Here is a 144,179-nt window from a genome sequence, read left to right as displayed (position 1 = left end):
TCCTGTGGCGGAACCCTATGGTTCCTACTCCTATCGAATACCACAACAGTGTTCTTTAACGTGCGAGGAACGTGGCATCTATCCCACCACGGTGCACCACTATGGTTTGCGGTCAGGTTTCGTTTCCCGTTTCTGAGCATTATTTAGTTGCCTTTAAGGACAAGCTTAGCGCTGCTGAAGGCCTATTCGTTGGACACCCGGATCCACACGGGGCGAGTTCATTTGAAGCACATCAACATTCACATTGTTAATACATGTAACAACGATCAAATCATGAAGTCACTGTCTAGATAGTCGGGCCGTATACACTACCACACCAGGAGGCGTCTGACGGAGATAGTCTTGTCTGCATACTCCTGTCACAGTTGGAAGAGTTTACCCTGGATGACGACTGTCGTTTTTATCTGGTGTCGTTTCAGTTTACCATCGCTGACGAGTTTGACCTGCTGTGGAACTTTCTTGGCTTCTTTGTAGATAAACTTGATGAGTAGATAAAAGGCAAGGTTGCCTTTCCTGGCACGGCGGTTAAGGCGATGGTGCCAACCCTCGACGTCGTTGTTTGTACGGACGCTCCTGTCGAAGACACTCCAGGCTGACTCGGGCCATTTACATGTTAAAACAACTTTGCTGTAAATTTGTTTGTTTGTTTGTTCATTGTTTTTCAATGTACGTTTTCGTATAGATTAGGTCGATTTTCGTCTTCTATGAATAGTTTCACATCATTTGGGTGCTTTTACAGCTTGGTTTGTGGTATCCAAAAATCCACAATCCAAACTCATGAGCTTCCGTCATGTCAATATTTGGGGTAGGTTTTTCTCTTCAAGTACCACAAGATATTTATACATGTTTTTATGTTGAAATTTGTAATTTAAAATAGGTTTGTATGTTAAAAATGTCGTTAAAAGTGAGAATTTTGAAAATTTTCAAAAAATTTTTGCCAGTAGTATACTTTGCATTGCAAACAGGTCAATCCACATACCAAAGGTAACAAAGAAGTTAGATGATGTGGTCTAAAGTATCCCACAGGGGGTCACCTAGGGTATATGGCCCATTGACTATATAGGGAAAAAAAGAACCGAGAGATGGAAATACTAACCACACTTAGAATGTTTCAATGATTACTTATTTTCCTTAATTACTTTTTAAATCGTCTTTCTATTGTTGTCTAGAAAAAAGGCTATATACCCGTTGTAATTTCGTTTTAATTAATAAATGATGCAGTGATGGGTCGGTAAAGGTAGACCACCATAGCTTATTTCCATAGAAGATCTCCATTACAAAGCATGGTGTTAAAGTTGCTTCAACGCGGTCATTTTTATACGCTCCTGGAGGAAGAGTTTATAGTTGTATTATCAACTTGGTTCTGTATACTTATGGCAAGAAAAAACATCAGTATCCGGTTTGTTCCTTCATTTTCAGGAGCTGAAAAACAGAATAATGGCAGCTTCATTTGCGTATACTTGTGTATATACGATTGAGAATCAAACCAGGCTCGGAAAATATTCACTAGTTTCGATAATTAGATACAAATAGAATCATAGCTTTTCCAAGATAGGGTGCCATAATATAGTCTGCAGTATGGCGCTATGTGTTTTCGAAAATTACGTAATTAATATTACCCATAATTCTCGGGTCATAAAGATTGTGAAACGAGAACGAAACAAAATGAAACGAAAATAATCGATAAAATAAAGAATCGAAACGAAACAATTCGATAAAATGAATCAAATCGTAATAAAAACATAATTAAACGATACAAATCGAAACAGAATGAAGCGAAACTAAATTGAATAAAAGACGTTTCGTTTCCTAAATTGAAAAAAAAAAAAAAAAAACAGTGCTGGACAATTCGACCCAAAGACATTTCGGACTATGACAACTGAAAATTTCTTATGTATGTCGGACATTTCGGCCAATAGGCATATTAGACCAAGACATTCAGTATAATGCTTTAGGACCTTAATCATTAGAAAATTTACCATATTTGAAAGTTATAAGTATAATTTGAGAGCTAATTTTAATTAATGTTTCTTCGGGAGCGGTAAAAGGTTTCACCTTCATCATATTATCTATTACAATGTATCAACAGTAATTCAACCTAACTCTTTGAAACATGTGTTGGTTATGAGCTGGACGATAGTCTAACGTCTGCTTCTACTTCCAGCTTTATTAATTATCGTTTATCGCTTACATGAAAGCTTTTTAAAAATTATCCGACATCATTAGACGAATAAAGTGCCTTTTTTAAAAATAAATAGTCACTGAGTACGCATTTCGTTTAGCGAATGTGAAAAAAGACCTTTAGACTTTTGCCACTAAAATATAAATTGTTTACGTCAGTAACTATGTATGCGTATCTTTGTGTTTCTTTCTTTCTAGCTAATACACAGTCTTCAAGAATAGGACGACATACTTTTAACTGTGACAGCTTGAACTCTCCTACTGTTACAAGAAAACCGCTAAACAGTTATAATGAAAATGAGTAGAATAAAAATAAATGTCTAGAAGCTGTTCGAATAATATCGTTTTTAGGGGTCATTTAAGACAAATAGTCGACAAAATTATAAGAAAAAATATTGCTTTAATTGCTCGAACACTGGCATTCAAGCTACAAGAGGATTTGTCATTTGACAAGGAAACTTGAAATGATATTTATTCTTTATAGGTTGAAACCGATTCCATCATCATATGCACCTTTGGTTTTTAACATGTATAAATCATTTATGTTATCTTAGCAAACTTTTTCTTAAAATTATTACATTTTTTTGGTTTTATTTTGCTGGCATTACCGTCTCTTTCCTAAGATTATCTATAGCGAAAGCAATGAAGACCTATCAAGATACCATTATTTCGCTAAAGTGATTTAACCAGTTATGCCAATGAACCCGTTAGTAATGTTTGCTGGGTTCTAATGATCCATTTAACTTCAATTTGTTCGACGCTAAATGACATGTTGATACGAAAAGAAAAATGTCAGAAAACTTTTGAGCAAGTGAAATAGTTGCCTTCAAATGACAGAGGTGTTTCCCCGTATGGACTCACAGAGGAGGAAACCACTAGTTTGACATTCATAAATTGGATACATAACTAAATGTAAAAGAAAATCAATGGATGTTGACTATTCTTAGTTTTTCTTGTGCATTCAAATTCAATCTGTAAATAGATTATCTCTTATCAGTTTTTATTTTCAAATAGGGATCCATTTGAAATATCTTTGCCGTTAACGAATGCTTTGTAGATATTTGGATAATACATCACCAAGTCTAGAGTATAGTATGATATGATGGTATGTAGACAAGTTAACTTCTGAATAACTCTGTAATAGATCACTTGATTTGTCTACACAGTATAATATCATAATTGCATTTCCATTAGTCCATCAAATTATATTAATTAACTTTATCATCTATATAGCTGCAAATAACATTTTATTTATTTATAATAATTGATATCCTAATTTTTTTGATTAGCTTGCTAATTTGTGTTAAGTGTACCGGCAAACTGTAACCCTTGATTATTTCTTATCAAGACGTGGTATATCTCGCATAAGATGTTTTATATGGAGAAATAATTAAACCCTTATTTAGACAATAGATTAAATTTACATTTATTATAACCTGATCATGGGAAAGTGTTAACGTACTGAAGGTGTTCATTTAAGGACGTTGAACCTTTCTTTTTTTTAGTTTGAACTTAGTTATGTTAAGTCGTATTTACAATTGACAGAAATCCTGAATGAATAAATACGCTGTTCGTTTGGTTGAGATAAAAAAGTGCAATTGAAAGATAAATCGACGTAATGTGAAATATTAGGTAGAGCTTGGGATTTGTATTTATATTACTCTTCTTGGAAACCTTATCTTAAGGAGTAAAGCAATTTACTAGAGTTCTTGTTCCATTATCAGGCTATAAAAATCGTATGAGACGTTTATGTTTCGAACTTTCAATACTTTAGGCAGACAAAATGTTAATACACATGGGATATTGACAAGACGAAATGAAATACGATCACTTTCTTATACACAGACATTTATAGTTTAGGCAGCATTCTCCATGTTAAGTACTTATGGATTAAATTCAAGGCAGTATATTGCCTCATTATAATTTTCTAGCTTTTCATTCGGTTAATTTTTAATTATACTTTACTTTAAGTATAAGGACTTCTGTAACTCTAAATCATTCGTAATACAGAATCACTCTTTTACACGTAGAAAATTTTAAATGTATAATGCAAAAGTATATGATATTTTGTATACGTCATTTAAAGAATAATCAAGGGAACCAAGGTTATAGCGGTAATCAAAAGAATGCAATCCAGGGACAAAGACCAGACATGGAAAACAGACATACACAACAAAGAACATAAAGTAACTAAAATCATACATACAGAGTAACAAAAGCATATGAGCAACTCGTACTCCATTAAAAACTGGGAGCATTGACCAGGTGCACCGGTAGGGTCAGCGTCCTCTGCTTTTCTAGAAACATCCGCCGAGTTGCTCATAAAAAGTCAAGTCCGGGATAGATAAACGAGGAAAGAAAACTATGACACGTTGAGTAAATCAGTTATCATGGTGCAGATGGATACACCATAACGATTCACGAGTTCATGATGACGACCATAAAACTTCTGTAGTGATGACTTCAATCTTGTAGCAACATAACCCTCTTCCAGAAGCCTACTTGTTAGAGTTATAGCGCGAAACAAAAAGTTTGCGTAGTTTCGGCAAGCTCTGGCATAACGTATGAGTTGTGATATGAACACTCCATACGCAGGTGCTGAAGGGATGTTCCCACAGATGAAAGGAAAGTTGACAATTTTGAATGAAAAGTCATCACGTTTGTCGTAAAGCTTGATCAATAGTTTTCCTTTACCATCGATTTCTAAGTGTAGGTCAAGATATGAGGCTGACTTTATAGTGTCTGTAGTATCCTTTATCTCAAGTTCTTTTGGGTAGATGCGATGTATCAAATCCCCCAAATTAGGATTGTTTAAAGATAATACGTCATCTATATAGCGGAAACCGAGATTAAAGGATCTAGCCAAACGATATTCTTTCTTTCGGACCAGATCAGCTATAAAGTCAGCCTCATAAGAGTGAAGAAATAGGTCAGCAAGTAAAGGAGCATAATTTGTTCCCATTGGAATGCCGACCGTTTGTTGAAAAACACGTCCACCACACTGGACAAATATGTTGTCGATTAAAAATTCCTGGGATTGAATGATCGAATGGATGTAACATGACATGAATAAAGTACACTTGAATTATAGACATAAAACGGGCTTTATTTTTTTGGTCTGACGTTATGCCAAAGCTTGCCGTAGCTACGCCCACCTTTTGTACCGCGCAAAACGTCTTACAATTAGGCTTCTGTTCTTCGTCTGTTTTCCATGCCTGGTCTTTGTTCATGGATTACATTCTTTTTATTTCCGCTAATATCTTGGTTCCCTTGATTACTCTTTAAACAGCTTAATGCACCCATCGAACATTCAACTTGAACCATAATTTTGATTGTGAATATGTTTGAGCTAAGTATGAAACAACTTCTTAAAGGCCAAATTTTGTAAAAACTTTCATTTTAATTCTGATTGAGTTGTAAATGAACTAATGACAACTAATGTTGACTATTGTTTTAATTAGAAGTATGTTTGATGATTTACAGAATACTTTAATATCATTGCAATCAAAAGTTTTCATTAGACCAAAAAAAGGAAAATGACTACATATTGAACATTGTCAATAACATTCGAAGATGTTCTCAATCAATACAGATGTAGAGATTTAGTTTAAATTATACGGTACCTAGATTCTCAGCCTGGGAAGTTAGAGAAATAAATCTATCAACTATAACTAGCTCTTGCGGTAAGTCCTTGTAAAAAAATATGTTTTGTTGAAATTGTTTCTGAATGAATAAAAATCATTTTGAGTATTTAAGTAGCACTCTGTATAAAAAATCAGACAGGAGTTGATTTTTGTATTTCAAAACCAAAGTCACTTTTATTTCTTATTGAGAAACAGTTACAGACCACATTAACAATCATAAATTTCGATTTGGTTGTTGCATTTTTTAGGTAAAAATATATAAATTGTGTAAGAAGTTGGCATTTTGAAAGAGTTATTGTTCTTGATATGGTATGATTTGGTATGAATTTAGTGGAATATGAATGTAAGCTTTTTTATAAAAAAAAATACAGAATACAGAAAGGTCTATCGATACGTAAAAATACAGCACAGGTAGACATCATTTGATCGGTGGGTTTTTCTACACCATGAAGCATATCTACGATAGGTAGTGTCTACATTTTATATGGACTTGAACTTGAAAGCTGAAGAACATATTGAAGCACACAATTGCACATATTATTTGAAACACACACACACACACACACACACACACACACACACACACACACACACACAACCGAAATTGACAGATAAACAGGTTTAAATTATATGGATGTTATAGGGTTTTGTCCGAATTAAGATAATACAAAAGTACCTATCATACATATAGTTGTCTTTATGATAGCTGTTTTACGACCTGTATTAACTATATGAATTATGAAATATGTGAAGATATAAACATCATGCGTCAATACATCTAAATACGACAATTGCTCTTTGTACGAATATTTGCCAAAAGAATTAACACTTTGGAAACACGACAAGGCCAAATTATGACAAAGTAATCGCGTATGAAAAACAAAGCATCCTGTCTAAAAATTAAGTGATTTAAATTTTGCCTTGGCTTATTTTAGAATTAAAAATGAAGATGCAAGCATACAAAAGAGGGAACATAGAAAACAGTTTTACACATTAGAAAAAAATTGGTCTATGTGTTTTTTGTTGTACATAAAGGTAACTGAAACAAAACATGTTACTTTATATTTTCACGATCTATACCTTGCTTTTGTTTTCGACTGAAAATTTCATTTTAATGAAGCATAGATGGTTCTTCTGCGACCGCAGTTATTTTATGATTAAAAACGGCTCATCGATTTGCAATTTCATATGTCAGTTCCGAAGCTTTGAAGGGAAAAGTTTTGCGAATTAAAAACCGAACAAGTTGAATCTCTTATCACAATTTTCCATTCCCTCTGTTCAAGTCGTTTTTGGTATATTGTATAATCGTAAACAGATATTTACACCGTAAAAACCTCCTGATAAGATACAAATACTTGTTATATGTACAAAGATACAGACTTTAGAGAAGCGATTAAGATTTTAATGAAATCGAAGAATACATTCCTTAATGTCATATCGCTGAAAAGAGACATGTTTTCACTTGATAAAATAGTTGTCTTCAAAGAATTAACACACACGGGAAGGAAAAAGAATGGTGATCATTTAAAAATTCAACTAAATGTAGATTAATGTTGTTTTTTGTGACTGTAATGTGAGTTAACATTCGATAAAACGTAAAATTTCTCACAATTAACGACTGTCAACGTCACTTTTTGTCGTTTTTGTTCATTGATTTTTAGATATACGGGTTTAAACATCATATTTTAATAGTGCATTTACGAAAGTGATCATATCCAAAAAGAAATATCAAACGTTTATTACAAAATGTCAAAAACGGTTTGTTAAGTAAGTGATGCTGTGTCCTTAATGGTTTTTTATTTACAATATAGAAGAAGGATTGTTTTTTTGTTTTTTTTGTTTTTGTTTTATTTCCACTCAATATATTGTCAAAGATATGGTAATAAATGATAAATACAGGTCCCTATTATCATGATAGTTAGGGGATTGTTTCCTTTCTATCATACATTAAAGTTCTGTTTACATGAATCAGCTGTATTTTGAAGTGTAACAGTTCGAATTATGTGTATAAGCATTATAATTGTATGTGCAAGATAAACAGTGCATCAGAGTTAAGTTTTTTCCCCGGAAAGGTTAAACAAGGAAGTTGAAAAAAGATGTGTGTGTGTTTGTGTGTGTGTATGTGTGTGTGTGTGGGACCATTGACCTTCATAATACTGCGAAGTACTGAAACTGAGCGATGTACGTCACCGATACTAATTCGACACTGTGCATGTATTGTAAAACGCAAACATGTTATCATCATTTAGCAGTGTATTTTACAAACAAGTAAGACTATCCATTGTATGTAACAGTACTAGCTGGTTTTGATATGATTCGGGGTGGATACATCATGGCCGTGATGATGAATGGAATGAAGTCAGTAGTAGCTAAAATAATCTTGTTTACTCATCATGATGACGTGTAATACTTTGGGGAAATTGAAAATTTTCCATCAGCTCGTGAAATTTCTCCTTTAACTGCTAAGACCAACAGGTACACCAGTACTCATTCCAAGTATTCAGTGGATTTCACAATGTTATTTGTTCTTCGTCTGTTGAATTTGTGGTTTTTTTTGTGTGTGTTTCCGGTTTTGTTTTGAAAACAGTCACTTTCGTATTCCTTCTTTTCCCTGCATAGATTTGAATCTTGTGAAGTAATAAAATTGATCAAACTTACATCCGCTTTGAGTTCACTGTATTAACAAGAAAAGGCGAATAAATCGGAAACTAACGGTTCTGTTGAGAAGTATCTTTCCTTGAATTCAATGTCAAGACTGACTTGTTGTATAATTGACACTGCTCATTTTTTTTTCTGGAAATACCACATTGCAGACGCATAGCTTCTCCTTTTCATAGGTTCCACAGGCAACATATAATTTCTCATAGTTCGGGCTAAATGATATTGCGTACGGCCATTCCAATTCGCAGTCAGCAGGAATTATCACCACAATCGGTGTTCCATCGAACTCAAAGCAATGAATGTTGTTCGATCTACAACAACTGACAAATAAGTTGCCTCCAGTATCCGTGGCCAATCCATGAGGTCCATCAAAATCGCGAGATCTGTATGTAAATATCATAGAACCGTCTAGCTCCAGGCCATATAGTTTACTTCCTTTCTCAGGCTGACAACAATAGATAATGTTGTTTTGTCCAGTACATATTGAAACTAAGGGCGCATTTCCCACTCTTAATGTTTTGGTAAAGTTTTTATTTAAATTTATCATATGTATATTACCATCAGATAGCCCCAAGCAATACTTCACCTCTAATTATTGCAACTCCATAACATTCACAAGGCGTATTAGCTCGCATACCTGGAGTCATAGTTCTAACAAATAAGAATTGAATAGATTTATCATACGGCATGGTTAAAATAGCTTCGTCTTTACCTGAAATTAATGCAGCTGCCCAAATAAAAGCTTCTGAGAGAATATCTTGTATATGAAACCCTGACTTATTCCAAAGGATCAAAGATTTATCTTTGTCATTTTCGTTGCAGAGAAGCATGTCATCGTCATTAATGGAAGTGATACAGGTAGTTTTTCCCGGAAGCCTGACACTTTTGTGGTGTTGTAATTGGACGTCTTTTGGCATTTTCTGTCGTGGAATTACCATTTGGGCCTCACATAACCTATTACAAGGTGTGTAAGGAATATTACTTTGGGAGGGTTTTACTTCTATTGACAAATATGATGTAAAGTCAAACGATTTTTCACTGAATAAAACATAACACTCATTATTATCTAAAGAATTTGTTAGTTGCTCGACATTACCAACTTGTTCTAAAGTTTTATCTTTTAGTACTTCTAACACTATAAACATGTGTTCATCAGAACCATGGTCAGACATTACTTGAACGTGATCAAGCATTTCTAGTAATTGCTGTTTTCTCTGTGAGAAGTTTTTGATTTCATCATAAATGGTAGGAAGTTGATTTTTTCTTATTTTGTCAACTTTCTTAAGGCATTTTTTCTCAAATTTTTTGAAATCTAAATCGAGTTGTTCTTTTAACTTATCGAGTGCTCCTCTGACATTGGATGACACACCCTCTATTTTTTCTTTGCATTTAATTCGGTTGTCAATTACATGCTGAACAAATGAACTTAGTGAGTTAATGTCAGTGAGAACATTATGATACATAGATGAATTCTTAATACCTTTGGCAGCAAGTTCTAATGTGATAATTTCTGCTCCACAAGTTTCGTGAAAACTTTCAATGCAGTTTCTACAACATAGACAGTCATCAATTTTACAGTAAAATTTTAACTTATAACCGGAATGTTTTTTACACTGTTTATTTACATAGCATTTCATTCTTCTGAATATTGAGATATCCATTAAAAAGTGAGACTGAGTTACTTTGATAGCCGCATGTGAAGATTCACACATCTTACATAGTCCTTCATCACAGTCTGTACAATATTTCACGGCATTTGCAGATTTATGAGACCGATCACACGGACCGCACAGTGTTGCCGGTTCTACCATTACTTGTGCAATGCCTAAAAAAATAATAAATCAACAGTCAATAATGAATAACTTTTCCTTGTAACTATTTGAACAACATTGTCATAGAGGTAACATTTCAAAATAGTATTTGAATACAAACATGTTAATACAACATGCTGTTTGATAGAGTTAAAATTGTTAAAGATTATTAGCCAAAAGTAATTTGCGTCTCTTTTTAACTAGGAACTCGACACAAAATATTTAGATTTCGGCTGACGTTTCAATTTGTATATTAATACACCGTTTGTTTTCTACATTTCTGATGTTTCAAACTCAAACACTATTCAAACAATTTTTTGGTAGGAATGCTTTTGTATATAATAGGTCAAAGCATGTAGAAATTTAAACCAGTGAACTGTTTTGTTTTAAAGCAAATAGGGCGAAGTTTTGTTTGTAAAAAAAACTAAATTAAGATGAATATTGACAAGACAATAAAATTAAATGTTCAAGGTAATCTTAATTGTTTAAACATTTAACACACAACTTGTTTAGTTAAAGTATCGAACTATTGATTAAAATAACGAATTGGAAATCGTATAAAGCTAGAGCCTTCCGCAATAAAAAAAGATTTTGAAAATAACGGCACACTTTGATTTGAGGAAGGTCGAGCATTTACACGTAGCATTATTTTCATTCATCTTACAAAGTCATATGTAGTTTATAGGTTGAAATTACAAACATTGAATTTTCAAATCATCTTTCATAATTGATAATTGACGGGATAGTAAAGGGAATTCGAGATTTTTTGTATTACATAAAAAAGTTCAGTGACACTAAAATTATTTTTGAAATATGAAATTAATGTCAGATAGGTGTTGTTCATGCAAAGTTTTAAGAACTTTTATCTACCAGTTTTTTTTTTAAATTAAGCAAAACTGTGGACATTCCCTTCAAAATCTATATATAAAATGTTGTTAAAATAGCCTATATTAGGCTCAATTATCTCTCTTAAAAGATTAGAGTGTGTTTGTTCAAGGTTATCTTTGAGAAAAAAAAAGGAAAAATTATCTGTTAAACGTACAATCTACATTAAAGCTACAGATCTTACATATCTTACATATAATTTATTACATGTGGTTTTGGAAAGCTTTGAACATGTTATAAAGTCGTCCAAAAAAACTTTATCATCTGGACAACTTGTGAGCTAAACATGTAGGAGCTCAGTAATATCAGCTGTTATACAGTTAAATCGTACAATTCTACACTACTTCTGCATTGCTATGTGTATGAACAAACCGACCGGTCAGGAGCTTTGCTTTGGATCACTTTCTATGAGACCATCAATGACGAATAATCAACCAAAATGCTACGAATAATTTAGAAACTTAATTGTTGAATAGTTAAATTTGTTAAATTAGGTAAATTCACCATTTTTTAAAATAAAAATGTGATTTTCATAATTTGAAACAAAGTGTTTACGTAGATATTATTATCTTCACGAATCGCAATGTGTGTTGCAACCAGACCAGTTTACACATAACCATAGTAAAGTGACATACTAGTCAACAAAAGAAACAGTACCACATTTTTATTAATATCACTGTTTTACCGTTTCGTTGAAAACAATACCAAACGGATAAAATATCTGACTTGACTACTGACACATCTTCCTCAGCGTCATTTCAGACATTCAACTCGAATTTGACTACTGTTGTCATCACTGTACAAAATATAGGACAAACAAGACGATTTTGATTTCATAATTATGAATTTCCTTTTTTGTGCAGTAATATACTAAATAGCCCTGCATATGGTGTTAATATTTCTCGGTTATTAAGGTATGTCAGGGCTATAGTGACTATTCTGACTTCTTCAGACACCACTTTTGCCTAAGAGACAGGCTTTTGGGCGCTGCCTAGAAAGTTTTATTTCCAATTTCTATATCTTATTGGAAAATGTTCTGTTTAGACAAACATATGTAATTTTTACTTGTAATATTTCATCTTGAACTTGAAGAACCTTCCAAACAAAAATCAAGATTTTTTTTAAACTTGGAGCTAGGAGTTACAATCATATTTAGTTGTTTTTATTCTAATTATGGTTCATATCTTCTGTACTGTTTTTACTACTGGATTTACCGGTTTTCACTTGTGGCAATTCAATGCGTCCATTTGTGCTGCAATGTACCAGGAATAATTAACCGTAATGGAAGCGCGTTGTAAAACCTTATTTAATCCTTCCTTTATTTTGGATGCCTGTACATAGTCAGGTTTCCAACTTTCTGGTTGTTGCCCTGTTATTGTCATTTTTTAGACCATATGTTTTGACGACTGTCTAGATTTTATCACTTTGGTAATTTGGTTATCAGTTTGGACTTCATTTGTAAAGTCCTACGTGACACACCATCAACAAAAATACATCTATGACAGTTAAGACCGAATACGGACGACACAAAAATAAATTTTAAATTTTAAAAATAAATTTAAGTTGCGGAACTCAATAGGAAAATTATTACATATTTCAATTGACCCAAATTATTGAGTGTGTAGTTGTGCATGCATAAGAGACGTATCCCGTGGTTGCTACATTATGACGTCATACGACGCCTGAGTCATCATTTGTTGAGCGAGTCACCAGTCACCAGCATTTAGATATAGATTCTTCTTCAGTTTTAGGGGATAACAAGATTTCTCTACACGAAGTAGTAAAATTTTAGATTTCAACCAGTGAGCTTCAGTGTAATCTTGTAATCCCCAAGATCATTAAAGGAAAATCTGCTTCTCCCATAATACTGTATAAAACTCGGAAATGTAAAATTGAGCAAAACCTCAAAAGTCACGTGCCTTCTTAATCACAAGCATTGATTGGGAGAAAGCGTTATTCTTACCACATTTAAATGATTTGCGAAGTCAGAGTGCGTCATAACACCTCGAATGATTTCCACTGTCTGGAAACGCTAATATTACAGTAACCATTCATGGCATACAGTGTTGGGTTTGTTTTCCACTTTTTAAGATTACAATTTTTATAGGACATTTTCACTAAATAATCAAAATCTATTATGATTCACTGCGAAATCGGTGACTGGACGGAAAAAGTAATTCCTTAAATCGGTGACTGGACGGAAAAAGTAATTCCTTAAATCGGTGACTGGACGGAAAAAGTAATTCCTTAAATCGGTGACTGGATGGAAAAAGTAATTCCTTAAACCCTTATATAATAACAAACATATTTTGTTCACTCAATAAAATATTAAATATCGTTATGAAATACTGTAACATCAAAATAAGACAATTTAAAGATAAGAAAATCCATTGGCATGGTCAAAAGGTGAAATATAAGACAGGAACAATTTGTCAGTTACCTACAGGAACGGAGTTATATATGGGTCAATGTAAAATGGAAGAAAAAAGTTCATGAACTAATATTTAGATCGACTCTAGCGGTAAGGTGAACACAAGCAAACAGAGGTTTAATGTATAGAAGAGCAAAAACATATCTATTCATAACGATTAAAATGGAAGGTTATTATAAAGATGCAAATAAAATTTATACAGATAATGAATAACAAATATATTAAAGAAAAATCCACAATTATTAAAATGCCAATTACCTTAATGTCTAGCTCCCTTTTGAAAAGTGTTTGTTTTTAGACTAATAAACTTTTTTTCTCGTATTGGTCCACTATAATGATAAAATATGAATGTCATAAAAGATCCAAAACTATGCTTTAATAATAGATACACAGACGTATTGGAATTTATTGATTTTTGAAACACTTAATGGATGCATTCCTTTGTTGTAATGGTAATTTATGAGATCAATATATTTGAAAATATATTACATATTAGAATCAATGTTTGACTTAGGATATCATAGTTACAGGGGTAGTTTCCTTATTGAATTTGCTTTGTACGCATAAGTTGGATAAAAAGAAACATGCTGTTTCGTGCGAGAAGAAAAGACATATAACTTTAGTTTTCGATTTTAAACAATTTTATTCTAATGAAAGCGTGGTTGGCGATGCATATTCTAGACTCGAATAATATAGTGCAGAGAGCATAAATGAGCAGAATATAAATTACTGTATAAATGCAATAAAACTGACATGTCAGACAGAAATCAGATCGCATGTCACGACTATCCGTCTACAAATTTTAACTTCTAGGAAGAATTCAATTACTTTCCAAACATGGAAAACAATTCTCTATGTCTCTTTATAATTTGTACCATTCTTTCCTGACATGAGAGTTATTTGTCAAAATCTTAATTCTCCCTAATAGGATCGGAACTATTCGGCATATTACAAGAAAATAATAGAAAGGAAGTTAAGACGCCAGAAATGGGATTAAATGTAGCACATACATACTTTAAAACCCATATTTGACATTTAAGAGTGTTTATATGAACGACAACACAGGAAGGAAAACATATGTGAATGGCTACAAGAGTTACTGTCTAAACACTTTTTACGTCATTGATAAGTCCAATCCAACTTTATCTTTCTCTTTTTGAGCTCATAATTATTTTTGAACGACGAGTAAACTAAAGAAAATATCAGAAAAATGTTAACCGAAAGAAGACTTTTATACCCATTTTGAATCAATGAATGAGTTCTTCTTATTGGCCATTTAACATTGTTTGATATATAAACTGCCACATAGTGTCCACGTTAACATTGGAGTTTTATAACAATTTTGAGATAAATCGTAAAAATTAGAAATACGTCCGTCAGACTAGCAAAAGTACTAAAGTGCGACTGACAATGTTATGGATTCAATAACATGAAGTAGCAATACCTCCCAAATTTCTGTTAAAACGTAAATTACAACTTACGACCTGGCAAATATGTATTAAAAGAAGATCTGCAAATCTTCAAAAACTTTCTTCCGGTACGACTAGCTCTATGTTTAATTTATGATCGATTGTTTTACTTTGATCAATCCCATGTCCGGCAGGTCAGACTGTGTCAAGAAAATTTGTCCATAATCCTAGTGATAATAACATTGTCTATCAAATGGTCAAAATATAATGTATATGTTGATGTTTCATTTCCGTTTCATCTCAGTTTGGCAATAGCCTATCATTCCGATGATCGATTGAAGACTTTCCTGATTGGACTTGACAACATTGTAATAATAATGATTACATAAAATAACAAGGGTTATATAGGGAATTATAAAGAGAACTCAAAACATCTATATAGCTACAATGAACGGCGTGTCTGCAAGAAAATGTCATGTACAAATATGCGACACTTAGCATTAACATCTAAACAAAAGCTGTTTATTGTTTCGACCAAACAATAGTCCAAGATATGATGGTCTCCAACATTTTCAGTGTTAGAAAAGAAAATTTTTCTATTACAATGCAGTTCTTGTTGATTTTTTATTGTCCAAAATGGGATAAAATCGTGTTTCTTCTCATTCATTCAAGTTCCGGTTTCTTAATTACTTTAAATATAAATCGAACTATACGTTAGTACTCTGCTCAACAAATAAAAATATTTTTTTTAAAAAGTTATAAGAAAACTACTTGACCATCATAATACACTGCCCCATTTTATCCTTTAAAATTGAAACCATAACATACTTGTTCAAAAGATGTTTGTCCGAGATATTTAATCATGCTTCTAGTTGGATTCAAATCTAATGTAAACTCGGGTACGAGCAAACCAAGGAAACGAAGTCCGATTGCTTATAACCATTTATCTTAATTCTATTAAAATATCTGGTATGAACAAACTACACTTTGCTGTATACCAGAAAATGTATCAATAATATGATTAATTTTTTTGTTTATACTTTTTTGTTTTTTTTTGTTTTTGTTTTTTGTTTTGACTTACTTTCAAAGTGTATTTATTGCAACTCAATTTCTTTGCATACAAAAAGACAATGTTTTTTTTATGTATTAGACTTTCGACGAGAGATTAAAAGAATACGGTTCAAACGTATGTTGAAACTTATTTGTTAAAAACGGCACCAACTATTTTGTACTGTGTCTAATGCTTAATTCTGATGTTACAATCAGACTATGACGGTCATTTGTATCCTACAGCCATTTACTCATCAAATTTATGCTAGCCTCCCTAATGAGGATGTCACCTAATTCAATTGAATACATTTCAGAATTTTGATCATATAAATTACAGTTTTCTCGCCAATAATCACTGCGACAATTCTAACAAAATTGAGTTATCCCAGAGGGGTACCAACAATTTCAAAGTGGTCTATCAAAACAAACGAAAAGATATAATGAATACATAGCAGACACACATATGGTACAAGCTTTTTATTGTTTTCCTGTACCATTCCCTGCCTGCTGTGTAATCTCAACCTTTTAAGAAAAACGACAGTAATTTAATTATTTTACTTGTATTGTAACATTCTTTCTTTTTCAACGGTCTATTTAACTTTTGAATGCACTTTATTACACTTATAAGCATTAATGCAAAAACACAACTTTGTATAAAATACAAGAATTCATCTTATTTAAACCATCATTAGCTTAATTGTAAGAAATTGCATAATGCATTTACCAAGATGAAGTTTGGGAATTTGTCTTAGAACTCGATTATTGTTTGTTTGATAAGAATGCATCCTTGTTATTTTGTTTTCAGTGCAATGTATGATTTTTATAGCCACAGGTAGGAAAACAAACGTTACATGAAACATTCAACTTTTTACACAAAATATTTTTCAAGCACATATTTTGCTTGACATGTTCATTTACAGTACAACCAAATATTAGCTCAATTGCGTTAACATTAAAGTCCAGATATAAATACTAATCATACAAATAAATCAGCAAAATTTTATTTAAAAAGTCAAATTTCTCGGACACTTTAGTTAATAATAATAAGACTTTGCATTGACAGTAGTGTATGAAATTTTGGAGGGGTTTAGTTATCTGGCATATAAAGTGAATACTAACAAATATTATAGGTTCATCTTTGTTACAGCCTAATGCTGCGAGAATACGACTGTCTATTTCAGACCTCATTTTATCTTTTTTTTCTGGCGCCAAACTTAACAATCCGATTAAGGAGTGTCATGTTAAGATTGATATATACTGCCATTTCCTCTAAAATTAGAATTGAAAATACTCGCGCAAGCTGGCAGAAGTGGAAATCCGTAGAAAAACTATTCATTATAAATGTGTTGAGACTTGCAATAACAAATGGTTACAATAATTAACAGAAGGCCTAGAAGTTATAGAAAATAGGTTGAAGTTTATCAGTTGACCGTGGACAAGACATATGAACGATCGTGCAAAAGAAAGGGAAAAAGAATAATTAGACAACTAAAATTCTTTCGAGATAAAGGTACTTGTTTTCTGATTTAACAGAAATTTATAAAATTCACATTTTGTTGGGGGTTTATCTTAAGTAATGAATGCAAAAAAAACCCAAACAAACAAAAAACAAAAACAAACAAACAAACAAACAAACAAAATCACTGAATTGATCAAATCTAGGCAGTAGTCAAAATGGATAGTCAAAAGGAAATAGCTATGACAATAGCAGGGTAAACATCTGAAATTTGGCAACCACCGAAACGGTCCTGACTAGACACAGACATTTCCAATAAGAAAGGTTGGTAAACCAGGTTTTGAGGTACAGTACACTTACCCCCCCTTTCCGTTACGATAATTTATTTCCGGTATATTTCAACACAAAGAGGTAGCATAAAATGGTCACTTATCAAAGTCGGTAAGATCAGTATTCAACGAGTAATCAAGGGAATCAAGAATCCAGCGGATGTCAAAGGAATATTATCCAGTGACAAAGACCAGACAGGAAAAACAGACGCACACGACAAAGACAAAGAACATATGATAACCAAATTAATACGTGCAAGCAACAAAATAAATGAGCAATTTGGGTTCCACTGGGCCGGTCCAGGTATGTGGATAGGGTAAACTTCATCTGCTTTTCATCTGCTTTTCTAGATACATTCTACATAAAGGTCAAGTCCGGGAAGACGAAAGAGGAAACGAAAACAATGACAAGTTGAACAAATCGGTTCTTATGATGCAGATGGATACACCGTAACGATCCCCTAGTTCATGACGATCATTAAACTATTCTGTACTGATGACTTCAATCTTGTAGCAAATAATCAAATGAGCTGTGATATGAAAACTCCATATGCAGGCGCTGACGGAATTGTTTAAAACTCTAAAAAATAAATAGTTAAATAGAATATATTAAAAAGAACTATAGACAACTGAAGTTAAGTTAGTCCAAAACATACGCTCCAAAATAAGTCTTCACCTTTGTGGGTAAGACGCGTCAAGTTCAGGATTGAAATAATAATATACAAGTAAAAATTACAGGAAATCATAGGTACAATTCAAATCTTACAAAATCACGATCAATTACTTTTCACAACACTTTAACACAAAAACGATTTAACTATCCTTACAATACATGAATACAAAGCATTATAAATCGTTGTTACACCAAGAAAAGTAGATACCAATGCGAAGAAATACTTTATAGTTAAAAAAAAGATTTAAAATTATCTACTTAAAAGATGTTGACAAAATGATGGACTTTTGATCGACAACATATTTGTCCACTGTGGCGCGCGCGTTTTTTAACAGGCGGAGGCATTCCATCGGGGTCAAATTGGGCTCTTCTACTCGCTGACTTAATAGCTGACTTTATCAAAAAACGGTACATAGTTTACCTGATCCTTTGATCTAAGTTTCCGCTGTTTATACCTCGCATCGACCCCAAATAATTTAGGATACTACAGACATTATGAAGTCAACCTCATATCTTTACTTTCTCTAAGAGATAGATGGAAAGGGAAAACCTCATGACTAAACTATACGTCAAACGCGATGACCTATTGTTCCGTATCGTCAGCTTTTCTTTCGTCTGTGGCAATATTCTTTAAACATCTACGTATCTAGTTTACATATCACAATTTGTTTTGTCGGAACCTGTCGAAACTACGCGGAATTTTCATATTGTGTTAGACATTTAAAATATGCCTTTGTAACATGGTTATATACAAGGGTAAACTAGACTATGCTCCCACTTTAAGTGTAGTCCAGGTTTGCATATTTACTTAAGGTACTATGCACGTGTAAAAAAACACGTGTTTGTTTGTTTGTTTTTAGTTATGTTATGTTCTTTGTTGTTTGTCTCCATTTTTTGTCTGGTAGATGTCTGTAGATTTTGTTATTTTTTGAACGTTCTAATACTGGTTACCATGCTTTCCTTTACGTAATACGTTTACTCCTGATCTGCTACAATAATACTGGTTTATAGGTGATCTATTTTGTTATTTGAAACTCCATTCTATGATTTCACTTGAAAACATTGCGGGCTATGTTTCATGAACAAACCTTCATTAATAGTATATATTTACTGCATATGAAGTTCTTAAATCATGGAAGGAAACCAATAAAGTCGTTAACAAAGTTGTTTTTGTAGTCATTTGCACAATTTAATTACGTTATTAACGTGTTTTCATTCTGTTTAAACGAGTATTTTGCAATTTAAAAATCGCTTTCTTCTGATTTGCCCCACTGAGTTAATGTTTCTTTACAGAACAACTTAGGCATTAGATTCTAATATGTGTCATACAGATAACATGGTAACAACATGTTTTATACAAATCTAGAAAAAAACTAAGTCACTCCATAAACCCATCTGAAATATCAATTGGACAAGAAGCGCGCATTGTCCACAACTGTTTATAAATTTGCTCACATCTATGATGAGTTTGTGTTCACTTACTGCATATATAAAGGAAATATAGTGAAGCAACTAGACAAATATTGCATATTTGTAGGGGCGTTTATTGTAATGGTGGACTTCAAGGTTGTTAATGAGTTTTAGTTGGTTATTCTTCACTTTCAATTGGCTTTATACTTGATGGTATGAATGTAGTTTAGTGTATGAAAAACAATGATTTATGTTTTTTAAGAAACACGCTTTGTGGTTGGATAAAACATTTTGTCCATCATTTCATAGACCAAATTTTGCTATGTGACTGTAACGTCATCAACCTTTTTTGATGATTTGAATCCTGTAATTTTATACTCAGTTAAATTATAAATTATATTATAAAACATTTTTATACTATTTAAAATAATCTAAATGAGTTTAGGATATTTCTGCATAGACTGGAAAAATATAACCGTCATTATATAAATAACTTATATAATGTTAATCGGACAGCAACCAAATCTCATTTCTATAATTGATATAATCCAAACTTGTTTTTCTTCAAAACTTTAATGTATCATTAACTCTCAAAGCTAACACCACTAATCACGTGTAAAAGATTTGACAAAGCGTCTAAAACACGAGATTCGGTAGTAATTTCGTTTCTTGATCTAGACTTTATTTACATGAAATGATTAGAATGCAAATGGCTTTAGATTTAAAAACAAATTTGATACTGTAATTAATTGAATTCCTCACATTGTTTTGTCTGTTACTGTAACTCTACCATCTGGGCCATCTGTTAAAGATTCCCAAATAGAAACGACAGACAAACACACAATTACAACTGGTAACTCAAGTCCTTAAATTTTAACATATCAAGTCACTTGAATGTATTTGTCATTACAATTACAAATTACGATAGAACAAGTCCTGTACTTTTTATTTAACATAACGAGAATCATTTTGCTTTATTTACACTAATTTGTTAAAGTTATACGTATCATAAACCTGTAATGTAGTTGTTAAATTCGACAATATAACCGAAAAAAATTAAGAACCTTAGAACTCTTGTACAGTTATGTGTTTATGTAAAATATAATGAAATATAATGAGAACGGATATGGTGAATATATCAAAGAGACACCACCGGGATTAAAACTGTCAGTTCGAGGCTACGAATTGATCTTCAATGAATGACGAAGAAGCCCACACACTACAGGGCAGGCTGCAGATGTCCCCAAATAATTTTACACAGAAACAGCGAAATAGTTGCCCCCTTATATTACAGCAACTTAAAGGTAAACTGAAAGTGAAAACGAAACAACACATACAGAGGCCACAAATTTCTGACTTGGGACGGGGTACAAATGAAGCTGGGTTAAATTACTTTAGCGTAATCACAACTCTACCCTACTTAAATCTGGCCACTGTGGAAAAAATATTACACAATACAATACATATGAAAATCAGTTCAAAAAGAATCTCTTGTTAAAACATAAATAAAGAAATTGATTATAGAATATACAAATGCACAATGAAGGATTATAAGCAGTTAATTGACAATCCAGCTGCATGCCGTATTAAACCTACAACAAATTATGCCATCACAGTACGTAATATCAGTCCTTATTCTTCCCATGAAAGGTTGACAACCATGGTACATCAAAAGTCATCATAAGCCATACAATAAGGACACAACCCGTGTCTTGCCGAAAACTGCTTCCCAATATAGTTTGTTAGTTTTGAGTCAATGCTAGTCAATGGTACAAATACGCTTTTCATATACCACAAGTCATGACTGAACAATTGGCCTATCGGCAGATCCTGAGATAATGGGTGCTAAGGATAAATTAGTCCGGCGTCATCTACCCTGCCCTGAATATATCCTCGACTGTTTGCTCAGCTTGATAAAAAGATCACCACATCAAGTATTTAGTGACAAGCTACCCGAGGTGTTCATGACGTTAGCAGTAATGTACATTTTTACCCGACGAAATTGACCATAAATTAAGTATTAATGACAGTGTTAATTGTCATTTTCCTTGATTTGGATGTTACTATTTTACAAGGTAAATTCAAAATTAAAATTTACGACAAGAGAGACGATTTTTCGTTTCCAATCGTTAATTTTCCCTTCCTTTACGCGGACGTTCCTTTGGCTCCTTCATGCAGTGTATATATGTGTCAACTAGTTCGATATCCCCGTGTTTGTAGCGATGTTTTATACTTTAATGAACAAAATCTCTGTATTACCAGTAAATTGTTATGTCAATGTTTACATTACCATAAGTTAGTTGTGACGTTTACTAAATTCTTTCATAAATATAAAGATCTGATGCTGAAGAGTGCTTGTACTTATCGTTACTTAATTAAAAATGGGATTTCACATCCTAGTTTTTATTGAAATGTAATAAATGAAAGTCGAAAGTTTAAGCATAATCCTTTTAGTCTTGAAAATATTTGAATAAAATAATAAAATAAAGGGTGATCTTCACAGTATCATTGTTTTTTATTATTATTTTATTGGTTCTTATATTGATCCATTAACTGTTTTCCATTGCGTCCTTCTTATTTTTTTTTTGCCTTTGCAGGAAGACTTTGTTTCTCTGGGATATTTTATGATATTTTTCCTCTATATCCTGTTGGACATATTTTATTGATAATTCAGAAATCTAGGTGTGCTTATCGGTTGCTTTGGATTTTGAGCTATCTTACAGAAACTGCGAGTACATTGTCGATGTCGGTACTGCTTGTTGTCTTTTGTCCTATTTGTTAAGGTGTTTGTATCGAGTTAAATCCGATTTCGACATATGTTTATAGTTTGTTTTCTTGTCGATTTTTTCCATCACTGTCTTAGGTTAGGGGGAGGGTTCAGCCCTTACATACAATATAAACCCGCTACATACTTAATGTGCCTGTCCAAAACAAGTAATCTGTATTCAAATGATTGTCGTTGTTTCTATGTTCATTGTTATTCTTTTTACGAATTTTTTTTAGATTAAGTCGATTTTTTTGTATTTTAAGAATAGCTTCAAATCAATTTTTTTGGGGCCTTTTACAAATTGCTTTATGGAATGGGTTTTAACCATCGTAAACCATCGTAAACGAATGTTTGCTGACCTTTAGAAGTTAAATTGTTCGTTGCTTGGCATTTGGCAATCATACAACATCTCCTCAATTTATAAAGTTTATCTTGCCGTTTTCAACTCAAGCATTTGCAATGCTACAACGTTATAAGCAGCTATCACGGGACTAAAAAGGCATTTGGAATAAGCTGTTTTCGTCACCTCACAGCGGGAAAAAAAAATCAAACTATTGTAGAGGAATGTTTAGCAATTTGTATAAGTATTAAAAAGCGTTTTTTAGATGCTTTAGAATTTTTCATTTCAACAATGCCGACCTTAATTAGTCGTTATGTATGTATTATATCTGAACGAATTCCAAATTAAAACAAAACTTTCTTTTTTGCTTCATCACTCGTCATTTAACTAGATTATATATGATCTATAAGGAAAGTATATATTGTATGTATATGTACCAGTAATTTGCCCCATCAAGTTGCTGTTTAGTTGCTAAGCATATCTTATAACGTTTCTTATTTAATGAAAAAGATCGAAAAAACATTGAAATAGAAATGTATAAGCAAACGTAATCGGTAATTCCAAACATATGTTATATCACAATCGGTACATTTTATTTGAGCATATTAAAGGTCAATACTACCACAAAACAGCACGTTTTTGTAAAGTCTTGGGAACGGTTGGTCAAAAAGTTTCAGTTTCCGCTATATAGATGACGTATTATCGTTAAATAATCCTAGTTGCGGGGAATTGATACATCGCATTTAACCCAAAGATTGTGAAATAATGGACACTACAGACAATGTAAAGTCAGCCTCGTATCTTGACCTACACTTACAGATCCATGGTAAAGGGAAACTATTGGGAAAACTTTACGACAAACGTGATGACTTTTCATTAAGCTTTGTCAACTTTCCTTTCGTCTGTGGCAATATCCCTTCAGCACCTGCGTACGGAGTTTTCATATACAACTTACACGTTATGCCAGAGCTTGCGGAAACTACGCAGACTTTTTGTATCGCGCTAAACTTCTTACAAATAGTCTTCTGTAACAGGGTTATGTTGCTACAAGATTGTAGTCATCACTACAGAAGATTTATGGTCGTCATCATGAACTCGTGGATCGTTACTGTGTATCCATCTGCATCATGAAAACTAATTAGTTCAACGTGTCATAGTTTTCCTTTCCTCTGTAGTCTACTCCGGAACTGATCTTTTATGAGCAACTGGGCAGGTTTTTCAAGAACAGCAGAGGACACTTACCCTACCGATGCACCTGTTCCATGCTCCCAGTTTTTAATGGAGTCCGAGTTGTTCATTTACTTTTATTACTTTGTAAGTATTATTTTGATTGTTTTATGTTCTTTGTTGTGTTTGTCTGTTTTCCATGTCTGGTCTTTGTCCTTAGATCACATTCTTTTGATTTTCGCTATAATCTTGGTTCCTTGATTACTCTTACATCGTATGCTTGAATACACTTAATGATGAAGATTTTATACTTTAATCGAAACCTCATTATCAATAGTTAAGGAAAACTCTAGAGATGTTTATAAGATGGAAATATCATTTATATTTGAAACTATCAAATCTCCTGAGTAGTATGGGTAATAGTATAAATTGTCAGAAAAATGAATTCCAACATGTCTAGTCCATTTGTTTTATTTAATTATGTCTTTTCATATATCGTCAGTTACAAGACTGTATAAATTTTCTTTAGAAATAGAATGTCGATATCTGTTAGGTGCTGTTGTATGACTTTTTTCAAGATCCCCCAAACATTGAAAACAAGAAGTACTGAAAAAAACAAAAATATGGAAACAGGAGGCAAAATCCAGCAGCTCTATAGATGTTGTGATACTACAAATTTCGGTAAATTATCTAAGATGTAATTTCAGTCATACAAGTCTTACCATTTGGCTAAAAATTACTCTCGAAAACTTTTGTTCTATCAGCAATGACATCTACCCAGTACTTTCTAAATATAAAAATATCTGTCATTGAAATATTGCAAATTACTGGCGAAAGACTAAAGATAAAACAACAAAAAAAAGGTTTAATCCCTTCCCCCATTTTTTTATATAGAAAAACATTAGTCTTCGTTTGTAGAAAATAAAAGTATAGAAAAAAATGGAATTAAAAATGTAAATGAATAAAAGTGTTGTAACTGCGAGGAAAATTTTAAAATTATTTGTCAATTTTCAAAGTAGGAAAGACTATTTGAATGGCACACTTTGTTCTTCTACTTCGACTTTTGGAATATATCGACTAAATATATATTTTTTTGATAATCTTTTAGGTGTGAATTTCATGTTTGATATGTAAGGTTGGACAACAACACAAATGGGTTTTGCTGAAATTAATTTTTTAACAGCAATATCAAAGAATGGGATGTACATAAATGTATAATAAGCCAATGAAGATTCACATTAATAAGTTTGTAATCAGCCTCTCAGATTCTCATTTATAAGTGTATAATCAGCCTCTCAGATTCACATTAATATGATTATGTACCAATTAAAGTAAAACCTGCAATAATTCTGATTGTTGTCCAGACACGAACATGTTTTAGTAATAGAGCCTGCAATAATTGCGAGTGTTGTACAGATGAATTAATCAAGACAGAAGTAGATTGTTAAATCAAGTATGGTTTTTTGACACTTCATTTAATGCACCCTTTGTTTCCTTTTGTGGGATGCAGATATAGTTTTTTTGGGGGTATGGGAGTCCTTTTTGGGGATGCAGATATCTATTTTTGCAATGTAAAAACATTATTCTCGTCAGTTAAATTCATCGATATAGTCTAAAAGACCAATGCCATTAAATACATTTTATGGCCAGACTTGATCTATTATTTAACTCGCTCGTAACCAATAAAATTCAATCGAGTACTTACAACTTGTAAACACTTAAAACAGCCAACCCTTACAAAGATAATAAAAGCAGTTTACAAACAAATATCCAAATTAGGCGAAGTTTGTCGTCAAATTAAAATCGTAAAGCAACTCAACATTCGTATGGTATTCTTGTGCGTTCCTTAATTCTTTTTTCAATTTGCTATAATTCGAGTCTGTGATTATTTTTACAAACCAATTGGTTTCTTTGTCTTAAGTGGCTTTTCAAGAATTCAATAAGCAACAAGATAAATTAAATATAGTAGTAAGAAACCATCAGAAGAAAAAAAAAACACTATTTCCCGTCATGATTTGTATTTCAACATAAGCTTTGTTTTGTAACTTTCTTATTTCATACTAGATCTTGCACAGTTTTCTATTCATAGGAAGTTGTTAAGTTAAAATAATATAAAGCTTGAAAACTACTATAGATATATTTACATGCGTTTGTTTTACGTGAAATAGTATATTATTTATACAAATTCAGCCCATTGAGTATAATAGTCTACAAGAAGTTGTTAAATTTTACAGAAATGAAGTATTCAAGCAGACAGCAAAAAATAACAGAAATATAAATAAGATGCCTCAATTATTAGTGGTATTAGATCCGATGGTAAGGAATCAGCAGGTAGCCCATTCTGTTTCGATTAAAAAAAACATTGCGCATCATGATTTATTGCCCCGACATCTTGCTCTAAATAGCTTTCAGGTCACAATCAATACCCGCCCTTTTCTACTGAAAAATAAAAGCGCATATTCCTAATTTTATACATCAAAAAACACATTACATCTAATTACAAAAATACCATTCATGTAAAAAAATGCAAATTTCGGTATGATGCGCACGTGTTTAAGGAGTGACCGCTCATCAGCAACACCAAAATCAAATGCATATGAAGGTCTTAAAGCAACTATAAACTATATACAAGAAGTACCCGGAAACAGATATATCAAAATGTAAGTTAAATCAAGTTCAAAAAGTTATTTCAAATGCAATAAAAGAAATGAATCCTCAATGTTTTAAGGTTTCTGAAAATTGTAACATATGAAAAGTCGTGAAAGCATATTAATTGCATTCAAGCGTTAGGCATAGTTGAAAGCATTTGACGAAATTTTCATCAAAGTGAATGCAATACTGTAAGTGTGATATACGAATGTTCAATACCTTGATCATTTCAAAACTAGAAGTAAATTATTGCTGTACTTTTAAAAAAAACAAAAAACAAAAACAAAAACTGGTTTTATACACAAAAAAAACTAAACTTGTTATTTCATCATCAAAATATGTTTGCATGTTACATTCTTGTTGTAAACAAACATTTTATTTCCACTTAAAGCTGACAATATGACAAAATTGTGATGAATTTATGCACAAAAGTGAGTGATAAGTTTAGTTTTTCGAAAAGTGATACTATCTCGGCATCGACAATTGTAAACAGAATCAAATGATCTATTCAAATGAAACGACAAAAATAAACTTTAATTAATTTGCATTTACCTGAACAATTGTGTTTAATATTAAGTAATTGAACAGATTCATGTTTACAATCCGAAACATTTTTTTAGATTTTACAGACTATACAATTGAAAATACCTACGGGCAAAGCATAAAAAGAGGCTGTGAATATATCAAAAGCAGAACGAAACGGAAACAAGTCAGACAACGGATAGAAACTTACAAAATACAAATGTTCCGAAAGGTTGAACAGTTTCTAAGACTTGTAAGACATTTTGCCGTTTTTCTTCTTATAAAAATAAAATAATCGTTTGTATTATGAGAAAGGGGCATTCAATAACGGCAAATCAGGTTTTGCTGGCAACGATCGACCTATTTAATTGACGTTCGTATTTACGGGCATCGCAATTTTTGTATTAAGCCAATCTAGAAGGCCGAAATAAAGGTCAACCTTTCATTTGTGTCCATTCATTATTCAAATCCTGCTTAAGCCGATTGTAAGGACAAAGAAAAGAAAACTTAATGAGTAAATAACGAGCAACGTACATAAATAAATCTAAGCACTAAAATAACTAGATGTATTGGTTATGAGTACAGTATATATACATTGAAAAGATTTTGTGTATTATTTACGTTTAAAATTCATGTAAAAGTATAATCTTGCTTAAAGAGAACCATTTTTACAGAAAGTATGATATACGTATATAACTAGTTTCCTAGTTCCAGAAACAAAGTCATGTTAAAAGACAAAGTGTACAAAAAATGAAAAGTTTGATAGCAATTTAACAAACACAGCGTTACAAAATTCACACTGATTCAGAATGTAATCTTAATAGAATTATTAATATCCTTATATTTAATTAAAATAAAGCACTTTTTCGAATACAACTATTCTTACGTAACTGATTCGTTTAATTAAAATGGTAGGAAATTTAACTCTACAATTGCATCAATAAAACTTTGATTGAATAAACTGTCGGATTTATTAATGACTGATCAAAGACTCGTAGATTGATTTCTTGTTAATTAAAATCCATCACCATGTGACTGATAAATATAAGATTCTTTAATCGAAAACTTGGAATTTTAAACTTTCTCAACATAGAGACATTACAATACTCTTTCCATCAACGCTGTAAAATATTCGCGCCTTTTTTAATGTTTTCCAGTTTAGATCTTCTTCACGAAATGTTACCAAGATATTACAGTCTATTACTTTTGTTTTGTTTGTTTGTTTGTTTGTTTGTTTTTTTTGTTTTTTTGTTTTTTGTTTTTTGTTTTTTTTTTTGCAATGGTCAACAATTTAAAACAAATATAGTTAATATCGACAAAAATACTTCCAAATCAAAAACAGAAAAAAAAACGATTTACAAACACAATGAAGCGAGCCAAATTAAATAGATTCAAAATAAATAACTACCACAAAACCCGGAAAGGTGGCATGCATGTCCTACTCCGCCAGTGGCACCTATTTTATTGCAAGTGAGTATTACACAGTACTAGTCTAGCAACAATAATGCAGCTCCTGAACACGACTCACAATGTGTTCCTGTCAAAAACTAATTACACTTAGGCAAAATCGTTCATTTCAACAAAGTATCGTGATATAAACATAGTAAATTATGGGGAAATTGTGGAAAATTATCTGCAATAAACATTATTTAATTAATATAACAAAAATCACCATAAACATACGACATGACCAACTGTAAATTTAAAAATACCGGGAAGTAACATCTTGCAAATATTTACTTTAAGATTTCAAAAGAAATCAAATGAATCTGTAATTTTCGAAAATAACTATATTTATTTTAGCTGTACCTGCGTATAAATACTCGTGTACCTCGAAAATAGGACTTATTTCACAACATATCATATCATTCTGCATAGATAAAACTCAAAATAAATGACAATCAGGGGCATTGATTTAAAAGCACAGGCGTGTGCTATGATTTGAAAATAAAATCAATATATGACATCTGCTTTCGGTAAAGGATTAAATTAACCTTGTCTCTCCAGACATTGGCATATAACAATGATAAAAACTCAAACATTCAAATCTCTGGGTAATTTTAATGCAATCACACAATATCAGTGTGATTTATTATAATATAGAACCGTAGTGAATCGTTAGACCTAGCTAGTTTTACTTGTTTCAAAGGAGCTACAACAATACAGCTAGTATTGTCATGTTCGGTAGTTATTCAATCAGTAACACGTTATATATAGTTATTTCACTAGGTGGAGGGCTACTTCTCAATCCTTTTTTTGTAATTTACAGAGTGTTGAAGTAATTGTTACACGGTAACCCTCAAATCGTAAAACTTAATTGTGAATATGCTCAACTGTTTGTGAATTTCGAAGACTTAAATATTTGGTTTGAGTTTTGTTGCGTCAGGGCCTGGAGTTAATGATAAAAGGGAAACGACTACAAGCAATCTCGTATTGCTACTAATATAGTCAGACCATCGTTATTGACTGATTACCGTTCACACTTTTTACAATATTTTAACTTTTATCCTATTCGGGGAATTACGTTCCAACGACCATAATATCGGAAAACATCACAAAGCATCAAAATAGAAAGATAATTTAGAGTTCCAAGTACATGTTCACAATTAAGCGTTAAGTGATTTTATACATGCACAATACAGTCAATTGAAAACAAACAATTACATATATCGATTAATTTAAAATAGATTAAAGAAACAGCACACATAAATTATACCACTTGTAATATGAACCTCCTCCAAAAAACGGAAATGACATCTGGTGCTGACGATGGATGAGCATGCCCTTAGCAAGTGAATGAAAGAATAATCAAAGGAATGTACTCCAGGGACAAAAACAGACATGGCAAAGACAGACACAACAAAAAACATAAAGTAACTAAAATAATACATACAAAGTAACAAAAGTAAATGAGAAACGCGGACTAAAACCTTGGATCATGGACAAGGTGCACCGGTAGTGTAAGTGTCCTCTGCTTTTCTAGAAACACCCGCCGAGTAGCTCTTAAAACGTCAAGTCTGGGGCAGACGAAAGAGGAAAGGAAAACTTTAACTCGTTGAAAGAGTAATCAAGGGAATCAGGGTTATAACGGTAATCAAAATTATGTAATCCAGGGACAAAGACCAGACATGGAAAACAGAAATATACAACAAATAACATAAAGTAACTAAAATCATACATACAAAGTAACAAAAACAAATGAGCAACTCCGACTCCACTAAAACTGGGAGCATGGAGCAGGTGCACCGGAAGGGTAAGCGTCCTCTGTTTTTCTAGAAACACCCACCGAGTTGCTCATAAAAGGTCAAATCCGGGGTAGACAAACGAGGAGAGGAAAAAAAGTCAGTTTTCATTGTGCAGATGGATACACAGTAACAATCCACGAGTTCAAGACGACGACAATAAAACTTCTGTAGTGATGACTTCAATCTTGCAGCAACTCTCTCCTGTTCTAGAGCCAAATTGTAAGACATCTAGCGGTACAAAAGGTCTGCGTAGTTACGGTAAGCTCTGGCATAACGTATAAGTGATATGAAAACTCCATAAGCAGGTGCTGAAGGGATGTTGCAACAGATGAAAGGAAAGTTGACAATTCTGAATGAAATGTCATCACGTTTATCGTAAAGTTTGGTCAATAGTTTTCCTTTACCACCGATCAAGATATGAGGCTGATTTCACAGTGTATGTAGTATCCTTTATCTCAAGTTCTCTCGGGATAGATGCGATGTATCAAATACATGAAACTAGGATTGTAATGAAATCCGGTAAGCGTCAAGTTGTGCGGGTTGTCAATTGGATAAGGTGTGAAATTTTTACTAAGTATGACTGTAATGTCTGATCGGTCAATCAAATTGTGAACATGACCGTAAGGCACTTAATTGTTAGAATCTTAATAAAACGCAATTACCTCAGTCACAGACTGACAGTGTTGTGTCAAAGGCTTCAGTCCTCATTAAATAAATGAAAAATACAATGAATCTTTTATGGTTAAGTGTGTAAGTTAAAACGATAATTCTATTACAATCAAAGCATTATTAAATGGCTATATACGAACTATATACGAACTATAAAAAATTGACATTTGTTGCTTAAATTGTATCGGTCCGTTATGTACACCGTCTGAACGATACCGAAAAACGTAATACTTCATTTAGAAACTTAGTTCAGTTCATATTTTGTTTCTAAAAATAATTTTTTGGCACTTCGTTCGTATAAAGCATTTTTTTAAGTGCAATACAATATGATGGCGCTAAATGCTTGAAAGAATTTTAAAATTGTCAATCACTCGTAAATTAAACTTGAAGAACAGTAGTACAATCTACAAACGTTACTTTCCCAGGTTAATGCCATATTTGTGATCAAATTCTAGGTCAAATTAAATAACAGTTATACAAAATATACCAAAATATACTTTTATTACATGTTTCGATTTAATTCCCGAGTAATTTTAGTATTAGAGAATTACACAAAATTTTTAATGATATAATGTGGAAAGTGGAATAACTCAAATTTCATTCCTGCACCGTCGTTATCTAACACAATTCAATTCGAGCCTTAAAATTAATGGACTTACATGTCGCGTTAGTATGGAAAAAATTTTTCACATGCTTTCTTTCTGAAAATACATAGGCATAAACAAAACGTGTACAAGAAAAAAATTTATGTCTGCGCAGAATCGAAATATTCATATATACTTACAGTTTACTTATATAAATACTTTTGAAATGTTACGATATACAGTCCGATAGATTGCTTTCCAACGGCAAATGTTTTTATCTGTTAAAGCTGACACCAATCTATATAGAACTGTTGGACACCATCAATCGTCAGCTGACAAACAGCATTCCAGAAATGAGATCTATATTCACATAATTTTAGCAATAAAATAGATACAATGAACATAAGTGTTTTGGCATGTCTTATTATACAGACATATGAAAATAAAAAAAGAAGTAAAACAAAAAATTATGACACGAAAACAACATATTTAAAGCAAAGGAAAAGCCCTCGGTAAAAACACAGATAATTGAAATAAGAAGAAATCGAAGACATGAATTAAAACTTAGTTAAGAAGAAAAAAAACATCAACAACTATATAAAACAAAAACACAAGAAAAAATTTCTTAATCTGTCTTTTTTTTTAGCTTAATAAAGCTTAATAAAGCTTAATTTTATTTGGGTTACTATACTTCATGTCAGTATGCTGAATTCTGATTGGTTCAATACGAGGGTAATATTGGTGTTTCTACAAAAGCAGAGGACGCTTACCCTACCAGTGCACCTGGTCTGTGCTAGCAGTTTTTGGTGGAGTCCGAGTTGCTCATTTGCTTTTGTTACTTTGTATTTATTATTTTAGTTCCTTTATGTTCTTTGTTGTGCATGTCTGTTTTCCATGTCTGGTCTTTGTCCTTGGATTACATTCGTTTGATTACCGCTATAGCCTTAGTTCCCTAGATTACTCTTGCTTTATCTCATGTGTAAGGTTTTTTGTCTATTACCATCTCGTAAAAAGCTAAAATAGTTCCGGTAAAAATAAGGTACCAGTTAAATCTCAGTCAGTTGATCGTGTGAAGGAATCAATATGCGCAACGTTTATTTCAATAACTGATTTAACATCGATTAATATGTGAAATTCAGCAGACTTATATACTTGTTGTAATGCCAAATCTACTACGAATCTGTTCCAAACATCTTACTGATATTTATGTGTGTGAGCAGGGAAAAAGTTCATCACAGATACATTAATATAAATAAAGGTCACAAAAAGGATTGTGATCCACAGTTGACGTTTATAGTTTCAAATAAATGCAAACTTGAAGAAAATAAAACAATTTTTATGAAAAAAAATAAAGAAAAAAGACAAGCATACAAAACTGGTTTTTAGGGCTAACCATGGAAAAGAATGACGAATGAACATTCAGTATAATAAACAAATAACATAAAGCTTAGATTGTGATAAAGGTTGTTACCACTTGAAAAGACAAAGATTTTTCTTGGGGTAAGAGACTGCTCTATCACCTTCTTACCTATATGTTAATTATATAATAATACAATAAAAGAATCATACAGCAAGGTATCCTTCTAAACTCCTTCTCATAATGATAACGCTGTCTGATTTGCAGGATTTATGGTGGAGAAACAAATGAGTCCTGCTTATTTTGGTTGTGTATTCTGATTTTTTTTTATTAAAATCTACCTCAGATGTTATAATCATATATACTGTCCAAGAATGTGATCTCTATCAGGCACCGTTTGTAAGATTGAATGCAACTTGAAAAAAAAAAGATTTATAAATATTGTTAATTTTTTTACATAAAACTTCTGTAATTTTGTTCCGCACAGATGATACATGCATGAAATGCCTCAATCGTTTCCTTTGTTTTTTTCAGTTTGTTTTTTTCGTTTATTTGTCTGAATAAATTAAATCAATGAAATGCTCAAATAATTTTCATGAAAATCACAACTTAGAAATTACATTCGTTTAATTTCCTTTTATTTTCCATGATATTATTTGTTACTTTTCCGATATAATTAATTCAGTAATAACTCATTGCACTAATTTTATTTTTGGTTTTAATGATAGGAAGATATTTGCTGTTCACAACAGAAATATAAATCTGCAGACATTCTTTCATACTCAATTGAAAAGGAAAAATATTTTTCCTGTAATAAATGCAGAGCTAGACACCAACGTTCTTTTACATGTATTACCTTATTTATTTGTTTATTACCATTTTTTTTAAATTTCAAAGCAAAAAGATACTTGTTTTAAAATGGGAGAAATAGATACTCCTTCAGTTTCTTGTGGATTAAAATATTTCTACATTCTCGATAGGTAAGATCTAAATTTTAAGTATCTTTGAGTGTAGTCATATTTTAATCCACTCGAAACTGAAGGATAATCTATATTTCTATTATGTAATCAATTATATCGGTGCTAGATTTGGCTTCCTATTTCTGAATACTTCTTGTATGTACATAAGTTTTTGCATATCAATCTTTTTATGTATATTGACTTCATAGGTGCTCATAAGAGGTTACTTCTTGAAACATATGTATTTGAATTTAAAGGTGATGATGAGAGGTTACTTCTTAAAACATGTGTACAACATAACAAAAATTGCGATATTTATATATGATTGGTATTTAAAAAAATAATTTCCCCTCGTCAATGAATGCTGTTTACTAATGACTAATACTGATTTTTTGTAAGCACCTTTTTGGTTTTTGTAATCCTTTGTATACCTCTTTTTTTATAATTGTCGATATGACGGAAGCATACAAGAAAAACACGAGTCTCATGGTTCTGTCCCTTCGTCTTGAATTGTTGATCTGTGATTGACTTCGTTTGTCCGTAGATTTAAGAACATTAAAATCATAATAACTTTTGTTTTTGGTCATTTATAATCTGAACTGAAAATGGTTGATGCCGTAGTTTATGATCTGAATGTTACTTATTCATAATGGTTGCTTATGTTTTGTCAATTGATCAGTGCAATTGCAAGATGCATATTGCATCAGGTATATATTTTACATGGTACAAATTCATGAACTGGTATCAATGTTCAGTTTCATTGCTTATATTTCAGGCATTTTAATGTATTTTATATTTGATGTAAATACATGTTGTGTTTAGCAGTAAAGTACATGTATGAGCTTTCAAAACAAAAAAAAAACAAAAACAAAAAAAAACAAAACAAACAACAACAACTTGCATACCATTATCATTTTTTGTAGTGCGTGATTTGTTTTTTTTTTCAACCTGACTGTACTATCGGTTCTTTTAGCGTTTAGGTCACCAAATCATATATTAAGCTAATTAAGCTAATTAATTTGAGAGAGAGTTTGTATACCTGGTTTTCATTGAATAATTTTTTGGGTTTCCTGAGGCAAAACGTGGACTATATTATTGGCCGACTAAATCTTAGGGGAACTATTTTCATATACGCAGCTTTCTAAACAGATTAATAGATTTTAATGATTTTTGTATCCATTTCTATCACGATGCCATTACGCATCTCCTTTTACGTTTTTCCAACTGTTTCTTTTTGTTTTTTGTTTGTTTGTTTGTTTGTTTGTTTGTTTGTTTGTTTTTTTTTTTGACTTTTTGGTGGGAGGGGTTACTGTTGCAAAACATGGACTGAGTCCTAGGTCTACCAACGAGGGCAAATTTCTTACCTGCAACACCCTAAAAAACGCTGAATGTAGTTTTGATGAAACTTTAACAAATTATCAAAAAATGCATTTAACATCTTCTTTCGTTTTTTTCTCTCGTCAGCATGGCTAACATGGACTAAGGACAATCAAAGGGTAGTCGTTAGCTTCTCTAAAACCGCCAAATTAAATTGATGAAACTTTCAAAAATTCTTGATAAGACGATGAAATTGTGCACTTCCTTTTTTAAATTGGTCATGGTGTCTAATTAATCATACGTACAATTACCGATTTAACCAGGTTCTGATTTGACTTGTTACCAAGATGCCGATATGACCAAGTCCCGATTACTTATCGATTAAAACCATTTGTTACACATGTACCAACTGATTCAGGTGTAGTGACGTGCTGACCCAAGGAAGTTAAATATCCTACAAAGAAACAGTGCATGATGTTTCGTAGTAAACTAAAACACTTAATGTAAACAAATGTTAGTAGTGTTTATTTCTCCTTGCTAGTATTGAAAGATGTCTTACAAAAAGCAAATTCAGCGATGGGTGTGTCATGTGCACTGTCATTCAACATTACAAAGTGGAAACTTTATTTTTATTTTTCCCCTTAAAATAAATCCACTTCACTATTGTCTACATGTATTCAACTTCTTGCGTTTTTCTGCAGAGTAGAGTGTTCTCTATGACCTATAAATGTATTTTGCACACGACTTTCAAGCATTCATTGAATTGTACTTCAATGCAGAAATTGCTTTGTCTCATTCTTCCTTTGTGCATTATAATACGTGATTTGCAACGTTATTCTCGTTTAAGTTTGAAATGGTAAACGTTTGTCGGTTTGATTTAGTCAGCACGTGTTTCATAAGCACACGCAAAACAATCATTGAAACTGAACTGAAAAGTCTTCAAAACATAAGAAACGTGTCGAACAGTGCACAAAAATATATTACAATCAAGCATACTTTAGTAGTGTGTAATTTTTCTCATTTGTTATGTTACATGTGTGTTAACTGTGTTGTAAAATTCGGATATTGTTTGTATATCATGAACTTTAAAAATAGAGTATAACTAATAAAGTAGTTGAAAATAGACTATACAAAGAAAGTGCACGTCATGTTTGATCATTGAATTTGATTGCTGTTTGGAAATGTTTGCCTGGTTTGGTGCAGTATTTTGGATTGATTCGGGTAGACTCGCACTGGATAGCGATAAGTTGTATATTTTAATCGCCAGGTATTTTCACAACTATGTGATAAGTAGTATGCAGTTTCATAAAGCAGTTATATCCAGAACAGACAACAGACTGATTAAGTCATTTGCACTTGTTTTCAAAAATTCTATGATTAACTGAAAAAGAAACATTGTCCTTCCTTTTATACAGTTCTATTTGCATGATCTTCGAACATCAACATGATTGGCACATGAGCGATACATGTAAGATAATTACGATCGTTACAAATTCATAACGTTTTTTTTTTTTGTTTTTTGTTTTGGTATTTCATTTTTCATTTTCTGTCATGTTACTGCTAATGTGCACAACTGCGGTGCAAATAATGCACAAGGTGATTAAAGGCTAAATGTATTCCTTCTCTTTTATATTGTGATGGTTGGTATGAATCATTAATTTTATATCGTTGAATCGACACCGATATTGATTGCAATACTTGTGGTTTTAGTAAAGGTTTGTTGTACATTTACACATTGACTAGTAAAGGTGCTTTTACACTATAACAAATTTGCCAACCAACTTGAAACGAACTGCAGTTTTGTTGAACGCTCATGTAACGTCAAGGGAACGCAGATATCCGTTCGGACTTCATCCATCATTCGTTTTGCGTTTGTACTAGTTAGTATATATTGGTTTTCATTCGTTTTAGAACGTTCAATTCGTCCCGAACGTTAATTTTTGTATGTGCAAGCATAAACATTTTTGACAAATGCCAACAAAAACGTTGCCAAAAACGTACTGAATACATTTTTTTACGTTATCAAAACATTAAAAATTTCTATTCTTTGTGTTCTGTATCAGAAAGTGATGCCCATTCATAGAACGATGTCAAAACGTCTAGCATTCGCTTCCATTTTTTTAAGAAAAAACTGTTTTGAAAATATATGGTTTATTTTCAGTATCTTTCTATTGATATCAAAAACACTTTGTAGGAATGAAGGGGGCTTTGTTATTCCGGTTTCACTTACAGAGTAAGCCTTTTATATGTACAAACCTCGATACATGTAAGAACATATTATTTTTTTTAATGTTTAACGTTTTTATTTGATTAATCAAAAGCATTCACTATGCTCAAGCTCACTATGACTATGGTTATCAGCAGATCTATCATGATATTACGAGAGTTTTAATATTGATAAAAGGAAAACAAAGCAGAAAAAAAAAACAAAATCATGTATATCCAACCCCATGATAACTTCTGATAACCAACCTTATTTCATGATGAAATTAGAAACCTTTTTTTTATTCAAAATGGTCTCCTTGGTTAATTACGCCGGTTTCCTTCGATTTACCGTATTATTCTTTTTTTTTGTTTCGTTTGTTTTTTTTTTTCATGTATATTTAGATCAACAGCGCATAATATTCATTATTTACCCAAACGTGTTAATATTGGAGAATCTCGGCCCGAGAAAGAAAAAGGGTAATTATTTACTATTCTATTCAATGCCTGGGCAAGTATAGTTGATACACCATGACCTTTGTTTTAAGTCTGCCAAAAGATAATAAGTCTTGATTCTGATGTACATGGTGCATTTGTTGCGTTTCACCCTATCTGTTCCTTTTCTAATGTATCTGTCTTCGAAGGAAGAGTGGCAACACGTAATATTCTGGTTAGAAACTGAACTTACGACAGATGGTTTGATAGGACTTCTAGGTAAGTGTAAAGTGACCGTAAGGACAAACAGTAGACACGCATCAGCGCTCCTTGACACGGGATCAACAGTTAGTAAAAGCCTTCTTTCACAGTACCTTGCTGACCATTAATTTAAACCAACTGGACAGATTATATTCATAGAAAGTACAATTGGTTATTTGATGTCATACCCTGGATTCATCAGAGCAGACATTCAGTAGTCAGGGTCTTCAACGTTGACGTACCACAACCGTGTCTTCTGTTAGTTGTACCGACCAGTTCTTACATACCACAAGTATCACTTTTGCTCGGAACAAACTTGCTGAAGTCGACGTTTGATGATGTGAAACAACGGTTCGGTCCAAGATATCTTCAAAATGTAGACATACACAATCCCTGGTACATCGCCGTCAGATATTTATCCATTAGAGAGAAAAAGTACCACCGAAGGAACAATAGGATAGCCATCGTCAAGTGTGCTTAGGGAGCGGCTATAAGGATACCACCGAATAGAGATGTACTACAATTTTATCTTGATCGAGTTTCAGTAATATCAAGTTAGTGGCATATTACAACCAAATGATAGAACTACATGAGCAATATCACGACCAGAACCATCACAGTGTCTCCCGATGCCATCTTGTGCTAGATTAGTCAGTATCTGTTGCTGATATTGATGACAGAGGAAACCGTTCCTGATGTTTTAGATGAAGTCAGTTTTCCATCGATTCTTCTAACGAATGAACAACTTCAACTACGTATGGATCTTCTACGCAAATTCAAGGACGTCTTCAGTACATCAGATACAGACATTGGTCATGCAGATAGTCCATCATCCCCTAAACTTCTTTGATGGGACCCTATTTAGTAGATGCATTGTTATATCCAACCTTCAATGTTTGGAACACGAAAACACATATAAAAATTGTTATTTACTTGCAAGTTGCAAAATACGACGTTCTAATTCGCCATCATTAAATGTGGTTCTGTGCCGGAAAAAGATGGAAAATTAAAAAATGAGTATCGACTATCGGGTACTTAATAGTAAGATCATAGAAGATTCATATGCCTTACGTAAAAGCGAATAAATACTGGATGCACTACGTGGTAACAGTTTTTTATAGTGCTGGACGAAATGCACAAGGAAAGAAGAGCATTTACCGTTGGTCCACTAGGATTTAAACTACATTTTTTTTCAACAGTGCAGCCACTTGTCAATGTCTCATGGATGAGATTTAAGGAGACTTGCATTTCAACATCTGCTTTATATACCTGGACGACTTGATAATATCTGCTAACACAATCAAAGACCACCATCATCGACTTAAGTGTTTTGGAGGGATTAAGAGAGAGTGGAATTAAGCTGTGATTCAATTAGTGTGTCTTTTTTCAAATAACGGTAACACAAAATTATCCAACACTAATTAAGTCAATTGAAAAATAAATCTGGCAAAAACAGATATTACACCACCGAACAGCTAGTACCAAAACGGTCCTGACTTGGTACAGGCATTTCAAACGAAATGAAGGTCAAATACATCGGCCATATTGTCACCGCAGATGGTTTACTTTCTGACCCAGCAAAGAAAGAGAAAATTGCCTAGATCATCATCACAAGAAGAGGTCAGAAGGATTGTAGGGTTCGTTAGTTACTACTGAACGTAAATCTTGGTTATGGGGTGATCTAATTGAAATTGAAGGCAGCATTGACATCACCGACCATACTCACCTTTCCCACATACGACCCTCTTTCTGAACTCCACAACGATGCTTCAATGATAGGATTTGGGGCTGTTTTGTACATAGATCACAGAACGAGAAGAAGCAGGTAATTGCTTACACAAGCAGAGGACTCGGTAAGCCCAAGCATAATTATCCTGTGCATAAACTGGAATTTTTAGCACTGAATTTTCGAAGTGAGCCATGACGGAAAAGGATTATTTCTATCTGTATGGAAGTTCACCGTGACGACTAATAACAACCCACTGGCTTATGTACTGTCATAAGCGACATCGCTGGATCGCTGCACTTTCTTTTTATGATTTTAACATCGTATACTGACTTGATTCCAATTAATGTTAACGCAAATGCTTAAATCCCGGCTACCTGAACTATTGGGTCGTACAAACATCGCACCAGATACAATCAAGGCTATCTGTAACCTACAAAATATACAGCTATACGTACACAGTCTAGCCATGCGTTTGAATGTGGTGAAAAGTGTGTGCATTTACCAACTCAACAATTATCGATGTAAAAAGGGAACAGAAAAATGATCATCATCAATAAATTGATCTACTGAGTAGCTGAATATCATCGTAAACCCAAGATGGAACAACTCGAGTGATCACCACAAGACACCTCGTTTATCAACAACTTTAATAGGTTTCGACTGATTAATGACACCTTGTACCGAAGAGCAACTTAAGTTACCATCGAGACCTTTGAACCATTAGAACTAGTCTGAATGGATTTCTTGAAACTGGGAAGATCGAAAGAATGATATAAACATATTAGTAATAACATATGATGTTGCTATGCTACAAAGACCGAAACTGCTAAAACCATCGCAGAGGCCTTCTTTGTTAACTTCGTCGTCGTTCATTACCAAAGTGAATACACAGCGACCATGGTGCAAAATTCGAATTAAAAGTCATCAAAGAACTCTGTGCTGTAACAGGAATGGATAAAAGACACTCGACTCCTTACATCCCATACGGAACGGTGCAATTGAACGCTTCAATCGAACATAATCGAGTACATTACAGCCAGTACAGAAGAATTGGAAAGCTAACATGACAGTGCTTTTACATGCTTACAATTGTACCAGACAGACAACTACAAAGTATTCCCTGTATTTTCTTGATGTTTGTACGACAACCTTAATGAGCATTTAGGACTACAAACTGCATAGACTGTTCAACAAGCGACAAAATATGTCGACACAATGCAGACACGCCTGAAAGAAGAATCCCTGAAGCCATAATGCAACCTGGAGATAGGGTACTAGTCAAGATAGTAGCCTTCGACAGTAGACATAGATTAGCGGACAAATGGGAAGAGCAACAGCACAGAATGTTGATCAACCCAACAGAGAAATGCCAGTGTATGTGGTCAGGAAGGTAAAGTGCAAGAAAAAGACATCAGAAACATCATCCTATCAATTTTCTGTCAAGTGATGATAATACCGCCTTCACAGAAATATGGGACTGGGAAGCGAGTTCTGTCTGTGCAGAAGACAGAGTAATCAAGGGAACCAAGGTTATAGCGATAATCAAAAGAATGTAATCCAGGGACAAAGACCAGACATGGAAAACAGACATACACAACAAAGAACATAAAGAAACTAAATCATACATACAAAGTAACAAAAGCAAATGACTCCACTAAAAGCTGGGAGCATGGACCAGGTGCACCGGTAAGGTAAGCGTCCTCTGCTTACCTAGAAACACCCGCGGAGTTGCTCATAAAGGTCAAGTCCGGGGTAGACAAACGAGGAAAGGAAAACCATGACCCGTTGAATAATTCAGTTTTCATGGTGCAGATGGATACACCACAACGATCCACGAGTTCATGATGACGACCATAAAACTTCTGTAGTGATGACGTCAATCTTGAAGTAACATAACCCTGTTCCAGAAGCCTATTTGTTAGAGTTCTAGCGCGATACAAAAAGTCTACGTAGTTTCGGCAAGCTCTGGCATAACGTATGAGTTGTGATATGAACACTCCATACGCAGGTGCTGAAGAGATTGTCACAGATGAAAGGAAAGTTGACAATTCTGAATAATTAGTCATCACGTTTGTCGTAAAGTGTGGTCAATAGTTTTCCTTTACCATCGATTTCTAAGTGTAGGTCAATATATGAGGCTGACATCACAATGTCTGTAGTATCCTTTATCTCAAGTTCTTTTGGGTAGATGCGATGTATCAAATACCCGAAATTAGGATTGTTTAAAGATAATACGTTATATATATAGTGGAAACTGAGATTGAAGGATCTACCCAAACGATAGTCTTTCTTTCTGATCAAATCAGCTATAAAGTCAGCCTCATAAGAGTGAGGGAATAGGTCAGCAAGTAAAGGAGCACAATTTGTTCCCATTGGAATGCCGGCCGTTTGTTGAATAACACGTCCACCACACTGGACAAATATGTTGTCGATTAAAAATTCCAGCATTTTGTAAACATCTTTCTCTGTATATTTGGAAGATGATTTGGAATTATTTCTTACAAAGTATGAGGAATCTCTACCAAGAACTGTATATTTGTATCTAGGTGTACCATCTTTTTTGGAAAAAAACAACGATGTATAATGTTTTTAAGTCGGGATTTTAACTGAGTATGAGGAATAGAAGTGTTGAAAAATCATAGGTTTTAATGCTATTATATTCAGATAACAATCTTGAACTAATTGTCTCCAAAAGATCTTTCGAATTTTTCAGGATTCACATTGAATTAATACCACTACGGGAGTAACAAGTGTTGTAGTAGGACTGCAGACCCTCTTTGACAGTTGTGAGTATAGAAGTTTAAAGTTTTGAAAGAGGTTTGTTGGTACATTTTGTAGATCCAGCTATGAAACGTTGTTTGTATGGATTCTTGTGGAGTTTACGAATCCATTACATAGACGGTAAATCACAATCATCGTCCTTGGTAGAGAGACCAAAAGAGGATAGCACAGATTTATGGTTTTCCACAATCTCTTCTTTGGACAGTGTGGTAGCAGTATAGGTCTTACCACTGCTATTATTTTCTACGTCTACCTCTGATAATAAACATTGGATGTAAAACGTTTTGCGGACAAAAACAATGTTGTTTTGGGCTTTGTCTGCTGGTACGACAACATATTTGTCATGTATAGTAGACAATGGTTTTGCTACATCGGGGTCTTTGAAAACTGATGTAGCCTTGGCACTCATTGACCCACTTAAAACTTTCATTCGTTTCAAAATTAAAGACCTCACGGCCTTTAACCACTCTGACAGAGATTCAATGTCTTCTTGTTCTCGTTTTATCCATTTTCTTGCATAGTCCTCGACGACATCCATAAGAACTTTAAAGTTAGAATTCCAATTTATGGAGCGTGGTTCACGGTACTTGGGACCTTTAGAAAGGATATTACGCCGAGATTCGTTTTCGATGAGGGTTAAATATCCCGTAACGACGTGACCAGAAGGACCATATTGGAAGACAGTGACGAAATGCAAACAGCACTGATGATATCGATGGAGTAGGCTCGGATGAAGAGTTGGAGCAGGACTATTGGATTTATACCATAGAGACACCTGGCAACACTCATAGTGATACACATATGGTGGATTAGCCTTTTGAAATGGAAACTATCAACGACATGGGTGATGACTTTCCTGTCCATCATAGGAGACAGGGTATGGGTATCGTAGGAGAGGCTTTACCTTAACTTGAGATACCTGGTGTTATACTGAACGCTGTCATAGAGGATGTGGAGCCTTAAACGACGGACAAGCAAATTAAAGGTGAAACTTTTGATGTAAAAAAATGGTATAGCGTTGACGGATCTATTTCTTGAGGATATGGTGGAAATACATGAAAGGGCTCTGGAAGAGGGAACAAGAACAAGCCGTATAAAAATATTGCCCACACCATCGAAACAGTAAAACACTTCGACCACACATAGAACGACATCCCCGAAGTATTTACTGGATAATATGACAATTATCAAACAGGATATCACCGTATCATTTTTCAAGACAGTACAATACTTGGAACAACAAGCAACGATAGGAAAGTCCGAAGGATTAGAGTTGGAATTGCAACGTACCATCTTGATGATTATAGAGAATAGAGTACAATGTCGAGGACACCATTTTTCGAGGAGAGGAGGAAAGAACCAAATGATCTAGATGACCTGTTTTCTAAGGGTCGGGGTAACATTTTTAATATTCGAGGAAAATTCGTACATGAAAATAAGCTTTTCGTGATTTCATGATGTAGAAAAATAAATTATCTATCAAATAATATCAAATTTGAGACGTTGTCGTCGTGCAATAACTTTAGTCGAATTTATAGGACTTTTATGGAAAATTCGAAAATTCAATTTAGCAACTTTTGATAAATTTTGACTATGAAATCCCTAAAGAACCACAGAAGTAACAATAACGACAGGGCTAACCAGATAATAGCAAATAAGCCATTTTTACTTAAGAATAATACTCTAGGGGTATTTACATCGAAAAATATGTCAATTGGAGACATTTTGGTGGGGTAATGGTAAATATATTGCATAAAACTGTAAGTGATGTTGTATTTTCCTCAGTACCATTATAAAGCTCAGACATTAGGCTGCATATGGATGCAAATGTAAATTTACTTCTTTCTGCAGAAAAAGAAAGGTTGAAGAATCAAAAACGAAATAAATTTTGGATTTCTGCATCAACGGGGTATTAAAAAGTGGCCAAAAATACGGAAATGCTTGTTATTTTTTACTGTTTTAAAGAGCTACTTTAGCGATCTTCACCTTGAATCTTGTCAAGTTCAAGTAGTCCTGAGTTTAATAGTGATAGTCATATGTCTCTACAACTTCCATTTCTGAATTTACGTATTTTTAGTAATTCATTGTATCCAAAATTAGCATGAGAATTGCCCGCAATTTCTGTTCATGTTTTATACATGTACTGCAGATGATCATAGTTTCTAGATTTGAGATATCATATGTTGTTTTGGATTTATTAAAAGTTTAGTTTTTATCAGCAGGGGTATATAATCTTTAATCAACAACAGATATAAAAAGAAAGATCTAATCATCAACATTAAGTTGACATAATATCAAAGACAATTAAGAAAACACACACAAAACAAAAAAAAACAAAAACAAAAACAAAAAACAAAAAAATAAAAACAACGAAACTACAACAGCTTGGAGTTTTCATATTTTACAATGGTTTCGTACATTTCCTACATTCCCTTTATAGAATTGATATTGCGCCATGTTTTTTTTTCAATATCGTCGAAGGTGGTCTTGTGATATACCATTTCAAGTCTCAATGAGTACAGTTCAAAATCAAAGATTCAAACCCTATATTTCATACATGTATGGAAGGTAGAATCATTAAATACTTAATGTTCTAAGGTAGGATTGATGTATATCAAATGAAAGGACTTAAAGCGTACATTTTAAATACTGTTGATTTGTATCCCCCAAAAATGAGTTTTGTCAGGTCAAAGAGAAAAAATATATAATGTTTCGTATGGTTAGGTTGTCGTATATCAAATGTTTCGTATGGTTAGGTTGTCGTATATCAAATGTTTCGTATGGTTAGGTTGTCGTATGGTTAGGTCGTCGTATATCAAATGTTTCGTATGGTTAGGTTGTCGTATGGTTAGGTTGTCGTATATAAAATGTTTCGTATGGTTAGGTTGTCGTATGGTTAGGTCGTCGTATATCAAATGTTTCGTATGGTTAGGTTGTCGTATGGTTAGGTTATCGTGTATCAAATGTTTCGCATGGTTAGGTTGTCGTATATAAAATAAAAATCGTAATTTTATCGAAAAAAAATCTGGTTGGGCTTAATATGAGCAAAAGACTTAAGTTTATAGAAAGTAGGGTTGTTGCATATCGAACAAAAGGTCATTAAAAGTACGTTACAAACCCCGACAACTGCATTTGACAAGGTGACTAAGTGCAAATAAAAAGAAATTGTTGTAGAAGTTTAGCTTATTATACACGACATGAAAGGTTTTAATGTGTACATTAATAAAAGAAAGGTTTCAAAGGAAAGACGTATCAATTGTTTTACAAACATTTAACATACTGGTTTGTTCTTATTTTCTTTAAGTGTTCGGGTAAAAAAGTAAGATAACTTCTCTTGAATGTGTATTGTTCTTATCGAGTACTAATGTTGATGTTACTTATCTATATTGATACTATATTGATCACTGTATTATTGTAAAGGTTTTATTTGCCATTTTATCTTTTCAATTAATATTGCATATACTCTTCAATCAAATACCGTATTGAATTTAACGTTAAATTGCATGTAACTGTGCATATGTTTTATAACCTTTTTTCATGTTAAAGTACATGTGACCTTGTGTATTGGGCAATAGTCGTTTTCCATATGTACGGAATCCAAGTCAATTAATCAAGTTTTTAAAAGGGACGGAACCCATCGACTCACGACAACCTGGTTGTCGGTCTTATGAGGAAAGGAAGATTAATATTTTTCTTTAAAACGACTATTAACACTTCGGTAAGAAGCTAGATGGTTTAAAATAAACTCTTTTAAAGTATCAAAGTACTTACAACGACTAGAATAAGTCGAATATTTGAATTTGAAGTCTACTGTTGTCGATTGTCTAATCGGATAGTAAACTAGTCTGTCGGGTTGGAGAATTACTTCCCTTCGCTCAAAATTAAAAAAAAATGAAATCAAAGTCAGAAATATGAAATAAGTCTTTCATATAACTTGGGATTGTGTTTAAGCGAATGCCATGCGGATCACTTAAATGATGGCTAGGTCTGTGAATTTAATTACTTGTTATTTATTGTTTCAGAACTTTGTGGTAGTTGTATGCTGAATTAATTCTGAATAAATTCAAAACGTTTGAGTCTGTTATTTTCTCAACCGACCCTGTTAAAATACATGCATCAAAATTAGATCTGTCATACGATTTATCTAAACATTAAACACGATAAAAAGTGATAACTTTTGTCTACATTCATATGCCTGTCAGTGATGGTACATTACTTAAGATAATTACAGTATAAAACATGCATTACTAGGACTTAAACGAAAAACAAGATTAATTTGTCATATCATATTTTTCGTCTGGGTTTTATAAATATCTGGAATAAATCCTATAGGAGATTCAATCATTCTCACACTATTGCACCCAAATAACAAATTTTCATATTCAACAAGCTGTTTCCAGAATCCTAAATTCGGACGTATAATAGGTCGAGCTTTCTTCAACAGAGAATGAGCTTCTAACAATGTCATTCCATGATATTTCATTAAATAAGCCAGACAAAGAGAAGCGGACCTGCTTACACCAGCAACACAGTGAACTAATACCCTTCCGGAACGTTTCTTCACGTCTTCAATTAAATCAGCTACTCTATCAAATTCAGCTTGTAAGTTAGCCGTCGGAGAATCATCAATCATAATCTTTGTGGTTATTATACCTTGTTCTTTGATATTTTTAACTTCAATTGTACAGTTGATAATATGAGAAATTCTTAATTTTAGAAGGTTTTCTAGTTTCACACTACTTAGCCCACCAATGTACAATTCATTCGTAACTTTTGCTATTTCTGATAAGAATGACATGATGTCGCATCTCCAAATTTACTTAGAAACTAAACTGCACATGTTCTAATTGCTGTAAATCCGGACACTTCAAATACTATTTAATATCTGTAAGTACAAATGTAGACATTACATCACAACATGAAATATAGTTGGAAATACTGGTCCCAGAGTACAGTTACTGCGAGTAAAATACAAGTTTGCGCCTATTAATCCCCACTTTATTGTCATTTTCTTTAAAAAAAAATGTATTTACCAGGATAGAAAAACTGGCAATGCAGCTCTAAACACAAATGTAATGAAGTACTCTATGTCAACTTCGCCAAACACACATTAGTATGTAAATTGTATTCTTGGAAATAATGCGTATGGACGAATGAATTTATCCTAAATGTAATTAAATTGAAAAGAAATCTTCTAAATCGACGAAATGACGTGTTTTATGAAATTATGTTGTCGCACAGAAAGTCATCACCTAGACCTGTGGGTAACAGCTATGGAATGTCCAACACCTAAACGACGAAACAAAAGATATTCTTGAATTTCTTATTCATCGAATTCAAACAAAGAAAAAAAAACGTGCATTTGTTTCCGCTAACATGCTCTAAAAACTACGTCGGTAGGCAGGAAAAACTTTTAGACTGGTTTGTTTTAGAGATACATTCAGACTTTAATAGTCCTTGTAAAAAAATGGGCAAAATAACCTTCGACGAGCAGCCAGCCGGTGTCTTGTAAAAGGATGGAACTGCTCAACCATCAGGATCGCCTTTTTAATGAGGTTCGTGTTTCTCACTTCTGTGTGTACTTGATGATGTGTTTTGAATTTACATATTAATTTGTATATGAATTACCGACTTTTTTTAAATATAATTCTGGATTTACGAGTTCCTTTCAGTTTGTGCTGTGAGACTGTCTTCGTCTCTCTGCAATTTGTTTATACATCCCGTTGTATCGGCATTTTTAACACACACAGTTGTACATATTCTGTATAAGAAATATTGGTGTTTGTATACCTAACGACGAGCTTTGATATACACACTTAAGGAGCCCCGTGCAGGTCAGGGTGTTAAAAGAATAGGGCTGCAGCAGCGCTAAGCTCGTCGTATAAGGCGACTAAATAGTGCTCAGAAACCTAGCCGGAGGCTAGGCACTCTGCCCACAGAGCAACTGGGATGTGTGCCCCAGGTGGTGGGATGGGGTACCCCTGGCGTGTTACATGCTGGGGTTGTCAGGTTATAATACGGAAAACCTGACCGCAAACCATAGTGGTGCACCGTGTTGGGAAAGATGCCACGTTCCTCGCACGTTAAAGAACCCTGCTGTGGTATTCGATAGGAGTAGGAACCTTTGCGCTCCGCCACAGGAGGCTAAATTGCCCTACCTTACCCATCCCCCCTTTTTCCAGAGGCAATCGAAATTTGTCGACCCTATTATCCTTGTGACCCATCCTTTTTTTTTCATTTCATGTTCATTTTATCATCCATTTCATGTTCATTGTCTGAATATAGCTGAAATATTGCTGCTCGGACGTTAAACCCCAACAAACAAAACAAACTTACTTTTGACACTGTTGTTATGCCTGTAGTGGTTGTACTTTCATTTTCATATCATACGATATGGCTAAAACCCGAAACACTGACTCGGTGTTGTTTCCTATTTCAACGTCGTTTCTGTTTTAAACGGTTTTCGATTCTGAAATTATGTATTAAAAATCTGTTTATTTACCGTGATGGGCATTTAAAGGAAAATAAACATGCATTAAAAACATAAACAAGTCAGGTATCCGTACCATTTATACAATGTACCTTTTAAATGCGAAAAGAAACAAAACGACATGAAATAGATAAAAACAAATGGAATCCGGAAGTAGGTCCATGTACACTATTCCGCATATACACGTTACTACATTTATCCATTAACTAATGTCTTCGTTTTGGCTTTTGACCATTTAATTTTTTTTTTCAATACACGAATGTAAAGAATATTCAAAGAAGTTGTAGTATGGCTGTGTTCATTATGATGACGTGGTTAATGGGATGGCAAAAGCCCACGGACAAGTTCATGTTTAAAATTGGTGATTTTAGAACGATCGACTATCAGATCATAGTATATTTTCAGCAGTGAGTCAATAGTTATGCCCATTGCCGTGTCTAGCCGAACTACAATTTAAAATAGACATAATGCTTGACACTGACTGTACTGAGAAAATAGACACCTTCCAAAAAACAAAAACAAAAAACAAAAACACAAAACACAAAACAAAATCTATTTTTTTTTTTTTTTTGCTCTAAACACTTGTAGAGATAGTATGAACATTTCAGATTATAAACTTTATATTTGTAAGTTGTAGTATATAATATATATATTGACAAGCCATATAATCTTAACTGAGACAGACGAGCAGAAGAACTGAGGTTTATTTTGACCTGGTCTGATCACTGGGGGACATATCACACTCCCCGGGTGAAAATACAACCGGTATGTGTATGGGAAAAAGATGCGTAAGTACGCTGAACAATTCATTCGCCTTGAAATAAGAACAAAAAATATGTTTAACGTCTTGTCTTGTTAAAAATGATAGGCAGACCTCATATTACGCTGAGGGAAAAAGTGCAGATTAATAAATGAATGTATTTTAATATGCCATAAAACCACAAGATACTGCAAAATTTGGTAATATCAATTATTTGCATTTTAGACTTTTCAATGATAATTTTTTAATAAGGTAATGTAACCGACCTATCCAAGCATTGAATTTACCAATTTTGTAGAAAGGAATTTAATTACCTCGTGCTGCTACAGATATTGGTTGATATTTAACCTGTTGGAGTTATTGGCAGTTCAAAAGAAAGAGATAATGTTTCCATCAAAAGTAATGGAATGCTAGTAATAACAATCACAGGGAAACATAATGTCGTCTGATTTAATGATAATTTTGGTAGGTGATGCTGTATTAGACGAGTAAATTTCTAGTCCGTTGATCTCAATCATTGATTTTGTGATGACATTTGATGTAATTTGATTAAACTAATGAAGAGATTTGATAGAAATTCCTGATGCTTTTTTTATCTTTTCTATCTAAAACGGACATGCATGTCAACTTCGACAAACACATATTAGTATGTAAATTGTATTTCTATAGAAAATGCATGGTCGTCTGTTATATCATTTATTACAATTAATATTGGAATGGGTAACTCTTTGATGAGTGTAAGCACGGAAAAATATTGCGTATTAGTCATTCCAAAGTATTACATCATAATCGAGAGTACTGGGATGTTCAAAAACAAATTGTATACCTGGCAAAAACAGCTCAAAGTGGAAAATGTTTGCCGTTTAATATTCTGAAATTTGTGTATACAGAAAGAGGAAGATGTGCAGGAATCATGTCACTTCTGGTTAATAATTGTATCGTCATCTTATGTTCATTTCGCATAACCTTCAAATTTTGATATTATCTGTTACAAACCAAGCTCCTCCGCAGGCCTATAACCGCTTCCGGATTTACTTTGTATTTTGTAATTGTATATGAGCATTTGCACAATGGAATGCATTTGTATCGTTTTCATGTGAAAAAGTGACAGTTTTCAGATCTTAAACACTGAAGAAACTCTTTCAGAGATACATCTGCCAACCAATAAAGTAATCTGTATACAGATTGCATGGATGAATGTTTAGCTATGTATAGGTCTTTTGAGATCCATTGCTATGATATTTTCCTGTATAAAGCAGGTGTCGAGACTTTCCGTGCGAGACCCGAAAGGGTAGTCAAGGACAGTTTATATCACCGCCCCGTCACCCATGTTATATCACCGCCCTGTCACCCATGTTATATCACCGTCCCGTCACCCATGTTATATCACCGCCCTGTCATCCATGTTATAACACCGTCCCGTCACCCATGTTATATCACCGCCCCGTCACCCATGCTGAGAGAGTATGATGTATAAAGTTGTATCATGATCTCAATCAGAATATTTGGCCATTTTTTTTCCTTTACGCTCAATGCATGACTAAACGGTTAGCTATACAATGCTCTATTGAGAAATTTTGACAGGATGCATCTTTGTATATATATATATATAGATAGAGAGAGAGAGAGAAAGGTCTGAAAAATTCCCAACGATGTTAGAACTGTTAAATTTGCGATACAGATTTTTGGTCGTTCCCTCCGCGGGACTCGAACTCGTACCGCTGTGACATCTATGGCAACACCGCCTGCACCAAGTCCAGCGCTCTAGACCATTCGGCCAGCTAGGCTATATAAAAATATAGCTTTCGCTGGCCGGGTCATTCCTCCTCGTAGGATTAATCTAGGGCTGTAACTTAGTACACGATGCATGGTAGTACGGGAAGTAACATATTGTATTTAACACAAAATGAAATAATGCGCATTCGCGTTACCCTTTATTAAGTCACGTGTATAGTTTGTGCTTTAATACAGTCATATTTCTCAAAATCATACCTTACTTGGTGAAATAGATGTACACTGCTATTCTGTACCAGCTTGCGGTAGCAATTAAAATTGTAAAGTATACACATTAAAGCCTTCTCAGTACACTCTTCCTGCTGCTCTTTCTACTTCAACAGATTTATTGCTAAATGTACGAAAAACATTCATGACTTGATATCTTTATGATTTGATATCCTTAATCATTTACAGTTATTGTACAATGAATTTCCTTTTACTGAAAACAAATGATATTTATAGATGAATGGTCTGGGAGACAATAATCAGTGAAACAAGTAAGTTTTATTTTTTTACAAAAAAAAAAGAAATGAGGCTTGATATCTGAAAATAAAAACTACAAACACGCACCAAGTGACTAGAAAACAAATTCAGTAAATGTCGTATCCAACCGCTGATTGAGAGTTTATTGATGTTCAATGCATATCGGATGTTAAATTGATGATAGTTTTGCTGTCGACACTGACTACATGTACGACTTATTTATGGCTGATTGTTTTAGCGGGGTTAGTACTGTAATTCTTTTATTTAATCACATTGAGATGACTTGATCTTTGACTTTGAAAGACGGTCACTTATCCTTAGTTCATATAATTCAACTCCAAAGGTGAGTCTAATGATATCTGTTTCTCTCAAAATAAGAAATGCATCTTAGAAGTTGAATTATCACATACCAATGATAGAAAAGGGACACCGTGCTGTTCCCTCTAAAAAGATTCATAAAATATGACATTAAATCGATGAATTAGTATAGATATTCAATTCACAAACGATACCTCCTATAATGTGAAGGAGAATGATTAATGGACCAGTTTGAAATATTAGAAATTGGAAGGTTTCCATATATCTTTGAAAAAGTTATTTGCTGCAGAAATGAATCATCATATCGATATTAAAGTTGCATAACTTCACGTTTCCTGTTTAACATGTAACAGGAAGACGCCAATGAAATATGTCTTTGTCAAACCCTAAGAAACCAAACTTGTCTTTACAAATTTTGAAATAAATCGCCTGATTATAGTTCTCTAGATAATGAACACCTAGCTTAGCTCCAATTTTTTCTATACATTAATCCAAATCTTTAATGAAAATGATGTTATTATGGTCGATATCGATACTTTCGTTTTTCAAAAATATTGTACCCGAAATATTAAAATCCTGTTTTCCATGTTAAGATAAAAGGTTTAAAATTTTATTATACAATGTACGTGTCCTGTAGCTGAAGCTACATACCAGGCAAATTCCAGGATTCACACTTGGACCTCAAGGGACGCACCGAAATTTGACATTTTGGCATTTTCATGCGAAAGTCGTTTAGAAGACAATTTATAGTAATTATCAATTTAATGTAAAACGATTGGTTTACCCACCCCTTCACCATAGAAAACAAGGTAAAGTTAGCCTGAAAATCAAGCTTCATTTTTTAAAATAAAAAATATGGTGATTACATGAGTATTGGAATATAATATCCCTTGTTGAATATATAGTGCATTCGCAAGCTCATACATATAAAACTCTACTCAGGACAATATTTATCAGTTATGGACTTCCTGAATTTATATATTATATATGTAGATAATGTATTTTAGATATGGACCTGGATGTTGTAGGTAGAACAGTATTATTTATTTCCCATAGGCGACAATAGTAAAACTTTTGAAAAATTCACCTCTTTAAAACAATGACGGAGCTATAAACTGGCTTTTTTTTCCAGTCATATCTTCATTTCCCTAACTAAAATTGTGATCAAACTCATGACATAACGGTCTCGATTCTATGATATTTTAAGCAGATGATGTTTGGGGTCAAAGTTCCCCCCCCCCTTTAGCGAATGGTATATAAATTTTAAAAAATTATATTATTTATATGAAATGGTTTTCAAAAAATATAGTGCAACTTATTAAAAGTATAAAAATGTTAGAGCCTGGAATTAATAAAACATTTTGGGTATCAGCACAATTTGTCCCATCACAGTGTCCGAAGTATTTACTAAAGTAGGGTACACAAAAGGCTGAGAGTAATTACGGAACGGAACAGTTTTTATCTGGATCTAAAGTTTGAAGTATATCGTCAATATACATATAAATAGAAACATAGCATCAGTATATTTACAAATAGAAACAAGGCTTCATGTATTTGGAATATCCTTTGCACCACGTAACCATAATAACATGAACACTGAAGACTGTTACACCACATGTAATATTGTTTCAATATTCTTCCAATAGCTATGATATACAATATACCTTTTTGTATTGGTCATATACATATTCGAGAAGTTATATATTACTGTGATTCGATGCTCAATACAACTAGCGCATTACAGTTATACAAATGTACAGTGCTCAATACAATTGCGCAAAAAATACACAGGATTGACTTTTTTTTAAAATGCATTTTGACAACTTCGTTGACCAGTTATGTAAAATAATAAATAAATTACTTATATAAACCTGATTTAATATGGAATGCATTTTCGGCTGCTCATTACTCGCTAGCTACTTCGGTTCATGAACAATATTTATACAGGACACTTTGAACGAATATTTTGTTGTCACAGTGGCTGAAGTGAGACATGTTATTTTTCGTAAGATGTGAGTTCTCAAACAACACAAATTAGTGAAATGGCTAGAACTAGTTTACAAACTGGACAAGTTTCCACGTATGTGTCTTTTTGTCAATTTTTAAAGTATATTTTCATATAACTGATCAATAACAAGCTTCTGTATACGAGGCCAACAAATAATTCCAATCGCGTATACCTATTTCATTTGAAACAATGTCAAATGGTAAATATCCTATATCATTAATACAAAACTTTGATAACTCTATTTGATTTATTTATTTATTTACAAGTTTGACCGTTTATATAAATATACGAAATATTTCTTATTTTGGGAAGTCGATCCGATCGTTTTTCTTCTTAATTCAATAGTGAATTTGTATTGAATCGTATTCGGTATTTCTGATATTTGCGCTTCAAATGCAGCTGTAAAATGAACAAGTACTGGGACGTTATTCCTAATATATCATTAAACCAAAAGACAATTTAAATCCTAATTTTCACATGTCATTGTATTATAATTTTCCGCGTTACACCGTATAGAGGTATTTTTAAGTCGCTAATATTGTTAGCGACTTCTTACAATCGTAATTTCAGTACTTTACATTCGCATATGATTTGCATAGTTAAATATTACTACACCACATTAAGCTGCTGATCGGTGCTGTGTTAAACGTCATAGCTTCATAGTAAGCTTCATATAAGATCAAAAATATCATACACATGTGTTCTATGTGTGTTTATTGCTTAAACAGTGAGTTAATATTAAAAGATGAAATGATCGTTTAGCATTGAGCATTACCCAGTTTATTATTCAGACACAAGGGATCGTTACAATTGATTTTGCATTATCAGGACCCCGGTGTTCATATATATAGCCATTGCCATTTGTTTGGTCTGGTTCCTAATCTGGTTCCCTGGTGAATATCATGAGCGACCGAAAGATCGTTAAATATTTGAGAGAAACTTGTGGAACTAAAACAGTACCGTACCCGCACTTTCTGGTCCTGTTGTTTCGATTGAAAAACATTCGGGTCATCACGGTTACAAAAAAGTAATCATATCAAGAGAACCAAAGATCCTAGCGGGAGCACCCGATTTTAGAGCATATTACATTCGTGCCATATCGGATGTTGAAGGCAAGCCAAAATCAGTGGCAAAGAATATTTTGACGATTAGCGACTTTGAAGACTTCAGTCTTTAATATTTATTAGTGATCGAATAGACCCAATAGAACAATGGTCACATGACAAGGTCTTGCCACCTCTACAGCAGTTCAGACTTTCAAATTAATTTTACATGTCAAACATGTGGCGGTTGTCATTTTTTGATTTTATATTATATGAATTTTGACATGTTTTCAAAGTAATTCTCTTTAGACGGTTATTGCATTGAGTTATAATGCAGGTTACCACCCCTTTTCTGAACGGCGATTTTTTGTTAAAAAGAGTCATTGTTTCATACTTCTAATCATATTTAATTTATTTATGTTATCACACATGCTAACGTAAAAAAGTTTTCATATCGTGCATATGAGATATGATTTATGTTGGTGACATGTATTTTATTGTTTGCTTTTAATTGTGTCCAAGAGTATAGCACAAATACTGATTATCTCGTTGATCGTTGTTTACTATTCCTTCATTCTTATGAGGCCGACTTTATAACTGATCTGATCTGAAAGAAAGAATATCGTTTCGCTAGATCCTTCAATCTCAGTTTCCGCTATATAGATGACATATTATCTTTAAACAATTCTAGATTCGGGGATTTGATACATCGCATTTATCCCAAAGAACTTGAGATAAAGGATACTACAGACACTGTGATGACAGCATTATATCTTGTCCTACACTTAGAAATCGATAGTAAAGGAAAACTATTGACCAACCTTTACGACAAATGTGATGACTAATTATTCAGAATTGTCAACTTTCCTTTCATTTGCGGCAACATCCCTTCAGCACCTGCGAATGGATTGTTCATATCACAACTCATATATTATGCCAGAGCTTGTCGTCGAAACTACGCAGACTTTTTGTATCGCACTAGAACTCTAACATATAGGCTTCTAGAACAGGGTTATGTTGCTATTGAAATCATCATTAAAGAAGTTTTATGGTCGTCATCATGAACTCGTGGATCGTTACGGTGTATCCATCTGCGCCATGAAAACTGATTTATTCAACGCTTCATAGTTTTCCTTTCCTCTTTCGTCTACCCCGAACTCGACTATTTATAAGCAACTCGGCGGGTGTTTCTAGAAAAACAGAGGACGCTTACCGTACCGGTACACTTGGTCCATGCTCCTAGTTTTTAATAGAGCTCGAGTTTCTCATTTGCCTTTGTTGCTTTGTGTGTATGATTTTAGTTCCTTTGTGTTCTTAGTTGTATACATCTGTTTTCCATGTCTGGGCTTTTCCTGGATTGCATTCTTTTGATTACCGCTATAATCGTGGTTCCCATAATTGCTCTTTAACTTTATGATTTACTCGGCGGGTTTTTCTAGAAAAGCAAAGGACGCTTACCCTACCGGTGCACCTGGTCCAAGCTCCCAGTTTTTAATGGAAGCCGAGTTGCTCATTTGCTTTTGTTACTTTGTATGTATAATTTATTTACTATGTGTTCTTTGTTGTGTATGTCTGTTTTCCATGTCTGGTCTTTGTCCCTGGATTACATTCTTTTGATTACCGCTGTAGCCTTGGTTCCCTTGGTTGCTCTTTCCGTTTTCCTGCAAAAGAAGTTTCAGTGCACCGATGTATTGATTTAATGTTGATGGAAGCTAATTATTTTCAATCGGGTATCATGTCCTACTATTCTAATTAAGTACATTTATAATTTATTATTTTCTGGTTAAAGGGACCAAAAGGAATTATCAGTTTGATAGAGATTTTTTCCGTAGAAGAATTCCTCGTTCATTTTTGTTTTCACACACTTCTTTTCTAAATGCCTTGAAATATTGATGATTTACATACAGAAGTTGAGTTCTGTTCTGCTTTTTAAAAAAAATGTTGATGGATTACTGATTGTACTGCAGGCGGAGGCATTTGTGTCGTACCAACACATCTAGTTTAATAAAGTGGTCGAGGCATAAAGTTCTCCTTGTGTACATTTGTCATTCCAATCGTCTGAAATTACAGGACAAGTTTTCAGGACTTTTTTCTTAATCCCTTGAGATATTGAAACGGTTTTTTTAAGCTCACATGGCATGAAGGGTCATGAGAACTATTGCCTTCACTATATGTCCATCATCTGTCTTCCGTTGTCCGTTAACTTTTTCAGACTTCATCTCTTCTAAAACTACTAGACAGATTGTAACCAAATTTTGTTTTAATGTTCTTTTGAGTATTTTAACCTATAAGCGGGGTATTTGATCTAACAAAAACATGGTCGCCACTACTTAAAATAAATCATAGACTGAGGTCGAATTGTGCAAATAACTAGAAAAATTGTTGGGTTTAACTAAAATTTGGATGGGTGAAGTTGTTCAACATAGTGAGACGGAACGATCCGTTAACTGACGTTGGAGTTATAGGTACTGAAATTGATTTTTTTACCGAATTTGGCATAAGAACTTACAAAATCTTTTCAGAATTTACTTGTTGGATTGTAACTAAACTTTGCTTGAATGTTCCGGAGGGTGTCTCTAACGATCTTGGGACTTTTTCTACGACAAAAAAATATGACCAATGTTACCTAAAATATACCATAGAAGTCAAATTAAAGATTAGAAACAAACTTAATCACTATTGGGTTTAACTTAATGCAGATAGGGTAAAATTGATCATTACGGTGAGACGAACATGTGCCAAAAATTTCACAAAGATCTGTTGACCGATTTTGGGTTCATATCTTAGGAAAGCCAAAAATGACAATGAGATATTTATTTTTAAATTTGAAAACCGGGTACTAAGATGCTCTTTATTGATCAAATGATTCTTTTTACAAGTCAAGGGTCCAATTTTAAATTATTGCTTTAGTAGGCTAAACCTCCAACCAGACACAGACTTGGTATCCTTGTACACTTCTTGTAAAGTATGTATACTACACATCAAGTATGTCTTTACATTTCCATCAATGATTATGCAGTACCTACACATTTATGTTCATTGATTGTTACCAGAACACCTTCATTATCAATTGAAACATAAAGGTACGCTTCAGGTTTTGGTACAAGTATTTCATCTATATATCCAAATCATTTCATAGATTTTTCAAAATTGTCTGCTGGTTAAAGTTCGTTTGAACTCACCCTAAATGAATGAAGTAAATTATCCAAACCATTGTCAATGAAATGAAACATGAAAGCATTTTTGTTTACATTTAAAAAAATATAACTATATCTAAAAAAAATCCTTGATCTCTAGACTGATTAAATCTTACTTCAGGGATGTTGGATGAGCTGATATACTTCAAAGCAAATGTGTATGTATAAGTAGTGTCAGCCTTCATGATTTTGTTATCTAAATTTTTGAAAAACTTTGACGACAATGTCCTGTTATTAACACATTTGTCCCACTAAATACAACAAGAGTTAAGGAATTCATTCCTGAGAAATTTACTGGACCTATGAAAAAATATTTCATAACATCATCATGTTTACAAATAAAAATTTACATGTACTTATAAGAAACTTTGTATAAACCAATAAAAAAGTTTAAAAATTTTAGAACCTACCACATCAGTATTCGAAGCCTGCCTGAACAGAATTTAAAAGTCAATGACAACTGTACCTGGCATTACACTGCTGTACCTGGCTGAGTATTACACTGCTGTACCTGGCTGAGCATTACACTGCTGTACCTGGCTGAGCATTACACTGCTGTACCTGGCTGAGCATTACACTGCTGTACCTGGCTGAGCATTACACTGCTGTACCTGGCTGAGCATTACACTGCTGTACCTGGCTGAGCATTACACTGCTGTACCTGGCTGAGCATTACACTGCTGTACCTGGCTGAGCATTACACTGCTGTACCTGGCTGAGCATTACACTGCTGTACCTGGCTGAGCATTACACTGCTGTACCTGGCTGAGCATTACACTGCTGTACCTGGCTGAGCATTACACTGCTGTACCTGGCTGAGCATTACACTGCTGTACCTGGCTGAGCATTACACTGCTGTACCTGGCTGAGCATTACACTGCTGTACCTGGCTGAGCATTACACTGCTGTACCTGGCTGAGCATTACACTGCTGTACCTGGCTGAGCATTACACTGCTGTACCTGGCTGAGCATTACACTGCTGTACCTGGCTGAGCATTACACTGCTGTACCTGGCTGAGCATTACACTGCTGTACCTGGCTGAGCATTACACTGCTGTACCTGGCTGAGCATTACACTGCTGTACCTGGCTGAGCATTACACTGCTGTACCTGGCTGAGCATTACACTGCTGTACCTGGCTGAGCATTACACTGCTGTACCTGGCTGAGCATTACACTGCTGTACCTGGCTGAGCATTACACTGCTGTACCTGGCTGAGCATTACACTGCTGTACCTGGCTGAGCATTACACTGCTGTACCTGGCTGAGCATTACACTGCTGTACCTGGCTGAGCATTACACTGCTGTACCTGGCTGAGCATTACACTGCTGTACCTGGCTGAGCATTACACTGCTGTACCTGGCTGAGCATTACACTGCTGTACCTGGCTGAGCATTACACTGCTGTACCTGGCTGAGCATTACACTGCTGTACCTGGCTGAGCATTACACTGCTGTACCTGGCTGAGCATTACACTGCTGTACCTGGCTGAGCATTACACTGCTGTACCTGGCTGAGCATTACACTGCTGTACCTGGCTGAGCATTACACTGCTGTACCTGGCTGAGCATTACACTGCTGTACCTGGCTGAGCATTACACTGCTGTACCTGGCTGAGCATTACACTGCTGTACCTGGCTGAGCATTACACTGCTGTACCTGGCTGAGCATTACACTGCTGTACCTGGCTGAGCATTACACTGCTGTACCTGGCTGAGCATTACACTGCTGTACCTGGCTGAGCATTACACTGCTGTACCTGGCTGAGCATTACACTGCTGTACCTGGCTGAGCATTACACTGCTGTACCTGGCTGAGCATTACACTGCTGTACCTGGCTGAGCATTACACTGCTGTACCTGGCTGAGCATTACACTGCTGTACCTGGCTGAGCATTACACTGCTGTACCTGGCTGAGCATTACACTGCTGTACCTGGCTGAGCATTACACTGCTGTACCTGGCTGAGCATTACACTGCTGTACCTGGCTGAGCATTACACTGCTGTACCTGGCTGAGCATTACACTGCTGTACCTGGCTGAGCATTACACTGCTGTACCTGGCTGAGCATTACACTGCTGTACCTGGCTGAGCATTACACTGCTGTACCTGGCTGAGTATTACACTGCTGTACCTGGCTGAGTATTACACTGCTGTACCTGGCTGAGCATTACACTGCTGTACCTGGCTGAGTATTACACTGCTGTACCTGGCTGAGCATTACACTGCTGTACCTGGCTGAGCATTACACTGCTGTACCTGGCATTACACTGCTGTACCTGGCTGAGTATTACACTGCTGTACCTGGCTGAGCATTACACTGCTGTACCTGGCTGAGCATTACACTGCTGTACCTGGCTGAGTATTACACTGCTGTACCTGGCTGAGCATTACACTGCTGTACCTGGCTGAGTATTACACTGCTGTACCTGGCATTACTCTGCTACTTGAGGGACTTCATAAATAGATGTTGGAAGAAAATTAATTTCTTTCGTGTGTTTGATTGTATTTGGAAATTTTTTTTTTATATTAACTTCTAACATTGATCGCACTTAAAATTGTTTCTCTTTAAATCTTTCTCCATTATAATGCTATCGGACGATATGCCGTGCAACCAAAACCTGGCTTTCACATTGTGTGATTTTTTTATATTAATTTTCAACGTCGGTTAAAACCAACAAAATATATATACAGTAAAGATGTTTTACTTCCGAAAATCGGTTAAATACCTCCAACTATTAAACGGCATTCAACACGTAATCTATCTTCGCAAGCCTTGAAGGGATGGGGCAGGACCGGAACCCTTGGCTAGCCTTGAAGGGATGAGGCAGGACCGAAACCCTTGCCTAAGCCTTGAAGGGATGGGGCAGGACCGGAACCCTTGGCTAGCCTTGAAGGGATGAGGCAGGACCGAAACCCTTGCCTAAGCCTTGAAGGGATGGGGCAGGACCGGAACCCTTGGCTAGCCTTGAAGGGATGGGGCAGGGGCAGGACCGGAACCCTTGGCTAACCTTGAAGGGATGAGGCAGGACCGGAACCCTTGGCTAGCCTTGAAGGGATGAGGCAGGACCGAAACCCTTGCCTAAGCCTTGAAGGGATGGGGCAGGACCGGAACCCTTGGCTAGCCTTGAAGGGATGGGGCAGGACCGGAACCCTTGCCTAAGCCTTGAAGGGATGGGTCAGGACCGAAACCCTTGCCTAAGCCTTGAAGGGATGGGGCAGGACCGGAACCCTTGGCTAGCCTTGAAGGGATGGGGCAGGACCGGAACCCTTGCCTAAGCCTTGAAGGGATGGGGCAGGACCGGAACCCTTGCCTAAGCCTTGAAGGGATGGGTCAGGACCGAAACCCTTGCCTAAGCCTTGAAGGGATGGGGCAGGACCGGAACCCTTGGCTAGCGAAGATGCATATTTCCAAAATTTTGCCCTTTTGCCATTTTATAGTATTAAACTTGAAATAACTTAAAAGGAACGGAATAAATTTGATACTATTAAAATATAGATACAATTATCGTATCGATACCAAATTTAAAATTGACTCTGTGTATATAAAATAAAACTTATCTTACATTCAAGGGAGGGGACATGACCAGAACCCTTGACTAGCGAAGCTGCATAGATTCCAAAATGGCGCCCTTTCGCCTTTTAATGGTACTAAATTTAAATATGGAATTGAATAAATTTGATACTATTTAGTATTAAGATATATATACAATTATCGGTACCGAATTTAAAACTGACTTTCTGAATATAAAATAAAACAACCTTACATGAGAGATAATGGGATAAAATGACGCAAAAGCTTTCGGTACGCATCTATATGCATACACTGAGCCTGGTTATCCATATAGACAAGGTAAAACTCCCGGATGTGAGCTTGACTACACAAAATAATTCGGAACTCTCGTCTGTTTTTGTAAACAAATAAGAAGCATCCGTTTGGTACTATAAATTGCCTTTCTATAAGCGCGTGTATTCTATAAATATTGTTAGGCAATCCCCATATGCACGGGACGTATATGTCGCTTCAACCAACTTCAAGAACCGTGAATATATTAATCGCATTGCTCGGCTTTAAAAATATTCTAAAGCAGATGCAATAAGACAATCTGCGCCTAAGTGTTTTAATTTAACACCATTATGCCTCTTCGACCATCGAGGCAATGTTCCAGTTATTCCCCCATTTTGACCCAGAGATTGTTCCTAGTCGGTGGTTGATAGTCAGGAGAATTTCACCGGAATTTTTTTCTATTTTCCCAATAAACTTTTTTTACAGTACAAAAACATAAATATCTACACAACCGATTGTGGGCATTGATGTTGCGGTAATTTTCGGCTATAAATGATGTCTATCAATCTCTTAATAAAGGCGTACATTAAAAGTTTTCCGAAAAAAAATATTGATTTGTATATTTATATATAATATAATATTTTTTTTGTACTTCAATAGAAACATGTCAAATTCCTTCAGATGTTATGATAAAATACAATATGACCAATTGTTATACAGAATGGTCAGCGAATGTAATTGCAGTCACGTATCGGTATGAACCCCAGTTTCACTAAATGACTAAATCACGCTAGCTGTAGTGTAGTATGACTATACTCTTTATTTCGGGTGGTATTGTACTCTCTTCATCCGTAAAATAGACTTATAACACCTGTGGTCATGGTCACGACATAGATAGATAAATTTGAACTAGAAACTTTTATTTCAACAGAATAGATCGTCGTTTCTGTCACAACGACAACCCATGCTTCAGCGTCGATAACATCAACAATTTAATAGTCACTGTGTGTGATATTCAAAACAAAAAAAAATCTGAACTTCTAAACATATCACAGCAGTACTTATCTATTTACAACTCGTTGTCATTCATGGGCTTTTAATAAAATGATAATAAACATATGATCATGTTTTCATAACCCGTAAGAAAAACGAGAAATGGGCATAAAGTCGCTTCACCTGACAAACAAAAACAGTACACCCTTCTCATATTATCTGTATAACAGGGGTCAAGATCTATAACTAATCGGTTTCGATACAGATGGTCGACTTTTAAAAATATCCACTCTTTTCAATATCACATAATGTAAAATTATTTAATAAGAGAGGACTTAGGCTGTGGAAGGATTAAGAGTTTTGATCGCATCGGTGTCTTCATTATTTATATTCATCTTATATAAACCGGTCTTTTTGGAAGTTTATTTTCTTTTGAAAGTAAGTTTTATTCTTTAACCTTATATAATCTTCTGTGTTGGCTTATAATTCTAATTATGTGTGCATTCCCCTGGTATCTAAATAAATCTATAGTTGAAAATGTGTGTTTAGTCAGTGAAAAAGATAGAAAAAAGATATCATGAAATTAAAAAATAATCAGACTATCAATGACCTCCACGTTCAAACCATCCTTACTTATGTAAACAACAAAATCTGGTCTTTTGAGAAATGTGAATAAGATTTGTATTTACTGCAGGTCAAACATGGTGTTGCTCTTATTAATAATCCTCAACAAGCTCTCCCCGGTCTTCACATTTAAAGAGATTGTGTTAATAAAAACACCTGATCAATCTAATGCATTAATGTGACATTAGTGTAATCTTCCTCGGCCTTAAATATGATCTTTTCACCATGCCACAAGACCTAATGTACCATGTTGTGTATTTTGCATGTTGGATTCCACTTTGTTATTTAAAATGTTATCATTTTGTTTTTATCTATTAGTATTTGCTGATGTTGTTTTCCCTCGCTCCATCAAAGTCTTTACATTTAATTGTACAGTTTAAGTGCACACTAGTCGTAAAACACATTCATAATTTTCCGAAATGTCTTAAAAATGTAAATTTATGTCAATAAAATATGTTTTATGTACAATAACAGAAAGGAAAAATAAATTTTCGTCGATCAAAGGGTTTTGTGTGTGTGTGTGTGTTTCGGTAGTCTTATACCAATAATTGCATTAGTCGTTTCACGGGTAATTTCAATGAGAATAAGGAGAGGTATTATTTAAAGATTTAGACATTATTTCATAGTTTGTTTAACATATTAAACTGTTTACAATCTTTAGAGGCCTGCAAACCAATCGAGTGTGTCGTGAACATTACAATATACTATAGAGACTTCGATCTGGACATACTTGGTTCATACATTGTATGTAGATTGTTTATTTACACAAAGTCTTTGTACGACATTTTTACACGGTGACGAACATAAAGCAAGCCAATGTCCAACAAAGGAAAATATTTGTATATCAAATTTCACACCTTTAACCCTGTAACAAAGTTTTAACAAGTCCACCTCCACTACACGATTTAGGTACCCATGGTCCTCATTATAGATTACATCAGTTTAAGTTGCCATTTTGGTAATGAGGTTTTTATGACGAGATTTCACTCTAGTTACTCAGATGTCAACCTGGTACATCGCTGCATTGACGTACGACAGACAAATGAACAGACAAGATATAAATTAGTTTACTTCAAAAGCTGAATATATAAAAACTAAAAAATTATAATCATTTTACGTTCTTGGACGGAGATGCCATAAAAGTTCGTAAGAAACACTAAACAACTTTCTGAAAAAGGAACATTTCATGATATATAGGGTTTTATTATTAACAAACGTTTGAAATGAAGTTTATTTATATTTTTATAAGAACACCGAACTTTTATTTTCTTATAGCTATATGAACTAAGTACCATTTAATGGTTAAAGTTACTAATTCTAACAAATGCTATATTGATCACAAAAAGCTATGGAACACGTTAGGCTGATCAACCAAACAATAAGCTTTGGAACACTTCAGGCTGGTCAATCAAACAATAAGCTATGGAACACTTCAGGCTGATCAACCAAACGATAAGCTTTGGAACACTTCAGGCTGGTCAACAAAACAAAAAAAGCTATGGAACAAGTCAGTCTGATCAACCAAACAATAAGCTTTGGAACACTTCAGGCTGGTCAATCAAACGATAAGCTTTGGAACACTTCAGGCTGATCAACCAAACGATAAGCTTTGGAACACTTCAGGCTGGTCAACAAAACAAAAAAGCTATGGAACAAGTCAGGCTGATCAACAAAACAAAAAAAGCTATGGAACAAGTCAGGCTGATCAACCAAACAAAAAAGCTATGGAACAAGTCAGGCTGATCAACAAAACAAAAAAAGCTATGGAACAAGTCAGGCTGGTCAACCAAACAATAAGCTATGGAACACTTCGGGCTGGTCTACAAAACAATAAGCTATGGAACACTTCGGGCTGGTCAACAAAACAGTAAGCTATGGCTTCTTTAGTTCACAGGACGAATGGTGGAAAATGGCTCACAACCTTTTCTTACTTTTCACACACATAGATTTGACAATACACGTTTTTTTTTTGTTTTTTTTTGTTGTTTTTTTTGGCTTTTTTATATCACTTCACTACATAGCTTTTGCGTTTATTTATAGAATTGAAGCAAATATTTATACAATTCCAAGTTCTCCCTTAGTCCTACATGGACAAAGACTCTTTAGTCAAACCACTGTTGAATCCTGTGTTCCTGTGTCAAAGCATGTAAATTTGCCATTTTTTGTGTCCAATTATTTTCAAATTGAATTATGACCATACAATCAGACCAAAGCATCAACATAGTAATTCACCCAAAACCAAGGTTCTTTCACCTCTACTAAATAGAGTTACTAACAGTCATAAAATGGAGCAGTCCTGAGAGACGCAAGAAGGGTATTCAAGACTATGACAGCAACAATCTGTATTTTTATGTTATAAAACAACTTGTATCTTTCAGTACTAATGGACCTCGTATATTTGTTTAATGGCTTAATCAGATAACTAGCAAGTCCCACCCCTATTAAATGCAATGCTGTCAAAATATTCTAAATAAGCAGAAACTGAAAACCTCTGGTAAATAACATTGTTACTATCTATTCTAAACTTTGACAATTACAAGTACGTTACAGTTTTCAATATGTAAATTGTAAATATATCTATATGTATTAAGATGACAATGATATGAATACATATGAAAATTTGTTCTTTTTACTTATAATTTTCTACATTTCATTCTGGAAATAACTGCGTCGGAAAAAAACATGTAACAAGTATTTGTTGGTACATATAATGAATGTATAGCATGTAATGCCTATACTTAAGCTGTTGTTGCATAATTATAAATTGATTCAAAAAGTTCAAACCTTCTTAAATTTGTAACATGAATATAATCATACATTACACAGCAAAAAAAGGTAAATTATCAGGACGACTATGATGAGCTCATAATAGATTCATACCTATTTATCATAAACTGAGATGCATGCGGGGTGACGCGAAAGTACTGTACTAACGGGTTGACTGGCTGAAAAAAAGGATTCATTTTCCCTTTAATATTGAAATATATAAAACTTTGTCTCTCAAATACTATTTTCAGTCTACATCTAAAAATTGTCAGGCAAATTAAAGAATATATTTACATTTGTCATGATGCTCAACTGGATAAATCCAAGATGGCGGGATGACGCTAGGGTACTAGCGGGGGCTATTGATACAGAATACAGAAAAAATATCCATTCTTTTCCTCAAGATAATCAACACTTGTTCGCAAATAGTATCTGTAATGAAAGAATTGCGTCTACACTAGGGAGTGTTTTCGTGCAGTAATCCACCTTATTTAATCAAACAATTTCCCGTTTAGCGCCCCCTTCAGCTTCATAAACTTTTCTTCTAAGGTCACGTGAAATATTCATACGCATGAGATGGCCGGTGACTGTAACAATTTTTCACCACGAGATCAACAGTCCGCAGAAACAAGTCATTAAATAGTGCATAAATATTACACGGATTTCTAAATAAAATGGAAGATGCGAAATTTCCCTTGCATGCTGTTTGATTAACTATCAATTTCATGGTTATTTTTACTCCTTTCCATTTCACGTTTTACTCGTTTCCATTCACAATGGTATTGATCGCGGATTGCATGTGAGTGCTACCGCAAATTATGATATTTAGCAAGATTTTCATGTGATGCCTAGGTCAATTTCAGCCACTATCGTGGCTTCATTGACAAAAATCATTCTGAAACTGAGCGATAACATCAAGGGCAAAACCAGATAAGTAACCTGATCTCGATTTTAAGAAATGTAGGGCATGATCCAGGTTTCAGGTGCAGGATTAGTGCCCTCTAATTTTCTAAATGCTTACATTGCTTTATTTTGTCATGTTTTGTGGAATAATTTTTTTTTAAAACTGCAAAACAAATAATTTTATGTCAATATGGTGGAGTTACTAAACAATAATAACTGCAACGAACTGAACGATTATATGTCATTAGCTCGTTGTTTCGCCAATATTGCTAGTAATAATTACAACATTCAATTTTCCATTACAGGTGTTTAAGCACAAAAGTCGGTACCAACAACATTGCTGTGGAACCGGCAAATATTGGATTGAGCCTGATTCAGATAAAGCATGCTGTAAATAAGACTACTCATTAAACACCATCCCAGCAATACAACAGATTTTAAATCCAATTTCCGATCAAGAGGCATCAAGTTGTAATAGTTCATGTTATTTGGATGTACCAAACTAATGGGATCTTAATACAGACTCAATAGCATGACATTGTAGTTTGTTTGATGAGTGCAAGTTTTTTTTTTCAGATGAAGTGACAAACCCAAACCAGCTAACTTGGAATGTAGAAAGTCAACAATACAGAATATAAATCCGATATAAGAACTGCTTCTACAAACGAGTTTAAAGGAAATAATTTGTAGAAAGGTTTAAATGCATTTTCCTATTTTCATTTAGTGCAAGTACCATATTGAACTCCATTGCAAAACGGATTGAGAACGATATTTACGAAAATGGTTCAAACCATCATTACATTAGTGACAACAGTTTTAATGTTGTTATTCGCCACATCATATGGTCAGAATTTATGTACTAACACTATTGGACCTAAGTGTGATTGTCCATACAACAATGGCAAGCTGCTGGTCAGCTGTAAAGAGAAATCGTTGACGTACGTACCTATTGGGATACAGCAGGATGCTTATACAGTGTAAGTATAATCTGGTATAATTAGGGGTATCTACGTGAAATCATCAGATGTCTGGTAGCCTAAAGGTGAGTTGACCTGTATTATTCGTTGTCTTAGAAACTGGTTTAACCCCTGTCGTAATGAGGATATGTACTCGTAAACATTTGTACTTGTTTTTAAGAAACTTTTTGTACTGAACATTTGAAGGTAATTTCATCAATGTCTATGTATGATATAATTTGCCCAGTGAAATTATAATTATTCATCGTTTACTTATCTTAAGTAAAGAGTTGACAGGCGAATTTCGCTCGTCTCATACATTGTATGCAGTTCTACTCACCACATTAACACGAAGTCAGACCCTATAAAGGATATGTTCGTGCATTGTGTATTTAGAAAATATAAATGTCTAGACTTTAGTTTCCAGTATTGAATTTCGTGACCATTTATAGTATGCCATTTATTTCACGAAGCATCGAAGGCTTTCTTATAATGTGGATTTTAAACGAAATACGACATTTTGTTTTCGTGGTTGTACGGTCTATGGATTACATGCTGAGTGTAACAAATTTCGTCAAGAAAGAGTTTTGCGTTCATTATTATGACTCTTTTGATTGATATGAGGGTCCTTCTTCCTTAATGAATATGTGATTATTTTTTTTCTCATAAATACTACTATTCAATTCCACCAGCTATGGGATGGTCAACTTGGTATTTTTGTTTCTAGGAGCATTTACCTCACCGGTACACATGTATTTTTTATATGTTTTGGCTGAGCCTAGGTTACTGATGTATGTTAAACGATTGCCATAATTTACATCCTTAGAAATGTTAAAATATTACGCAGGCAACTCTTTGAAGCGATAAAATCATAACCATATAAACTTGTCTACATGCCCTAAAACGAAACTAATCTATCCTCTACAAACTCATGTGTTTCTGATTATTCAATAAATTTCCAAACGGAAATAAATACATGGAAGTAATAAAACTTTCCCCGGTGTGTCAAAACATTTTTAAGGTATGTGAGTCATGCATGTTTGAAAAAGAGAATTGCAATTGAAGTCTATTCAATTATTCATCACAATTCCTATTATAAGCAAAAACATTTAAAGAATGATTCTTACATTTTTGGTCTATGAGGAAATGTCCTCAATCACGTGGTACACACTAAATAACCTGCCCAGCAGGTTATTTTCAAGTGCGCACCACGGGCATTGAGGTTATTTCGAGTTGATCGAAAACATACAACAGCCTTTTCTTATAATTTAATCTAGTATCAAAATTTGAGGAGTAAGTCAGCAAAAAAGGTGTTGACGTTACAGTCATATTACAAAATTTGGTGTATGGGATGATGGACAGATTTTTTTATCCAATCAGAAAACGTATTACATCTGAAATTATATTATTGTGATTTATTCTGCAAGTACCTGTTTATTCTTCATATGTAAGGGTCAAGTGGTTCGTATTTGTTCCTTGTAAACATTGCGTTTTTTTATATTCATTCCTACCAATATTTATTGAGTGGTGGTTAATGAAGAGAAAGACCCAGATATTGACAATAATAACATCATTAACAAACCATTAGTCCTAAAATTTAAAACAGAAATTAAAGATCAATTTGTATTTAATTGGTATTTCATGTTTTCTCTTATCAGACAAATAACATTCAATGTATGAAAAAATCGTATTTACAATTAACTGACAAAAGTACCGGCAATTACATTTGTAAATTACCATGTTTACAAACTTCAGAAGTACTCATTTAGTAGCGTTCATAATATAAGATATGACACTTGCGTATTACACAGGATAGGTATTGGTATACTGTTCTTCGAGATAAACTTATCTCAGAGAAAATTCAGCACAAAAACATACTACAAACATATTCTCATGACTTAATTGGACCAAAAAAAGTTCCATTCTTGATCAAAATAATTCATGTGAACAATATGACACAGATTTTCCTATTTTTTTATAACTGGCGAAATTGTGCAAGTACGGCTATATAACATCGTTGTGAATTGTATAGATATTAATTTTGACTGTTTCAACAACTTCAAGATTTTAACATGCATTGTTTCATGTCGGAGAAGAACGGACTATTCTTACAGGTTAAACATGGGCGTGCGGTATCCATTAACGTGCGTTAAAATATTAAGAATACTACGGAATTCCAATAGTGCCATGAGTTGTTTTATTTCTGAGTCGTTATAACGACATAGTAAGTCGTTATAATGATATACTAAGTCGTTATAACGAGTTACTAGGTCGTTACAACAAGATAAAAAGTCGTTATAACGTGTTAGTCCTTATTACGAGTTAGGGAAGTCGTTTAAACGACTTACGAATATAACAGCACCAGGCACTAATGTGCTTCCGTGCATTGCTATATCATAATGCCCGCCCAGATTCTTCAATAAATTAATCAAACTTAATAGTTCCTTAAGTAGCATGTATTATTGACAAGTAGTCTGGGAAGTGATATTGTCTTAGTTTCAGCCTTGAAAATGTTATTGTCTGTGACTCGAGGCACTATCAACGTTTTAGGCAATATCACTTCCAAAGGCAGTGAATTTATTATTATAATGCTTAGTTAGGAAACTATTGTAACAGTACATGTAGTATAGGAAATGTTTGACTCGTTTTAGCCAACAAACAACGACTTTATTCTTTTTTGTCAATAACATGATACGCTAGAAATGTTTCTATTTAATCATGTGACATTACCCTTTCAAGACTACATTTGTTTTGCAGCGTTCATAGGGATGTATTAGAGAACGCAGCGACAACGTCTTCTCTCTATCACTGTTAAACTCTTGTTATGGGTAATGCACTAACTTGTATTTGGTCTTCTTTGAGACTTTCTTGAACATTTTTAAATGTATCTTAGTCACGTTATAACATGTTGCATTTCTTAAAAGGTGAAATTTTATGTAAAATGACAGCGACAGTTAATAAATGAATCATATTACGCACTTTGTGTCCTGGTATGAACTTCGTTGCTTGTATACTTAGTAATAATGTCCCTCTAAATTTTTTGTAAATACTGTCTTTGAAGGAGTATCCACAGTAGAAATCGGTAATTCGATGTGCAAATACTTCTAAAATTCAAAGCATATTTACACGGAAATCATTACAAATCCAGTGACTCAAGTGTCAACCCAAGCTCCACGCAGCAGTAATCGTTCGTTTCTTCTCTTACTAACCGCGCGTAAAATCATTTTTCCCGACGTTTCAAAATTCTTGAAATTCTGAGAGGGCTGACTGTAACCCAGAAGCCCGGGTAATATTTACGTTCCACAAGTTTCACGCAAATATAAACCCGTGATGTCTTCTGTCTTTTGATCGGCTGAGCGAATACGACGTTATTTGTTTTCTTTTATACATTCCAATATTCAAATTAAAAAGAAATACGTTTAAATATTTTTAGCTAATTACTACTTATATCATTGTCGATACAAATGCACAATAATAAAGTTAATTTAGATAATGTCATCTTTGTTTTTATCATATTTCATAAGCGGTAATTTACTCATATAGTGTGCATATTCGTCGCTGGTGACCGGAGTATAGCAATCCTAGGGTCGCTTATGATAATAACAAGGGAACCAGATTAGAGCTAGCTGCAGCCCCTAGAGTGAATATCGAAAGTCATACGCTGTTCGGAGCTTGGGGTCAACCATAATCAGGGACCATACTACGTGACGCCACCAGTAGTATGACACGTATTTCACTCATCCCTTACGTCATTGACGAGAAGAAATTTTTCATCATACTCCGACTTCTTCTTTTACATAGTTTAATAGCAATGGCTTAAACATTTCGAATAGTTACTTGATATTATTTTGATATCAAAAAAGGTTTTTTTCGATAGAATTTTGTCTCAGATATTTCAGCTTCTATTGTTGCATCAAAACCAAATTGTTTCTTTATGCAAAACTTAATACGAACTTAGTCATTGGGCATGCATTCAATTATCGATAGTTGATTATTGCATAAACTTGTAAAAAAGTATTGCGCATTGTAAGTTTTACATCTAAAAAGCAAATCGCTTGATTTGCGTCGATTAAAATACATTGAAATCACAGTTGGGGAATACATATATATATCATAGGAATGCGATCAGTTGGCTATGTAATATAATAGATAACTATTTCATTCTGTAAGTTTTCCTTTCGTTGGTTACAAAGTTGTTAACTATCATTTAATTGCTATATAATTTACTCAATGTCATCCTTGTCCTTGATAGATTTTTGATAAAATATTAAATCGTGCAAAAATTTTTCAAAATAATTTGCGTTGACAAATTATGATTTGATCCATGAATTTTTCTGCCATAGATTTAGTTCACATTTCCGTCGTAAATGTAGTTTGATATTCACTTCATCATTCTAAGAAATACATTTTGAAAAAAAAAAAAAAATTGAAGAATAATCGAAAATCAAATCTATGACAAATGAGTTAATTACAGTCAACAAGGTTGAACGACATCGCCATGCTGGTCGCTTAGAAAATAATAGTTTGTAAAAAAGAAAAAAAACAATAGTGACACGAAAAAAATATATCCAACAAAAACAATTATCAGGAAAAAAAATGACATTAAAGCCAACATTCGCATTCGTTTCAGTTCTTATATGGAGTTCAACCCAGTTTGTAGGGCTCCACTCTTGACATCAGTGTCTATAGTTTAGTGACCAGCATAGATAAAAGTGAAGTCCTTTTAATTTCAGAAATTAAAAAGTAATAATGTTTCCCAGAACAAAATATGATTAGGAAACTATAAAAAAAACTACATCTAATTTAGATGATATCAAGTTTTGCTTACAGGCTTAAGTCATGAATCAGTCAATAGAAACTCAATAGCCTATGCTATGTCCTCTAGGTGACTTTATTCCCTGTCCAGTTTTACTAACAACAGTATAAACAATTACCGAGACTCGTTGTCTAGTTTCGAAGAAGATTGATGACCGCAATAAATTTCTAATATACTTTTCTATTAACCTAATTAGCTTACAGACAACAATGATCTGACACTAACTGATAAGTAACTTTAAGTTCGTGTTACTCTTTATCTTGTAATTGGTCATAGTGTAAATGGGATGGTATTGTAGAAGTCATGTTATTGTCTTCAGTCTTTTACCCCTTGAAATGAACAACGAATAACAATAATTTACAGCAAGGAACATTTTTTTCTGAAATATGTTAAATATATTCAGTTAGAGAAAAAAGTATTACAGCACAGATATAGAGATGTTGATTTGTTTCTATCTTATTCATTAAGCTAAGAGTTTTTAACTCTTATAAGGCCGATATTTGAGGAAGCTTTTTCCATGAGAAAGATTAGCATTTGTCCAGGTCAACTCATAATGATCTCCAAATGACTGGCTGCTTCCGGACAAGTAATGCAAACTGTAATTTTTGACTCACGTTTTGACCTACTTTTAAAATCGTGGGTAGTTGGAAATACATTGTTTTATTTTAAACTGGAGTCATATTCTCCTATTTAACGTATTTTTTTTTCAACGCAGTCGGTATAGATTCGCTTTTTACCCTTTGACCTTAAGGACGCTCTTCTATGGAAATAAAACGCAAGTCATCTGATCGCAATTCTGTTTCCCGATTGGCCAAATACTGATAACTTAGTGGCGTTAAAAAAACGGTATCGAAAACTTGAAATAGCGTTCAAAAACTGTATAGAAAATTTGGATTGCATGCCATGTGTTATTTTCTTGAAAGAAATGTGGAAACTTAGACATAAAAATTTATATCTTTATACCTTTTTTCACAGACATACATTTTTTTGTTATGTAGCTTTCGGATTGATAGTTCTACAGAATCTATCATGAGCTTGTCGACCGATATAATGTGCCTATCTCTATGGTAACAGATATGGTTCTCCCGCTATAGTGTTTTTCAATATAAGCAAAAGTTTTAGTATTTACAAAAATGTACATATGTAACTGAAATTGGACAGTTAAACTGTACTTCTCTGACAATCATTTTATTTTTCGTCACTGAAAACATACTTTACAAATGCTTTAGTTTTTTGTCTTAGTTTTCTCATCTTCAGTTTTTTTTTTAATGTTTTGTACTTTATTTTATTGTCTACATTGTATATGTGGATCTGTGTTTTCTGTTTTCAAGTTTTTTCCATGTTTTTAAAGTCTGGTGTCTTTGAAGTTTCCTTTTGGTTTGATACTCTTGTATTTTTGTAAAATTGGTCCAAATTCCCAATAAAATAAACAAGTAATCTGAGTGTCAGGGTTCTTTATTTCATCATATGTGGATATGTTTTACAAACAAAAAAAGGCCCTGAAATAATAATTACAATAATTAAGTAACAAGCTTCACGATTAAAATTGCGTTACATACATATTATGCATAGGAAAGACATATTATTTCCTATATTCACCATTAAAATTATGAAACTCTATATCTTTACTATATCTAGTTATCAAAATGAGTTTAATGCATCCTGATCAATATAAACACATCAATACTATATTTTAGTATGCACATCTTTGAGAATGCATCTTTATAATAATCTGCACATAGATATAGAAAATACTAGAGACAGAGACTAAGTAAACATTGATTGTTTTAATGATTTTTATTAGAGAAAACAGTTAAATAATTAATAAAGATATAAAACAGTTATGAATATATAAAACACAATAAACTATCAAAATTTCACTCTGCCACATTTTTTGTCGATATAACAGATCCTAGTCAAAATTACTACTGAATTCAAGTTCGCAATTATCTGTTTTGTTTTATGTTTTGAACTTGGAAACGAATGCTTTGTTGGTTTCTATTTTATGCACAAGTTAACTTATTCTTTACTACTTCCCTAACTTTCTCATGGCGTTTTTCTCATTTGCAGGGATTTCAGTAGAAATTCTATAACCAGAATAGAAAATGATGATTTTCATAGTCTTGAAAATCTTAATACGCTGTAAGTATTGAAATAAAAAAATATGTTTCTGTGTTTTTCTTGCGAGTAATCATACTATCAACCATAATGATAGTTCTTAAAGTGATATTCTACTTTAAAAAAGTACCGTGTTCCCAAAATACAGTAATTACAAGAAAATTATATTTTTTTATTATGAAAGTTCAGAAGTGTACCGATTTGAAGTCACATTAAACCATGTCAGAATAAAGCTAAATGTTAAATTAACCATTAGATGTGTCACACGTGTATAAGGCCATCGATCATATATCTGTGAAGGCTTCATCGGTCGTTAAGGCTGTTCAAAAGCGCAATTTACCAGAAAGCTTAACAATGTTTTGTTCAAGAAATGTAGATTTACAATCATTTCCAGACTCTAGTGGAAGTAGAAGCAGTCATCGTGGAACCATAATATTATTAAATTATCATTTATATTATAGAAAATGCATTCTCCTCTTGTTTTGTTTACTCTGTTCGTAGGGATGAAGGACTATAAAATGTAACGTCCTTCTTAATTTCTTCTTATTTTTTTTATTTTTGTTTATTGGTTTCTTGTTATCGTTTTTTATTTTTGTTTTTGTTTTTATTTTTTGCTTTTATCGTTAGCCGAAGACGCACCAAACCTCCATTTCAATGCAAAAGATTGCTTTTATTTGCAGGTACTTGCAGGAAAATTTCATTGAATACATTGCAGCGGGGGCTTTCAAGAAGTTATACAAACTGAAAATATTGTAAGTATGCACTGATACGTTGGTTACATAATGTCTTTACCATTACCACAATAAACAAAAAACAAAAAAAACAAAAAAACAAAAACAAAGACAAAAAATTCACACTAATTTCTTGTAAATGGTAATTATTGATTATATATTTTCAGGAATCTTCAACAGAACAAGTTGACAGAAATAAAAGCGAACTTCTTTGTCTATCTCCCAAGCTTAATTTCACTGTAGGTATTAACTGTAGCTTCTCAGAATACTATGCCTACTTTTATACTTTGTGGAATGAAACATTTTTTGTGGTATATCCTATCCACCAATTGTCTTATTCAAAAATAAGAATGAAATATTTTATACTTGAAATGACAGTGTTTATTTCGTCAGTATTGCAGTTCCGTGTAATACATGATATAAATACATTACGCTATCAGAAAAAAATACGATACACGTACATGTAAGGGGAAATTCTTTACAATATCAGGGAATACTGTACATTATTAGAAAAAAATATTTTGCAATATCATTGAGGAAATTACTACATTCAATATATCAGGAAAACATTGATATAGATATTAGTCAGACTTGTAATTCAAAACTTCAATTATACATCATGAAGTAATTTGTACACACGATTTAAAGTTTCTATTAGGTGCTCTGCAAGTTTTTGTTAAAACAGTGTTCCAAATATTTGCGATTCGATGGGTAGAAAATGGAAAGTTATTAAGATCAAAATCAGGATGTTAATCAAAATGTTTTTATGTAAGTCTGTTTGTTGCTTAATCATTTTTGACATCTTCAACATTTTGGTGTATCTTTTTTTAAAATTGTGGTCATTGATAAAATACTATTTAATAAAAGACGTGTCAACAGTGCTATCAAATCTTTCATTGTAATCAATACTTAAAAATAATGAGATTAAAAGTGATAACTTTAATAAGAGTAATTTAATCTCGTGAGAAAGCAAATCTTTGCAACATTAAAAACTATTGACGTGTTGGAATACACGTACGTTCTCATACCTTAAAACATAGGTCAAAGTGCTAAAGCACTGAGAAAAGAGGACTGAAAGCAGTCGCTGTTAAAGTGTTCCCTTCACATGTAGTTGACTATGTAGATGAATAGACATGAATCACAACCGAGTGATTTGAGAATTTCAAATGAATGTTCTACATGCTTATTTAATAAAATATAATATAAAGACAATGTACAATAAGGAACTTTATAACTTTTCTCTGAAGTTATATTTACACTGTGCACATGACAAAGGTATAATTGTTCCACCAGTCAATAGGGCTGGGTATTGACTGTAGCCTGTACTCCGTAAAGTTATGTTTGAAGCCCATGTCACAAACACCTCTATGATAAAACTAATTCATTACTCAGAATGCTATATTAAATTCTACAACACTCAATCAAATACACCAACAACACTAAATAATGTGGTTAGAAAGCAGACAATTATACCTATAACGATTGGTGGTAGTTTAAAGACATTGACAGATATTTACGCCATCCAGTGCGATAATAGATTTTGTTCCTATTTGAAGATGGGGTGGCGAAACTGCATATTTAGAAGTGTTCGAATTAAAAGCGTGACGAATGTACATTATATGCACGCCAACCACCAAAACTTTTCGTTTCATGTTTTGATATTGTCTATATCTACGTCTTTAGCCTCTTAATTAAGGCCATATTTCGTCTATGTTGACAAAACATGAAATAAGAAAATTAGATATCTTAACTTTATGAAAGACAGATCTATAATAAAAAGTGTTCATTTTTGTTTTGGTTTCGTGCGTTTTGCATGCTTTGTTTTGGGAAAACATTAATTAAATTTATCTACTTTTATATAAAATAAGTATCTCGTATACCATACATCGTTTACTAAGTTACAGCCTTAGAGTAATCCTACGAGGAGGAATGACACGGCCTGTGAAAGTGATATTTTATAGCCTAGCCGGCCGAATGGTCTAGGGCGCTGGACTTTGTGCAGGCGGTGTTGCCACAGATGTAATAGCGGTACGAGTTCGAGTCCCGCGGAGGGAACGACCAAAATTTGCTTTGCAAATTTGACAGTTCTCACATCGTTGGGAATTTTTCAGACCCTTATTCATATATATATATATGCTATCTAGCACAAAATTGAAAAGAAGGAATATCATAGATTGATGAACACCAATGCATTGTCTTTCATGAATCGTTTGGGTTTTCTATGGGACATGGTAACAGTTTTTGTTTGTATCAATTTTTCAGAGATTTATCATCCAATTCCATAGCCAATATCCAACGTTTTGTACCTATGCGACTACCAACTTTAGGACAGTTGTAAGTGACACTTGCTTTACACATTTAATTCCTATTTCGTGTCCTGTTTATATACTAGTTTTTTCTCGTTTGCTGATTTGCATTTTTATGACTTTCGTAGGAAACTCGCAGTAAAAAGCACTGAAGTTTGTAGGAAGTCTTTACAGTGTGCAGTCCAAAACCATTCAACCATAAAGCTTATTTTCTCTCAGTTATTTGTAAATCAATATTTGTATGATGATAATGCTCAACAATTTTCTGTATTATGAATATCTAGATTATACTTTCGCTATAAAATGAATGATGTGATATGTATCGTTTAGATGACGATATTTGCTTATAGACATGGTTGAACATTTTTACAATTTTTATGATACCCTAAATAGATATTTTCGAACATATACTTTGATTTTTCATATAAAAAGCAACTTTCGGTCACTAAAACGATTATTCTAAATTATTCATTGATATTCTTATAATTTTTTTAGAGCAATAACCAACAATCCACTCAATTGTGACTGTGAGATGAGAGCATTTAGACAAGCCTTAGATGCCAGAATTGGAAATTTAATGGTTCAGTCTGGGAACTGTGCTGGAACCAATATCAAGTTGACTGCTATGAAGGACAACCAGTTTGGGACTTGTACAAGTAAAAATCTTGGACTTCTATATTCTAATTGATAAATGTATAAAAAAAAGTTTTTAAAAAAATTCTAAATTGATAGCGAGTAAAAATATTGAGTACACTACAGCAGTCCACAGGAAAAAGTACACCATGTTTTAAAACACATGGAAACATATGTTTAGAGATGGAATGGTAAACTATGGTTTTGTGCTTTTAAAAAACATGAAATCATGTTTTCGTACAAACTCTTTTCGTATGTGAAATCCCTTTGAAGACATATAAATACCATATGCTTAATATTTTTAAATTACTTTTTTGTCTGTTTTTATGTTGATCCTAAACATACAAAAACATATGATAAACATATGTTTTTTAGGTATTTTTTAAACATGAAAAACTTTTGTTGCATGTTTTTTTTCTGTGTCCCTGAACGTTTACTGAAGAAGAGAACCCAATAGGAACACAAACAACTGAAGGGTATCCCATAGAACGTAGCTTTACTCCTGATAACTTATTTTTAAGCCGACATTGTCAGATATTTTTTTAATATGAAGGACATGACTTATTTTGACTATCGGTCGCCTTTGTAGCATAATTAATATGCCGTTAAGACATGTCACCAAAGAAACAGAGAGCTTTGATGTACACAAAAACAAGAGCAAATCGTAATGTATATCCATAAGTTACTCAGTAATTATTTATATCTATAACCGAAATTTTGATTAACTGATTACTGATTACACAACATATTACAAAATGTGACTTTAGTGAGGCAATTTTTAGTTTAAATTCTTGTGAGCAAAACATTGGACCAGGACGGTTATCTAATTAACAATCTGTTTACCTTCATACAGGTGACATGTTCGGAGATTTTACATGTATGGACTGTAAAAATGTTAAAAGTACAGAAGAATGTGTTAAACAGAACCATACTACGGAATGCGCTGTATCACAGTACCCTAGAGTATGTATAAAATAAACTTTCTGTAAGTTACAATTATCCCTCTTTGTGGATAAATCTCTAGACATGTTGAAAAACAATCTAAATACAGACTTAAAATTGTGAGCTTTATAAAAATTTCCGAAACAAGATCTAGTGATCTTGCGTATTTTCTCCCGTAAAATTTGTGTGTTATGTATGGTATCATACGACGTCAACCAGACTGTCGCCCTAGGCATATTTTGTTTGAAATTGTGCATTAAGTAGAAAAAACCCTTTCGAGACTATAATGGAAATATTTTGATAATTTTGGCACCGCTGTAGATAAGGTATGAAATCTAGTCTTTGATAAAACTGAGCAGTTCGCCTAGGTATGCATTTGATCAATGTATAGGTTACATATGAAAATAAAAACAACCTATCATATTCTTCCGAATTTATAGCTTTCACAAAAATTATAGAATATTATAAATGTATCCTGTTCTGAACTTTTACTTGAAACCGGATGTGACAAACCACATACTTTTTTAAAGTCTTACGCATTAAAATAAATATAACATATATATAAAATATAGAAATACTGACAAATGATAGGTCTTAATGTGGAATGGAATATAGGCATATACTTATTTTAGTTTATGTGATTATTTTTCTTTGTTGTTATTTTTCTATCGTTGTCGGTATAACGGTATAACGTTCTCTAACGTTGTCGGTATAACGGTATAACGCTCTGAATGTAAATCAATATCAATTTGTTTATAAATGACGAAATTACGAAATTACTAAACAGTCATCTTGAGTTTTTTTGTTTTTTGTTTTTTTTGTTTTTTGTTTTTTGTTTTTTTTATTACTAGGTCACCCTATCATTCACAACTTACTAGGTTACCCTATCATGTACAACTTACTAGGTCACCCTATCATTCACAACTGTTATTTTCCTACTTAGAACCTTCCAATAAAGATTATATTGTAGTCAAATAGATGTGCATCATCAAATTGTTAACATTGTATTTATTCATTTATAGTTGTTGTTTATGTAGCTTTATTATTTATACAACTGGTCACCAAATTATACATGTGTATATATTTTTTATTGTCAAAGAATACCATCCCTGATCGTAATTTCGGCAAAGAATTTATGAAAGTGCAGTGTCGCTTGTTTTCCGATCCCTATTTGCTTGTAGCTTGATTTCGTGTCTTCGTTTTCAAAAAAGTATTGCTTACATTAACATATACTCTCTGAAGTGGTATGCAAATACCTAAGATATAAGAAAAACCATGTGGACATAAACAGAAAAAAATGTCCAATTAACCTGACATCTTTGAATGAACGAGAAAACGATAGAAAACTCTAATTAATCATATATTCTATAGTCACGTGATTGGAATAAGAGTAGTAGTAGTGATAACGACTCGCAAGTGACCTCGGAACACCAAAGGACAGACGAAGACGAGAACAGTACTGTAGTGAGTGAAGTATTGAGTCAAACAAACAAGATATTATATAGTTCGGAAGAACTTGACAATTCTGTATTTGAAATCACTTTAAATCCTGAATCAATAACCAAATCGAACGTGGCAACGGGTGGTAAAAGTGTGACGCAAAAAGAAACAGATCTCGATAAAACAGTTTCCGAGAAATTAGATAAAAAAAAACTAGATACTGTAATTTCCTCTATACAAGGACTGCTTACAAGCCAAGAAAATATGAGACGTGTGTTTGAATCCAAATTAGATAGACTTGGGACTGAATTAATGGCTAGTGTTGATACTAAAATACGCGCTCTACGCGACGGGTTGTCACTAGACATTCACAGAGAATCCAAGCGTATCGAGCAGCTATAGACTACCGTCTAGTCTATACAAACACGGGTAGACAACCTTGAGCACAAGGTGAGAAAATGACCAATGTTCACAATAAAGGTAACGGTAATCATGCAATCAAAACAGTGCCAAACCCGTTAGATAATACAGATATTACTGTCGTGGTGACCGGCCTTCAGTTTACAGATACTGAAGATTTAGTTCAAAAAGCGAACAATCTCATAGAGGCTTTAGGTGAAGACGTGTCGCGGAATGTAGAAGTAATTGACACAACACGCCTACCGCCCCGATTAAGAGATAGATCTGGGTTAGTCAAAATCAGTTTTCGTAGTAGAGATGAGAAAATCAGAGTTCTGCGAAATAAGATGGTACTAAAGAACAGTAATGAATACAAAAACCTTTTCATCAAAAGCAGTAAATAAAGAATAGGGAGACTAATTGAGACAAATGTTCGTGCATTCATACGAAACTTGCCGCAAGAACAAGGTAAAACATTGCGAGTCAATGCAAATGGTCGGATTAAACAGCGAACTGAACAAAGTAATCATCGTGAGGAGAACAGAAACGGTCACGCCTAGCATTTTTTTCCGGCCCAAGACACTGTCAAGATAGGTCATTTGAATATTTATGGATGGACAAAAGAAAACAGTTTGCTCAGAACTAAAGTTATTGAGAATGTTGAATGTAATATTATTTCTATATGTGAGACTCACTTAATAAACAATAGCAAAATAGAGATTCCGGGATACACGTGGTTAGGGTTTAATAGACATTCATAGAAAGGCGTCAAAAGGCTCTGGTGGTGTTGGAGTTTTAGTTAAAACATGGATACTTGAACTGTTTTCAGTAAGCATAATTGATAAGAGTTTTGACGGCATCTTGGGTTTAAAGTATATTCACCGCAGTTCGGAGTTAGAGTTTTTGATCTTTGCGCGTTATTTGCCGCCTGCAAATTCAAATCGTGGCCGGAACGCAAAGAACTTTTTCTCGCACCTGCTGTCACAAGTATATATTACAATGATAACAATGGCGTGTTTTTAGTTGGAGACTTTAACTCGAGAATTGGAAATTGAAGCGACATTTTATCAGAGGTTGATGACATACCGAAACGAAAACTAATTGACAATATTATAAACAAGTGCGGTCATGACTTCATTGATTTTCTAAATGAGGCAAAGTTTTGTATTCTAAATGGCCGATTATCAGATCATGATAACTATACTTCAATTTCTAAAAAACGGAAAGGCGGTGGTGGACTATATATGCATACCCAGGACATATTTACACGTATTAAGTCATTCAAAGTACAAACTCCCCAAGAGATTGTCCACGAACATCAGTTGCATAGTCTAATTGGAGATAAATCCAAGGTTCCGGACCACTCTTTTATATTTTGCGAATTCAGTATTGGACACTGTGTAGACATAGATACCGATAGTAAATATAAAAAAGAACAAAGACCGCGCTTCAAGCTTGATCGAATCCCATTGGAGGTCATGAATAGTGATATAAGTTGATCAGCATTGCTAAATGTAATCAATCAAATCGAACGATGTCGAGAGTCTCAGGATGATATAGACCGGGTTTACGATAACTTGTGTTCTGTTATTTTGTGTAAAATAAACGAAAATATTCCTAAACCCGGAATTTGTCGATCAAGTTAGCGACTCAAAATTAAAAGACTATACTGGAATGAAACTTTAACAAATATCTGGAAAGTAATGTGTCAGAAATAGAAGACATTTCTTCACTTCAACGGTAGTCGAAACATTAGAGCAGCATTGAGACGTGATTATTGTGAATCAAGAGATACTTTCAACAAAACTTTACGACGAAGTAAACGAGAATTTCGCAGGACGGTGTCAACAGAGATCGAGTCTATCTCAACAACAAATCCGAATGATTTTTGGGATAGAATAGGAAAACTAGGACCACGTGTCGGAAAAAAAATACCAATGGAGGTTGTTACCGAAAATGGCGGCGTAAGGAGAGAGGAACACGAAGTACTTGATCGATGGAACGTCTTTATAATGGAAGTAATAGTGATGAATTTGAAACTGAACACTACGATAGATCAATGATCCATAAACATTTATTAGAGTCTAATATGGGGACCCGTATTCGAAGCGAGCGAAGAATTGAACTGTAACATTTCTATTGATGAAATAACAGGTGTAGTAATAAATGCTAAGTCGAAATCAGCATATGGCTATGATGAAATACCGTATTGCGTTTTGAAATATCAACCGGTAATCGATGCTATACATGAACTATTGCAACTCGTGTTTGACACGTCAATTATCCCATCTATTTAAGGCTATTATATGTCCGATTGTGAAAGACCCAGCGTCGGACTTACGACTGCCAATGAATTACACAGGGGTCAGTCTTTAAACATGAGTAAGCAAACTGTACAGTGCTTTTATTAATAAAAGCCTAGTAGCTTATCTTGAGAACAATGATATATTGGCAGACAAGCAAAATGGGTTCAGACGGAATAGATCATGAGGATCATATCTTTTCGTTAAATAGAATAATCAGAAAGAACAAATCGGTCTGTGCTGCTTTTATAGAATTAAAGGAATGCTTTGATTTCATAGATAGAGACATGATGCTTTACAAACTGCTACTTAATAATGTGAATGGGAAACTATACAACTCTATTAAATGTGTGTATCAAAGCTCGGAATCCTGTGTGAGGCTCAACGGAAAATTGACATCATGGTTCAGTTGTAAAACTGGAGTCAAACAAGGTGATAATCTGTATCCTGCGCTTTTTTCCATCTTTATTAATGATTTTGTGTCCGTTATGAATAACCTGAACATAGGACTAGATTTAGGCGGAAGGAAATCCGCTCTTTTAAACGCTAATGACATAATTTTTCTTGCAAATTCTCCTGAAAATCTACAGTGTATGCTAGACACATTACACACATGGTGTAAACGATGGCGTGTTCTAATAAATACTGACAAGACAAAATCCATCCACTTCAGAAATGCAAAAGCGAAACAAACAGAATTTTTATTCTCCGTGGGTGGCAATATACTCGAAATTGTTGACAGCTATAAATACCTTGGTGTAGTATTTACTTACAATGGTAATTTAACTATTAATGCTGAAAACCTTGCCAAAGCTGGAGGACGGGTACCTGGGCCAATTATATCTTCTATACATAGTTTTAAAGACTTTGGATTTCAGTCATTTGAGAAACTTTTTGTATCATGTGTTGTATCGATTTTAGATTATTCATCAGTAGTTTGGGCTTCAGGAAATTTAACTCAATTGACAATATTCAAAATCGTGCAGTCCGCTACTTCCTTGGAGTCCATCGTTTTGCTCCTTTTCTTGTACTTCAAGGAGATGTCGGCTGGTTACCAAGTACATACCGTCGGTGGATAAATATGTTGAAATTCTGGAACAGAGTACTTTCGTTTGATGGTGATGGAATCACAAGAATGCTGTTTGAATTGGACTATATAAAGTGTACGAACAACTGGTGTAGTGACATGAAATATATACTTCAACAGCTTGTCATGGCATGCGTCAGCAATGGCAGGTTTGTAAATTGTGAGAGCGTTAAAAACTGGAAATGTAACTCAAATATGTGGTTCTAGCAGTTAAAATCAGCTGCGATAGTATTCTATGGATGACATAAACTAATGCCAATCAGAATAAAGTAGAATTAAATAGAAATTTGAACATTCAAAAGACCTTCTAATGTAAATGTACGCAACCAATATTCATGTACATGCAAATATGGCGGACACGAATGTAAACATTGATACTCCTGTTGATACTCCTGAGAAGAAATCACAAGCTTTAAAACGTGATTACCCTATTAGTCCTGATGATTTACCCGGCAATGTCAAAGAAACAGAGATGCAAACAAAACAATGATAAGGTAGCTACTCATCAGACTTAACTCCTGAAGAAGAAACCATTGAAGTTGATCATGATGATAGTAGAAGGACTCATCAATCCCAACCTCAACCTGAGTTGCCCACAAAATTTGACATCCATTAACTAATAGGCACCATATTTAAAGATGATGAATTTATTGAAAAACTAGTTCCGAAAATTTGTGATTCTGTTATTAAAAGCCTGGATGAAAAGTACAATTCACTAATTAGAGATGCTGTAGAACCATTGCAAAAACTGTCAAAGAACAGGCTACGATTATAGAATCAAATAAAAAAACAATTACAGCTCATGTCATGCTCATGTAATTATAGAAAATGAAGCCCAAATAAAAATGAATGAAAGAATAATAATTGGTCAAAACGAAACTATTAATGAACTTCAAAATGAGATCAAAGACTTAAACCATCAAGTAACTGATCTTGACTGGCGACTAGACGAACAAGAACAGTATAGTAGACATACTAGTCTGAGATTCCATAATATACCCTTCCCTGACCCACAAAAGGGACATGGATACTGACAAAATTGTTACGGATATCCGTAATGAAAAGCTGGAGATACCCATTAGGCTGAATGATAAAGGTAGAACACATCCCATCGGAAAAGTGCGTAACAACAAAGTTAGTGTGGTAGCACGATTTATTTCTTACCGTCAAAGAAATGCCGTCTTCAGGGTTAAAAAGAAACTAAAAGACGACCCAGATAAGTTATTCATAACTGAAAACCTGAAGACTAGACGACAACGATTCATGGATGAACTAAACAAGCTTCGTTTTAAAAACCTAATTGAGGCATGTTTGTCGTACGACGGTCGTGTATTGGCTCTCGGTATCAACAGCAAAAAAACCCAGAATGATAACATCTGATTATGATATTTCACATTTGCCTCAGCTATTTCCATCAGGCAATAACACAGAAAGCAGCTTAACAGACACAGATCCAAAAGTCTTAAAAATATGACTAATTTTGTTACCGGAACTGACATAAGAACACCTGGTAGCCTTGTTTATGTTGTTGTTCTTATTATTGAACTCTGACCAATAACAATCTAAAAATTGTAAAATGTGAATAGTATTTACTTTACAACTTGATTGCTAAAATCCTCCTTAATCCAATTGCTCAATTTCGGAAACACTTTTTATGATATAATTCCTGTTGCGGCTATACTTGAATACTTATTTTAAGGTGTCTTAGTGGAAACAACCTACCGGTTTATAAGTATTAATTGAGGTCAATTACCCGCCTTATTGAGCATACGAGAAAACACGTGAATGGTCCTAATTACACTTTGAAATACATTTATATTGAGTAATAAAGGCTGATCTATCTATGAAGAATAGTTTTAATTGATCAGGTACATGTATTCGTAAATTCCAGTTCCGCTGATCTACATTTCTTCTTCTTTAAACATGATAATCATACAAACGTTTTTTTATTGTTCATCCTAGATTTGTGCATTGTATTGTATATTCACCTTTTTGTGCTTACTTGTCATTTCCTATCTTCTCCGCATATTTTGTTATTGGTATTGAACATGATATTAAATATTTTGAATTGTACCGCCATCCTGTTCAGGACATTTTGAACTCAAAATATTATTATTATAGTGGGTAGTGATTTTTGTCCTACAGGATGGCGATAGGTATTTTTTTTATCTCAGATTAAGGTCAGTTTCTAGAAAAGTCTTTCTTCACATCCCGAATTGTTTTCTTTACTTAGTATATGGTGTCTTATTCTTCCTGTTGTCAGCTGGAAAATATGCAAGAACTGTACCTTTATTTTTATATAAAAATATTTTTGGATCATTTTATCAGAACATTTTTACACCCTGTTTCTCATGCAATTAATTTTGTTAAGTAATGATGTGGAGAATTCTGGTCCAACAGAAAATGTACATGAAATAAACATTTTCCATCTGAATGCGAGAAGTGTACGAAATAAACTTGATTTCCAAAATTGTTTTGGGGGCGGAGTAATGGTTTATATTGCTGATCATTTACATGCCGAACGAAGACTTGATTTGGATTTCGTGAATGGCGAGTTAATCTGGTTCGAACTAACATTTCCCAGATATAAGATATTGGTATGTGTTCTTTATAGGACACCGGAAGCAACAGTGCCTTTTTGGGATAACTTCCATGCGTCACTGGAAAAAGCCTTCGAAATACTGATTACTGGTGATTTAATTGTTAATTTATTGGTTGAAAGAAACCATGTTCTGAATGAAATAATGAATATTTTTAATTTGAAAAATTGTTTTTCCGAAGCTACGCGTCAAGGGGCATTACTTGACCCTATTTTAGTGTCCGATGAGTGTGAAATTTCTTTTTTCTGATGTAAATGAACTTCTCGACAAAGAAAAATCAATAAATCCAAAATCCTACTGGAGTTTAGTTTAAAAGAAACTCGGAGGTGAATACAAAGCCCAAAACATTCCTCCCCTAATAAACAATACAGGTGAATTCATAGGAAATGAAAAAGAATAGGCAAATCTGCTTAACGAATTCTTTTGTTCGATATCCAACACAGACAATTCATACCATGATCCACCACATTTTGGAACTCGTTATGTAAATAATCTAGATATTGATCAAATTAACCCCAATGAAGTGCAAGATGTTCTTGAGAAGCTATAGTTAGGCAAAGCTACTGGCAATGATTGTATTAGCCATCATATGTTAAAATATACTGCTTCAACTATATGTTATCCCCTGCGTATTATATTCAACAAATCACTAAGGGATGGTAAATATCCGTCTACCTGGAAATCTGCTAATGTACTAGCTCTTTTAAAAAAAGGGTCAAAATCAGATCCAACTAATTATAGACCAATTTCCAAAGTCTTCGAACGTGTTATTTACAAATATATGTATAACTTTCTGGTAGATAATTCCTTAATTTACCGGTTCCAATCTGGATTTATGCATGGACACTCTACAGTTCATTAATTGATTGAAATTTATCATAATATTAGTCTAGCTCTTGAAAAGAAACAAATTATATGCACTATTTTTTTTGGTGATATATCGAAAGCGTTTGACCGCGTTTGGCACAAAGGTTTAATACAAAAGATAAAGGCATGTGATATATCTGGAAATTTATTAAAATGGATTGAAAATTATATGGCAAACAGCAACCAAAAGGTATTAATAGGAAATTGTCTATCAGATATAGTTACTATTAAAGGAGGTGTTCTTCAAGGGTCAGTGCTAGGACCCTTTTTTCATATTGTATATAAATGACATTGCTGACAATACCATAAGTCTATCCAGGTTATTTGCTGATGATACATCACTGTCATATGCCTCCGGAAATATAAATCAAATTTAAGAAAACATCAACTCAGATTTAGAAAAGATAAATAACCGGTCAAAAAACTGGCTAGAAAATTTTAATCCCAAAAAAAAAACAGAATATTTGTTATTTTCTACAAATCGGCAACCAGATAGACCAAGTATTAGATTCAATGATCAGTTGATCATAAACACTTAGGTGTTACATTTCATTCAAATTGTAAATGGACTCATATTCAAAATATAGTAAAAAGCACTTCCAATCAACTTTCCATGCTGCGTAAATTTAAATTTATTCTTAGTAGACAGAACCTGGAAAAAAATTACTTTGCCTATATTGCACCCATGTTGGAATATGCATGTGAACTTTGGGATGGTTGTACACAAGATGATATGAACAAAATTGAACGAGTGCTACATGAGGCTGCAAGAATTGTCACTGGTCTTCCAAAATATGCAAATATATATTCCTTATATTTTGAAACTGGGTGGGAAACCATTCCATCTAGAAGGAAAAAAAGAAAACTTAGTTTGTTTTATAAAATTCACCATCAAGACTGTCCATTTTATCTTAATGACTGTTTATCACGGTATCAACGAGATTTAAGGCAAAGAAACTTGCGAACTGATTCTGACTATCGGCAACCAATTACAAGATTACAGTTATTTTCCAACTCTTTTTCCCGTCCGCGATTAGACTTTGGAAAAATTTGGAATCAAATATACGCAATCTTCCAACCATTTCTAGACTCAAAAAAGCAAACCGATTTGAAATATATAATAAACCTCCTTCTTATTATTTCACAGGTTGTAGATTATTTAATATCCTACACTCGAAACTTAGAAATAGGTGTAGTGCCCTGAATGCAGATCTATTCCGTGTTAATTTTGTGAATAATCCGGGTTGTGTCTGCGGCTGGATGGTTAAAGATGCCATACGTTACCTTTTGGAATGCCCATTATATTTTGAGACACGAGAACAATTGAAAAATAATACTGCCTTTTTATCAGAATTATCAGTCGAAACTTTGCTTTTTGGAAATGAAACCTTATCTGATGACTTAAACAAAGATATTGTTCAATCAGTTCAATTATTCATCAAACAATCAGAGCGTTTTGACATAGGATGATCACAGCAAGCAATTTTAACTTCATCCTTTTAATATTTCTCATATTTTCGCTCTTTTATACTCTTTTTTTAGTTCAGATAACTATTGCCACATATATTGAAATGACAAGTGATAACATATATACTGTTCATGATTCAGTTTTGTCACAACTAGTTGTTTACATTGTATATTATGTTTTATTGCTGACGTGTGTTCACAAAATATTTGTAATTGATTATGTGGAAAGGACATTTGTAAGTTGGTATAACTTATGTCCAATCCAATTGCCTGTGAATTTTAGCAATAAAATATGTTTTAACTAAACAGCTTGATATGGATATTTTTTCATCTCGAAGTCAACAATAGATTTAAAAACTGTAGAACAGAAAATATTTGAAATGTACTCCGTGATATGGTCAGACTTTACAGAATGTTTCGAAACTGAGGACTTAGAGAACTTTTAAAACCAATTTCAAACTAGAGAGTTATGTGACATTGAACTTAAACAAATCAGAGCAATCTCATTTAGCGTAATTTCGCTTTGGTATTTAACCACTCCGAATTGAGACATATATTCTCGAACAGATCGAGGATCGGCTGTGTAGACTGTGTAACCAACAGACCGCGGAGTCAGAGACCTATTTTCTATTACAATGTGATCTTTATAATAACATTCGAATGACACGTTTCATGATATTTTTAATTTTAATGAATATACATTCAGGAACACTATTGCTAAGATGAATATTTTAATGTCTGAACATGCAAGGAAGTTAGCAAGATTTATTGTCCGAGCTTCCAATTTAAGACGTGTTTTGTTTTTAATACTTCAATTTTTTTTCAAATTCTTTTTTTTTTCCTTACGTTAAAGATGTTCTACTGACAATCCGTGATTATCTTATTGTTTCTTTATAAAATGATTTAAATATAAGGTGACTATAAGTCCAAAGGGCCGGGTCTTTGATACATTATATTTATTCGATGTAACAGTTATCATATATATTAAATAATTACTTACTTACCATTCTAATATTATCGTTCATGTACTTACCTAAATGAATGTTGATATATTTTACAAGCGATAAAAAAGTTTGATTTTGTGGGTTAATATATATCCGTGATTATAGAAAGTTGTATCTGTAGTTACATGAACTTTATAGAGATAGTAGAAAACTAATTCAGAGGATTTTAATAAACTACTGAATACATTTAATAATATTTTGATAATCTACAGTGTGTAATTCACTGGATAATTATTGCGGATCAAATTAAGCGAGCAGAAAGGTAAACAAACAAACTAATATTGAAATTATAGAAAATGAACAATCAATGCAACAAATACATTGAAAAGAAGTCTTCAACAATCAGAAAATGTGTCAGAATCTGACTCCGACAGTAATAAGCGAGTCAAAATAGACAATATCTCAAGCGAACTAGGGGACTTAAAACAATTGATGCTATTGAGGTTGAAAAAGTTTAAGATGATGTTAATTCAAAGATGACTATATTTAATAGGAGAATCGACGGTATTGTTGATAAGCTGAAAAATGATCTCAGCGAGATCCGTACTGAGATAACAGTAAACATGGCTAATGCTAAAAGAGACAAAAAAAAAAAAAAAAAACAAACAGAAAATGACACAAAGTTTGTGATAAAAATGTTACCGGAAAGTCCAGGCCGACACAGAGGTTACTAAGAACTGTGTTACCGCAGTTATTGGAGATGGTCTCAGGTTGTCAGATGTTAAGCTTGTATCAGCCGAGCGAAAGGAGAACAAAGGTAGAAATCCGGGTATTGTGATGGCTTCTGTTGAGACGAAAGAGCAGAAAGACAAACATATGAAAAACAAGAAAAACACTAAAACAAACACGAGAATATAGTAAAGCATACATTGAAAATGAATTCCCTCATGATGCACGTGTACAACAAATCAATATCAGGACGTTATTAAAAGAAATTTGCCATGAGCAAGACTTTGTATTCACAAATGGTAAAAGAAGAAGGAAAGCAACCAGAGACGATCAGACAATGAAAACGAAAACCGTCAAGAGAATCGAGCAGACGAATGGACATCGGTCCAGAGAAGTGGGTTCCGCGGAAGAGGCAGAGGCATTAGTGCTTGGTGTTTGGAACGTAAGAGGATGGTCAACACTCCACTGTGATCACTTGAACTTTAGACGCCAAGTTGTAAATAGTTTTGATTTTGATATTTTATGTATCTGCAAAACCTTTCTGAGAAAAACTGACTCTATTGAAGTTGATGGGTATAAAAGGTTCAGGTGGTGTTGCTATATTAGTGAAAGATGATATTTTAGAGCATTTTAAAATCGATATTTTAAACGACGAAGTTCAAGATATACTTTGGATTAAACTAAGCAACAATGAGGACTCATATTGTATATGCTCATGTTGTTTACCACCAGAAAATTCTACATACAATGACTCTTTACATTTCTACACTAAGTTATTAGAAAAAGTCTGTATGTAACAAAATTTTGGTAAAATGTACATTTGTGGAGATTTTAATGCACGATGTGGTAATTTGCAAGATTTTATTGAAGATGTTAATAATGTACAGATTAGAGAGGTTATTGATGATATATCTAATAGAAATGAAAACTTACTTGTTGAATTTTTAATTGATTGTAATATATGTATGATAAATGGTCGTATTAGTAATAATTAGTTTACTAATATTTCAAGTAAAGAAAAGTCTGTTGTTGATTATGTCCTTATCCCTCATGACCAAATTAACGATATATCTGATTTTAATGTGCATACAATGTCCGATGTTACAACAAGACTGAATTTAGTGGGCTACGAGTCAATTCCCGATCATTCATTGTTAGAATGTGTTATAAAAACTTTCACCGAAACAGAAACGACGAATAGTGAACTGTCACAAGTCAAAAGCGCCTAGAAAATTTAAAACTGAGGCTTTGAGGAACACCTTATTCTCAGACGAGCATATGGAGAAATGGTTGAATGAGACAATAGCTAAAATGAAAAACGATCTGGAAAATAGACAAAACGTAGATTCTGCCAATGGTAGTCTGAAAACTCTGCTGATTAAAGAGACGGAACAAACATACAAAGTGACTAAGCAAGGTGCGTCAAACGAATTATACAAGTGTGATAGGAAACCGTATTGAAATGACGAATTGCAACAAGCATGGAGAGTGAAACGGAAATATCAATTGAAATAACAGAATAAGTTGCACGAAGTGGGATCGAATAACTCAAGGGAATTATGGAAATCTACTGGAAAACTAGACTTGGCGAATGATAGACAGACAGTGCGAAACGAAAACGGTGAAGTTACAAGTGACATTGACCCAGTCTTAAAACGATGGAAAACCGATTATGAATCCCTATTCAACAGCGCAAATGCCGATGTATACGATGATAAGTTTCTAGCTGACATTAGAAATACAATCCAAAACGATCAAAATTATGTGAACAATATCGATATTAGTAATCTTAACAGAGACATGGACCGAAATGAAGTAAAGGAGGCTGTTTTTCGGGCTACAGTTGGAAAGTCCGTTGGTATCGATGAGATCCCCAGTGAAATCTTAAGGAATGACATTGTATTGATCTTCTTTTCCAAATAATTACATTCTGCTTTACCGAGGGACATGTTTTAAGGGAATGATTGGATAGTATTATAACTGCAGTGCCGAAACCTAGAATTGATCCAATGGATCCCTTACAATATCGTCCTATATCGCTAATATCGGAACCGTGTAAGATCTGTGCAGACACATTGAATAAGAGACTCACTAACTGGTTAGGGAATAACGATATTCTAGCAGAGGAGGAAAATGGGTTTAGAAAGAAATGGAGCTGCTTGGACCATCTGTATGTGCTATCAACAATGATTAAAAACAGGAAAATACGTAAAAAGGACACTTTTGTATGATTCGTTGATGCCAAGAAGGCTTTTGACAATGTAAACCGTGATTTATTGTGGCATAAACTCATGAATGTTGGTATAACCGGAACGTTTTTGAACGCTATCAAGTCGCTTTATGGCAATACCAACAGCTGTGTAAAACTCGGCAATTAGAAGACTGATATATTTCCGGTACAATTTGGCGTTAAGCAAGGATATTAGATTATTTAATATTTTTTCAACTCGCGGGAGTTTCTCATGCTTAACGAGATGAGCATGAGAAACTCCCGCGAGTTGAAAACAATTTTTAATAATATGTTTATCGCTGTTTTGCTGAATTGTAAGGTATTAGTTTTTTATTGTCAGTTTTCTTGACCTAAATATGTAAGTTTTATAAGCGCTGCAAAATTTCCTTTCGGTTTTTTTTTCAGCGACGTGCTACAAGACGTCACATATGTTGTGCAGCTGTGATGCACATTTGTTTAAAAAAATCGGTTAACTATGACAGTCGCGTTTAAAATTTGTGGAATGATTTTGGGATTTATTCATTCTAATCGGTAAGTTACTGTATTTAATCATTTTCCATTATAGACTAGAAAATATTACCACAAATTAGCTATTATTTCATATGCAGTAAACAAACAGACGGTTATTTGTGTCGTCAAATATTGCTACGCTGTTGCTTGTATGTCACGCGGGGACATAGAAACTAGCGATAATGTTCATTCTCATTCGACTGGCCTTTTGAAAATTATCGTACAGCAAGATCAAAGGGATTTTAAACAAAATAGCGATAATGTTAATTATCACCTGCACTATATTCGATATACATAAATGATTTAGCTGATGACTGATTAAATGATTGATTATTGGGGTTTAACGCCCGAGCAGCAATATTTCAGCTATATTCAGGCGATGAACATGAAATGGGATGATAAAAATGATGATGATGAAATGAAAAAGGGATGGGACGCAAGGACAATAGGGTCGACAAATTATGATTGCCACACGAAAATGGGAGGGGCGGGTAAGCTCGGGGAATTCAGCCTCCTGTGGCGGAGCGCAAAGGTTCCTACTCCTATCGAGTACCACAGCAGGGTTCTTTAACGTGCGAGGAACGTGACATCTTTCCCAACACGGTGCACCACTATGGTTTGCGGTCAGGTTTTCCGTATTATAGCCTGACAACCCCAGCATGTAACACGCCAGGGGTGCCCCATTCTACCTCCTGGGGCACACAACCCAGTTGCTCTGTGGGCAGAGCTCCTGGACCCCGGTTAGGTTTCTGAGCACTATTTAGTCGCCTTTTACGACAAGGTTAGCGCTGCTACAGTCCTATTCTTTTGACACCCGGACCTGCGCGGGGCTTTAGCTGATGACATTCGTGCTTTAAATGCAAGAGTAGATGTTGACGGACTTGATTTTTCCATACTTTTATATGCGAATGATCTGACACTTATTGCTCCTGACGAACAAAGTTTACAAAGAATGCTAGATTGTGTTAATTCATGGTGCATGACATGGAGAATGACGATAAATAAGGATAAAACAAATATAATACACTTGCGAACCAAGAACAAACCGGTGTCACAATTCGTATTTAAATGTGGAAATGTCACTCTCGATTATGCTACTACTTACAAATACCTTGGACTAAATTTGAACGAATTCTTTGACTATAAATACACTGTGTGTGAGATATCAAAATCCGCTGCGCTGCGCTATATTCGAAATTCATCTCAATGTCATACGAAGTTTTCACTAAACTATACAAAACCTTAGTCGAACCAGTTTCATACTATGGTGCAGGATTATGGGGACATACAAATTGGAGAGAAATTCAGACAATACAAAATAAAGCATGTAGACGTTTTCTAGGATGTTCGTCCAACTCGTCCAATATTGCAACTCAAGGTGACATGGGTTTTGGAACCACTAAGTCGAAACAATACTTGGACACATTTCGTTTTTTTCTGAGAGTTCGATCTTCTAGTGACAATGTTTGACTCATAAAGTGCACACATGGAGTATTAATATAGGAAGGCCATGGGATAAGAAATGCATTGATAAGGCAAATGATATTGGTATTGTAAATATTTTAGATGGACCTTTTTTAAGTCACAAATTACAAGTCATAACAGATAAATTGTTTGATATTGATAAGGTAGACTGGGTTGATAATGTGTTTAATGATAGAAATGAGACAAATGGTAATAAGTAACGTACGTACAGATTATATAAAAATGAATTATTTTCTGATTTTTATGTAAAAAATGTTTTAAATAAACATCATAGAAGAATTTTATCAGATTTTAGATGCGGCAGTTTACCGTTAGCAGTTGAAACTGGGCGATATGCCAAGCCAAAAATTCCTTTAGATCAACGTTTTTGTATATATTGTAATGTATTGTATTGTATTGTAATATATTGTATTGTATGTATAGAAGGTGAAATGCACTTTTTATTAAATTATAATTTTTATTCTGACTTGATATATGTTTGATTTGAAAAAGTTTGTCAAATTGATGAAGGTTTTCAGATTTGTTTTAAGAGATAAATTTATTTTTCTCATGACAAATGAAAAGATTCAACCTTTTTTGGCAAAAACTTTATAAAGTGTGTTTTATCGTAGTAACTAATGTCTGTTTTAACAAAATTTTCTTGATGAATTAAAAATTGTGGTTTTTATCTGAGTAAAGTGTCTCATGAGCCATATTTGGCTGGGTACCAATATATATATACATTTGTGTTTATATTGGTATGTGATTTAGTAAAATATTCTGATTCTGAGTCTGATATATTTAAGTAGTAAGGCTAATAATGGCAAGTGCTAATTAAAATGAAGGCTTGATAGACAATGTGAAAATTCCTTTATTCAATGAGTAACAGCACAGAGAAAAGAAAATAGATGAAAACAATAATAGAACTATCTTTCGTCAAAATTGACTTCGTAGTTATACAGGAAATACGGATTAGTTGGTCTTTTTATAATCTACTAGCAAACCTCTCCTCTTGCCTTGGTTGTTTAATTAGAATTTGAAATAAAATATTGGTTACTTACTGAAATGATTCAAAACACATGCATCTCAGTTGGTGCATCATTGAATAAAAGGATATTTATTAGAAAGAATGAATAATCAAAATATGGTCACGAGTGCTGAAGAAGGTGTGTTCCCATTTCGCCTTAGCTGTAAATTACAGGTAAAAATAGGTAAAAACGTACTAGGACGAAATGGAAATTTTTATATTTTTATGTTGTAAAAAACAAAACACTAAACTAATGTGGTGTTGTTACAATGATTAAGGCAAAATAATTATGAAATCAATTTTTATAGGTTTTTCCTTTAAACCACTAATTTAAAAGTTATGATTTGTCTCGATAAAAATTCATTTAAAAAAGATACTACTAAAATATATATAATTTGAATCATATTCTAGTACACATACAATTCGGGGACTATTAAAAAAAACAACAAATAATTATATTAGAAAATGAGACATGATTTTTAAACAAATCTAATGACTGTATATGTATATAATTGAATAGTTACTATCGAAGTACTTATTAAACATGTACACACATGTAGACGTGTAACTCATATTCTTTATTTATTTGCGAATTCAATAAATTGACATTGTATATTTTGGAGCGTAAATAATTGATAATTAAATAAATAAGCTAAACATCATATAATTGAGCGATAACTTGCTTATACATAAAGAGAATTCACTTTGGAGATGCAGCCTCACCATCTTTAAGCTTCACTGATTATTGTATATGGTCTATGAACCTTTGCAATAGTGCCCGCTGACCTCAGCTTGATACTGTATTCTGCAGTTGTTTTTAATTTTGTTCTGCAGGAATTCTGCTTTTATTTACGATTTTGCTCATTCTTTGTTGTATGTTTAGTATGAACATTTTAATTTGCCTCTTCATTCTTTTATGCTTATAAATATTTGGATGTGTTTCTCTGAGTCAAGTTGCTATCAAAGTGGTCAGTGATATTTATTTTGAATTTTGTTCTTTAAGGGTATCCATAAAAAAGAAAAGTGATTAAAATCAGAAAATGAAAAGGCCATCTTTAAAGAAAAAAACATTCAGACAAACGCCCAACTAATACCATTTAAACACTTCACAAAATAAATTAAATTAATTGACCACAAATACCAACAAACAATATAAAGATTTACATATACATGTGTATATTAGGTTTAAATGCTATAAAAACACAACTTGCACTTAAAATTACAAGTTTACACAAGTTCCCATTTCACCTTAGTTCACCTCAAATTTTACTAAGGCGAACTGGGAATAATCTTATGTACCGAATTTGACAGCTAAGGCGAAATGGGAACAAGCCCCATAGAACGCCTAGATTTAACGAGTGTGCGAAACTTGTTCCGCGTTAAATCTTACTGCCTTCTTGGCACGAGTGATCAAATTTTGGTTAATCACTATAGACATTTAATTATCCTATTTATTCCTTATAGATTTCCTAAATTATTCGTCTCTGTTTTCAACATAAATGTTAAATTTTGCGAACGGCGGATTGATATTCGTGTTGTGAGGTTTTGGCGGGAGAAAGTGCGAGAGTGAAAATACCGAATTTATTTCACTGTGTGAATTATCGAAAGTTTTACACTTGGAACATTCAATAAATCACTGCCATCTATATGATAATAAAAATAACTTTGTTTTCCATGTAATATTTTAAATTATTAAAAGAATAATACGTGAAAAGCGTGATAATACGTTTTGATATAGAAAAAAGCAATTATGTACCATTGTTGTTCTTTACATAGAACCTAAGCAAAATCGTACTATTTGGGTTTTCACCCGTTCTTGTTTGTATGATAATCATATGATAAATAAATAACTTCCAATGTAACATAATATTACAGATTTCATTATCTTAAGTGATCTGTTGAAATGCATTCATTTATTTAGCTAAATGCAAATCCATTGAGATTTGCAACTCATCAACCATTAAATTGTCCTGTCTGTGTACTTTCATTACCTCCGGAATGGTCTAAAATGAAAACGTTTAATAGATTTCACTGATTTAAATACTCTCAGTCTCAGGTCTTTAATGTACCACGTCAACAACTCACATATTAAGGACACCATGTCATTAAGATGTTAATGAAGTATTGATTCTTGATGTTTACTTGTTTTCTCGTGTTTCCCACGTGTAACGTCTACAAGCCTTTTCGCGAAACTTTTGTTCTGTCTAGAGACATCACTACCAGTGATTGGTTGATTCTATGATTAGCGGTTTAAGAATATAGAGCTTAGTATATTCCACAAGATATTAATATTATCACGTCGACCAAACGGACTAAGGTAAGACGTTATTATACAATTAGTCTTCAATATTCCTGTTTAGCCTAAAACATCAATGCATTTGTTTTCATTGATGATTAGGATACTTTGTAAAACTTTTAAACGGAAATTTTAAGTCAAGTTTAGTTGAAATGTAGGATGCCATCGAATTATTTGCACGCTGGAAATGATAAAAAAAAAAAAAAACATGCAATTATGACCAATATTTCTCTTTGTGTATATCTTCAATGCATATATTCTTACCGATTTAGGAATAATTGTTTCTCAATTCATTGAACGAGTAATACATTTCTTTCTGTCTGATAACTTGTTATAATTTTACGGTTAAGGCATCGTATCAGACTATTTTATTTCAATAAAATAAGACAGTTTTACCCAACAGCAACTTTCAATAATTGCAAAAGTGATAAGGTATAGCATAATTTCAAAATACGTTTCATTGGATGAAAGCAAAGAGAACACACGAATATCTTTTATTTCTTACGTGTTGTTGAGACATAAGCATATGACGAAGAAGCGAAATAATTCGATCATGAGTGTAATCTACACTTAATGTCATGCTCCGTGTACACCGACTGAGTAAGTCTTTTCAATTTCTAATAACAACGTCTTGAATATGGTTTTAAAACAAAGAATGTCGTGTTAAATGTTTTTTTAATTTAACAAATCAGTTATATATGTCTGTAATGGACAGTTTGTTTTTTGTTATTTGTTTTTTTTTCATTTTCTTCATATTTGATGTCTTTTTTATATTTTATGACTATTTGTGTCCAACATAGAGTAACAAAATAATAATACCGCCTACGAACAAACAAAAATGTTGTTTATTTAAGGATCTCAATATTATTTGATATTAAAAACGAAATTTAACTTATAACCAACATTTGATAAAGTAAAATTTTAAAAATGCGGAAATTTTGTTTCAGTTAAGAATTTTATGATATAACATTTATTGACACAAAATATACGACAAACAAAATAAGAAAGAAAACACATTTGTATCTCGGTAAAAGTATTGTATCTTGAGATTCAATTTAAGAATTGTTTACAGAGTTGAAAATAGTAGGGTTTTGTGTGTGTGTGTTTTAAAATTTCCGATTTTGTTCTATTAAACAAGCATTAATATAGTAAATTAAAGTGAAATTAAAAAATAACTTAAGAATAATTGAAGAATTTTTTAATAAACTTTATTCATATTTGTAGATGAATGGTTCCAATGAAACAAGTCTGGAATGTTTTTATGGGGAAAGGTGTTGGAACAGTCTTGTCGAGACTGCAAATCATGCGATATTGCTTCAAAGTATTCCAATTGTTATTTTTATGCTTTTACTCATTGTAACTGGCGTCTTTGGTAACGTTCTTGTAATAATTGTTTACACGAAACTTAAAAAGAAGACAACTGCTGTTCTATTTATTCTTTACCTGGCATATGTGGATCTTATAACCTTGGTAACTGTTCATCCGTATGTCATCTTTAAACTGATTCACTGTTGTAATCAGACTTGGGTCGTATTATGCAAAATACTCGAGTTTGGAATCCATGCGAGCCTTTGCATTTCAACAGCTATTCTTCTGATGGTTTCAGTTGATCGATTCGTTGCTATTTGTCTCCCACTGAGATACTTCCGCTATCAGTTATGGGCAAAACATATTTTGATGGGATGCTGTGTAACAGGTGTAATCCTCAGCATACCCATTTTAATGTTCTACGGAAAACGGGAAATCATAATGGATGTTGCTGACAGAAAGCTACATGGTTATGTCTGTGATATTACAAATTATTTTCAAAAGTCGTCATTCCAGATGATGTTTGGTGGAGTAATGTTCATGTGCTACATAACTGCGTGTACTCTTTTGGTAGTCTTTTATACCTGTGTTGCTCGCAAGGCATATGAGTGTAGAAAGGTTAACCCGCAGACAACCAGACGAATCCACGTAAATGACAATGTAAGTCCACAGAATGAGTCAGCCAAATCTTGTTCATCACAATTATTCTCAGTTACGAAAACGTCCAGTATGTCAGTGAAGAAACACAACACAAACATTAATCTAGGCACCACAATAAACATTTCCTCGTTAAAAAGTCAGCAACTGGAGGCAAATAGAATATTACCCGACAAACTTAAAGCAGCAAAAATGTTGTCATTCGTAACATTAGTATTTATTCTTTCATGGATGCCCTTCTTCGTACTTCGTGTAATATCTATAGGTTCAGCGGACAGCGAAAAAGAGAAATGCAAAGAGTCGCATTTTTTCAATGTGTTTTTAAATTTTCTACAACATTTGTTCTACGTTAACAACGCTGTAAATCCACTTATTTACGCAATCATGCATAAGCAGTTTCGAGTCACATGCTCGAAAGTACTTAATTTAAAGTGAAGAAAATAGAATACTTTTTTTAATATCGTAACGATCAAGTGGAATTTCATATTATAACTAGCGTTACGAGACAACGACTCTGACAATATTGTTTTTTTTATAATTATTTAAAATCATGTATGTATCACTCCAGATTTCTAAATTCAATGAAGACTCTATTTAACATACAATTATGCCACTATGAAACACGAGATTTGACATTCGTCGTTTGTTTCATCTACGATTCTTATTTAAAGAGGTTTGTTTTACGATCCAAGTGTTATGTTTGTTTGTAATCATTCAAGGCCTAACAATAATATATTATACGATAAAATTTCATCTTTCAGGTAATTTGTATGAATCATCTCCATCGTTTTCCATATTGATTTGAACTTTCAAAAACAAAGGCATTGACATGACTTGTTTGTAAAGAACGTAATGCCTTAAAAAGATCTAATGACGTAACTTGTTCGCACAGAACATAATGCCTTAAAAATATCTAATGCAATGACTTGTTTGTACTGAACGTAATGCTTTAAAATGATCGAAAGACATGACTTGTTTGCACAGAACGTAATGCCTTCAAAATATCTTATGACGGGTCTTGTTTATACAAAACGGATCTTATGACATGACTTATTTGTACAAAAATATCTAATGATATGACTTGTTTGTACACAGTGTAATGTCTTAAAATGATATAATGATGTGACTTTTTTGTTCAGATTGTTATGCCTTTAAAAGATTTAACAACGGGTCTTGTTTGTACAGAACATAATGCCTTTAAAAGATCTAATGACATGACTTGTTTGTACAGAACGGATCAAACGTCATGACTTGTTTGTACAGAACATTCCTATTTTAGCTATCTAAACGATTTAGATTTCTATTTGTCGAAGAAAATCAGCTTGTTGTCTTACACATAGGTCTCTGGATTGAGTGTCCGAAGTTTTACATTTTTTCATACGATTTTTGTTTTTTCATGTGTCATACTTCCAAATTAAAAAGCCTAAGCATGTTTCCATACAATATTGTCTAGTATCTAGTGTTAATGTGGTGCATGTAGTCAAGTTGATTTCTGTAGTACTCCGTATAAGGAATGTGTCCAGAAAGTTGCGAACTTCCATGCAAACCCGCAATTAACTCCTCTCATTTTTCTTACCAAAGCTGAAGTTCCATTGTTCTAGTGCGATCATATCCTTTATCTCTATTTCTAAACTTCCCATTTTAGTGAACTGTATGCATGGTTTTTCTTTAGCAGTGTTTTATGCCTTGTATGTGCATATTTTCTTAATAACATTGTTTTCATATTTTTTTCCCAAATGTCTTAAGATAAAAAAAAGTGGTATACGATTACACCATTGCTGTAATCACCTCCATTTTTTTTTTTCATATTTTACGAAATGGATCTTTTATTCTTAAAATGGCCAAACAGTGTATTATCGGATACATTCTGACAAGTTCCTACATTTCTATTGTGTTTGTATACTTGTATAATGTTATATAGTTGTAAAGTGTAAATCTTTGTTATTTTTTTGTTTTGAAAAATATTAAAAATTGAAAACTAGAAGTTATTTAATCTATCGCATATTTAGATACATACGTATATCAACATACTGGTCCATTTATAAAACCTTAAGGAACCCAAATAAATCGACAAATTTTGATTGCCACAAGATAAAAGGGAGAGGTGGGTAGGGTCGGGCAATTTAGGCTGCTGTGGCGGAGGGCAACGGTTCCTACTCCTATCGAATACCACAGCAGTGTTCTTTAACGTGCGAGGAAAGTGGCATCTTTCCCAACACGGTGCACCACTATGGTTTGCGGTCAGGTTTTCCGTATTACAGCCTGACAACCCCAGCATGTAACACGCCAGGGGTACCCCATTCCACCGCCTGGAGCACACATCCCACCTGCTCTGTGGGCAGAGCGCCTAGTCCCCGGCTAGGTTTCTGAGCATTATTTAGTGACCTTTTACGACAAACTTAGAGCTGCTGCAGGCCTATTCTTTTGACACCTGGACCTGCACGGGGCTTGAAAGAAATAACATTAAAAAATAGCAAAACAAAACGTAAAAAAGGGCATTAATTGCAACATGGCTCAATGGACTTAAACGGACATTTGACCAACGATAGATCTCGTCATGCTGATAACCTTTATCCTAGTCAAAATTTGATTAAACCAAATGGTTTTGGAGATATACTCGTTTGTTTGTTTGTTTGTTATGGTTTAACGTCCGAGCAGCAATATTTCAGCTATATTCAGACAATGAACATGAAATGGATGATAAAATGAACATGAAATGAAAAAAAAAGGATGGGTCACAAGGGCAATAGGGTCGACAAATTTTGATTGCCACTGGAAAAAAGGGGGATGGGTAAGGTCGGGCAATTTAGCCTCCTGTGGCGGAGCGCAAAGGTTCCTACTCCTATCGAATACCCCAGCAGTGTTCTTTAACGTGCGAGGAACGTGGCATCTTTCCCAACACGGTGCACCACAATGGTTTGCGGTCAGGTTTTCCGTATTATAGCCCGACAACCCCAGCATTTAACACGCCAGGGGTACCCCATTCCACCACCTGGGGCACACTTCCCAGTTGCTCTGTGGGCAGAGCGCCTAGCCCCCGGCTAGGTTTCTGAGCACTATTTAGTCGCCTTATACGACAAGCTTAGCGCTGCTGCAGGCCTATTCTTTTAACACCCGGACCTGCACGGGGCTGGAGATATACTCGTAAACTACTGTCTAACAGTTCAATTTTAAGTAACGACGGCCATGTTTTTCGACGGATACTAAATCCCCATATCAGTTCTTTGCAGGATACCACAAAATAATTCATACTAAGTATGGTCCCAATTGGTCTAGCAGTTTCAGAAGAGGAGAGGAGTTATAAAAATTGTTAACGACGACGGACGACGACAGACGCCAAGTGATAGCAATAGCCCACCTGGCCGAAAGGCAGGTGAGCTCAAAAGACAAAGCTTGCAGAAGTAGGAGTTGAAAAATGTATTGTAAAAACAATCGAAGAATAAACTACAAAAACATTCGTCAAAATGATCATACAGGGTAAAATTGTTCGTTCATTTGTTTTGATATTATATTAATTGAGTCGCCAAAACGAAGCTTTATTCTATTTAGCACGTATGAAAGTACTTATTCTGTGATTTAATACCATGGAATAAATCAGAGAGTCATTATTTTGAAGACTGTAAAATGGTAACATAACAATTGTTTGTGTTTTGTTCATAATAAAATTGTTGAAGAAACTAAATTATGCTGTTCTGAAGGGTTTAATTCTTGATTAATAGATAAGAACATGAAACTTGATATGCGTCCTTCAGTATGATCATAGAATTGCTGAGATATTTCTTCTGTATCGACATGATAAAGTAAAAATGTATTTACATTTAATGTTCTCTGTCTTCCTAATGAAAGGGTCACTTTAATAATTGATCTAACGGAAAGAAGATTGCTTCCTTTCATGATGTAATTATAGAGATATGAATAAGAAATAATTAATATGTGAAAAATTGAAACGAATGTGAAAAAAAATTAATCCAGTGCGCTGAGCATGTGCCAGAGTAAATGTAAGATAAAACGCCTAAGCCATTTATAACATTTTTTTTTTTTTTTTTTTTGTCATAACAAGTGTATGAAACATGGGTTTCATTAACAGTATATTGGCCGGTTTATCGGCACAGATAGTTTTGGTTGACCAATGTTTTAACGTCTTGACTATATTACTCTACCTATGAACTCCTAAATATCTTATATTCTGAAATGTAGAAGTCGCTTGTTCTCCTTATTTTTTTTCTCTGAATCGTGTACGTTCTCATCATTGACGGCAAATAAGAATGTTGTGGTTATATGTTGCTTTATTAATCATATATAAAATGGAAATCTGCTGGTACAAAACTGTACTTATGAAATTGTTTACCCAATCTCAAGTCTTAAATCTTTTAATACTCCTTAATGTAGGAAATAAGCACAAACAAACTCGTTCTACATAAACAGGCTTTATTCTTTGTTGTGATTTCAATTTCGCTAATGAAGTTCGTTATAGGTTTGTTGTAAGGAAGACATGGTCTCCTTTCGTCTTCAAAAACATCAATCGAATCAAGATATTTAAAACAAACCCAGGCGTTCCCGGTCATCAATCTTCCGTGGTTTCATGCTAGAATATTTAATGAAGGATTTGAGTCTGTATACACAATACTTTAATGAGTTTATTGTAATAAACAAAATCAAAACAAAATGAACCTTTGCTTTTTGTTGAACAAAGAAGTACACATGGTGCGGAATCATATTATACGTTCACGGACTAACCATGATCCGTGATCGTATAGCACATCACTTGAAAACACTAGAAAATGAATGACAAGAACTTCAATTCTATGATGTAATAATGCAGTTATTTATTTCATTAGCTGCAAACACTATTCAAAAACACCAGGCGCTCTACTATAAATAATTATGTCTTCAAAAAAGTCCATAAAGTTGTATTTGCTTATATGTCACTTTTTTTTAAAATTTTATTAAAATGGCATCCATTTTTATACTATTTTACATACATGATATAAACATTACATTGGAACAAAAAAACATTCGTGGAATATTTTTTTATCTGCCTGATTTTTACATGGACAGCCTCTTAAAAGATGAATTTTAATTTTGAGTTCTTAATTGTGTACCTTATTACACATTATTTTACTATTTTAAAAACAACGCGTTTTCTTTCATACATTCAATCTGTTCTGTCATTGTATACCGACAGTTTTTTTTTTTTTTTGGGGGGGGGGGGCGGGGGGGATTCAACTGTGATACTAACTATATTGTATAGTGTTGACTATCTTTCAGAAGACGCATCTTTGTTTAGTTTCAGTATACGTTTCAGGATCAGATGCAGAAGATGTATTTTATTATTATTTATTATCTCCGTTAATAAAGAGTCCCCATTAGTACCATTGCGCACCGTGGTACATGTTATAACCATACCATCGTAAAATGTTCAACAATTGTCTTAAATGGTCATAGTTTATAGGTCTGTAAAACTGTCGCTTGGGATTTTTATTAAGTCTTCCATTTCAGTATCAAGGCTCCCAAAAAAGGCTATTGAGAAAATCACAATCACAAATTTAATGATGTATAAATGTATTGTCTTATGTCTTCAATGTTTTTAAATCTTTCATAGCCCTATAGTCTATCTTCTTGGTTCAGTATTTTAGTACCCATTTCACTAAGCAAAAATAAGTTATTACTCAAATCGTTAAACAAAACGGATTTAAATGAGTTATCTTATTGATATTTCTATTCATTAACGTCGAAAAGTTGGAAATATATATGCTGAAAATTGATCCTTTTCAATAACTGATATTTCAATTATGTCTTATAAGCAGATTGGTTATACAAGACTGTACAAACTGTGACTTAACCATAAACATCTGTTCAAATCTGAGACAACCTTTGTATAATATGTCACTTTTTTATTTAGATAATTTTATTCTCTAAACACTTTTACAATACAGAGAAAGTAATACAAATTATCAGTAAACATTATGCGTATGCCAAGAACATTATTTAAACTACTAATGATTTTTTGGTTAGAAGTTAACAAGTTAAAGGGATAGTGGCAGTGTTTTGGAACAAACTTGAGGAACTATAAAAGTACATTTACTTCATTATTATAAATCTAATGAGTTTACACAGGTTACTTAATTGAAGTCTACCTTTTAGTTGGAATAAATCTTTGAATTTCAAAACATTCACTCGCTGTAAATACCATTTGTTCAAAAATCGTTTTCTAGCATTCGAGAAAAAAAGAACATTGAAGTATGAAATGAAATTCATCTCCCAGTTCTCTGTCATTACACAAAGTACAAAATCGCAAATTTCTATCTAAATTTTGCCAACGTCCCGTTTCGATTGGCAATCTATGGTTGCCTACTCTAAATCTACATAGGGTAAGGGCATCCTTTTTGTATAAAATATATAAATACTTTTCAAATGCAAAATCTTATTTGAACAGTTTGTAACAAAAGCAAGTAGGCGAGTTTTCAATATCAGATCTCCATGTTTGTTGAAATTGTTCTTTTAATCTTTGTTTCAGATTGGTTGTTAGCCAATCTGAGAGAAATCCCCCATTAAATTGTACATGCCAAATATTCCCAAAACCACAATTATTTAAAATATTCTTAATGAAATCAATCCCTGGAGATTTGTATCTGTTTTGACTATATAACTCATACATATATCTATATAATACATTGCACATTTTAAAATCTTTACCAATAATAAGTTTTTGCCCAATAACTCACCATACGAGACTACGTGAACGTATAAAGAATATACACCGAGCTCACCATATATCATAAAATTTGGTGTGCTCTTTTTTAAATTCAGTAATAGTTTGCAAAATTTAAGGTGAACCCTCTCTATGATATCCAAATTAGTGGACCCCACATCTCACAACCATGTAATAGAATGGGTTTAACAATTTTATCAAACAAATCATATTGGTCACGTTTTGATAAGTTATTGAGTCTACCTTTCTAAGTTCGTCGTACGTAGCTCTATTGTTTTTTTTATTCATTTTTTTCGCTTTGAAAAATTACCTGATCTTGTAAATAACATACATATATGAATTCTTTGACAATTACAATAGGATTTCCATTGTATAAAAAATTAATATTATTAGGGACACGGCCCGCAGAAAATACATAATTTTTTGGTTTTATTCGTGTTAAACATGGAGTTTTCATTGATTGCAGTATTCCTGAAATCTGTCAATTTGGAATTGTAAACCCTCCTTAAACCCTGCCAATAATACTGTGTCATCAGCATATAAAAGCAAAAATGATTTGATAAATATGTTGAGATGTTCTTCAATCTCATCGAATAAACATTCTAAATCCTGTACATCATTATCCTCGAATAATTGTTCCAGATCATTCAAGAATAGTGCAAATAGGAAAGGTGATCAATTGTCACCCTGACGGACTCCAATATTACACTCAAAATATTCTGACATTTGTCCATTGTAAGCTATTCTAGATTTTATACCAATATACAAATTATAAACGACATGGTAAATTTTGCCATTAATATTGTTAAGTAACACTTTATTGAAGAGAGCAACTCGCCAAACTTTATCGACAGCTTTGTCGAAATCAATAAATGAACAAAATAACTTTTTTCTCCTGTATTTTTTCATGAGGCTTATAAGTGAGGTAAATACAGAAAGATTGTCTATGGTTGAATATCCAGGCCGAAATCCTGCTTGCTTTTCGCAAATCAAGTTTACATCTTCTGAAAATTTGTTTAATTTATTATTCAGAATGGATGTAACTAGTTTTCCAAAACAACTAATGATCGAGATGGGTCTAAATTTTTTGGATCGAGTTGATCCCCTTTATTTTTATAAATTGGAATAATGTTGCCTAGTAACCATTCGTCAGGAACAATGCCACACTCAAAAATAAGATTGAAAAGTTTTACATAAATATCAGGCATAACAGAAAAGGAATGCTTTAAATATTCATTCACAATATTATCATCCCCACGTTAAATAGATTGTTCATTTTCTTCCATTGTTATATGTTAGTTTGTTCATTAAGAACATTTACTTCAGATAGATCAAAGATATCATCATGTGGGTTCGTATTAATTTCCTTGAAAAAATCAAACAATCTATCTAAAGGTATGTCTGGTGACTTTTTTGTCTTATCTCCATTTAATATTTTCCAATATTCTTTTGAATTATTAGATTTTAAATTATTTAAGTTGCTGCCTATGTATTTTAATATTATTATCCATAGTCGATTTGTATTTCTTTTATAGTTGCTTTGTTTGATTTTTCAAAGCATCTGTCTTCCACATCCGAAATTGATGTTTAGAACGCCTATATTTTTTTCTCGCCAATTTACAGTTAGCATTGAACCAAGGTTTATCGTTTGCCTATTTGGCCTTTTGTCCAAACGATGGCGTATATGAACCAAATGTATTTTCAGCAGCATCTGCCAAAATTAAGTTAATTCTCTGAGAAAGGCTATTTATCATATTTTTGTCAATATCATTCGTGCTGACATTTTCGATGTTATCAATAAATTGGCGATTAAGATTGTTTTTAAAGTCACCAGATTTTTTCTCTTTCCCACTTTTTTTTTATCTTTTTATTCATGAGCCTTGGCTCTTCCTCAATAATATCAACATGTTTATCTTTGCATTCTAAGGTCAGAAGAATAGGTGAATGTACATCTGAATATAATTTACTAGTTTCTAGTAAAGAAAATTCATGTATAATTTTGTCACTGAATGTCTTTCTTGTGTTAAAATTTTTTTATTGATTTTTGGATATTATTATTAAGATAATTTTTTTTATGTATCCGTAAGGGTATTATTGGTGTTCTTGGCGATAAACTTTAGATTAATTGTAAAGATTTGCAAAATCTTTATTAATTTTTATTTCCAAGATTGGAATATACTAAGCTGGTTTTCATGATACATTGTAATAATTATAGTATCCTCTTAAACAAACTATTTTGATATTTTTGAGTATTGTTTTATTTAAAAGGATGAAATATAAATGAGGGTTTCCCATAAAACTGAAGAAAATAAATGAAAAAGGCGAATTGTATTACCAACTTTGTTTAAAAAATTACATCATAACATTGCTAAAAGTCTACATTTGCATGCGTTTACTAATAGTCTTGTACATGACAAACCTCATTGTACAGGCATTCTGCTTCCAGTCAATGCAAAATGTTCTCGTAATTTGTCATTGTTTGTCTAGGGCTTATCATGGCGTTAACTTTAGATTGTATAGTCGTTTTATATATGTGTAATACGTCAAATCAAAGCAATCTAAAAATATTAAAATAACAACTGTTAATTATCTGCTACAACACTACTGACATGTTCCACAATGTAATCAGCTCAATGTCTTACGAAAGCTTTTCTGCAAGTTGCAAGGATTTGTTAATAAAGTGTTCAAATCTGCAACATACTGTTATTATTTTCTTTTCTGTCAACTGTAAACATGTAAATAAAGTAATTACGAAATTTAAAAAATGCTTAAAAAAGTATTTCTTTAATCCTATGTAAAGTATGACATTTGTTTTTAATTGAAATTAATTACTTTACTGTTCAAAATTATTTGTATTACAAGGCTTGTTATTAAACATTTAAACTGGCAAACTGTTTTATCATAGTGTTTAAATAGTAGCTGTCGTCTGCTCAACTTTAGTAGCTGTCGTTTGCTCAACTTTCCCTTATACGTGCACTTGCATGCTATAATTCAAACTGAGTATATACAAAGTTTTTAATCAGAATTTTCTTTCATTATTTCAGCCTGTTTGTTATGAAGAGTTGGTGTACGTACATTCACAGTTGGTGATAAACAAAGGGTGTCAAACGTATACCCAATGCTTAGAGTATGAGCGGAACAATCCAAACCATTGTTATGGTCAGCCGACTGCTCGGTGTAAATTCTGTTGTGTGGGTAATCAGTGTAACAAAAGACCACTCAGAGGTAAGGGTACCAGTGCTCTCTGTACAGTACTAGTATTGTTTTGTTAACACGAAATGAAACAAAACAAGCAAGTAGAGTCAAAGTGCATAGTGTTTGTGCCTGTCTCAAGCTAGGAACATGTAGTCCTATGGATGTTGTAGTTTTTATGTTCATTGTTATTCGTTTTACGCTTTTTCAATTAAGTCATTTTTTGTCTTTTATGAACAGTGTCACTTCAGTTGTTTTGTGGCCTTTTACACATTGATTTATGGTTTGGGTGTTGTCCATCATTGATGACATGTTGTGACATGTAAGTTTAACTGTTGTTTGCTTGACTTTCGGTGGATGACTGTCAAATTGGCAGTCATACCACGTCTTCTATTTTATATAGTATCTGATCTGGAACAATTATCAAGGGCCATGTACACGATTTCTTGTTTAAGTAAACAGATACGAAACTTTTTCAGATCCTACCTCCATATTATTCTGAACTATTCGGCCATGTTGAGTACAATAAATCCAGAATACCCATTAACTGCAGAATATAAATTAAAAACCATATCCTCAGAGGTTGTTAGGTGATAGGTGCCTTAGGTAATAGGTGCTAATAATCGTCTTCTACTATTTTTGCCTCATACTCCAGTTACGTGCTTTCGATTCTAAAGTGAGCTTGCCAAAACAATACGGGTAATTTGAGCTGCTCAATTTTATGTGTTGAAAATGGCACAAGCAGTTTTCTGCATGGTTTCTCTAAAAGCAGAAGCTTGTTTGCTCTATAGGTTTATCCAATCATTGCAACCATCATTTATTAGAATTTAAGTTGCCTTTTTCGTATTCTTCATGTTATGGCTTTATCAATCCTGACCGTGGCTCTTGAATTCAAACCATTGAATGATTAATACAATTGTTAATTTAGAGTCAATATGTTAAGTTCTTCTTTGTTTATACTAGTTACATATTTACATATTTAATTTCCCAGTTATAAACTTCCCCATTCTTCCCCCACACCTCTAGTATTTCGAGTATACATTTCACTGGTGGTCCGTTACTGTCGAACCTGTAATCGGTATACGGACGTTTTTTTTTGTAGAGCACGGATGTTGACAAAAACATCTTAATCAGGAATGTGTTAAGTCTTTGTTAATATTATCACTACTGAAGTTTAACGGTTGGCATCACAATTTGATTAGCCAATATGAAGTTTCTCTATCTCAAAGTTGAGAAGCGATATTCACGTCTTACCGGATTGACAACACAACGAACGTACTAGCTGCAGTAGTGTAGCACTTTTGACATAATTATATAGGAGCAAATCAAAGAAGCTAGATCATATGATTCACTACGGTACTTTCTCAATTATATATTAATCACACTACTATCATGAGAGGACGTTACACAAATATATCTGCAAGTAAATTCTTAACACGATGTTATTTTTTCGCGTTATTTATTGCTATGTTATATCAAGTTCAAGATCAAATATTCCGGCGTGTTTACATATATAGTTGTATATGTTTGGGACTGTCCCATATTGTATGGTGTTCTTTTATCATCTTTATTGCATTTTCTATTCCGGATTATTTTCCACAGTTTCCATTATCAAATCATGACATTTTGTTGAATTGAAGAATATCGCCCAAGAGTTATTTTTTATGGGACACCTTTTCTTCTCGTGTCGGGGAGCTGCATTATTGTTGCCTGACAATTACCGGATTACACTCACTTGCAATATGTTGGGTTGGAGGAGGAGCAGGGCATGCTTACCCGTCCGGAGTACCAGATGTCACTCCCGGTTTTGTGAGGGAGCACATATTGATGGGGCTTTAGTTGTTTGTGTTACCTCTTGTTTCCAATTTCTTCTTATCAGTTTTTATATCTAATCTCGGCTCGCTATAATTCGTATGTAGATCGTCTTAGTCACACATTTTTTTCACATTCTGGTCATGTTTATGGATTTTCACGTGATAAAATTGCCCCATTATATTATTTCTTGGCGTAATACCATAATTCTGTCTGTCATAAAGTAAAACGGTAAATTGTAAATTACTGGGACCACTGTGGAAAAAAAGCTACTATTATTATTTGGAAAAAGTTGGGCGTGGGTGAATCATTGTATGTACATGGGGATAGTCCGACATGATGGTCAAGATTATAAAACGATTTACAAACATAATTTGATGCATTTGCTTGTTAAGATTGAAAATACTAGAAATAATTAGCATTCTGTAAACGCAATGCTCTTCTTTTAGCTCCGCTAATATGTTCTTTTAAATTTTAGGCCGAATGCACACGGCTGCATATTTGGCTACTGGATTCTTAAGAGACAATCTCCCGAATGACTTAAACAACCCTGGGTCAGGTGCTTATTCTACGTTTGTGACAGCTGTTCAGACCCAAGTATGTATCTGATATCAATATATCAATATAAATGTTGGGTAGTTTTATATGTTTGGTAGTTTTATACTTTGGTAATGAAAGACAACTTGATAATTGTATATTTTTGTTGTAGTGTGTTTCATCATAATCACTCTTTGAAAACGGAAGGTATATGGTGACCCATCCTCCCAAGTCAGGGTTTTGAGTCCATTCTCGCTCCCTCAAACTCCTAACATCACTCATTCATATTTAGCGGGTATCGTTCAGCCAATTCCGATTGGTTGCTTCTCCGGGTGAGAAGCACCAATGAAAATCGATTTAACATAAAATGTCTGTGGAAAGGTAAACAATAATACGAGGTATTGGACGATCCGATATAGTAACTGAAAGTTGCATGATGTCACAAATGATTCAATTTGAGCAAAAATGATAACTGTAGATTCTGTGTAGAGTCTTTACTGGAAAAAAATGACGTTATGTGTAGCCACTTCGTAAGTTATATCGAAGACTTTCCATTACGAGTGATTTGATTGGATTTTGGATCCGGATTAAATTTAAGTAACTCACTAGATGGCGCTGGACGATACCCGCTAAATATGAATGAGTGATGTCAGGGGTTTGAGGGTGCGAATCATGGCAACTATTCAATTTGGCAGTGGTATATAATAATGTCATCTATTAGGTCACGGTTAGCCAACTTTCTGTAAGACAATTTTGCTGATTTCTTTACCATATAGTTTTTTGGGTTTGGGAAGGGGTATTATAACATAGAAAGCAATAAATCATGCCATACGGTATGATTTTTCTCAAGTGGAATAAATTATGAAATTTCACCCACGATCTGTCTCTTGTCAAGACGTCACAGGAATATTCTCATGTGCCGTTGACTTTATTTGACGTCAGTTCCCAATCCGCCGATCATTTTTTTTATCTATTTAAATAAAAAAGTAAACCAGATGTTCAATTGAATATCGTGAATAGTCGAATATTATCACTCGTGTCGAGAACGCTTTGAGATCTAACTTGTCGCGGAATTAGTTATACACACTTTTTAACTCTTAGCGTTCTGCGGCGCGTATGGTCATATTTTGATATTTCACTTTTCCTTTTATTTCCCTTGAATACTTTTGTGAGCTTTACTGACAGTTTTTGGCATTCTTATCGAAGGGTCTATGCATAAGATTTGTAGTACAACTCTACTTTTTTCTTTGAGTACAATGAATGTTAATAAAAGGATTTCAGTTTGGATATGCGACAAAAATTACCTGCAAATTGCCCAAATGTGAATGATGCGAAATATCAAACCTTCGTTTTTATCCAGGGATAACCGGGGTTATCCCAATCGGAATCCGCACTTGATATAAAAGTATATCAATACGTTTTTGTCGTTAATTTTACACTGATAATGATATGGTTTTATGGTTTTATATTTTAACATCAATGAAACTGCTATGTCATGAGGAGATTATTTTATTTCATAGTATTAATGTCGGGATTTAACGTTGTGAATGCGTGTGTTTAATGAAAGTTACGTGTTCACCTGATCAATTTCACTAAATATTTTATTGTTACAAAAAAAAAACAAAATATTTATGTCTTTTTGGTATGTTTCTTTGAACATGACACGACATGTGATATTTCAGGTCGATGGTATACTAAACAATCAAGTTGATTCATTTGGGAGTTTTGTGTCTACAGTGGTGGGCGTCAGGTAAAATTATTTTCAATAAGATTCTCTCAGTTTTCTTCGTCTAAAACAAGAACGGAAAATATGCAAAAACTTATCTGAAAATGAGACTGCCCCACAAATAAACTATTTGGTTTAAATTATTAGACTAGTTAGTTCAATCACAGTTTGTGTCATATTTTCATAAAAAGGACAGTTCGTTTTAATTAAAACATATATGGCATGTATATAAGCAATAAAATGTATTTATTTGGTTGTTTATTGTAAGTATTTTTACTTTATGCCAGAGCTTGCTGAAACTACCAAGACTTTTTGAATCGCGCTAGAATAGGATTCTGGAACAGGGTTATGTTGCTACAAGATTGAAGTCATTATTACAGAAGTTTTATGGTCATCATCATGAACTCGTGGATCGTGATGGTGTATTCACCTGCGCCATTAAACTGATTTATTCAATGTGCCATAGTTTTCCATTCCTCTTTCGACTTCCCCGAATTTGACTGTTTATGAGCAACTCTGCGGATGTTTCTAGAAAAGCTGAAAAGCTCCCAGTTTTTAGCGGAGTCTGAGTTGCTCATTTGCTTTTGTTATTTTGTATGTATGATTTTAGTTACTTCATGTTCTTTGTTGTGTATGTCTGTTTTCCGTGTCTGGTATTTCTCCCTGGATTACATACTTTTGATTACCGCTATAACCTTGGTTCCCTTCTTTCTATGAACAACACATAAGGCTTATCTTAGTCCATAAATGGTTATTCTTATACTCTGTTTTATTTTTATCAGGGGACCAAAAATAACAGCTAATACTCAGATAATCTTTACAACTGTAGAAGAAGTCGGTACGGAAGACAGAGCTGAATATATAAAGAATCGTATTGCATCGCTTTACCAACTGCACACTTACATAATTGATAAAGTGGATGTTGTTTTATTAGGTACCTCTTACATCTACTTATATTCTAAAGTTTTTATATACTTGCCGTATAACCTGATGTCGACTTTGTCGAACATTGTTGTCTAATAAAACAAACAATTTAATAACATGTTTGCTACTTTGATTGACATATTAATGTATATAATCCTCCTTATGGTGAAGTATATCTAAGAAATTTGGAATATGACATTCTTTTTATTAAGTAAAAGGAAATATCAAACTATATATTACTCACTATTTGAAAATTTTCATATTTTACTTTCTTCTTATGAGGACTTTTGATTGTCATAGATAAATTTGTTCATTTTTAAACTTCAAAGTTATAGCTTTAACAAAACTAATTATTCAATGAAACACATGTTTTACTAATGACCAACAAATTCGGGTTTTTTTTTGTCAAAACAATGACCACATTTTTTACAGACACCAATGCTTCAAACCAAGCAGGATATTGAAGCAACGGGTTATTATTAATTCAAGAATTAAACAAACAGGCTCAAACGATATTCTGATGTAATGTTGTTACTAATCTAAAAAAACTTTATAGCTTACAAAATATAAAATAATCATTTTGATATAGCTCAGAATTGGTACTGTAGTGCAGTGATGTAAATATTTGATTTTTGAGATAAATTGTACGGTGGGTAAAACATTTTGAACAACCCTAAAATTTATTGTATTACAGATCAGCAGTGTCTTACGGAAACCTCCCAAACTGACAAAGGTGTTTTTGAATGGCCGTCTGTGTATACAGGTGTTACGGCAACGATTGACTGTTCAACGAACTCTGCATATAAGGCAACTAGGAAATGGTAATATTTTTCTTCGAATCTTTTTATTGTTTTCATTTAGCTTCAAATCCATAAAAGGATGAAAGTTAATCATATGCATGAACAATGAAAATATAATCATAAGTTAAACACTGTGTTCGCTCTACACTACGATATCTCAGCATTGTGCTTAATGTCCGATCCCACCTTTATGAAGTCCATGTACTTAAGTTATAGCCCGTTTTGGTGTGAAAATAGGTATACTAGTATAAAGTCAGTAAAAACCACATCATATCAAACCAAAGTCCAGAGTAATATCAGATAATTGAGATTAATAACTCTTTCCTATTTTAACACTTTTGTGAACTGGTACCCTCTCTTTGTTTCGATTTTTTTTGGGGTGTTTTTATGATCAACTCTATTTACAATTAATGTGTAATGTATGCTTTCGGAAAAGTCGACAATTAATGTGTCAAGTATGCTTTCGGGAAAGTCGATATGGACTTTACTTGTTTTAAAGAGTACTAAAGGAAACCAAGATCCTATCGGAAATGTTGAATGCATTTAAATGTTGAATACAATATTATCCCTAACACATGTGCAACCGATCGATTATCTTTAGTTTGACGTCCTGATTTGTAACCAATTATTTTTATTTCTTTAAATGTTCACAATGTTCATGGTTTCAAACCAGTTCACTATGAACTTGCTTATAAATTAGGAACTATTATACAAGTGTCTATCCCCTCGATACGCCCAACGGAGGTGAAAAATAAATGATTGATTGATTGCCGGAATCGAGTCTGTTAATAAAATCAGTAATGTCACCAAAAAATGAGATAGGCGGTCAACAATTGTAGAATGGGTTATTTCATTTATCTAGTAGCTTCACACAATGCATAATAAAATGATCTGCAAGATCTGCTGTATATAGATTACATGATATGCAGTGGCCGTTTTTGATTACAAATAAACCTAGAAAAATTAAGAGGATATGCTGTTTCGTGCTTCCGGTTTTATTTGATGTAAGCCACCAAGTCTGTTTTGCTTTAAACAAGAGCGGATGTTTCGATATTGACTGAGTTCAGGGCGACGATGAACGGATAATTTCCAATTGGTCTCTTCGAAAATAGTCACCGACTTACATAATATTGTCGACACCACAGTCGTTTGTTTAGTATGTAGGTTTCTTTAACAAAGTTTTCAAGAAAAGAGAGCATGTCATATTCTACTAAAGTTTCGATCAAGTTATATGTATGAGTTGTTTGAGTAAAATCTCTATTTAGTTTTTGCAAGGCGTAATTTGAAAAGTTGCTTGTGTGTTATGTGGACGGACGCCCTACATAATCTTCCGGAAAGATCAGTTAAAGTTTATCAATAAGTCCACAGACAGACCAGAGTCCAAGGTTATTGATGCATAATATTTTAGAGACCGTTTATCGAAGTATAAGGCAAATCGAGCAAGTTCTACAAGCAGACATTGCAGTCAGTAGTGTGACCATTTTCAGACGGTTGTATTGTTTATCGCTGACATTTCATTCGGATTAACACCAATTGTACAGAGAGTGATTATGGCGTTTGAGTTTCTTACAAGATTTTTCAGTTCTATCGAGTGTTCTACCAGTGCTGTCTATCGAAATTCCGGCATAAGTCACTTGGTCACACTTTCTTATTACTTTATCACCAAAATCAAACGAAAATTTATTCTTTTGCAAGCAGTTTTTTCTTTCTGAATAGACAAATTAAAAGTTGCTCTTTGACGCGTTGTATTTAAGTCTCAATTTAGTTAAATATTGAAGTACAATGTTCAAAAGTAGTTTACAGTTGTTTTCACTTAACAAAATTCTGTCACCCGCAAGAAAAACGCAAGAAATATGCAATTAAATGTTCAATAAAAAGGTCAAACTTTGATTCGTAGAGTTGTTGTATGATATTATTGATGAAGAGAGAAATAATCCAAGCCGACACGACGCGTCCCTGACCGACACCTTTTTCTATTCGGAATTCACGACTTACAAATGTGCTGCATCTAACATATGCTGTAGATGTTTTGTTCCAGATGTAAATGATTCTCCAGAGTTTTCACATTCCCGATTTCCAAAAGTTTTGTAAAATATTCCATCTTGTCAAATACGACCGAATGCCTTTTCATTATCTGAAAATACTGCATACACTGGTGACTTACGCTCGTTGTAAAAGTTTTTTTAAAAATTCTTTTAGAGTAAAGATTACTGTACTTAAAAAAACTGAAGCGGTGTGATATGACTGTTTTTGACTGCTTTAAACATTCTTTTAATTCGATTACTAGTAAGCACTATCTTTTCAAAAAAATTCGCAATAACTGCAATTTATAACTGATACCAATGTGATCGCACAGTAGCTATTTAGAATATTTCTGTCTTAATTATTGTTTCGTTTATACAGTGTATGGGGTCTGGAAAGCTGATATGGACTTCACTTGTTATAAATGTTGAAGATGATATATTCCTAACACACTGTGCACTCGATTAATTTATTTTGAATGTTCATGGTTGTACATTTATCATGAACTTCCTTATAAATGAATTATCAAGATACAAGGGTCTATCGCCCTCATTCTGAATGGCTATGCAGAGGAGAATAAGAAATGTGATTTTATCAGCTTTTATTAGTTACTTGACATATAATATATTCGGCTTAGGATATTTAGAACAAATGTTTATAATCATTTCGAATCAAATAAGTTGAAAAATATAATTGTATTTAAATGTACAAGTATATCATGTTTTACACATTTAAAAAAGTATTAAGTAGCACTCCAGCTAAGGATCAGGCAAAATGTGATTCATGGGTAAAAAGCCTACATATTTTTATTTTTGATATTTTGTTTGAAATGTCATAGTAAACAGAAAATAACATGTGGATTTTCATATAACCCGTGCTCTTAGGAGATAAAAATTATATAGAATGCACTGTATATTTCAAAATTAAGGGAGATAACTCTGTAAATGGCATTCAAATACAATAGAATCTACTGGATTTTCAATGTGGATTTTCTCTTAAGAGCAGGTAGATCTGAATGAATAATTACACATGTCATAATATAGACCCATAAAACAACTTAATTACAAAAATAAAAGTATGTAGCCTTTTTTTGTAGTGTATCACATTTTTCAGATTTTGGATGATTCTTACAAAGAAAGCTACTTAATTTCGAAATGTTATTTTTATACATTGATATATACATTGTACGAATTTCCACTTTATTAGTTATAAAAATAGTGCTGGTGGTGCTGAATGGGCGGTAGCTGATTATTCCAACTGCCCCAGTAGCAGTTCTGTTACCCAAACATTGCAAGATCTATCTAACACTAAAGTTACTAGCAGTAAGATTAATTTTATTACTTAAAACATTGTGGACGATCCAAGTTTTATCAAATTAATGCGTTTTGCCTTATATTTACATTGAATGCAAATAATAAAATATTTTAATGTCAGACGTTAAACTGTATTTAGGTCTAAAAACATAGTATGTCGATAGAATTATTGATTTATTACCTTTGCCCATCCTTCTTAATGCCATGATACGTCTTCATGGCTAAACCTGAAACTTGCGAGAAATAAATGTAAGACAATCTACAACACAATCAGATTTAAACGTAGGCCAACAAGCATTGTCAGTCATTAACCAGAATAATATAGAAAATCAAATCAAGACAATTAAAAACAAATGTCAGCTGTTATAACCTGATACATGTGCTTTACTATGTCTTGTTTACTTTTAGTTAATATATGTGAATATGTGCGTTTTTCAGCCAACGCACCTACTATTCAGACTGATTTACTGAAGGTGACGAGAGATTCACACCAGTTCACTGATACAGATGTTTCCTTATCCATGGATGTCATAGAAAATGTGTTGAATGAGAAATCTGTATTTTCAAGTCAACAAATGAGTGAAAATATGGTTGAAAGTATAAGTAACTTACTAAACGCTCCTGATGATGCAATAGCGAATAATCCAAGCAAAGCATCAGAAAGGTGCATATTTAATTCACTCTTAACTTATTCCTATGATATAAACACATGGGAAATGTGGTTCATATTAAAGAGAATCATTCATCAACACGAATTTTCACTTCCTCACTTATTTATTGCTAATATCTTCTGTGCTCTTTTGACAACAGATTTTACCGATTTTGACTTGCAGCAGTTTTATGCTGCCCATTTGTATTGAAATGTTACGGAAATAATGAACCGAACTAAAAGCGGGAGGTTTAGCGCGCAATATAATCGGGTATAACCCACCTTCCATTTTGAAATGCTTTTACCTAGCCAGGACCATTGAATTGGTTTCTAACGTTGTTTTTTTTCCTGTATTACCCTAATATTGCCATTTGTGAATGACTCTCCTTTTGATCACTGATTATATCTGTTTGTTAATTTTGCCTTTCATTCTATTCTTGATACTATTTCTAACAGTCTTTTTTTAAGTATACAAACCTGTGATAGCTCCTTTATAGTTATTTACACTTTACACTGAGGTCGCCAGATTCTTACAAGACTGTTATAAAGAGTGCATAAAACTACATTATTTTTGTTTACTAAACCTTTGACGCGTTTAGCCAAGTATTTTGTATTTTAGACTTCTGAATTCTGTTGAACTTCTTGCTAATAACATTGCGACATCAAATAGCGGATTTTCTGCAGTAAATGACAATCTTGCCTTACTCGTAAAACATACAGATCCTAATAACTTCGTTGGAATTACAATGAATGCTATGGTACAACCTGGAGAGAAGTTAACAGATAATAAGGTATAGTCTGGTTTAGAAAGAGTTGAGATATATTGATATGGTAACATGTCCTAATTGCTCTTTTTTTTTTGTTTCTTTGTGCGTGTCATTTTGGATTTTTTCCAAGTTTTGTATATAAAATTAGGAGTTGTGGTATGCCAGTCATCCATTAGAATATAAACAACGAACAATTAAACTTCTACAGGTCACCACATATGATGAGAAAAATCCATACCATAAAGGAAACTGTAAAAGTCACCAAAATAAATGATGTGAACATATTTAAAAAGACGAAATCGACCTAACCGATAAAAAAATTGTAAAATGAATATCAATGAACATGAAAAACAACGACAGCCACTTGACTACAGGTTCCTAATTTGGGACAGGCATAGAATGTATGTGACGGGGTGAAACATGTTTGTGAGCGCTCAACCCTCCATTAACCTAGGACAGTTGTGTGAAAATACAATAAATCGAACTATAAAAATCTGTTGCATTCGGATTTAACTCTTGAAATCGACATAGAATACAAACACCCTAACAAATCAAAAATGGGACAAAAGACAAGAAGCTGTATCAATACAGACCATTGGAATACCTATGGGAACAAAATAAGCCCGACACTTACCGATCTAATGAATTTCTCGTATTAATTTCGATTTTTACAGAGGCTATAAAAGTAAAAGAAGAACAAGCTGTTAGTTAAGACTTTACTTGCAATTTCTTTGATATAAATGTAAATGAAGCGTTATCTATGAATAGTAAAATAAATTTGGTATTTGCAAAGGAATTTGGAACTACAACAGATACTTCGTTGTCCGTTTCATATCTAGACCACAACCTGTACATTATATCTGACATTTGACACCAAGGCTTAACAAAAAAGATGTTTTTAAAATTAGATTGTTATTTTCTATTTTCTTATTGGTACTATACATGTACCAACATCTATCTCCAGTTTATAACGTTACCATTTCTCAGTTGATTCGTTCTTTTCATTCATGTGACTTATAACTTTTACTTTTTTTTAAAATGTGGATACTGATAAAATAAGATTCAATGACAAGGTTATGCTCAGTCTTTCTTAATATCACCACTACAGACGTTTTTTTGTGACGTCATCGCAAGTTGACTCACCAATATGACAATTCTTTCTCTCAGATGAGTCAATCATATTTTACACTTACGAATGACAACTCACCGAACTTGACACCTTCCGGAGTTTACTTACTTACTATGTGATAGAGTAATCAAAGGAACCAACGTTATAGTGGTAATCAAAAGAGTGTAATCCAGGGACTAAGACCAGACATGGAAATCAGACATACACAACAAAGAACACAAAGTAACTAAAATCATACAAACAAAGTAACAAAAGCAAATGATCAGGCCCTGCTGTTGTTTCATGAATTGCTAATTCTTTCGGAGCATCTAGTATCAATCCAGTTCTAGTCAGAGTTTTATTACAAAAAACAGTTGTTTTTGTTTTTGTTTTGTAGGCCGACTTTTCTTTTTATATTTCGTTTTTATGTTATTATTATTATTTTGTTTTTTGTGATGACCATATTTTGGATTCTGATATCTATGAATAGTCTATTTGTTTTAATTCTTCGATATGTTTGCTGATATTTCAACTTTATTTCTAATTTGAATGTTTTAGGTTATGGTAAAAGACGGAGAAGATCAGTCTGGACTTGAGTCTGGGGTCGTCGTTCCTGCTTCATTGTTTGATTCGACTCAGAAGACTTCGACGAAATTTTCATTTGCTGTATATGGCAAAAATAAAATATTTACGGTTAGTAGTATCTATATACTGCTGAATGTCCTCACTTTGTCATATTGTTTCTTAAACTATACCTATTTGTCTCTTTACAACTAGCTAAAACGCCTGTGTTGTTTCTTGGATGCCAAATGGCCTTCAGGAAATAATGCTGTCCATACTCTATTTTTATTCATAACGAAATAAGCTTGATATCATTCGCTTATATTTCAAACGTCGTTTCTTTGATTGAAACTTCAGTTTTTCTTTACCACTTATTTAGGACGTTGATACCTCAGGTTTACAGACATCGACATCAGATAAAGTAAACGGACCAGTTATAACTACCACACTTCAGAAAACAGATGTTCAGAACTTAAATAGACCTGTTTTGTTCAGGTTTAAACATTTCAATAAAGTATGTAAACGAATCTTAAGTAGTTGTTTTTTTTTAATTTGTTTATAAGCATTAATTACGATAATGTTTAAATGAAAATAGAAAGATGAAGAATTTTTGTGGCAGTTGTTATCTAAATATTTGTTTATTTTATTTTAATCCCAATGAAATGAGACCTGCCATTGTGGCAAAGCAGTGCGTTTTTTAAGCCAAGATGAATGTATGTATTGTTGATCTCTAAAGGTGTATATGGTGCATAGTTTTTAAATTTAATTTCTGAATCGTAATGAAGAAACTAGCATCAGATTCAAGAAACATAATTCAATTTCGATGGCAAAATTACTATTTTCAATAAGTCAAAGTATAAATAAAGTTTATTAAACCATGTAAACATTAAGTTTGATATGACTGGAACATTTCAATGTCTTATATTTTGCTTTCAAACGTATTAGACAAAGGTACTGATGAATGTTAAATTGTACTTTTTAACTCGCATCAATAACAAACAGTTAAATATATTTTGTAGAATTCTGATAAACCGCAATGTGTTTTCATCGAGACTACTGGGTCGTCCAAACTGAAATGGTCAGGAGAAGGCTGTAGTGTAAAGACCCATGTACCCGGTAGTCATACTGACTGTCAATGCAATCACTTGACCAGTTTTGCCTTACTGATGGTAATAACTTGGATTGACTTCTACCATGGAACTTATAAAGTTATAATTTATTGCTTTCAATTTGGTACACGGTGGACAATAACTTGATATACATGTACCATCTAAAGTTATAGTTTTATTATACCCCTACGTACAAAGTTGGGTATGTAGTGATAGGGGCCTCCGTCCATACTTCCTTTTGGTAGGCGGGGGCATCTTTTATTTTTAAATTCCTCCCACACCATTGAATGGGAATTTATTAAACTTTCACAGAATCTTAATAACTCGTTTCCATTTGCATTTTCTATTTTAAAGTTTGACTCCAATCTATATGGGGTTACACAAAGTAAAAAATGGACTTTCTTATTTATGAATCTAGGGGCACGTTACACCTCCTACACCACTGAATGGAATTAAATGAATCTGTCGTATAATTTTATTACATACAAAATGTATCTAGATTTTGATTCATATCACTATCAAGGTAGATAGAAGCACGCTATCAATTAAGGGAGTGGGGGAGGTATCAAGTTAATGAGCACTACTCACTGTTGTTCTGATTTTGAAATGAGTACGTTCATTCTATCGTAAAACACAAACTTCAACGAAATAATGCCTGGTTTCAAGGATTACGTACATTTGATGAAAATGAAATCTTTTACCATATTCTGTGCTTTCCATTTTTTATAGGATATCTACCAAACTGGTGGAGGATTGAGTGAGGCCAATCGCCTTGCATTGACTTACATATCCTACATTGGATGTGGTGTATCTCTTTTAGGATTGGTGCTCACTTTGATTACGTATTTTATGTTCAGGTTTGAATATGTTCATTTGGCATAAACCGCGAAAATTAATACGTTTACAGTAATGATATCTAGTTACACATTCGTGAAGAATTAACTTTGATAATACCTCTAATAATCACAAACGTAACAATAGTAACTTGTAAATGAGTACAATTTTAATCCAGTTATGAAAAGACACATCTTTGACATGGTAATTAGCTCTTATTCCTTAACGGGCGGAAACTGTTTAAGTACAAATAAATTAAATTAAATATGTTCCGTATCATTTATTTAGCATTGCATAGGTATTAAGTTTGTAGCAGTTCCCGCCAAATGTACGCAGGATTTTGACAAGATTTAGTTTGGTATTTATCTTAAAACCTGCACCTTTTGAAGGAAATGGAACACATTTTGTAATAAACCAAATAATGTTACATTAAGGTTCATCATATTCCAAGCAAATGTAGCTAAAACATTGAAAGGAGAAATGAAATTCTGATCTTTGCATATTTTATCATTATTTTCGTGATTTCGTTACAGAAAGCTGAGGACTAATAACCCATCAAAGATATTGATCAACCTTTGCATAGCATTGGCAATAACAAATGTTATATTCCTTATCGGTATGCAGGAGTATACGTTAGATAATGAAATCGGATGTAAGGTATGCTATCTACTACAAATTCTTAATTTTAAATGTTATTTAGTAAAATTACATCCCTAAAGTTTTTTGCTCAATATATCTCTTATTAAATGAGGGGAAATAATATAGTTACCGAACTGATAAACTCTAGGCAAACGTCAGTAGAAAATTCCGTATTACAAACGGAAATATCAGGGTGAAAACCGTAAATTTAAAGACCACCGCAATGATCCCGACAAGGTACAGGCATTTCCTGTAGAAATGGTATGTCAAACGTGGTTTAATAGAGCAAGGAACCTTCCATAACGATTAAATACCACTGGGTCAATTTGAAACTTTGAAATTAATTTTAACATAATTAAGACACTTTTTGGTAGTATCTGTTGTATCAATTGGTAATGAAACGAGACTATATCATAGAGATGTGATTTCCCTCGTACAAATGAAAACATCATAGTTATCACTAGTGAAACAGATGGGAACGGAAAAACGTAAACTTATAATCGTGTTAAAATTACTAAAGATTCAATCAGCTCCTTCCCCACAGAATCTGCGCAGAAATCTATGAAAAATTGGCTTCATTTTCTTTTACCATTATATAAATCAAAGCACTATTCAAATATAGTGTTCACAATACTGTTTTACATGGCGAATGTAATTTAGGTATCAATGATATTGTTTACACGTATACCAGTGTAATACAGCCGTTTTCTTCTACCAATCTATCTTCAACAGAAATAGATTTTACATATTATATAAGACTTTGTCTGCTCTGTTTATTGATATTTTTATTTTTAAATTGTATGTAATGAACAATTCATGTAGTTAATTGTTGTAGATTGTAGCAGTAACTTTACATTATGTATTACTGTCAGCTTTATGCTGGATGTTAGTGGAAGCATTCTACATGTATCTAGCACTCATTAAAGTGTTTAATACTTACTTTTCCCATTTCCTACTGAAATGCTGCCTTTTTGGTTGGGGTAAGTTTGATGGTAACATTATAATACTATAAAGTATTAATGAATTAAATGTACATAGTTTATGCAGAAGGAGAGCTAACTGACTAACCTTATTTTTTCTCCTACGAGATAGGAAAAGCCAGCTTTATCACGTTAATCATGGATAAGTATAACTCAGGAAAAAGGCTCAGTTGTTCAATTTAATTTCTCAAGATGCCACACGTTTTATGGTTTTAATATCAAATTAATAAACATAGCTTCATCAATATACCAATACCTGTTAATGACCAGTTCTGTTTTCTTTCTCCAATGGGAGTAATAAATTCCAGAAATATTTATAGACATTTGCCAAATACCGTGTAATATCCACAATGAGGTCAAATTTATTATTCATTGATAAAAATCTCATTAAGGGAATTATATTCTAAAAAAATATTTCCGATAATTATGTTTTATTCACCGTAATGGAAGTTAAACCTTGAATGTATGATATACTTCAGTTTCATGACAAAGTTATTATTATTATCAAGGTGTTCCATTGGTTGTCGTTGGTGTGACGCTTGGTGTCAACTCTACCAATAACTATGGCCAACAAAACGGAGGAATGTACGTAACTCTATAAATATTAAATACAAAAGACACTTTTTTCCCAGTCAAGTAGTTTCTTTTAACGCCATTGTTCGATAAATATTATAAAGTTTCAATGTTTAATGTATAAACTAGATAGTTGACATAATGTATAGTCTTACAACGCGTTTTGATCAATGATAACTTTTGTAGCGTTTCCCAACGCAAGTAGAATCAAACTGGAATTATTTGTTGAACACATGAACTACATATCATATACCATTTAAGCGAAAAAACGCCATTTGTCAATATATATAAATGGTAAAAAAGAGAAACCGACTTTAAAACTATTAAAATACTTGTCCTTTAAACTAAAATGTGGCCGTTAGTAATATGTAGATTTATAAATATAAAAGAAAATATACCTTAAAACATAACTCCTGCGAAGGTAGTTAGAATCTTTTTCTTAATGTCAGATTGAAGTGTTTTCGGAAACATCTTTTGGGATGTTTTATTGTTATCATATACACTTATTATCATTTTTTATAGATGTTGGTTATCGCCTACACCATTTTATGCAGCATTCCTTGCTCCAGTTGGACTTATTCTTTTACTTAACTTTATTACATTCGTAGTTGTTTTTCGAACTATTATTAGAGGATCGGGCAAGAAAATTGTCAAATCTGACAGCAAAACCAACGTTTCTCAACGGTTAAAAGGAGCTGTAGCTTTGATAGTGCTTCTCGGTCTTACATGGGCATTTGCAATATTCGCCATTGGTGATGGAGGAGTAATATTTCAATATCTCTTCACCATTTTCAACTCATTGCAAGGGTTGTTTATTTTCATATTCAACTGCTTGCTGAAGACGGATGCCCAGAATGCATGGAAGAGGAAGCTTCGCCGGGGCCCATCAAAATATTCTGGTCCGACTATTAGCAGCAAAGGTACAGATATGTTGGCTTAAAAGTTTCGACGAATGTACCCCCTGAATAGAAAAATATTACCATTGTCACTGTATAAAATCCTTTTGAAATCAATGGTAATAATTTGATGAACTGAGTAAAGGGGATTTTATTTAAATATGGTCACACTGAATTATTCATAAATAAAAATTGTATTGTCTTGTACAGAAAAACAATGAAATCTTTTGAACTTAGATTGCGAAACTAGTCAATTTGCTTGATTTGCATTTTGATTTAATTTATTTTACTTTCAGATAGAAGCAGCGATCTCCGAAGCAGAGGTAAGGAATAATGAACCATTTAAAAACAGTTTTAACATTTTAGTTTTGAATAGAAGGTTTTTTACAACTGCAATCTTAACATCCTCCTATTGGTCTTAAGCACGGATAAGTTATTTTGTTTTGTTTTGGGATCCAGTTAGTTCGCCCCGGAAACTGGAATCACATTAATGTGTTATTAGAATCATATTTACATATATATATAAATCTACACATATTATATTGTTGTTTTTCCAATACAACCCAGTCTTTTTTTTTTTTACAGATTCTCATTCCAATACTTATACGTCAGAGGTGGTTGATAATAAAAAAGATTTCACAGATATATCTAAAGAAATAGATGCAGCATGTAGGTTTAGATATGTTTTTACATCACGTCATGGGAAAAGTTAAACTAGTTTTGTGACTGTAATCCTTTTGCTGTTAAGAAGGTATCAACCCAAAAACCAGGCATAGGGTGGCACATGACAAATTTTGTTTTCATAAAATGTTCACCCATTTCACTTCACAAGTGCATCCTTCCTGAAAGTTTAATGTTTAATTTGGATTTACTGCAACGATAAAAGAGAAATAAATTCGTAGAAAGCATTGAAATTCTCGAAAAAAGTCTTTAATTTGAGTATAATTGTTAGGGAACTTTAAAATAATTTTTCGAACCACCCATTGTCGATTCAAAACAAACATTATATTGGAAAAAAAATCATTGACACTCATATCATAGAATCTGCTTGATGTTTACATTGACAGCCTCTTAAAGAGTAATACATATTTTGTTTATTTCATCCGAGTACCACGTTAAGTGTGACGGCTTGTGTGACAATACTTATATTGAGCTTCGTGTCTCATTTGAAACGGAATTAATCTAGTTGGATTAATGATTTATGAATTTGATTGATAGTCTGAAATCAGAGACCTTCTGGATCTGCTTTCATTTTAGTTCACCTGGCCGTAGGCCACGTGAGCTATTGTTATCACTTGGCGTCCGTCGTTGTCGTTGTCGTCGCCTGTCGTCGTCATTAACAATTTAGCATGATTGTTCTTTGAGGTATCTTTCTAAGTTGACTGTCCGGATTTTTGATCTATGGAAAATCCTGGCTATCGTTACTAAAAATGGAACATAAGGGTCAAACAGCAATTTTTGCATTTATCTCCAAAACCGTTAGGCTTAACTAAGTTCTGACATTGAATAAATATGTTCAGCATTATGAGATATATCTGTGTTCTAATTTACTAATTTTGGTGAAAATACTGTAGGAATAATGGCCGCTGAAATAGATTTTTTTGTCGTTTTTCAATTGTACAACTTTGAAAATCTTCTTCTCTGAATCCATACGACTAAATGTATTGAAAGTTGGCCTATTTTTTAGGGTATTCTGCACAAAATGATCATTTAAAATATTTCATCATTAAAAAACATGGCCGTCGTTACCATAATAGAACATAGAGGTAAAAATGCATTTTTACTATTTTTTATCTCAATAATAGAAGTTATAATGAAGATGAAAGCTAATCGTTAGATAAACAGGATATTCTAAGTTTTGAAGTATCGAAATTATATTTAGGTGGCCATGTTCAGAATGGCTGCCATTTGGCGTCTATTTTCACCAGTTGCTGAGATTCCAATGATTTTCAGGTTTCTTTAGAAAACATTGTGTTCTAAATTGAATGGTTATGATGAAAGTTTGTTCTAGGCGCCCATTTTCCCCGCTAATTTTTAATAAATGTTTGATTTTAAAGATATTTGGTATATACAGTAAACATGGCCTCCTGAGTAGATGATGAAAATGTTGTATAGCCATGGTTTAACTTCATTTTATGTTCTTTTTCAGTAAATATATAATGGGGTAATGCGTCTTCAGACCAGGTGGAATAAAAGGGGACAGGGAACCCCTGCCCAATTTTTTCCAGCGGTTGTTAAACACTCTGAAGACATTTCCCAACATTTTACAGTGCCTTAGATACATAGATGAACTTGCAGTATTCATCAATATATGCTCTTTTTCAGCAACGTTTTGTCAAACATTGTAATAACACAGCATGATACCTTTTCTTACCTAATATTGCATAATATGTCAGGTGTGCGATCCAGGCTCTTCGAGGGCCATTTCTTTAATCAACAATTAATAAGGTTTTAATCACTAATGGCTTAAACATTTCAATTTACACTTGAAATTGTGTTAATTTAGGAAACTTTCATCTGTTACATACATTCCTTTTTCAATGTTAAGTCGAAACATATTTAACTTTAATAGACAAAATAATAAATAGACAAAGGTGAAATGTATAAGAGATTAACAACCCGATCAAATAAACAAGACAAACAGTTACAAATTCGGAAGTGATCTTTTCAATATACCGATTTTTGACGACCAAGAGAGTACAAACGCAATAGTTACAATCAATTGTATTTATTTAACGGCATTCAATTCAGGACAGATAACGGTATATAGTACATAAAACAAACCACAAAACAGAAGACTTGCTTCATACATGTTTATTATCATAAACACAACAACATTATTAGACGTATAAATATACAATAAAACAATTTGATATATCGTTTGCTATATACTCATATAACGCACTGTCATTCCGTTTTATTTCTTAAAAAGATGTAGATGTTTGTCCCTAGATTAAAATTACATATATTGGTAATGGATCACTACTGAGTAAACATCATCAATGACATGTTGATATTATTAATGCTTAGTACATTGTTAAAAGGTGGAAAGAATGTAGAATTTTTCACTCGGATGAACTTTCAATTTTCAAGAGTTTAATCCCTTTTTGCATTACTTATGATATCTCAACATGGATAAGACAGGAAAATTGTGGATTTTGTTATTGATTTAGCAATCATTTCATATTCAATGTTACATATTTTGTGATGCACGAGTAGAAATATTTTAATTCATAACACAGTTTGTTTCTCTTTCTAACATAAAAATGAACCACTTTCAAGATAAAAATTTCAACATCAGTGCAGTGTAGATTTATTCTTTTAGTTTATGTTGAAATAGTGTATCCTATATTCAAAACAAGTATATAAAAGTCCACGAAAATACAATTCAAATAAGATTAAACCATCATAATTTCAAAAAACATCTTACAATTACATGCATAGCTATTATGGTTGAACATCATTTATTACATTACGACAGGTATTTTGCAAGAATCTTAAGGTACTCACTTGTACGAAACACCTCCGGTTTGTACTCGATTTTGTGGTGGGGTTCGTGCTCCTAGATTATTGTGTATTTTTTATTTATTTTTCTTTGTTTTTTTTCTCATTATCTGTCCTTGTCAATTTCAGTGTTCTCGTATGTGTTTTTGCCTATGAATTCTTCTGCTTGATATCCCCTTCTTATTAGCACTTCGGAAATGCTTGTCTTGTAAACGTAAAACTTACAATTGAGTTATACATTATGGATATTCTGTATTTGTTTTAGATCCTGAAGCACGAGCTAAAGTCAAGACTAATTCCAGACGTTATCCGTCGTATTCAGAGTCCAATACGTGATGATGGTGTTGCTCGACTTTCTTAAATAGAGATTATTATTGTGTACTTACTTTTTTCACCTGAATCTGTGATCATGCGGATTTAGAATAGCTCGTTATTTCAGTTTAATGACGTTCGAGGAAGGATGTTTATTTTATCTGTATGCTCAATTTTCGATTTCATTATCAATATCCATGATTATTGTTCTTACCCATTGTATTTAAGGCTGTTATGCAATGCTCTATACAAGTAAGCTAAGAAATATATATCATACTTATATTTTGAATTGGTATTCTGAACAGTTAAAAAGTTTGGGGTTTTTTCACTCAGATGACATCACAGAATAATCTATGAAATCATTGTTGTCTCCCTTTACTATTGTTGTATGGATATGTTGTAAACTATTGTTGTCTTGGCCATGAAAATGAACGGACAATTTTGTGTACGGATATTGTATTATCAAAATATAGGCAGATGGTGTAATTAAAATGTTATACAAGGCGTTCAAATATATCTCAAGGAAAGATTTTTGTTCCTTTTTTCGACGTTTTTTGCGCCTGAATATAGCTGAAATATTGCTGCTCGGGCGTTAAACCCCAACAAACAAAACTATTTTTAATGTTATTTCTTTCAAAAATCTTCTCTTCTACTACACCAACTCGACCCAAATTTGGTATGAATGTTCCTTGGGGTATCCTGAATAAATTGATGTGACGACTCTATTCGCTACACTGCTCCATCGGATCAAATTGATACAGGGAAGATACATAAACGTATAGAAAGGTCTGAAAAATTCCCAACGATGTTAGAACTGTCAATTTGATCCGATGGAGCAGTGTAGCGAATAGAGTCGTCACATTCTAAGACGTTTGTATAATATTGATTTGTTGTGACATGCATCATTAATTTGATCCTCTACCCTACATAATAACATCTAAAATGAACTGTCCCGTACTACCATACATCGTGTACTAAGTTACAGCCCTAGATTAATCCTACGAGGAGGAATGACCCGGCCAGCGAAAGCTATATTTTTATATAGCCTAGCTGGCCGAGTGGTCTAGTGCGCTGGACTTGGTGCAGACGGTGTTGCCATAGATGTCACAACGGTACGAGTTCGAGTCCCGCGGAGGGAGCGACCAAAAATTTGCATCGCAAATTTGACAGTTCTAACATCATTGGGAATTTTTCAGACCTTTCTATACGTTTATGTATCTTCCCTGTATCAATTTGATCCGATGGAGCAGTGTAGCGAATAGAGTCGTCACATTCTGAGATGTTTATACATATATATATATATTCTTAAGTTACTCTTTAAAAATCATGGTCGGATTTGAATTCAGGAAAAATTGTGTTTGATCCTTTCTGTCCTTAAAAAGTTATCTACTTGTGTGGTGAGGCTATAACTAGTAAGACAACAATTACATGTTAGTGTTGTTCTGTTGGAATGATAAACAGGTCGTGCTTACTGCATATACATACAACGTCTAAGAATGTGACGACTCTATTCGCTGCACTGCTCCATCGGATCAAATTGATACAGGGAAGATAATGTAAACTTACAGAAAGGTCTGAAAAATTCCAAACGATGTTAGAACTGTCAAATTTGCGTTGCAAATATTTGGTCGTTCCCTCTGCGAGATTCGAACTCGTACCGCTGTGACATTAATGGCAACACCGCCTGCACATTCCTCCTCGTAGGATTAATCTAGGGTTGTAAATTAGTACACGATGAATGGCAGTACGGGACAGTTCATCTAGGTGTATTGTGTAGGATTTAGGATCAAATTAATAATTTTCAGACCCTTATATAAAATTAGTCCATCTACGTCAAATTTGATTAAGTTTATTTAAACAAGCCAAAACGTTCTAAAGCTTGTTATGCAATCATACATCTATATTTTAGTAAAATGTTTCTGATCATTAACTCAGCAGAATCAAAGGAACAAGTGAGGCTATGCCATCACAGTGCATCCATCGCCGGTCGTCTGTAATCTTTTGTCATTTTGTTTAACTACATGAAAGCTACTTAAATAATTTTGGGTTGCACTAATTAACTGTTATGATGAAAAGGAAAAAAATTACTTTCGATGTAATTTTGAATAACTTTCGGAAATATTAAATAAAAACTTTTTTTTTTTCTGAAATATTAGGCAGTTTAAAACTGACAGGAATAATAAATAGGCAAGATATTATAATAAAAAATTAAGTATAAGTGATCCTTTTTTGTTCATTTATTCAAGATTTGTTTTAGTCAAATTGTGACGAAATGATGTGTGGAATAAAATATATGTTGGTGGGTAACTCCCCATGTTCACTTCGCTTTTCAGTGGTATTTTAAACGTTGCTTAACACTCTCTAAGGATCCTGGAACAACATTGATTATCTCTTGCAAGCAATACACAGCCTAGAATAATTCGCACCTCATCTTTTATTATACGTTGGAACTGATATTTAAATGTCATTGTCTCTCTTTTTTATGTGGCATGGTAATTTTAAACAAAGATGCTTTACAAATTGATACGTTTTTTTTTCTAGAAAATATAGAAACGCATTCTGTGTCACGAATTTTAATTTAGATACAGAGCTTGCTATAAGTGATTATCGTGAATAACCAAAATATGATCACTCGTGCCAAGAACGCATTAAGATTTAACTCTTGCGCGGAAGAAGTCCCGCATACGCGTTAAATCTAGGCGTTCTTTGGCACACGTGATCATATTTTGGTTATTCGCTCTTTCCAATTAATTGACCTATTATTGATTAACCTTTTTCTTTAAAAAGCCAAAACGTTTTACTCTAATGAAATTCCAACGAGGTCCTGTTTAGAACTACAAGTAAAGATACATAAGTTAAATATTTGAATATGACATTTTTAATTAACCTTTAACTTAATTTAAACTGATCTCGCGTTTTCAGTTTTTCTCTCACACATTATTTTCAAACTGTGTACTACGAATTTGTTCAAATTATTTTCTTACAAATGCTAAGAACTACGCTACTTTTACAAATTGAGATTTTTATTATTTTTAAAAGCAGACGATGTTAACAAAGATAGCTGATAGCTGAGTTTGACCCGTAACGCATTAAAACAGATGAGCACAGTTCTGTCCCATGCATGCGGTCATCATCAAATTTATAAGTTGTATTATACAAGTTAATATCCAACCCATTTTTATTTATCGGCAATAGCGACTGTACACTTATTTGTGCTTGCTAACTCGGTCTGCTATTTCTGTCTTAAGGTAGGCACTGTCCTAATAGATATAATTCGATATCTTCCTTAGACAATGTTGAAGCCTTTCTACTTGACAACTGTTGAAATTGTGTATATTTATCATTGTAATGTGATGGTACAAACAAATCTTTGTAATAATACATGATAAAAATATAAAGTTTATAATCAAAATGCATACACATATAAATAAATGAAAATGAGCAAGTCTGAGTGGACTAATTACCATGAGATATGATTCAGATATGTACAGTTATAATGGCCAGTCAAGATTCGGACAGTGATATGCCCGAAATCAGCGAATGCCAGGAAGGAATCAAGGAATGCCTAATAACCTACGGTGATTATGTGTTTAACATTGCATTGTAATCTGCAAATAAACCATTATTGTTTAGTTTAATGATATTATGCTGTGTTTTCGCAACTGTGGAAAAGCGTCAATCTTTTCTCTTGAATATGGCTTTATCTAATCCTATTCTATTTAAATTCTTCATTATACTGCTAAGTATGTATTTATGTGAAGTATACATTTATGTTGAAAATTGATGCGACAGGAAATGAAGCAAAGTTAAAATGTTAAGTACTAAACTAGACCAGGAAGAATTTTATTGCAGACAGTTACGCGTTCTTTTAGGTTTGTAGATATAAAATAATGGAGAAACCGAAGCTAGATCCAAGCGACTATCAAGGTAAAAAAGTGTTTATTGTACTTTGTAAATTTTAGAATTAATTATTTCACATTTCCCTGAAGAATAATACAGATTGTATTAGAAATCAAGGGAAGCCTCTCGTGTATATTGTAAAAACTAACGTTAGATTTAAATATTTAAGTTTCAATTTGCTAAACAAGAATAATTGTATACTATATAGTTGATCAAATCTAGTGAACGTATTTTTTAAAACATTTATTACATTTGTAGGTGGAAAAGCGTATGGGGTTCTTATGGAGGAGAGAGAAAAGGCGTTTGAGGAAATCAATCAGGTATTCCCACTATTGTAATACGCGATTTCTAGACACTAATACTAAAGTACATTTGTTCGTATTTTGTTGTTGTTGATGTTGTTGTTCGTTTGTTTTTACTGGTTGTGTTTTCCTGCTTAGATTGATTTTTTCATTTGAAATTTATCAACATGACGTTTATAAACAATAAATAGAATCACTAGTATCGACACGATAAAACTCAACGGAAACGTTACATATATACATACACATTAACTATATTAGAAGTAATCTAATTTCTTACTTCCTATTTGATCAAAACTGAATGAATTGAAGGAAGATTTTGTTGGTTTTATACAAGAATACGTTGATCATTGGATATGATTAATTAGAATATTTTACCGCGGTTATTTCTATAGAAATAATTATAGCAAGTAAATAACTGAACGAGAATTTCTTTTGATAGGAGTTCATTTCAGATGAAAAATATAAAGATGTAGAAGATTTAGAGACAAAACTACAGTCATATAAAAGTTAGTAAAGTAAAAAAACATACTGAATCCAATTATAGCATGACCTAGTAGAGGACGACCAAAAATAAGGGGGGACTGATGAGTGTAATGATTTAACAGGAGGATAAATGGGATACAACAAGGTAATAGGTTTGTATTGAAGAGTAAGTGTGTCACGACAAAGTAAATAGAGTATAGTGAAGAGAAAGTGTGTCATGGCAAAGTAAATGGAGTGTTGTGAAGAGAAAGTGTGTCACGACAAAGTAAATGGAGTGTAGTGAAGAGAAAGTAGGGTACGACTAGGTACAAATGTAACAGGTGCGTACTGAAAGACAAGTGAGATACGTCAAGGTAACAGGTGTGTACTGAAATACAAGTGGGGTGCGACAAGGTATACTGTGAAGTAACACGCTTTCTGATTGGGTAAAAAAATGTGTCCATCATTTCATAGACCAAATTTTGTAACGTGACTATGACGTCAGCAACAATTTTCCGACGCAGTCGGTATAGTTTGGCTATTTAACCCTTTGATCTCAGAGGACGCTCTTCCATGTAAACTCAAGTCACCTGATCGAAATTCTGCTTCCCCATTGGCCAGATACTGATAACTTAGTGGTGTTCGAGAAAAAAACTGTATCGGAAATTAAAATTGCGTGCCATGTTATTTCCTGAATGAAATGTAGAAAATAATAAGTAAAAGGAACAACCTTTACTGCGTCCGCTATCTTTTTTAAAGATAGTATTTGTTTAATGATTTACTCGTCGAATTTTACTACTAAAATCAGAAAGAATCCCTACAATATTTTTCGGTCTATTTGAAATAATCTCAGTGCCCGTGGTGCACACATGAAAGTAACCTTTAGTGTTAACTACATATTTAAGTTATTTCTTCATAGACCGAACAAATATAGTAGTCGATAATGTATATCTCTAGCTGTCTCATTTTCATGCGTCAGTATAGCTATTAGATTATCTTGTTACAAAGTATACAATGAACTATAAGAATCATTTTGTCGTTTGTTTTTATCAATATTGCATCTTTTTGGTATAGAACAGTATTGGTAATTTTTAAACGACTTCACGTTACTACCTTTCGCTCTTTTCTTGTTTTTTTTTTTTAAAGTTGTCATTTTATCTTATTTGAATATTAAATTAGCCAAGAGTAATCAAGGGAACCAAGGTTATAGTGGTAATCAAAAGAATGTAATCCAGGAACAAAGACCAGACATGGAAAACAGACATACACAACAAAGAACATAAAGTAACTAAAATCATACATACAAAGTAACAAAAGCAAATGAGCAACTCGCACTTCACTAAAAACTGGGAGCATGGACCAGGTGTACCGGTAGGGTAAGCGACCTCTGCTTTTCTAGAAACACCCGCCGAGTTGCTCATAAAAAGTCAAGTCACCATAACGATCCATGAGTTCATGATGACGACAATAAAACTTCTGTAGTGATGACTTCAATCTTGTAGACACATAACCCTGTTCCAAAATCTTGTTGTACAAATAGATGTCTCAAATAGATTCACTCGATGATAACTAATTTTAAATATGTAAAATCCGTACAATTATAAATAACTTCGGAAATAAAGAAAAGGAAGGGGGGCTAGGTCACATCACCTTCATTGTATTATCAGAAATCTCAATTATTTCCTTATATTTTTACACCATGCAAACTAACAAAAAGGAGTATTTCAACCTGTTGAAATCTTAGTTTAAACTTTGTTTAGTATTTTTTCTTTTATTAATTACCGACTGAATAAAAAAATAAAGGTTGTTTGCTATGATACGAAATGTTATACGAACATATGAATATACATGATAAATAGTTAGTAGCTATATCTCTACTACTACCTTTACCTTGATATGTTGTGGATATCATTGACAAGTTATTAGTTTTCGTTTTGGTTTCCTTTCTTTTTTTTCCCTATTCGGATAACACCATTATTTCTTGATACTAGTATTTGAAACAGGATGCTGGTTCTTTGTTTGTGTACAGTTTTATACAATTCATATCATAAGGTATGAAATTGAGACTACTCCTGTTCTATTGGCAATCGTGTATGTTTTGAATTCTTCCTATCATAGTATTTCTCTCTTGTTTTACAGGTAAATTTCTCGAGTTCGATTTGGACACGTCAGGAGATATCGGTATATCCAATTTATGATATTTTATAGAATGCTTTTAAAAGCGATAAATCAAAAGATTCAGCAAAAATATTTAAGTGTAAAAAATGACAATTCAAAGACATATCGCCTAAACGTGAAAACATGAGAAAGAGATGATCTACATTCACACTGTAGTGAACAGGATAAGATATATTTATAAAACTGAAAATAAGGAAAACAAGACATCAAACAAAAAAACTAAAGGGTTTACAATGTGGAATGCAACATATATTTGGTTTAGACATGGCGTGCTCCGGTAAGGAAAGCATGTTCTGTACATATCAGCTGCACATGTCACGTTGTAAGCCCTTAAAATCCAATGATCAACGTATTTCAGTTACGACCCAGTACTTATTACAAAATATTACTCACGTTTGAATTGTCTGTATTTCAACCCCCTAAAAATCAACAAAGTTAATTGAAGTTTGATTTATAGATCATATGGGATTAAAACAAATGCTGGAAAAGTTAGGCCAGGCCAAAACCCACCTTGAACTAACCAAAATCATTAAAGAAGTTGACACAACGGGCTCTGGAACTATAAATTATAGAGAATTTCTTTGGATGATGCTTGGTGGAAAAAATTCCATTTTAAGATTGTGAGTTCTTTATATCATATTGTACAGTATAATTAATTTCCTAAACCATATAGAACTTGACCATATACTTCATAGTTGACAAGTCTAACAAATGAACTATTTCAATAACCACGTTCATAATCTAAGCAAATTGCCTCTATAACTTAAAAGATGCAATGTATTAAATACGGTTTTAATATTTATTTTTGGGATTGGTGCGTTATAAAAAGTAGAAATACTTTTTCCTTTTTGTAATGGAGGGTAGAAAAAAATAGTTTGTTTTGTCATTAAAACTAAATTAACCACATAAAAGATAAAAATCTACACAAGATTAGCCAAACCCTTAGTTTGGTGATACAGTCAAACCTATCGTCAAGTTGCCTTCAAAATGAAAGCAAGGCCATGGACACACAAGAACATTTCACGATAATGACCAGCTGGGGATTTAGATTTATGCCCCTTTAATAACACGCAGAACTTTGCGATTCACACGTGCATGTGAAAAAGTCACACTTCTTTATGTTTAATTATATGTACAACAAAAAATCAAGGATATGGTTCCTCAATGAAATAAACATAATAGTTTTTGGACAGTGGAATTGACTGCAATAGCGATAATGACCTCGCCTGTTGCTCGGTCATTATCGTCTTAGTCAATACTATTGTCCCGTGGGCAGTCTAAATATAACGACCAGTTTATCAACAACTATTATATAAACAGAATTCACTAAATAGCCCGAGGGATATTGTAATAATAGTCTTAACAAAGGTTATTTGCTGGTTACAAGTGGTTGCTAAGATAGATTTGATTTTATTATTATATAGTAATAAATATTTTCTATTCAAATCGTGCAAAGGCATGCAATATATCCCGGTATTTGCACGCAAACTTTCATTCGTATCCGGGAAAATTCGGAGACGTTCCGAATACGTTTTGATGACGTGATGACTTTTCATTCAGAATTGTCAACTTTCCTTTCATCTGTGGCAACATCCCTTCGGCTCCTGCGTATGGAGTGTTCATATCACAACTTATACGTTATGCCAGAGCTTGCCGAAACTACGCAGACTTTTTGAATCGCGCTAGAGCTCTAACAAATAGGCTTTTGATTACCGCTATAACCTTGGTTCCTTCGATTACTCTTTAAATTTATTGCACTGTTGTCGTCTTGTAAAAAAATGACTGAACGTTATATTGACAGGTTGTTATAAAAATGGCAATTACCTCTTTAAATGGGTCAACATATTTCCGTGTTTGGTGACAGCTATTGTGATTCCATTTTTCTTTCAAATAATACAAACCAAAAAGGCATTACTTTCAATTTTACTACAATTTATCAAACATTCATAAATTCATATTGCACTAGTTCATATATTTATTGTGTATCATATTTGAACTAGTGCATTAAAACACATACAACGTTGTCAAATGCATTGTATCCAACAAATTAGTATAATGTTAACTGAAATACTTATTACTATATAATAACAAGGTTATTGTATGAGTACTGGTGAATATTGTCACTCGCAGAATATTATATTGCACTCGCAAGTTCGTGCAATATAATATTCTGCTCGGGACAATATTCACCAGTATTCATGAAATAACCCTATAATATCATATGTTTAGATTAAAATATAACTTTTTTGTACATGCATTATAAGTGTTTGGTTAAACGCTATATTGTCTACCCTATATCACACACCTATATCTACATCCCGTACCCTATATCACACCCCTAGACCTATATCCAATATCCCATACCCTATATCACACATATAGACCTAAATCCCATACCATATATCGCTCCTCTAGACTTGTATCGCATACCTTATATCGCTCCTCTAGACTTGTATCGCATACCTTATATCGCTCCTCTAGACTTGTATCGAATACCTTATATCGCTCCTCTAGACTTGTATCGAATACCTTATATCGCTCCTCTAGACTTGTATCGCATACCTTATATCGCTCCTCTAGACTTGTATCGAATACCTTATATCGCTCCTCTAGACTTGTATCGCATACCTTATATCGCTCCTCTAGACTTGTATCGAATACCCTATATCGCTCCTCTAGACTTGTATCGCATACCCTATATCGCTCCTCTAGACTTGTATCGCATACCTTATATCGCTCCTCTAGACTTGTATCGCATACCATATATCGCTCCTCTAGACTTGTATCGAATACCTTATATCGTACCCTTCACAAACTATACTTGAAATATGGTTATAATATATGATATAATGAACATGACAAGTTAAAATCTGTATCATATGATATAGGAGTCTCGGGTTGATACAGCATGTGATACAGATTTTGACATGTAATACTCAATATGTATTACGTATTCCTTCTGGTACTGTATAAGCTATGTGATAACATTTCTATCGTTTCATTCCAGAATATTGTTCTTCGAAAATGCTGGTAAAGAAGCAGAGAAACCCCAAGGTGTAGCACCAAAGCGCTCATTGGAAAGCTTACCATAGGCTTAATAACACAGACACTTCGTAAATTTGTTGTTATCTTCTAAACAATGGACGATATTTTCATTGTTAATGATACTCAATATGATTTAACCCTATTATCGCTGCAGAGAAGAACACTCCCATACCTAAAAATATTAATCCTACATTAATACAATAAACCAGCTTAATTTAGTCAAAAATGAATTGGTCGCTAAGGAAAACTTTTTACCACAGATTACATTTATCGGGAATGTTCCCAGTGTAAAACCTCCCAATTTAGTAATTAAAGTTTTCAAAATGAAGTGAGGGAAACATTTGTTATAGTTCCCTTGACGTAATATATGTTATTATTATATGTTATTAGAAAAGTTTTATGTACATGTTTTGGTGTCTAAGACAATTAATGTAAGTTAAATTGCTGTGTTTCGTTTCAGTAATGTTAGTTGTTCTTTCTTGTTTACATTTTCGTCTTCATTTCTGTCGTTAGATCTACTAAAAGATTTCTTTTTCTTTATTAAATGGCATGTTTTACTGATACAATGGCATAGTAAACAACGATAAAGAGAGGGCGTTAATATGCCGGACACAAAAAAAAAAAAAAAAAAAAAAAAAATACTGATGTCTGAGAGTATTCTTAACTTCCATGGTAACACCAATCAAAGTTTTGGAATTTTTATGAAGTTCAAATATTTAGTATACCCAAACTTAAATATATATTTTAGTATTGTGGCGCTGGAGCCAGAAAACTAATACTAATTATAAAGCTTACATGTTTTGATGACTATTCACAAAATTTAAATCGGAACTATAGCAGCATATACTAATATGATTCTGCCCGGCGTTATTTTTAATATGTAAGTACATCTGACCAAATGGTAGCATCAAATATTTGTTTTCACACTGCATTTGTTCTAAGAACTTATGATGGGAAAATCGATTATAATTAACTAATTTAGGGTGTTGTAAACTTACTTGAAGTGCTTGGTAAATTACATGTTCATGTGGGTTCAAAGTTCAAAGTTTTGATTTTTCACCTTAATACGCTACACTTCCACATAATCTCATAAAACAAAAATTCACGTATCTTATCAAATGGTCATTTAATAAATCGGGATGTGATTATATTTGTTCGAATTCTTTTACGTCATTTTTTTAGTAACGAAAAACATAAAAACTACGTTGATTGGACTTCTTTTGTTATGCTTACAGCACTCAAATTCTTGTTAGACAATATGTTCATACGCTTTGGCGAAACCGTATAGCGACAAGTTATTAGAATTGCCATGCGGACCAATTGTGCACCACTTATTGTGGACCTCTTTCCGTATTATTACGAACCACAGTTTATGGCTAGAATAGATAAAGACCCTTCCAAACAACATTTGGTTA

At 33.3% G+C, this 144,179-nt stretch overlaps 4 protein-coding genes and 1 long non-coding RNA gene across 7 annotated transcripts; 2 read left to right on the top strand and 3 right to left on the bottom strand.

The window, feature by feature from the left end:
* Positions 1 to 7,225: 7,225 nt before the first annotated feature.
* Positions 7,226 to 13,982, bottom strand: LOC148615029 (E3 ubiquitin-protein ligase TRIM71-like). Its single transcript, XM_088589624.1, has 2 exons — positions 13,872 to 13,982; positions 7,226 to 10,311 (listed from the first exon to the last, which is right to left on the bottom strand). Exon 2 carries the CDS (start codon positions 10,295 to 10,297, stop codon positions 9,047 to 9,049), a length of 1,251 nt encoding a protein of 416 aa, XP_088445750.1. The 5' UTR covers positions 10,298 to 10,311; positions 13,872 to 13,982; the 3' UTR covers positions 7,226 to 9,046.
* Positions 13,983 to 24,705: 10,723 nt separating this feature from the next.
* LOC148615028 (uncharacterized) lies at positions 24,706 to 36,513 on the bottom strand. 2 transcript variants are annotated; one of them, XR_015923822.1, is made up of 5 exons: positions 35,822 to 36,513; positions 32,084 to 32,243; positions 31,293 to 31,333; positions 28,794 to 28,922; positions 24,706 to 26,653 (listed from the first exon to the last, which is right to left on the bottom strand). It is a non-coding gene; the product is annotated as an uncharacterized LOC148615028 (long non-coding RNA). The 2 variants fall into 2 exon arrangements; XR_015923821.1 differs by lacking the exons at positions 32,084 to 32,243; positions 35,822 to 36,513 and having other exon boundaries at positions 31,293 to 32,077.
* An 8,590-nt stretch (positions 36,514 to 45,103) lies between these two features.
* LOC148615027 (dual specificity protein phosphatase 18-like) lies at positions 45,104 to 49,401 on the bottom strand. The gene is made up of 2 exons (XM_088589623.1): positions 49,261 to 49,401; positions 45,104 to 47,809 (listed from the first exon to the last, which is right to left on the bottom strand). Exon 2 carries the CDS (start codon positions 47,720 to 47,722, stop codon positions 47,204 to 47,206), a length of 519 nt encoding a protein of 172 aa, XP_088445749.1. The 5' UTR covers positions 47,723 to 47,809; positions 49,261 to 49,401; the 3' UTR covers positions 45,104 to 47,203.
* Positions 49,402 to 64,033: 14,632 nt separating this feature from the next.
* On the top strand, positions 64,034 to 133,401 carry LOC148615026 (adhesion G protein-coupled receptor G6-like). 2 transcript variants are annotated; one of them, XM_088589621.1, is made up of 27 exons: positions 64,034 to 64,219; positions 68,380 to 69,051; positions 75,917 to 75,988; positions 76,645 to 76,716; positions 76,863 to 76,934; positions 78,958 to 79,029; positions 79,497 to 79,657; positions 80,488 to 80,597; positions 111,661 to 111,841; positions 114,099 to 114,217; positions 115,840 to 115,907; positions 116,666 to 116,817; positions 117,502 to 117,628; positions 120,836 to 120,951; positions 121,381 to 121,606; positions 122,211 to 122,382; positions 124,025 to 124,159; positions 124,407 to 124,541; positions 125,047 to 125,196; positions 125,866 to 125,993; positions 126,504 to 126,627; positions 127,445 to 127,589; positions 128,099 to 128,174; positions 128,685 to 129,082; positions 129,355 to 129,381; positions 129,644 to 129,727; positions 132,828 to 133,401. In XM_088589621.1, exons 2-27 carry the CDS (start codon positions 68,855 to 68,857, stop codon positions 132,896 to 132,898), a joined length of 3,390 nt encoding a protein of 1,129 aa, XP_088445747.1. In that variant the 5' UTR covers positions 64,034 to 64,219; positions 68,380 to 68,854; the 3' UTR covers positions 132,899 to 133,401. The 2 variants fall into 2 exon arrangements, with proteins under 2 accessions (XP_088445747.1, XP_088445748.1); XM_088589622.1 differs by lacking the exons at positions 64,034 to 64,219; positions 68,380 to 69,051; positions 75,917 to 75,988; positions 76,645 to 76,716; positions 76,863 to 76,934 and adding an exon at positions 77,318 to 77,463.
* A 3,253-nt stretch (positions 133,402 to 136,654) lies between these two features.
* LOC148615025 (allograft inflammatory factor 1-like) lies at positions 136,655 to 143,914 on the top strand. Its single transcript, XM_088589620.1, has 6 exons — positions 136,655 to 136,801; positions 137,033 to 137,094; positions 137,519 to 137,585; positions 139,681 to 139,722; positions 140,177 to 140,339; positions 142,727 to 143,914. The coding sequence occupies exons 1-6, from the start codon at positions 136,765 to 136,767 to the stop codon at positions 142,809 to 142,811; spliced, it is 456 nt and encodes a 151-aa protein (XP_088445746.1). The 5' UTR covers positions 136,655 to 136,764; the 3' UTR covers positions 142,812 to 143,914.
* The last annotated feature ends 265 nt before the right edge of the window (positions 143,915 to 144,179 follow it).

The sequence above is a fragment of the Perna viridis genome, chromosome 6, assembly GCF_037379345.1.
Source record: "Perna viridis isolate PV_CMFRI_1.1 ecotype Kerala chromosome 6, ASM3737934v1, whole genome shotgun sequence".
Taxonomy (NCBI): Eukaryota; Metazoa; Mollusca; class Bivalvia; order Mytilida; family Mytilidae; genus Perna; species Perna viridis.
This window is presented reverse-complemented; position numbering and strand designations above follow the sequence as displayed.

Coding starts and splice junctions, on each gene's coding strand:
- LOC148615025 (XM_088589620.1), top strand. CDS start 136,765: ATGGAGAAACCGAAGCTAGATCCAAGCGACTATCAAG. Junction 136,802..137,032: donor AGATCCAAGCGACTATCAAG/GTAAAAAAGTGT, acceptor TTACATTTGTAG/GTGGAAAAGCGTATGGGGTT. Junction 137,095..137,518: donor CGTTTGAGGAAATCAATCAG/GTATTCCCACTA, acceptor TTCTTTTGATAG/GAGTTCATTTCAGATGAAAA.
- LOC148615027 (XM_088589623.1), bottom strand. CDS start 47,722: ATGTCATTCTTATCAGAAATAGCAAAAGTTACGAATGAATTGTACATT.
- LOC148615029 (XM_088589624.1), bottom strand. CDS start 10,297: ATGGTAGAACCGGCAACACTGTGCGGTCCGTGTGATCGGTCTCATAAA.
- LOC148615026 (XM_088589621.1), top strand. CDS start 68,855: ATGGTTCAAACCATCATTACATTAGTGACAACAGTTTTAATGTTGTTA. Junction 122,383..124,024: donor AGAAGTTAACAGATAATAAG/GTATAGTCTGGT, acceptor TGAATGTTTTAG/GTTATGGTAAAAGACGGAGA. Junction 124,160..124,406: donor GCAAAAATAAAATATTTACG/GTTAGTAGTATC, acceptor CCACTTATTTAG/GACGTTGATACCTCAGGTTT.